Source organism: Triturus cristatus, chromosome 4_2 (genome assembly GCF_964204655.1).
Source record: "Triturus cristatus chromosome 4_2, aTriCri1.1, whole genome shotgun sequence".
In the NCBI taxonomy this organism is placed as follows: Eukaryota; Metazoa; Chordata; class Amphibia; order Caudata; family Salamandridae; genus Triturus; species Triturus cristatus.
In genome coordinates, this window is record NC_140586.1 from 576,038,790 (window position 1) to 576,182,968 (window position 144,179).

A 144,179-nucleotide genomic window follows, 5' to 3' on the forward strand; every position below is an offset into this window, starting at 1 on the left:
CTCATTTTGTGGAGGCTCACGGCCTCCTCCACCACACCCAATCCGGATTCCGTACGAACATGAGCACAGAGACCGCCCTGTTAGAGGTGGTGGAGGCCATCAAGGAAGTTCAGGACTCTGGGGGTAAAGCGATGTTGGTGTTACTCGATCTCTCGGCGGCGTTTGACACCGTTCCTCACGACCGCCTTCTGACCCGTCTGGGGGAGATCGGGATTGGAGGTACGGTGTTTAAATGGTTTAAGTCTTTTCTGACCAACCGCCAACAGACAGTCTGGGCACCTCCGTACTCGGCGACAGTGCCGCCTCTGGAAGTAGGAGTTCCTAAAGGATCTATACTTAGCCCGATCCTTTTCAATATTTATATGACCCCGCTGGCTGCACTGGTCGAGTCTTTTGGAGCCCAGATTGTTTCCTACACCGATGACACTCAGCTTCTTTTCACGTGCAGCAAAAATATGGATTTCAATGGTGACCGTATTAAGAGCTGTTTGGCCGCGGTCTTCACATGGTTCCACTGCAACCAGCTAAAATGTAACTCTGATAAATCGGAGGTTCTTTTCTTCGGCTGCCCTCCTGATCCATGCTGGAGGTCTTGGTGGCCTGCTGATATGTTTCCCCCTGCGGACGTGGCCTCGGTGGCCAAAAATCTCGGAGTTAAATTGGACAACTGTCTCTCCCTGAAACCACAGATCCAGAGCCTTGTTGGTCAATGCTTTGGCATTTTAAAAATGCTAAGAAAATTTCTTCCTGTTTTGTCCATCCCTCACAGGAAGATTACGGTGCAGGCCCTGATAGGTTCCAGGCTTGACTATGCCAATGTCCTGTACCTGGGTCTCCCCAAGTGCCTTCTCTCTCGCTTACAGGTCGTACAGAACTCGGCCGCGCGAGCTATCTTCGGCCTTAGCCATCGCTCCCATGCCACGGGACTACTGCAATCTCTGCACTGGCTCCCCATCCAGAAGAGTATTGAGTTTAAGGCACTTATCACGACATTTAAATCGCTTCATGGTATTGGCCCTCTCTATTTGAGAAAAAGGACTAGTTTCTATTGACCCACCAGATCTTTGCGCTCTGCGTCACTATCCCTCACTGTGGTCCCGGCAATTAAGCGCTCCCGGATCGGAGGGCGTTCCTTTCAACACCTAGCACCACTCGCCTGGAATGCCCTCCCTCTGGCGTTAAGAAAGTGTGATAACTTGACGACCTTTCGAAAGAAGCTCAAAACTCGGCTTTTCTGCCTCTAAGTCCTCCCCTGGGTAGATGGTCTGTGGTCTAGGGTCTGTCAGCGCCGGGACACTCTGTCTGAGTAGCTGAGCGCTTAACAAAACTCTGGATAACATAACATAACATAACATGCTTTAATTTTCATGGAATTTTACACCCTTGTTTCCTTTCAGGAGAGAAATTCTCACCTCCTATGGCTACAAGATATGAGTCAAATAAAAAGTTCCCCTTTGTCCAAGGTAGCATTGGTTCACCCCTCTCTGGAAGAAATTGTGGAGGTTGGCTCAACCCAGAAGCCATCCTTGCAGCTAAAGTAAAAAAAAATAGGCTAACACAACCAAATAAAATATTGAGTCAATAAAACAAGCTAACATAACCAAAATACAGAACCAATTAAATTAACTAAAATAATTAAAGCTTTTGCCAATGAAGACTTCACTCCCAGTGAATGGCTGTGGGCCCCATTCACAGAACTAATCTGAGACAAAATCCTATACGTACTACTTTTGGTATTCACAGAAGGCATTTTGTTGTAGTAAAGTTAGGATTTTGTCTTAAGTTTGACTTAAGACAGACTTAAGACAGACTTAAGACAAACTTAAGACAGACAAGACAGACTTAAGACAAACTTAACAGACTTAAGACAGACTTAAGACAAAATCCTAACTTTACTACTACTAAATGCCTTCTGTGAATACAAAAAGTAGTACGTTTAGGATTTTGTCTCAGATTAGTTCTGTGAATCGGGCCCTGTGTAACCAAGTTTTCAAAAATAACAAATTGTCGAAAAATGTCACCAATAAGAGTTAGTCTGCTATGAAATAGTAAAAGGCAGATGGGGTCCACCGAGATTTGAATGTGTGACCATGATTCCTGGAGTGGATACGTTAGTCAACTGAGCCACTAAGCCAGACATTTTCATGAGGTGCTTTGTATACATAGATCATGCGGAAAATTTGCATTTGGCAGAGAGTGTAGAATGATTATGGATTAGAAACACACTCTGATGTTTACAGAGCAATGCAGTGGCTCCTCCGCAATGGAGTGTCGTCCCACTGTCTTAGAGCCACCAACTGAAAAATAAAATAATATTTTATTATCGTTTTATTTTTCAGCTGCTGGCTAAGCCAGCATGTGTAGGCAGTGGTGGGAGCAGGCTATGGTAGATGGGGTGGAGTGATGTGCAATGCTAAGTGTGCACGTTGGTTTGGCTGGTCATCTTAGACCAGCCAAACAGACATGCGCAGTAGGTTTCTCCAACCCAGATGTAGTGCACAGAAGAAACAGCAAAGACATCCTATGCCTGAATGAGCATTTAAGCTGCCCTCTCAGTCCAATCCCCACGCTGCTCTCATACTATTAGTAAGAGCATGAGATAAGAACGGGGTTTCAATGGGGAATGCTTCTGCTGTCCCAGGGACTGCTGGGAGCAGGAAGCAGAGGAGCACCATCTGATGGGCAGCATCAGGTAAGTTTTTTTTAAAATTCTTAACACCACTGCGCTTCCCCGTGCTCCCCCTGCACACCCTTCTCCCAACCCACCACTTTTATTATTTATGTTGTCCGCCAGTGACAAAGAACAAACCCTGCAGGGACTGCACAATGGAAGATAGCGCTGTGAAAGCGTGGAGGGGCTTAGCATTCTGGTAGTGCGAGGGATCTACGTGGGAGTGCACATTCTGCCAGGCAGCAGTGGCAGACCACACAATCAGTGCACATTCTTGTCAGGAACTGTGACACATCCTGCAAGCCATGCTTACATATACATACAATTGGGAAATCGGACATATACTACGCAACGTGGGCCCCAGGCAGGGGTGGCTGTATGTCCTGCGCGTAACAATGAAGACTCTTCACGGATGTAGCGAAAAAGGTGACAAAGCGAGTAAAAATCTCAAATCAGGTGAAAGTTTAGGTCGAGCCTTCACATTAAGACTTTTACTTCACTTGAACATGGTTCTGTATTCAAAACCATCATATGTGAACATTAATAGCACTGGAAACTTTACTAAAGTAGCCTGGGAATCATTGGTCATAATTGTATATGAACGTGCAATAATACATATTTGTGGATGCATGTTGTAATACTTTAGTTTGGCAAATTCGAGCACAAATGTAACTGTGATACTATATGCACTGCATTTTCTGTGCTTATAAAGGGGAATCACCAGCACAGGGCCCTTCTAGGGCCAAAGATATCATACACTCTGGCTGGGAAGTACTTAAAAATAGCATGAATAGTAAAAGCATGCAACTGATTGGCAGGTTTGCTAAAGTCTTCGAGGCTGCAAATCAAATTGTACAAGGGTGTTTGGTAAGGTTGCCCGAGTCCGAGTGATGTAAACAGCTGAACGGAGAGCCCGACGTATCAGGTAGTGCAAACTTGATTGGTTGAGCAACACAAATGTGCGGTGTTTTCCAAATGAAACATTTGAGCCTAAAGCTCTTCTATTACGCAACTCCTCTGACACATGATTTTGATACATTTCTATCACAAAGGCTCAATTGCATATTAAAGAACATTCTTTTTGTATTATTTAATTTTAAATTGTAAACATTGTTGAAGTCCGGCATAGCAGAAAGGGCTTCACAATCCTAAAAGGAATGAGACTGCAAGGAATGTTAGGTTTCACTAAAAACGGTTGAGGGGGGTAGGTGTCGACCTGAACAGTAGTTTGCACAGCACAGGCTTACTTGTAGGATTCAGTTCATCTCAGCCACTTAAACTGCCACAAATTCCCAAGCACTCCAGCGTCAGGAAGGCTATCATTACACGTCAGCGTGACCCGAGCTAGCGGCTCATAACTCGTGACGTCAAATCACCTGCACAAGAGATCCACCCCATAGAGGGGAAGTCTGCTAGGGAGGAAACCACCAGTCAATTACCCCACTATTTTACAACTTGTAACTGAGAGGGATGGGGAAAGTGAAGCTTGCTGATTCCCCCACTAAGTGGCGAAAGGGTTGACTGTGCTGCTGTGACATCCAGGCAGCCTCCTACATGGCTGTAGTGGAACATTCCTGAAAATGTTTTCGATGGATGTTCCATGAGGAGGAGGAGACAGGGAAGGAGGGGCACTTGTGCTCCAAGGCAACGCTGCTGCTTTTCCTGGGTAAGCCCTACAAACGCTGCAGTGCAGTGTCTCACTCTCACAGGCACCTTTGCACAGTGCGCTGATTAAAGACACTGGCTGTCATCCCTTTCTTAGAGTGTGGGTCAGACTATGATTTCACTTACAGGCAGCATTTACTTTTCACATCATAAGTGTTGCAACATCATCCTGTGCCCTGAGCACCCCCAACGATTTGCTGACTGGTACTAGTGGTAACTGACTCTGACTGACCCTGAGCTCTGCCTAACCAGGACCAGGGCCAGTGCTATGCTGAAAGAGACACTTAGAATACAGTGAAACCATATACATACACTAGGAAACACTAAGGGTTGGGGTACCCGTGTGATTGGCATGACCTACCCTAGGGGGATAGAAACTACCTATCAGTCCCTAGTATGTAATAGGGCATGGCAGGTTAGAGATCAGCAGACCTTTCTGCACTTGCATGTGTGCACTGCTGAAGCATGAGGTCATCTTAAAAGTGGCTCTGTGTGGCAGGACTGCTTTAAAAAAGTAAATTGTGCCCAAACTCGACTTTGTGTTTGGGGCACTTACAAATGGTTAACCTATAATGTTTGGGCCTATTAGGTACCCCCAGGGTCTCCCCTAGGTGTCCCATGGGTGGGTGGGAGGGGGTTCAGGTATCTATAAGGTGGAGCCTTATAAAATTAGTTTTATATGTCCTGGGTAAAATGAAATTGCACAGTTCACTCCCCACATTGTGATAAAGTGCTGCCCGAAATCGACTTTGGTGGTAGGAGCACTGTGGAGGGAGGATCTGCAATATTTTTACATATTCAGAACCCCTAAAGTCTCCCTCAGGTGTTCCTGGGGTAGGGGTCCAGTAGATATATGTAGCGTACTTATAAAATATGTTTTTATAAGCCCCGGTGCGGTAAAAATGGCCCAAGTCACGTTTCCCATTACAAACCCTATGCCATAGGTTAACATTGGGAAAGGTTATTAGTTAATAACTGGAGAAAGAAAAGCCATAAAACTAGGATTAAAGGACTCAGTAGAATGGTAATGATAAATCCAACAATATGGTATTATTGAATGTATTGTAAAATGTACAGACAAGAAGTTATAAGACTTTTTTTGCCTGTAAGCCAAAACTCAACCCTGTACTACTCTGTCCTGATTGGTCAAAGATAGGTGGGTGAGCCTGGCTGCTTTGAAGAGGTGATAAATGACCCCTGGGGTTAGGAAGCCTCTCGGGGAGGAGAGGTCGCTGGGCATAGGAATGTCAGAGCCAGGGGGAGGGTCACTAAAGATTGCTCTTCAAGGGAAGGGGAAGAAATGATAAAAATATAACTTTTATTTACAACTCTCCTCTTTGACCCAAGGCAGATGCTAGGCTTAAGAAAGGAATGAGCAGATGCAAAGGGGAGAGACTATGGAAATTAGCCATCCTAGGGATGTGTTTAGCCAGGTCTTCTCTGCCTGCTGAAAATTCTGACATATTGAATTTTGGAAGAATAGTGGTTTCTGGGTTAGCATTTTGCCACACTCTGCAGGAAGTGGGCAGAACTTGGGGTGGAACCCTCCAGCTCATTGGATAGGAGTGCCCTCCTGCTTGATCTCAGAGAACACTGAATAAGTATCTGAGAAGGGCAGAGCCGTTCAGATCTGCGGCTTGAAACTTAAGAAAGCAAGACGGGCCATGCTGGAACTTTGCTGTGCATTTTCAAAGGACTGCACCTTCTGCACGATCTGCAACTACAGCCTGTGAATTACTTTGCTGTAAAAGGACTAAAGAGTGGACTCCCTGCAAGCTGCAGGTTAACAGAGCTCACCTGGACATCACCATAAAGAATCCCCAGCCTGGAGTACTACCAGTGTATTTGTAAGGGTTCTGTTCAAGTGGATTGTGGGAATTGAAGTCTCACACTTTCAAGGACCGTCTTGGAGATTTCAGAACCTTGGATTGTGTGTTGGATACTTTGGGACCAGCAAGAAGAACTTCAGAAAGGAGTTCTAACTGGACCCAGCCAGCTAAAGGGGGCTGCACAAGAGTGGTGAGAGATCCTCCCAAACAATTGCTAAAGGTGAATGTGTCCCTGTCAGAGGCCAAGAAATGATTAAAAACGGCACTGTTGGTTTCTAAGCACTAGAAAGTGACTAATCTTTAAAAATTCATATCTCTGGTTCCCTACAGTGGATTTTTTTTGTTTTGGTGTCATTTAAAATACATTGGTGTTGAATTTGTATTCAGTATTGTTCCTTAATTATTTACTGAATTGGTGTTTTTAAATCCTTTACATACCTGTCTTTGAAATTAAGCCTACTTGCTCGCAGCCACAATACCAAGGGTTGAGCATAGGAATCATTTTCTGAGACCTATTCTGAGCCCCACACTGTCTTAGTGGCCTTATTGCCAGTGGCAGACCTACATTTGCCCCTACCAATAATCCACTTTCCAACATTTGGTGCTCATCGGTGTGGATGAGGACTTGCGTTTAAAGAGTACACCTTTCAGTAAAGTGAATTAAGATTGTAAAATTCCTCTAAATTGCCTTTGAACAAAACTTTTGAGTTTGATTTTGGGAATTTGGACTAAACTGTTTTTCATCTATTGTTTTGATTTTTCCAAATTGTTCCAAGTCTGTTGTGCCTAGTTATTGTGACCCAACACTAGGGAACCATGGAGCTGGACCTGGCTATACTGTCCCAGTTCGCTGTGGGTGATCTTAGGGTACAGTGTAGGCTTAGGAGGCTGCCTGCTTCCAAACAGATTAAGAAGGCAGGGTTGCTTAAGTCCCTAATTGCCTGGGCTGGGGTATCTGAAGAGATTCAAAGGGGGATGGAGGGTGAGCCCCCAACCTCACCCCAGAGTGGGGTGAGGATGATGCCTCTACCACTTTATCTAGTGTTAGCCATATGATTCCAGATAGTGGGAGAGGGGAAGGGTCCCTTACTCAGCAACCAACACTGTCCCTTGCAGAGAGACAGCTTAAGGGTCAATTAGCTTTGATAGCTTTGGAGCAGAGAAAACTTGAATTGGCTGAGAAGAGATAGGAGAGGGAGGAGGCGTTGAAAGAAATGGTGGCAGTGAAAATTATGAGGATTTTGAAATGTCCATGGGTGGTGGTCTTGATCACAAACATCCCAAGGGTATAGTACCCAAGTACACTGAGGGGATGACATTTACAAGTGGCTAGCAGCTTTTGAGAGGGCCCTCAGAATGAGTAGGGTCCACTCTAAGTAATGGGGTGCACTCCTGTGGGAGTTGAGTCCAGTAGCTGGGAGGGATAGGCTTCTGACCCTGAAGGGAGCGGATACAGAATCATACCAGCAGATGAAGGCGTACTTAGTCAAAAGATTTGGTCTGACTCCAGAGCAGTACAGGGTGAAGTTTAGAGGCATCAAGAAATTGAGTTTAAAGTCTTGGGTAGACTTTGTGGACATTTCAGTGAAGGCACTGGACGGCTGGATTGTTGGTAACACTGTTGACACATATGAGGAATTGCATAATTTGTTTTTGAAAGATCATATTTTGAATCAGTGTGCAGGAGAAGTTACGCTATTATCTACTGGACTCTAAGCTGACAGACCCCAGAGAGCTGCGAGAATCAGCTGATGAGTCGGTGAGAACCCGGGTTTCCAATCAGCACCCAGGGGGTGACCAGAAGAAAGGAGGACAGGTCCCTCTCCAGATCAAAGCCCAAGGAAAAGAAGGTCAAAACCAGGAGTCCTCCAAAGACCCACAAAAACCTGCACAAGGAGGGGGGGGCCCGAGCCAACCCAAATTCAAAGGGAGGAGGTATCAGGGAAAGAATGGTAGGTTTCTTGATCCCTCAAAGGTGGGTAAGTGCTTTGACTGTAACTAGCCAGGGCACAAACAGGGAAATGCTGTCTGCGCCAAGAAGCTCCCCCCTAAGTAGCCATCCACATAGATTGCCAATGTCAGTGTAGGGGTGGAGAGTGGTGCCCCAGCGAGGGGTAGTCAGGTGGTGGAAGCAACCTTAGTGTCCCTGGGTGGGGTGAATATTGTAAACCTTGCTGCTTTACCTCCAAACAAGGACAAGTACAGGCAGAGGCCTAAAGTGAATGAGAGTGAAGTTGAAGCTATCAGAGACACAGGGGCTAGTGTAACCATGGTCCTGGACGAGCTGGTGCCTCCAGCAAGGTTGATACCTGGTGAGTTTTACCAGGTGACTTATGCAGACAGCACTACCAAACTCTATCCTATGGCGTATTTAAAATGGGGAGGTGTGACAGGCCATATGAAGGTAGCTGTGTCAAAGGTGCTCCCAGTCCAGTGTTTACTGGGCAATGATCTTTAAGCCTCTGAGTGGTCATAGGTGGAGAGAGGACTCCATATGAAAATATTGGGGCTCCCTGAGTGGATATATGCTGTGACTAGGTCAGAGATTAGCCAGAAGTGAGGGTCTGGAAGCTTGAACCCTGGAACAAAGGGCCAAGCATCCAAGGAAAAGGGGCCTGGGCCTGGTGAGCCGGCCCAGAGAACTCCAGAGGGGCAGGAAGAATCTAACCCTGATGGGGAGGATCTGGCCTCTGAGGGAGGGAATCCATCCCTGTCAGAGCTGTCAGAGTTGGCAGAACTGACAGGAGCAAGTGGACCCTCCAAAGAGGAGTTCAGTAAGGGACAGAGAGACTGACCCACCCCTGAGTGCCTGAGGCGGATTGCCTCTAAGAGGAGGGGGCTTACAGTGGGTTTCACAAACTCTACTGGGAAGATGGACTGCTTTATACCAGAGACCAGAAACCTCAAGGAGGGGGCCACCAGGAGATTGGACATGCCCCAGAAGTACAGAGAGTTCATCCTGACTTTGGGTCATGATATTCCCTTGGCAGGACATTTGGGACAGACAAAGACATGGAACAGGTAGGTGAACCATTTCTACTGGCCCCATATGTCTGAAAAGGTAAAGGAGTTTTGCAGCTCCTGTGTCACCTGTCAGGCCAGTGGCAAGGCAGGGGGCAAGACAAAGGTTCCCCTAATACCACTGCCAGTGGTTGGGGTTCCTTTTGAAAGGGTGGGGATGGACATTGTTCGTTCCCTGGACCCACCTACTGCATCATGGAATAGGTATATCTTAGTGGTAGTGGACCATGCCACTAGGTACCCTGAAGCAATCCCTATTTAGAACCATTGCTGCTCCTGCAGTGGCTGGAGCACTGCTTGGTGTGTTCACCAGAGTGGCTTTTCCGAAAGAGGTGGAATCAGATAGGGGCACAAACTTCCGTTACAGCTATCTGACCGCAATGTGGGATGAGTGTGGTGTCAACTACAAGTTCACCACCCCCTATCACTCACAAGCATATGGTCTTGTTGAGAGATTCAACAAAACCCTGAAGGGCATGATAAATGGGTTGTCAGAGAAACTCAGGAAGAGATGGGATGTTCTCCTTCCATGCTTACTGTTTGCCTACAGGGAGGTGCCACAGAAAGGGGTTGGTTTCAGTCCCTTTGAGTTGTTCTTTGGACGCCCTGTGAGGGGGCCATGGAGCCTGCTGAGAGAGTCTTTAGAGAAGCCTCTTAAAGAAGCAAAGCACAATGTGCTTCACTATGTGCTAGGCCTGAGATCTAGAATGGCAGAGTATATGTACATGGCTAACAGGAAACTGGAGACCAACCAGGAGGTCATGAAGCACTGGTATGATCAGAAGGCTACTATGCTTGAGTATACTCCAGGACAATTGGTGTGGGTGTTGGAGCCTGTGGCTCCCACGGCCCTCCATGACAAGTGGAGTGGGCCCTATCCAATCTCAGAAAAGAAGGACGACGTTACCTGTTTGTTTGCCCAATGCACCCCCAGGAACCCTCATAGGGTCTTGCATATGAATAGATTGAAACCCCACCTTGACAGGGCAGATATGACCATGTTACTGGTCACTGAGGAAGGTGTGGAGGAGGAAACTGAGCCTGTGCCCGACCTCCTCTCCACTAATGTGCAAGATGGGTCAGTGGAGGCGGTTGTACTCTCCCCCAATTCAACAGAGCAGCAGCACAGAGACTGTAAGTGCCGGAGCAGTTTGCTGGCCTGTTCGCTTTGAACCCATGCATCACTGAGTGCTGTGTGCACCACATTGACACTGGTGACAGCCTACCTGCAAAAATAAACTGTACAGTTTGTCTGACCATGTCCGGGCCAGTATTAAAGCTGAGGTTGCTAAGATGCTAGAATTGGGGGTAATTGGACCGTTTGAGAGGTCATGGGCCAGTCCAGTGGTGCTGGTACCTAAACCTAATCCTCAGGGGGTCCCAAGGAGTTAAGGTTCTGTGTTGACTACAGAGGATTGACTGCAGTCACAAAGACTGACACTCACCCTATAACTAGAGCTGATGAGCTCATAGACAGGTTAAGGGCTGCTAAGTACCTGAGTCCTTTTGATTTGACTTCAGGTTACTGGCAGATTGCCCTCACTGATGGAGTAAAAGAGAGGTCAGCATGCTCCACACCAGAGGGACATTATCAGTTCAAGGAAATGCCCTTTGGCTTAAAGAATACACCTGACACCTTTGAAAGGTTGGTGAACAGGGTCTTGTCTGGGTTGGAACAGTTCAGTACAGCTTACCTGGATGATATAGTTGTATACAGTTCTACCTGGGGAGAATCACTTACGCCACCTAAGGGAAGTGCTTCAGGCCATGCAGCAGGCAGGTCTGACTATTAAGGCAAGTAAGGGCCATTTATTGTAAAATGTACAGACAAGAAGTTATAAGACTTTGTTTGTCTGTAAGCCAAAATCCAACCCTGTGCTGCTCTGTCCTGATTGGTGGGAGATAAGTAAGTGAGCCTGGCTGCTTTAAACAGGTGAAGAGGTGATAAATGACCCCTGGGGTTAGGTAACCTTTCGGGAGGAGAGGTTACTGGGCATAGAAATGCCAGAGCCAGGGGGAGAGCCACTAAATAATGCTCTTCAGGGGAAGGGGAAGAAAAGCTAAAAACACCAGCTTCATTCACAACTCTCCTCTTTAACCCAAGAAAGGAATGATCAGATACAAAGGGAAGAGACAATGGAAATTAGCCATCCTAAGGGTGTCTTTAGCCAGGTCTTCCCTGCCTGCTGAACATTCTGTCATATTGAATTTTAGAAGAATAGTAGTTTCTGGGTTAGCATTTTGCCACATTCTGCAGGAAGTGGTCAGACCTTTGGGTGGAACCCTGCAGCTCATTGGGACAGGAGTGGCCTCCTGCTTGACCCCAGAGAACACTGAATAAATATCTGAGAAGGGCAGAGCCCCTCAGATCTGCTTCTTGAAACTTAAGAAAGCAAGACAGGCCATGCTGGAAGTTTGATGTGCATTTCCAAAGGACTGCACCTTCTGTGCCATCGGCAACTACAGCCTGTGGAGTACTTTGTTGTAAAAGGACCAAAGAGTGGACTCCCTGCAAGCTACAGGCTACCAGAGCTCACCTTGACATCACCACAAAGAATCCCCTGCCTGGAGTACTACCAGTGGATTTGTAAGGGTTTTGTTCAAGTGGATTGTGGGAATTGAAGTCTTACACTTTCAAGGACCCTCTTGGAGATTCCAGAACCTTGGATTGTGTGTTGGACACTTTGGGACTCACAAGAAGAACTTCAGAAAAGATTTCTAACTGGACCCAGCCTGCTGGAGGGGGTTGCACAAGAGTGGTGAGAGATCCTCCAGAGCAATTGCTAAAGGTGAATGTGTCCCTGTCAGAGGCCACAAAATGGCAAAAAGGGGCACTGTTGGTTTCTAAGCACTAGAAAGTGACTAATCTTTCAAAATTGATATCTCTGGTTCCCTACTGTGGATGTTCTTTCATTTTGGTGTCATTTAAAAGATAAAAATATTTTCTATATTTATAAATTGGATTTTTATTTTGTAATTTTTTACTGAATTGGTGTTTTTAAATGCTTTTCATACTTGTCTTTGAAGTTAAGCCTGCCTTCTCGCAGCCACGTTACCAGGAGTTGAGCATAGGAATAATCTTCTAAGACCTATTCTGAGCCCTATACTGTGTTAGTGACCTACATTTGCCCCTATCAATAATCCACTTTCCAACAATAAGGAAACAATAGAGGGGTAATGCTCTTATGCTCCTAAGCATAAGCCCCACCTGCTCTCAATGCCATCAGTCCCTGTCTTCTGGTCATCTATTTCTGCTGTCACATCCTGTCTGTCCATTTCTGTCTTCTCCAAGACTTTGCCGCCCTCTGGTCCTTCATTGCCACGGGCCATTCCTCACACACCACCACCACTCACCCCTCTGAACCTCTCCATGATTCACTCTCCACCTAGGTCTCTTTCCCCTATTTGTGTTACTTCATCCCACTCACTTCCCATCCCTTTCCCCATCTACCTCTCCTATACAAACACTCCTGCCATGACCAGGGGCATAACTAAGGCCCCCGCAGCCCCCGCACTGTGGGGGGGTCCTAGGCTTCCCCTCAGGAGGGGGCCCCTCAAACCCTACTGATTTGAATTTGAGGGGCCCCTTCAGCATATCTTGCAGAAGGCCCCTTCACCATTTGTTATGCCACTGCCCATGACTCCCACCCTCGGCCACTCCCACAATCCTTGCAAAGAGAAGGTGGATCCATCCAATTCACTAGACCCTTGTAGTGCCACTGTGGAATGTACAGCTTAAAATATATTGGATTTGGCAAAAACATTGTGGATAGGGTCGAAGTATCCACAACCACAAATCACACACAATATACTGGATGCTGCTCTATCATTCACAACTATCAGTAATGCAAAATAATGCCTGAATATATTTTTCAAATGGGTTGAGAAAATAAAATAACTTAATCTTTTTCTTAACTCAAGATTCATGTATTTCGGATCAGGTTATCATTTTAGTAAAACATTATGACTGATTTAATGTACCTGACAGTGCATTTTGCCATATGTTGCCTTTAATATGTTTCCTTTTCAAATGGTAAGCTTTTATATTAAACTAAGTTCAAAGAATAAATGGAGTGGCAGCATGTAATTCAGGAAATGTAACACACTTTTAGAGGATACCAGGAGGGCTCACATGGCAGCCTGTGTATAATTGCTTGGGGACTCTGAGGAGTGTTCTTTGACTTCAGGAATATTAAACAAAATGTGAAGCAGGGGTCCTCTGCAAAACAATTTGTTCTAGACAGATTTGGAAGCACCAACAGTATTTTTGAGATGCCAAGCACATCTTTACAATAACTTTCTGCAAACCTGTCTGATCTGGAGCATCCCTACGATGCTCTGACCATCTCAAGAGATGCTTTTGAGGAAATCCTATTTCACATTGTTCATGAGGTGTGAAAGGCTGCAATAACAAGGGCCATGAACCACCTGAAAGGTTAAAAGTAACACAAAGAATTAATCTGTGCTAGTCCTTAAACATTGGCAGCCGACATCATGAAATACTGTGGATGTGTCAGAATGTTGTCTTGTAAAATATAAAAAGAACTCCAGTAAGAAATATTTCAGAGCCCAAAGCTTTTTAGGTCTCACCTGAGCCAGCGCATGCGTTGTCTCTGTGAGACATTTAGTAAATAGGCTTTTAAAAGTGCTACCAGGCTTTTGCCGGCTCCCAGCGTGCGGTTAAAGGTAAAGCGCCGGGGCCGCGATTATAGCAAAAGTAAAGAAATAGATGTTTTTTTCTATTTCTTTACTTTTGCAGCAATCGCGGCACCGGTGCTTTACCTTTAACCATGAGTAAAGCGCCGGTGCCGCGATTGCTGCAAAAGTAAAGAAACAGAAAAAAACATCTATTTCTTTACTTTTGCTATAATCGCGGCTCCGGCGCTTTACTTTAAACATGGCTAAAGGTAAAGCGCCGGTGCTGCGATTATAAAAAATGTTTTACTTTCATTATGAGCGAGGCGCCCACCTTAAGGACAACGTGCTCTTTCTTTAAACAAAAAAAAAACTTCAATAAGCCCGGTGTCCGCTTCACAGACATCGCACTGAGGTCCCAGCGCCCGAAGTTATGTTTCGGTAATGAGATAGACCATAGAAATGACCCCCCCTTCTATGGAATACAATGGTCTAGAAATTCCCTCAAAAGATTAGCATTCTTAAGTGCTTACTTAAGGCCTCTCTCTTACATCCCTTTTTCAACACGATCATCTAAGGTTTTGAAAGAGATAGGGATATGAGACAAACAGAATTATGTTGCAAGATCAAACTTAGAGCGAGTGTGCCCCTTGAAAATTCTAAAACAGTGTATGCAACATGCTGAAAATAAATTGACGGGTGATGATGTACAGCAGGCTAGAGGAAGGCAGTGTCTGTTCTTATTTCAGACCTGCACAGTCGCGAAGCATGTGCTCAGCAGGTCTATTAATTCTGTCCTACTCTGCTAGGGTGGTGCATCAAACCTTGGAACTGGATAAAAAAGCAGTCTTTGCAGAGTGTAACTTCATTTACGGGAGACAAACACCACCTTTAGTGATGTTCAGCTGCACCTTCTTGTTCTTATAAGTGCTGCTCCCTCTTGGCAGAAGTGCCACATTGATACCACAATTATTCAGCTTCTATGATACAGGAGCATGCAGGGACGGGACTTACACATTCATTCCACAGCTCAATGAGGCACATGTGGTTACCAGCATCCACTGTGTGCACTGCAGCTCTGTCCACTTTTCTTGGTTTTCCCTCTGCTCTCCTTTCTGATACTTCTGTCTGCTCACTATTCCAACATCCCTTGCTTTGCTCTTCCATCCACTTTCTTTTTTTGAACTTCTGTCTGCTTGTTCTCCTTCCCATTATTTTTCTTCCTTTGTTTTCCTTTTTCTTCTCTCTTCCTTTAGCCCTTACTCACTCGATTTCCCAATTTTCTGCACTCTCCTCCTTAATCGTTTTTCCGTCTATCTGTTGGTTCCTCTTGTCTCTCCACCTTCTTCACTCGTCTTTCTGTCTGCTTTTCCTTTTCTCCCCCCCTCCCCTCTTTTGTGGCTCTCTCCTCATCCTCATTTGGCTTTCTCCCTCCCTTTCCTCTCTTCTTCATCACTCTCTTTATGGACCAGTGAAGGCGTTTGCACACTATAATCCAGGATTGGCCTTGCACATTGGTTTAAGGCCCAGTGCAACAAAGTGCAGAGGCACGGGTAAAATAAACAAGCATTGGCATAGCCAATAGGTCTCGCCTTTGGGACCTTATAAGTGTTTAGTTATCCAGCACAATATCCTTGGTGCAACAACATCAACTGTTGCATGGCTAAACACTTATAAGGTCCCAAAGGCGAGACATATTGGCTATGCCAATGCTTGTTCTCTTTGGCAATGAGCCACTGATGACAGTTTTACTTTAAAAATGTTCTGGGCATCACGTTTTCTGTTTTATTTTGCCACAGTAGTTCTGTGTCATAGTTTATTGGTTTATACTAGTGTTATATATAAACACTGGTTGTTTTCACTAATTTCTATAATAGCAATGCATATTCCCTTCATGATTTGTGGCATGATTGAAGTCTTGGCGTACATCATGGCTAAAATTCCTCTTTTCTACTACATCGGGTCGGGAGTTTGACAGGAGTATGCTGTAGTACCTAAAAAAAAGGCAGAGAAATCATTTTCAGTGTTTTTGGGGTGTCAGTGTTGGACAAGGTAAATAGAAAAATACTTTTATTGCTAATAATGACTTATGCTTTCTGGGGCCGTGGATTAGAAGCATTTAAAACATATGTCCCACTACTGGTGTGGTCAGGTCTGTCTCGCTCTCCTCACTTTTAATCCTAAACTGAAAAATATGAGCCTGCACTGTTTTAACGCCTGCCCTCTGGATGCTGAACACATCTTAGTTAATGTGGTCTGAGTTGAAAAGAGAGGGCACTGTCTCTGCAGATGCTCACGCTTCATTACCCTTAGCTCCACTGTTTCCAAGTCTTCACCACTATCCCCCCGAATGCTTACATCGTGTACTCAGATTACTTTGTAATGGAGAGTACACAATACCAGAAGGAGTATTACAAGCTTTTACAGGAGAATGGCTGCCTGAAAAGCAGAGAATAGCTCTGGTAGAAACAGTGTCCCAGCAAGCAGGCCATTAAAATGACATATTTTCTCAGCCAGCACTAGGGCATGACCTGACAATAACCAGGGACCAAACACAACAACCTATTTTGGGGTGATGGACAAAGAGAGAGTGAAAGTTGATTTGCGATTTGGGCCTGAAAGCAGATGAGTAAAATAATGGTAATTCTAGGGAATTTTAGAAATGTAGGCTGTCATTAAGTGGCCCCATCTGGATTCCACAGGTTATTGTGAAAGAGGATAGATCGCCTAGTTTGGGAGAGGTCTTAGCAGGTGAGCCGTAAGGTAGACGATAACACAAAGCAATCTTCCTACCACAGCAATAAATATTACTGCAGTGGTAATTTTGGAAGACTAAAAAGCAGAAAAAACGTTCAGAAATGCAGAAAGAAACCATGCATTGAAGCCACAAAAATGATTGAACTAATCTATGGATATTTTGACTAAGTTAGTATAGCGGTGAGTACACACTTTTATTTGATTAATGAATCATCATCTTTTTTTTTACATTGTCTATTCCACTAAATTATTAGTGGAATAGAAGGGAGAGCTGTAGATCATTATTAGGTGCACCTCGTTAATATACACACTGGAAATAGTTCCAGGGTGACCAGTATATATAAAAAAAGTGTTATGTTTAAAGCCTATATTACAAGGGTTGAATGTCAGAATATGGAGGAGATAAGTATATATAAATAGGAACAGGCTCACGAGCATCAACTTCACATCTACGTTATATACATAAGGTAAATATACGTGGAGTAAATACTTACCTAGGTACTTTCTATGCATGTATACTTACTTTTCCAACATTGTGGTAGACAATATTTTGGCAGGAATATAGTAAAAGCTTGAAATTCTGGTAAATTAGCCATTAGAAGGTGGACAATATAGATGGCGGCTGAGTGAGGAGTGAGGAGCGACAGCCGTTGTGCTCTCCCGAATGATGTAGACGTACTAGGAGAAATGCTGATACCCTAACTTAAGGATGTGGAACCCCTCCGAATTCTATCGCATAAACAATGGCTGTGTGGTAGCAGAATTCAGTAGCGATACATGCAACTTACGCTACTGGGCTTCAGCGCTAGCTCGATACACGGAACAGCTGTTTTTCCGCTTGGAGCGTGTTGAGAGGCTCTGTGCTTCTTTCTTGCCGGCCGCCGCTCCAATCTCTGCCTGTGCCATGGGGACAAAATCCATCGCAAAAAACAGGATTACATCGGAACGCCAGGGCCCATCATCACTACTCCCGGAGATCGACGTCTCGGCTCGCGGACGCAGACTGAAGCCCAGCGCTCACACGGAGACCTCGGCTGACAGGAAGGGGAGGGGAGGAGGCACTCAGCCCCAGCCACACCGGACCTCAGCTTCAGTAATCGAATTACTCAGAGGGCAGGCTGCAGGTGCTCCCGGCCCCTCTAACAGAAAGGGTAACGGTCTAGACGGAGGTGATGGTGCCCCCAAAATGCCGGGTAAGGAGCCGAGTGGGGGAGAAGGGGGGCGGAATGAGCCTGCACCCAATATGTTGTTGCATACGGCATCTGGTACGGACGGTCAGGTTAAGGAAGTACCTATGCCCCCTGTTGAAGAGAACTGTCTACGGGTAAGACCCCCAGGGGACAGTCTAGAACATGAATATGCTTCGGGGACTGATATCCAGAATTTCTGTCCTGACCAGGTTCAGGAAACCAGCCTGGAAGATGGGGAAAATTCGAACTTTATACCCTCTGAACGGAAAACAGTCCTCCAGGGGGCCCAGGCTGAAGCAATTTTGGATAAGGCTCAGAGTACTCCCACTCAGATGACTGAACATGCGCTTAAATATAAGGGGAGCTCTAGGGGTCGCCGGACCCCACGTCGGGACTGGGATAAAGATTTAGATTCAGAGGCAAATTACTTTTTTTCATTATCTGATACAACTTGGTCAGAACTCGGCTCAGACTCGGGCGGGGAAACCTTGTCCAGCGACGAGCAGGCATCACAGCATAAGGTTAAGCCAGCCTCCGCCTCGGGTTCTGCAGCAACGGTTCGATCTCTGAATCTCTGCCCTAAGAGACATGAGGGCCAAAAACAGGCGACCCTGAACTGGGATTATGCACTCGGGGACCAACTGATGGGTACTATTAAACCTAAATCCAATAATGGATCTGAAGCTGGGCTTAATCAGGCTCCTCCAACTTTAGAGTCAATTTTGCAGTGCGTAGTTGCACACCGGGAGGAATCCCGAATGGAAAGTAAGAGGCCACAGAATGCCTATCGTAAACTTCAAGGGGCAATCAGGAAGGTCGCAAGGACTTGTAAGGATATAAGTGATCGTATGATTGATATTGAGTCTCGGACAGAAGTCTTGGAAGTAGAGGTCGCAGGCTCTAAAGGTCAAGTGGACGCTCATGAGGCACGAATTGTGGACATTCAGTGGAAGCTGGAGGAGGGGGAGAATTATCAGCGTAGGAATAACCTGAGATTTTTGGGTATTCCGGAGGGAAGGGAAGGGTCTGACCCTCGTACCTATATGGCTCAATTATTGCAGGCCTCCCTGCCGGACTTGGTCATTTGGGACTGGCAAAAGGAGGTACAAAGGGCACACCGTGTCCCTTTTTCCATTCGTCAACCTGCTCGACCCGATGCCAAACCTAGGGCGTTACTGGTCTATTTTGGAAATTTTCTGTTGAGACAGAGTGTATTCGAAAGGGCTAGACCAGAGGCCCAATTAAAAGCTGAGGGGTTTTCTTTTTTTTCTAGACCTGACTTCTGTCATGTCACTGTAGAGTGCCGGTGGCGTCTACGTCAGATGATCAAGCCCTTTCAAGAGAAGGGAGCTCAGGCCTTCCTCTTAAACCCCGCTCGTTTAAAAGTAATTTGGAGGGATACTACAAGAGATGAAGGCAAAGGAGTTTCTAGATGCAGGAGGGAAGGGTAAATCTTAGGTGTAATTAAGTTAATACTATATCCTGTCTCCCCCCTCCTCCCTTTGTTTTTTCTCTCAGGGCGGTTAGAATGGAGAAACGTAGGGCCTTTGGCCATGGGAAGTGCTATCTTGGATAAAAAGGGGGTATTTGCTAAGTTCAGTTTTGTTCATATTCGGGAGAGCACAATATTCATCCACCACAGACCTGGCAGGTCTGTTGCTTTCATTTACAGGGTGGGGGGATTGGGGGGGATGTTTGGGGAGGCGAGGGACAGGGAGTGGGGTGAACAGGGAAGGGTGGGGAGTAAAAAGTCCAGGGAAACCAGAAAAGAGGCAAAAAAATTTGATATGGAGATGCTGGAATGCTTTAAGTCACTGCATTGGAATAAAAGTTATTGTGATGGGTAGGTTGAGAATTTGTTCGTTGAACATAGGGGGGTTGAATGATGCGGGCAAACGATATAGATCTGCAGAAGCTATTCGATCATGGGGGGCGGACGTTATCTGCCAACAAGAGACCCATATACCTTTCCAGAAGAGAGGTTAAATATTATTCCCGGGTACATGCAGGCGATCTGCTCACGGCAGACTACCACTACAAGAGGAGTGGCTATTCACACCTCCACCCGGATGCCTGTGGCGAAGCGAACCCTTGCGGATAAATGGGGGAGATGGGCAATAGCCTTATTACCTTGTAGGATAACCTTATGCACAATTTATGGCTCCAATCTTGATGATTCTGAGCTATGGGCCAAGTTAGAGCTTGAGTTAGCTGCCTGGCCTTCTCCACTTATAATCTGTGGAGATTTCAATATCCACTTAGGTACATCGGATATCTCTCAGGGAAAGTATGACGGGAGGAAGCCACGGGTATTTAAGGCCCTTAAAGCTCTAGCAGGGAGCCATGGATTAGTCGATGTGTGGACTCGAAAAGAAGTTGGAGATGTTGGTTATACTTACTTTTCCTGTCCCCACCAGAAATATGTTAGGCTTGATTATTTCTCTATATCTACTTCCCTTATAGAGCGAGCCAACATACGGAAACTCCCCAAGGTGTTATCAGATCATAACCCTTTGATACTGGAGATAGAGCTTCTGGAACATCTGAACCGTCCCTTAAAATGGTCCTTCGATAGGAAACTTTTGGTAACCGAAGGATTTTTCGATCATCTCAGGAGTTGGACCAAGCAATTTTTGGAGGCAAATCGTTATAACGCATCAAGGGAAATTGTTTGGGATACCTTTAAAGCATGCCTAAGGGGGGAGATTATTAGTTTTGCTGGGCATCTTAGGAAAGAGCAGAGGCTGGCTTTGCAACAACTTATGGCGGATCTCACTACGAATGAGGAATTACATTTGCGAACTATTGAAAGTAAACAGACGGATGCATCGAGGTTAATTGAATTAGAAGTGATAAGGGTTAAAGCTAAAATAAACGAAATATACAATAACAGGAATGCTAAATTATATCAAACACGGGCTAGGGATAATTATGAATATGGGGAGATGACCGGGAGACACCTCGCATTAAAACTGAAACAGAGGACGGCAGCTAATAATATCTCGGAGGTTAAACGCCGGGATGGGAACATAGTAACTGATCCTCAGGACATTCTTCAAGCTTTTGCTGAATTTTACGGTGATGTTTATAAATTGGAGATTGATTCCCAAATAGTAGCTGGGTTGGGCTCAATTATTCCTCCCACAATTATACAGGAATTGGAAAAAGATATTACACTAGCTGAAGTTATGGAGGCATTACAGATTATGGCATCCGGCAAGGCTGCTGGCCCAGATGCAATTCCGATAGAAATTTATAAGGCTTTGCAGCCTGAGCTAGCTCATATGTTATTGGACTTGTTTTTATCAGTACAGTATCATGGTATCCCACCTCAGTCTTGGAAGGACACTAATATAATTATTTTTTTGAAAAAAGGGAAACTACCCGAAGACCCCGCTTCGTATAGACCAATCTCCTTGATAAATACGGATGAGAAATTATATTCGAAAATTATAGCCCGTAGACTAGCAAAAATAATAGCTTCCTTGGTTAGTCCATGGCAGCATGGATTTATTCCTGCTCGCGGAACAACTGACCATGTTCGCCGGGTGATCTCTTTATTCGATATCACCGAACAGACGGGGGGTCAAATGTCCTTGATTTTATTAGATGCTCAGAAATCTTTTGATCAGGTTGAGTGGGCCTTCTTATGGCGGATCTTAAGTACTAATGGTTTTGGTCCCCGTATTCAGACAGCTATAAAGGCCATGTATATAATACCCTATGCAAAAATACAACTGATGGAGATGGAATCCGGGAGAATAAAGATCGCACGTGGCACTAGACAGGGATGTCCATGCTCCCCGATTCTTTTTGCTTTGTATATAGATCCTTTAATTAGAACGATGCTCAACGATCAGGCTATTAAACCTATAGTGGTTAGGGGATACAATACCAAAGTGTCAGCCTATGCGGATGATATCGCTATAGTTACCCCTGACCCCCAGGCCGCTTTGGTTTGTATTGAGGCTTTGGCATCAGAATTCGGTAGTCAATCTGGCTACAGGCTGAATACAGCTAAAACCAAGATTGTCTGCTCTAATAATACCCAGTTCTATGATGCTCGGAGGTCCTCAGAGGCTATTTACTTAGGGATAAATATAAGTGCGGTGGTAGGAACTATTTGGGACATTAATTTGGCACAGTTGTTAACTAAGATTAACATTGACTTAAAGCGAATGGATAAATTATACATCTCTATTATAGGACGTGCTAATGCCATTAAAATGACTATGTTCCCTAAATTTTTTTATTTATTTAGATGTATCCCGATTGAACCCTCCAATGAGTTTTTTAGAAAAATTGAAGGGATATTCTCACAGTTTATTTGGGGGTATAAAAAGATCAGAAGATCAATAAAGTTGATGACTTTGCCACAAAATCGTGGCGGTTTGGCAATCCCCCATATGCAATATTATTTTTGGGCTGTAACCTTGCAGCAAATGATTAGTCTGTTTCGGCCTAAAATTGGAACAGGAACTATTTCGGCGACTCATAGTAGGGAGTCTCCTCCCTCTATTTATGAGCTGGCTTTAGGGGATCTCGCATCAGGTGTTTTATTAAGGCAACTTGAGGGGAGTTATTATAAAAAAACGCGGTTCAAAATTGTTAGAACCGCTTGGAATGTTTGGAATAAAACAAGTAAACTTCTGAGAATTCCTAAGCTGCATAGGTATCATTTTATATGGCGCTCGTCTATGTTCCCATCTTTATTTTACGATAATTTAGGGAAAATTTGGGAACAGGCAGGCATAAATGTAATCGGGGATTTATTTAAGCAATCTGAGCTAAAATCCTTTGAAGAGCTTCAAATCCAATTTGGGGTAGAAACCAAGACCCTTTTTAAATATTTACAATTACAATTCAGCGCCAGGACACCTCAGGGTAACAGTGCGCTCTATAAATGTGAAAAATAAAATAAATAAATAAATAAAATAAATACAATTCAGGGAGATTATTAAATTAGCACTGGCCCAAATAACTGAACTTGAAAATATTCCGATACTTGATTGGCTGGGATATAGGCAGCCACGGGTAAAAAATTTATATTTAATCATGTTGAATGCCAACCAAGATGATATTGCTAGCTCAGAAAGCGCTTGGGCAGGTCTATTGGGGGATCCAGATGTGGACATTTGTAGGTCCCTTTATCTGTCAAAATATTTTTTTCCTCGCAGCTAACCTTAAAGCTCAACACTTTAAAACTCTGTTTAGGCTTTATTATACCCCTGCTAAACTGTTCAGATGGGGGAAAAGGGAAACTGATCGGTGTCTTAGATGCAATCAGGGCCCGGCGGATATGATTCACATGTTTAGTGGGTGTAACCAGCTGGATATCTTGAAACTAAAAATAGAGAATTTTCTCAATCAAGTCACAGGTGGCCTAGCACGATTAACTCCTACTTTGATTTTAATTGGGATTGATGATAGTTTAAATATGCATTCTTCCCAAGTTTATTTTTGTTTCATGGCTTCTGCCATTTTTCGCTTAATTATCGCAACTCATTGGAAGGATGTTGAACCACCCTCCTTTCAGGAATGGTATGCAAGATTTCATCATGTTTTTAACTTAGAGAAGGCACTCTATAACTGTAAAGGGAAAAGAGCTAAAAAAAAGAGGTCTTCGGGTTTGGGGTCCGATTTGGGAAATTTATGCGATTTAAAGTAGAAGCTGTAACTCTCCGTGTTTTCTACCGTGTACTATGGGATATATAGTCGTCTTTAGTAATTTGTGGAATTTGCAGTGATCATCTGGCATTTTTTTTTCTGTTTGTTATTCTTTTCTTTTGTAACAATGTTCTCTTGGTTTTCCTGATCGAAATAATAAAAAAAGAATAAAAAAAAAAAGAAGGTGGACAATATATATATATCAGGTAAATATATGTGGAGTAAATAGTAGTAATTGTATACTTACCTATGTATGTATACTTACTTTCCCAACATTATGTGAAAAGCTTGACATTCTGGTAAATTATCACTAATGCTGTAAAAAAGCATTCTTCATTTCCCCCTCCACATACATTTCAGCAGCAAGTAGCTTGTGAAATACTTAGATGAGAAAGTCACAGCAAATGTCCAGTTATCAAAGGACCCATAAGCTTGAATTCAGAATACTGTCATATTTCTGCATCCTGGAATTACCAATATTCATAGAGTCAGTAATTCCAGAGAACTGAATTATCCATGTGATATTCCCAAACCATATGTATAGAGGGTGAAGATCAGAAATAGTTGGGAATCTAGGGTGTGATACTGCAAATCAGGGGTGGCTGGTAATATTTAAAAGTAGTGGGGTGCATCTCAATGCTGGAAAACTTACAGAGATACTGGGGCTCCATTCAATGCCTTTTCTTTCCCAGGATCATGAGGATGACGGTGACGAGCAGGAAAGGGAAGGAAGGTGGTTGAATTCCTGTCACCGTGATCCCAACCAATCCTGGAGCTGCTCTCATGCTGTTTTCAGCATGAGAGAAGCACCAGGATTGGTTGGAGCAGGCTAACTCAGTGTTAGGCTAGGTGCCTGTGACTGCAATCCTGAAGCTGTTTCATACCGCTGCAATTGCTGCCGTCTGAAGTGCGCATGTCGGGCAGGCTGCCAAAAGACAGCCGGCCAGTCCGACATGCACGGTCAACAGTGCAGCAGTCATACTGCAATCAGCAGGAATCAACACTGCCCCTGCCCTCACACTTGTGGGCAGGGGGGACAGATGTAATGACCATTTTATTAATCTGCATTTACCTGCTGGGCTCGCCGCAGGTGAAGCAACGCTCCATCAGCCTTTAGGAGGAACCTCCACTGCTGCAAGTGCACCCATCCAAAAAATATGTTGTGAAGAGGAGAAAAAGAGAAATAAAATGTGTTGCTTTTGAGCACCGTACGTGACATACCAGCCTTGGCATAGGAATGCATGCACTCAGTCAGGGCCTGACTTATGTATGAATGTTCCAGGTGTAGGCCATTCTTACATTGGGAAAAAAAGCTATCCTTTGCCTCATAATTTACTCATGATTCGCTGATTGTGAATAGTTGTGAACTTGTGCAGCAGACAACAGTATCGCTTACCTACTCATGAGAAGACAGAACAGTCATAGAATTTGACTTAATGGAAAACAGCGCATTTGTTGTGTGTAAAGAAAAAGGCGGGTTATGACACATAAAAACCTCACATTGGGGTTAAACTCTCTGCGCTGGTGACATGTGAAAACATGCACCTGAATATGCAGGCTGAGTGAGATAGATGTTGCCTGACTCCAATTTGATTCTCTTCCCAGGCAGCTGTGTCACAGATGGGACCCAGAATAAATTGGGTTGTAAAATTAGACTCCATATAAAATCATGTATAATTAAGTTATTTAACCTACCTAATACATTTAATTTAATGTTTTAATAACTTTTTTTATTTAAACAATTGGGATTAAAAATGAACTTTTAATGATTTTAATACATAATAAATATATTATTTTTAAATTTAGGAGTAAATATATTTATTTAATCAAGTTAAAAATAACTTTAATTTAATTTGATATATTTCAAATATTTACATTTTAAATGGAAATTAGGTAATAGTGCTGCTGCATTTTTTCATGTTGTTCTAAATTTAAAATAAACATATAAAACTAATTGACATTATTCTGCAACATAAAACATTTTTTCACAACTTTTTCTCACTTTTAATAACTTTTCTACTTTACCTATACTTTAAGATAGGGAGATCTCTGCCTAAAGTTAAATGTTCATATTTATTTCTTATGTGTTAAAAATGTACAAACTATTATGTATTGCATTAATTTTAAATTGAGTTATTTAAAAAAACATAAAACCTTTATTTTCAAATTAAAAAAGGTTAGTAAAGTATTTTATCATGAAATAATGATATTTACCTTTTAATTATATTTACATTTTTAACATTAATTTCATCTTATGCATATATTTACCAAAAGTCAAAATAAATACATTTTATTAGGAATGATTTCCTCTGGGGTCTATCTTAAGCCTCTACTTTCTATGGTAGAATGTTGATGTATCAGTGGCTGGCCAAGTGTACTGCTGGACTTACTATTGGTCTTTTTTGGCTTGGTAGCTCACACTCATAAATCTGGTCCGACAGGTGGCGGAGACATGTAAGTCTACACTTTTAAGTGACTTTACACTCCTAAATGATAAATAGTCAAAAATAGTAAAGTTCCTCAACTGCATTCGACTAAATTTACACATATAACTTACTCACAAGTGTAAGTTACCTTTTTGAATACCCTAGTATGTGTAAGATTTGACTAAGTTAGAAATGTCATGTAGGCAAATAACCTGCCAGCAGTGTGGGCTTTGGCACTAGGGGTGGGCGGAATTCGCGTAATCGCGTTACGCAAATCTCCGCGAAACGGTAAAAAATCTCTGCGAACACGCAGAAATTCCGCGAACACGCGAAATTGCTTGTTCGCGATACTTTTTGCCTGTTCGCGATCGCTGTTTGCGTGCTCGGGGTGAAATATCTCGCGAACACGCATATTGAGAACGCGAACAAGCAAAAAATTTCGCGAAGTCGCGGAACGCAGATTTTTGGGCAATTTCGCGTTCTCCGCGGAACGCGAAATTACCCAAAATTCCGCAAATTCCGCGAACGGAACGGAATTTACCACCCAGGCCTATTTGGCACACCCACGTAGACCCTGGAAACTGTGCACCAAAAGGACAGGGAAAAGGCCTCAATTGCTAACATACCAGCAAGCACTCTATAAGGAATGGAAAAAAGGAAACTAAAGCTTAGACCACGACAGCCGTATCACAATATAGCCACCACAGACCACCCACATACCACTGGGGCTCAGATTTAAGTTTGAACATATTCTCTGGTGGTGCCCCAGGGAAGGTAGGTGCAGCCTAGAAATAATCTTGATTGATGCCCCTTCTTAGAAGTCCCTACAAGTTGCAAAAGTGTAGCACTTTAAGTCTCTCGGAACAAGTAATGCCCAACACCAGGAGAGGGTTAACAGTGCTTTTTGGTGTCCTAGGAGTACAGCGACCCACTGAGTTTTTGGGCTCTCATAATTTTCTATGCAAGGTGGTTTTAATGTTTGAAACAAGACTTTCACTGTAATTTTGTTTCTGATTTGCTGTTGCTTGTCAAAGTCTGTAGGCATGCCTGGGTTATGGTGATAGTTCAAACCTGTGCTAAATTGGTATTACTGTCCTGGAATGTTTGATTACAGTGAAAGGTTTACTCTTTTTCATTGGTAGTTTGATGTTTAATAATGCATACCACTTGCTTGCTTTAAGCACTATTGAGGATATTGTTAATTTAACTAGGCACTTGGTTCCCAGTTTAAGGGGATCAGCAGTATGGGAAACAAAATGTTTAAACCTTTGTAGAGACTTTTTCCACAGTTTTCAACACCTCCACAGTATTTTACAGACCCTGGTAAGAGTGCTAATGAAAATATGGGAAAGGCACTAAAGTTAAAAGTAAGAACACTTAGATTCATGGCGATTACACTTTCCTACAGAAAAAATGTTTACATTTTTTTCTAACCCCCACAATTCTCACTTCAGGCTTGATTATCTATTACTTTTCAGACAACTAATTAAATCTGTGGTCACTCCTACTATTGGTAATATTGATATTTCAGATCATGCTTTAATTTCATTTATTTTGAAATTGAATTCAAATACTCACAACGCAATCCAGATGGCGAATGAATACTAATATTGGTCTTAATGAACCAAATAAACCAAAACTCTTAAAGGCTCTTCATGACTACTTTCTTCTCAACCTAGAAGGCTCTACTTCCATGGTGAATAGAGGAGCTTCTATTTCTCTTATGGCACATGAAAATAAAACTTTTAATGCAAAAATTAAAGAGTTGGTTAAAAATATGAGAGACTTTTCATTAGATCTAATGATCCTCAATATAGATTGAAACTGCAAAAACTTAGATATGAGTTCAATTCAATTCTTAGTAGAAGAACTAGTATTCAACTTTCAAACTCTAAAGCCAAATTTTGTTTTAATGCTAATAGATCAGGGAGACTTTTTGCTAATTATTTATGCATTAAAAAAGATAAGACACAAATAAATTCAATTCATGGCCCTAATGGTAAAATTGCTTTATCCCAAAATGATATTGTTAATGAATTTCTGGATTTTTATACAACTTTATGTAACAAACCTAACTTTGACGATTCCTCTCTAATTGATTATTTTTTATCTAAATGTGAATTTCCCAAGATTTCCCAATAAAATAAAACCAAATTAGATTTGCCTATTACTCAAGATGAAATTCTATCAGCCAGAAAGTATCTTAAAAAATCCGATGGTATTCCCGCAGAATTTTATAAAGAATTTCAGTTACAGCTTAGTCCTCATTTAATTAAACTTTTTACCTTTTTTGGTTCTACGAGAGTTACTACAGGTTCTTTCACCGAGGCTTTAATTATTGTACTACCCAAACCTAACAAAGACCCTACACTTGTATCAAATTACCGTCCTATCTCCTTCATAAACCAAGATTATAAACTGTATGTCAAATACTTGCTACTAGATTAACCTCTGTATTAGATTCAATTATTCATCCAGATCAGACTGGTTTTATGAAGAACAGATATTCTGTCAATAATACAAGAACTTTACTACATATTATAGAACAAGGATTCACTCTATCTTTACCATCCGGAATTCTCTCATTAGATGCTGAAAAAGCTTTTGATAACATTAATTGGCAGTTTTTATTGCGTACTTTAAAATTTTGGTGACTTATTTATTCGTATGATTTCTGCTCTATATTCTATTCCTACTGCTCATCTATTTATTAATGGCAAAACTTTGAACCAATTTTCTCTTTTCAGAAGTACAAGACAAGGTTGTCCTCTTTCCCCGCTTTTGTTTCTTCTTGGTATCGAACCCTTATTTGTTTACATTAGAAAATGTGATAAAATTACTGGAATCAATATTAAGGAGGTTAATATTAAAACTTTAGCATATGCAGATGATGTACTTGTATTTATTAGCAATCCTTTATCCTTATTCCCTCCCTTATTTGAAATTATTTCGTCTTATTCCACAGTTTCTGGTTACAAGTTAAATACTAATAAAACATAATTGTTTCCTTTAAATATTTACTGCACTCCTAATATGTTACCCATGAATGAAATTATTTGGCAAAGAGATACATTTAAATACCTTTGCATTGTGTTTAATTCATCTATGAAAACAACAATATCACTGAATTGTGACTCCATCTTAAATTATAATAAGGATAAAACATCCAAATGGTCTTCACTTCATCTTTCATGGTGGGGTAGAATGGACTCTATAAAAATGACTATTGCACCAAACATTTTTTATACCCTTGCCATGATTCCTACTCAATTTCCTTTAAAGTTTTTAAAGCGGTAGATAAACTCCTTTCCAAATTTCTTTGGAACAACAAATCACCTCGTATTAGTTATAAAAAATAATAAATGCCTAAATGTAACGGGGGATTTGGTTTACCAGACTTTTTTTATTATCACAAAGATTTTATATTCAAGCAAAGCTCTCTTTGGTTTAATCACTCTTATTTGAGTAATCCCCCTACATGGATTTTTATAGGAAAAACTTTAATAGATCCATTTCAATTACCTACTTTGCTAACCATGTCCAATAAATCTCAATTGTTCATTAATCTGTTATTTTAAAGTCCACTAAATTAATTTAAATTATTTTGAATTAATTTTTTAATCACCCATATCCACTATTGAAGATATGTAATTATAGTACAACCCAAGTATAAAACTTAATAGAAATGTTAGATTTAGGCATTCATGGATTAAAGCTGGTATTTTTTACCTTAAAGATGTTCACTACAATAATGCTTTTATATCTTTTGAGGCTTTACAAACAACATTTCTTTTACCTCTTTCTGATTTTCTCAAATATTAATTTTTGTGTCATTCTATATTAGATTCCTTTCCTCATAATATTCCCTCTAATGTTAAATCAGATCTATCAATTTATATTCAAACTGTTTCCTTTTTATCTCATGGTATTTCTATACTATATAATAAAATGAACAGCTCTCACCGAACCAGCATTAATGTGATCTCAACATTCTGGAATAACGAACTCTCAACCTCTTTATCTATTGAAACATGGAAAGATATTTGGCTTAACAATATCTCTGGGTGGTTACCTGTTTCGCTCTTTCCAACAAATTCATTTATTTTATATAATTATTTATGGTCTCCGTGAAGTTTTATTTCAAACTAAACTTCTAATGTCTTCAAATTATTTACACTGTAATTTACATACTGGTTTGCTTAAACATATGCTTTATGATTGTCCTTTTGTTTTAAAATTTTGGACTGAAGTTGGGTATATTATACAAACGATACTTAATATTAATGATGATTTTTCATTCAAATTGTTAATTTGTAAATCTGTTGTTCTTTCTCAAAAAGTAAATGATTTAGAAGGTAAACTTTTTAATTTTCTATTGTCAGCAGCTTTAAAATCCATTACAACTTGTTGGAAAGATGCTTCATTATTATCTGCTCATGTTTGGTGGTCATGGGTTATTTTTACCAGAAGAGGTGCTCAATTATATTTGAATGGTATTAATCATATTTCTAATTCGTATCATTCATTTTGGAAACCGGTTGATAATTATTTATCAGCTTAAATACGTAATTGTTTCTAGTTATTTATTGCTGTTATAATAGTCTAGCCTTTATTCAATAGTAGCTCTACTTTGTTTATCATTAATTATATATTTATATATGCTTCCTCTCCTTCCCTTTTGTTTTTCTTAGAATATTATATTATATTGTTTTTACCTGTTGAAATGTATTTGCTGATTTTAATATTTTACTATTGTAATTGGGTATTTTCACGGTATTATTTTCTGTATTGTCATTTGTTTATGATAAAAATGTAATAAACTACTTTGAACTCAAAAGTAAGAAAACCCTCCATATAGATGCCTTTCACGATGGAAACCTATGCATACAAAGAAGTAGAAACACATTTTGTACTTTATAATTTATATTTTAGTAAATAGTTCTATTTTAAAATAAATGTATTCTTTTCTAAAATATAAAATATGTAATAGTATATGGTATTACTAATAAAATAAAATGTTTATTTTTGAGGTTTTCTTAACATTTTTTTATTTTTGAAAGTGTGATTTCATTTACATTTCTTTTTAGTTTGTGATATCTTTTTGTTCATAAGATTGGTCATTTAATGCAACTATTTTGTTATTGAAAAATAAAGATAACTATTAGTCATGTTCTTTAAAAAGATATATTTGAACTTTTATATTGATTGTTAATTTGCAATATTCTTTGCTTTCTAAATAATATTGTTTTCGTTAAAATGAATTTATTATGCTAATTTTATATTTAGAAATGTTTCTTTTTAATGTTGTTAACAATATTTTTACATAAGTGTTTATTTTTTGTAATTTCTAGTATTATTATTTTATGTTTTTAATAAATTGGTGATTTCTTGTTCTAACTTGCTATGCATGTTACATGAGGCCAAGATATGAATCAAGTCTATCTGAAATAATGCACACCGGGGGCAAAATGTTCCTTTCCAAGTCCCTCATTCGGCAACTTATTTTGGAGTATAGTATAGTGAAAAGCATGTTTTGAAATATTGTGCCTGTAACCGAGCCAGAATTAAAATACTCTGTGCCAATTTGAATGAGTGAAACAATAAATGTTCTGAGACCCCAATTTCCGCTTTCCACTTTAGCGCCTGTTCATCAGTCATCTTTCATCAGTGAGTAACAAAGATTCTAAATTACCTGTTTACACAGATCTCTGTTTTCTATCAGTTTATCAATGTTATCATTGCTAGTGAATCCTATTGGTCTGCCACCTTTCTTGTTTAGGAAGTCCCTTAGTTGGAGGTATTTATAGAAATCCCTTTGATCTATCTCGAACCATTCTTTAGGATTTTCGCAAAGAGACAAGACCGAGTGGAGAGAAAAAAGCTCTACGTTTTGTGAGTCCCACTTCCCCCACCTTTCAATTACGGGATCTTTGAAGATTTCTGGCAGATATGGATTAATAAAAAGTGGTGTATAAAAATTAAGCCGACCGACTCCTATCAGTCTTCGAACAGACTTCCAGATTTTAACCCCCCCGTGTGTGTTTTGAAGCTGACTTTTTTGTAGTGGTTGTCATTTAGGTAACGCCAAACTCATCCCCAAGCTTCCACCCCCATAATAAGTTCTGGGGGGTCGGAACCGCTTCAGGTGCTCTATCTTTTGGCTTCTCTTGCATTAGAACTAGGTTGTGTAATAGTGTAGTGGCTTAGTAGTAAAGTCTTATATTCAGTAGGGCCAAGCCCCCTCTTTCCCTGGGTAATGTAAGGAAATTATAAACCCTTCTTGGTTTGGCGTAAACCCAGATGAATAAGGAAAAAACATCTTCTATTTTCTTCAGGCAATCAGCTGAGAATTTCAGTGGAATCGCACGGAGAAAATATAAAAAATATAGCATTTGAATAATGTTGCATCTACCGGTGATAGATAGATGGAGATTGTGTAGTCTCGACAGGTCCTGTTTGATTTTAACTAATATGGGATCGATATTATCTTTAACGATGTTATCCATCTTTGCTTATATATTAATCCCTAAGTAGGTTGCATTTTTGACCACTGTGGTATCATTTATCATTGAGTTCTCGTTGCCCAATATTTAAGTGTATATCCCGAGAATGTCCCATACCTCTCTGCTTCTTCTTCAATTTCATGTAGAGCAATATCAGGGTTGGTGGTCACGAGGGCAATATTGTCGGCATATGCCAGAACTTTAGTTTCCCAGCCGTGTATCACAATGGATCTGATAACCTTGTTGTTTTCCAATTGTCGAACAAAAGGGTCGATATAGAATGTAAATAGCAATGGTGAGCTTGGACAGCCTTGTCGGGTGCCTCTTGTTATTTTAAAGGGATCTGAAAGTGCTCCATTAACAAATAGCCTTGCCGTAAGATGGAAATAAAGCATTTTAATAGCCTGCAGTAACCCTTCTCCAACTCCCACCCTTGACAGGGTCTACCATAGAAAAGAGCAAGGAACCCTGTCAATGTGCATTTCTGCATCAAGCAGGATTAGTGCCATTGGGTCCTTGGATATGCTAGTGCCATCTAAAAGTGAGATAACCCTCCTTGAGTGGCCTGTTGTCCCCTGCCCTGGGATAAATCCATGCTGCTGGATAGAGATTATTTTTGGGGATAATCGATGCCATACGGGTAGCAAGGATTTTTGAATAAATCTTACAATCACTGTTAATCAGTGTTATGGGGCGATATGAACCAGGCTCGCATGGTGTTTTTGTTTTTAGGAAAATCACAATTATTGCATGTGACCATGAATCTGGAGGTCTTCCACCCTTAATTACATACAGTCTTTGAGTTGCAACAAGAATTTTTTAAATAAATATTCCAGAGGAATGCTATCCAGGCCAGTAGCCTTACTATTAGGGAGACTATTGATACATAGTTGTATCTCAATCCATTGTGGGAGCTCTTCTAACAGTAGCTGTTCTTCCTGAGAAAATTGCTCCACTGGGATTGAATTCAGATATGCCTTTGCTTCTCCAGATCCCCACGTGAATCCTCTTGATATAGCTTTTGATAGTATGCATGGAAAACATTTCTAATTCCATTGGTATCTGTAACCACTGGGTCGTTGATTTCTTGCATTATGTTCTGCGCTGCTTTTTGTTTAGCTCTGAGTGCCAAGTGATGCCCTACCTGCTCACTGCACTCATTTGCTTTCTCTCGCCATACTGTAAGTCTATCTGCTGCATTTTTTGTAAAGATTTCCACAATAGCTGATTTAGCGGCTGCCACTTTTACCTGTGCTTCTGCGACATCCCCAACCAATTGGAGCACTCTAATAAGATCCTCTTCTGCAACTGTCAATCCAGCTTGTGTATGATATAAAAGCAGCCATTTTTTAAATTCAAAGACAGGGAGAATCTAAGGGTTTCCCCCCGTATTCCTGCTTTTAACATGTCCCATACAACATTGATTCCTGTGCTCCCTAAGTTCTCATTAAGAAACTGAGGGATCCATTTCCTCATGTGACTACAGTATTCTTCATTAACAAGCAGGGCTCGTTCAAAACTCCATATTTTGCCCCCCCCCCCAGTTTTTTAAATTTTCCCCTTTATCTCGACCACTAGGGGGTTGTGATCAGAAAGAATACGTGGAGCTTTCTCAATAGAGCAATTATGGAGCGAGGAGTAGGACACTTAAATAAAGTCAAGTCTAGCGTGCTTACTGTGTGGAAAAGAAAAAAAGGTAAAACCAGGATCAGAGGAATTTTGCAAATTCCAGACATTGCAGAGCCCATGATCTAAGCATAGAGTCCTTAATGCCCGGAACACTGCCTCTAGCTGAAATTCTGAAACTTTCCAACATTCTTTATATCATGTATGCTGATGACACCAAATCGTACCTGAAAAACTCTTCCCTGGAAGATACTAGGTTCCTCAGCACGTCTACAATAAACCTAAAACTGGCTGACCTGCAACCACCTCAACTAAATGCCCTCAAAACAGAATTCCTCCTAATCATCCCACCCAAGCATTCTCCCAAGATCGAACTATGGATGAAGCAACTAACTGTTCTTAGCTGCTCACCATGCATTATAGATACCATGAGATCTCCGGTAATAACACTTGACAAGAACCTGAACATGCTGGAGCATTTCAGCAGCATCATCAAAGGAGCAAATTACCAAATGAACAGCTTAAGGAAATTCCTCCCCCATGATGACCTGGACTATGGAAGTTCAACCCTATGTGACCTTCCTATATCCAAGTTGGCTCCTCTAAGGAACTCTTTTAACACTGTTGCAAGGATCGTAACAGGAACAAAAAGAAACAAACACATCACTACTGACCTAAAATACCTAAACCGGCTCCAATATGAGACAGGGACACAGTTAACAATTACCTGCATGACCAATAAAGCCTCATACTACTACAGGCTAATGTACTTGGTACAAAAACTAGAGTTATCTGGTGGATGCAGATCCTCCAGAAGTACCAGCACCTTGTTGCTGAAACCACAGAAATTGTATAAAAAGAAAATTTGCAACAGAGCCTTCTTGGGTATTGCCCAGAGAATTTGGAACTACCTACCACCTGAAATCAGACTGATCCCCTCAATTGCATCCTTTAAAAGAGAATCTGAAATGTTGCTTATGAACAAATTTCTGCTCTAATTCACACAATTGAACTCAGTGTCTACATTCATGATAATTATTCAAGTGTTGATTTTATCTATTGTCTCGTCGGCTTGGTCCAGTGGAGGTATCTTTGCTCAATTTGTCAGCCTTCACATTCAGTACATCTCTTGATTATGCTGTTGTTTGCTTTCTTGTGTCTTCCCTCTGATCATCTGTAAAGCGCTTGGATATACCTCACGGGTCATGTCCACGCTATATGAAAACCATATAATAAATGCAAACAGGTGGTTCTAATTAATTAAAAACTTCTGTTTCCTGCTGCCCTCAGGGTCACCTGATGCTGTCTGTTGCTTTTTTGCTTAACTTCCTAGCACGCTGAAACCAAAACCCGAAACAAAAGTGTAAATCAACTATATTGAGAAAACTAAATCAAAGTCACATAGGAACCCGTCACAGGATTAGTGACTCACCAAATTGACTTCAGGTCTGACTCTGAATCTCCCGTTAGCCCAAACGTGAAGGACACCAAGGTACAAGTGAGAACGAGTGCGTTACGTTTAAACACCTACAACCACAAAGTGTCTGACGTCTTCTGTGGTCATGAAAATAGGACTCAGAAAATAGTGCGCGATCGGTGCGGTGAAAATGACAATGAAATGGGAGAAAAATAAATAGGATCATTTGCAAGCAAACAGAGCAGCGGGACTTACCAGGCGAAGACCACTAGACCACCAGGCTGTAACGGGCCGCTGACGCTGTGTGTTCCCCTCGCCGCCACTCTCCATCGCTGGCCGCAGTGGGGGGGAACTACAGCTCCCGGCATCCTTTGCTTCCGCCAGGACCTCCTTCCGGCCAGTTCCGCGCCCGGAGGCGCTACATAAGCAGAGGCTCCCTCGGTGGAGCGGGGGGATCATTTGCAAGCAAACAGAGCAGCAGGACTTACCAGGCGAAGACAACTAGACCACCAGGCTGTAACGGGACGCTGACGCTGTGTGTTCCCCTCGCCGCCACTCTCCATCGCTGGCCGCAGTAGTGGGGGGGAACTACAGCTCCCGGCATCCTTTGCTTCCGCCAGGACCTCCTTCCGGCCAGTTCCGCGCCCGGAGGCGCTACATAAGCAGATGCTCCCTCGGTGGAGCGGGGGGATCATTTGCAAGCAAACAGAGCAGCGGGACTTACCAGGTGAAGACCACTAGACCACCAGGCTGTAACGGGACGCTGACACTGTGTGTTCCCCTCGCCGCCACTCTCCATCGCTGGCCGCAGTGGGGGGGAACTACAGCTCCCGGCATCCTTTGCTTCCGCCAGGACCTCCTTCCGGCCAGTTCCGCGCCCGGAGGCGCTACATAAGCAGAGGCTCCCTGCGCGTCGCGGGACATGCGCGGGCGTCGCCGGGCTGAGCCCGGGCAGAGGGCGGGCCGTCTGTGGCTGTCCGGGGCAGGAAGAGGCAGGGCAGGGCCACCCCTCTTGCATCTTCAGGCTGTACAGGTAATCAATCAAAACATGGGGAAACGTACGACGAAGACCACATCTGTAGACACTGTTGTCCCTATTGAGCTGCCCACATCGATCGATACATTGTTGGCCAACGCCCTTACTATGGTCACCAACGAGATTGCCGACACCGAACGTAGATTGTCCTTCGGATTCCCCACCACCACTTTGCTATGTTCTCAATCTCCTAAGGCTTTATCTAATCTGGGTCTCCCCCTCTCCCCTACAGTAACGGTTATTAAACCAACAGCCCAAGTTGACACTTTAACTCCTATTATTGACATAACTAGTCTGGCGACTATTCCTGCAACTGACCGTTTAGTGGAGCCCGAACTAGATAAAATGCCATGCTCCAACAAACCAACAAGGGAGAAACGCAAGAGAGGCCCAGTGAAATGTTTAATAAATAAAAGGAAACAATTAAGTCGCTGCAGAAACCAACCTACCCCACAGAGTATGTGGAATAAAGATAAAGATAAAGATTGTGAAATAGTTACATCAAGTGCCAACGAGGATTTACCATCCTCTCCATTACCATCGGATGAAGGAACCGAGAGACCCACTGCTTTTACCTGTAGATCAGAGTTTCCAGCCCTGGACAAAAGCACTTGTGGGGTCTCTATGCTACATAACGAAAGCACTGATAACACAGTCAGCACTCAGACTGAGTTCATCGTTCGAAATATCTAAACTCAATGGCAATCTCATAGAAACTATTGTTGATACTATTTTTAAACAAGTTGAAATTCAAATAGCTAAACAATTTAATACTGTTTTTAAGAGACTGGATAAAATTGAAAATCTTGTTAAAAAAGAGGAAACCAAAAGGAAAGGCATTATTAGCATAGATGCCGTTCGGGGCGAGAAAATTATGAATAAATTGGAATCTATATGTAACGGTCTGAGGGAGGGGGGTTTGGCTGCTGCTGCTGACCTTGGCCATAGTAATATCAAAGGCCCAATTGTTGCTAAAACTGTTTCATCTAGCAGCACTTTAGCCAATATCCCACCTGTACTGACCACGGGCCCAAATCATGATCCCTCTGGTGCAGTAGGAACAGTAACGACTAGAACTGCAAGCTCGGATGCCAAGGCTACTATTACCCCGCTAGCCACCTTAACAGACAGGACAGGCATCACTTTGGACAGTGCAAGCATTAGTGGAGGTACATCAGTAAGAAACAGACCCACAAATAATCTAGGGCCGTCACTCCACCTACCACCTGAAGCCTGCCCATACGTTCTAGTGTTAGCAGGCGTGCCTGCCCTTAAAGAAGGCCAAAGCGAGTCATGGGTACAATTACACAATAAATGTATCGATTGGCTGACTAAACACAAAGGGGCAAGATGGGACATCTCAAACGAGATTATATCAACTCGTAGGGTAAGTTGGGTGGGCCCACAACACAAAAATATCAGTGGGGACTGTATAGTGATTAACTTTAGACATCCGAACTCTGTAAGATTTTTCATGGATACACATAACACCCATGCTAGTCCATCCACTGCAATAACCCTCCACCCATTGGGCTATTTTTATAGGCCCCCTCACAGACTATTTCAAACGGTTTCCAATACCATTCCTATATCTAACAGATTTTCCGCCCTATCTGATCTAGGAAGCCTAGATTGACTACCATTAACATCTCCTATTACACTGGATAAGGTCACCAGCACAGTGCCTCTGGAAACGGCAAATCCTATATGTATTCACAAACCTTGTCCAGATGGACTAGTTCCCCCACATGTAGTATGTCTCGACCCTCCTATCGCCCTTCCTTTTTCCACCACTATTCCACCGACTGATACTCTAAGTGTCATTAGCTGGAATATCGCTGGGCTTCCAGGTAAGATGAAAATCAAAGAATGGGTGACCTGGATAAGTAATTTTGATGTGGCAATGTTGCAAGAAACATGGTGCACATGCGCTCAACTATTGGAGGGTTTCTTCTGCCATAATTTTATTGTACCATCTCCTGCTTTGGGGCGACCAAGTGGTGGTCTATCTATCTTGGCAAAAATTTCTAAGGACGTGAAAATTGAACCTTTACATGTGGTCAGTAAACATCTGATAGCCGTGAAATATGTTGCAAGGTTAAAGATCTTTTTTATAAACTTTTATAACAATGATTTCGTTAACCATCCCAACCCCACTTTTCTAGAACTGTTTAAGTTTATCGATGAAGTTGCGAATGGAGAAAAGTTTGGCCAATTTGATGGCATTTGTGTTGGCGGAGATTTTAATGCCCACATTCATTCTATATCTCCGCCCTGTAGACGAGGTTCTGAATTATTGGATTTATTATATAGCAGGGATCTAGACGATGTCATGGGCTATAGTGGAACCGCTGAGGGAAAGGTACCGGTTCCCACTTATATTGGCCGTGGTAGCTCAACCACGATTGATTATATGTTTACCTCCTCCCTCCTTAGCGAAGTGCTACTTAAATCTGAGGTTGTCAGCAGCTCATATAGTGATCATCTGCCAATAGTAATCCATCTTAAATCTATTAAAAAACCTGTAGGCCCACATGAGGTTGGAGCCCAAAACATTACTGTATCCACAGATAGGCTTAGGATTGTTTGGAGAGGGATTGACAATCGAGAGATCCTAACTAATGTGATTAGGAATAACCCTCTGCTGATCTCCAACTGCCTAACACCCGGTGGCCCCGATATAACTAAGTCCTTCTGTGATTTATGCACAGTCATAAAAAGGGCAATCTCCAGACCATTAAAAGAACATAATATAAATAATCAAAGATGGTTTGATACCAATTGTTCGAGGGCTAATAGAGAACTTAGAAAGGCCTTGGAAGCCAAACCTCGAGACGTGTCCCTTGTCAGTTCACTACGTTCCAAATATAAACATGTATTAAAAGTTAGAACTGAGGAGCTCCTAATAAGCCATTGGGACAATCTCACTAAAACTGCTGCCCTAAAAGATCCAACTGGGTTTTGGAGAGAAGTAAAGAACTTGAGAGCCCTGGGAAGTAATATTACCCCGATAAACTGTAACATTACAGGAGACTCATGGGTTACCCATTTCTCTAAGCTTTATGCTGCAGCTGGAGACTCAACTGAGGATAATTTCCCCGACAGTACCATAGTCATAACACTAGAGGAGGTGGAGGAAGCCATTGCCAATAGTGCTGGCAACAAGGCCCCTGGTCCGGATGGCTTGTCCATCGACCAGATAAAATCGAACACATGCTTTTGGGCCCCCTTACTCTGTAACCTTTTCAATAATTTGAGTAAGAAATCCATCCCTTCGACATGGTCTAGTAGTACTATTGTACCCATTTTTAAAAAGGGAAATAGGTTGGACCCGGGGTGTTATCGACCAATATCTTTGATCGACAACACCCTGAAGGTCCTTGGTAGGGTTCTATTTGATAAAATAAGTACCTGGGCAGATGAAAACTCCATTATCCACCGTTGCCAGCTAGGCTTTAGGAGCAAGCTTGGCACGGTGGAACAATGTTTGAACCTTAACCTCATAATGGCCAAATACACGAGAGCTAAACAATCCCCTTTGTATTTTGGTTTTATGGACCTAAGCTCAGCATTTGATTTTGTTAATCGCTCTCGCTTATGGTCCATTCTTTTAAATTATGGCTTAGATGAACCTTTAGTCCATTTTCTGGCCAACCTCCATCGCAATTTGAAAGCCCGAGTTCGAATAAACAACGAAGGCGAGGTTTCAAACGAGATTTTAATTGGCAAGGGGGTGAGACAGGGCTGAGTCTTGGCCCCCTTGCTTTTTATACTATACATCAATGAATTAACTCATTCTTTATGCAACTTGACAAAGGACGTCCCAATTATCAATAAGAAACGTATCCCGGCGTTACTCTACGCGGATGATGCGGTCCTTATGGCCCGCACCCCGAATGCCCTGCGTATTTTAATATCGGGATTTGTTAATTATATGTCTGATTTAGGTTTGTGCACTAATTTTAGCAAATCTTTTATAATGACTTGCGGCCCTAAAAATTATAAAATCTCAAAGATTGTGATAGGTCAAAACATTTTAAAAAGCACTTGCACTTTCCCTTACCTGGGTCTGCTATTTTCTAATAGCGGCTCGTGGCAACCCCACGTTGCGATGGGGAGAAACAAACTCTCCAAATCGATTAATTCTATTACCTCTCTCCGCCAACCACGCCAGGCCGATGTGGTTCTCAGTTTACTACAAATCTACTGGACTCAATGTCTTCCAACTGGAACATACGGTGCTGAAGTCTGGGGGTTCTCGAACTGCTCAGAACTACAGAGAGAAGAGAATAGATTTTGTCGGAAGATTTTGGGGGGAGTTATTAGTGCACCGACCCTTGTATGTCACAATGAATTAAAACTGCATTATGTTGAGGATTTTATAAGAGCTAGACCTGCAATATTTTGGTTAAGGATCTGGCAAAACCCGGCAGCTTCCCTGACCCGTGAGATTATTATAGATTGTTTGAAAAGCGAGAATGCCGGTTTAATCCCATGGATAAATGCAGTAGAAATGAGCCTTGTGAGTGTCAACTACGGTCATCTTTTCACTTACCCCGACCAGATTGACGGCTCCCATAAAAACTTGGTGAGAAGGGCACTCTACCAGTATTTTCACAATGAGAGGGAAAGATCAGACTCCGTGAAACAATCTACAATCCGGGAACCATACATTGAATCCCCGATGTCACCCCAGCCCTATCTATGTAAAAAATTGGGCAGGTGGAACAGGATTCTATTATTTAGATTCAGGGACAGGAGCATCGTAAATCTTATCTGCTTTCCACTGGGTTACACTAAAAACTCGGAAAAATTAAATTGTCCTTGTGACCATGGTGGAACCCAGAGTATGCTCCATTTCATTTTTGGCTGTGGTTTCTACATGAAATTTACAAGGCATTACCTAATTCCATACTGTAGGAAATATCACTTGACTGACCACAACTATGCTTACAGACACTTTCTAATGTTGGGATCAGACGAATTAATTTTTAGAGTTAGCAGCTTTCTTAATGCTATTGTACGCTCACGCAGGTCGTTGAAAATCGATTAATTTTGTTTAGACATGCATTTTGCACTTTAAAGCATGATTTGCACAACTTAATATATTGCATTTGTCCTGCCTTCATAAAATTAAAAGTTATCTTTTATGCATAACTCTATATATTGTATGCATGATGGTCTTATGCACAGCTCAGCTAGAAGGTCAATTATGTTTTCACTGTTGTTTTTATAAATTATATTTTTAAATGTAATAAGCTGTGGCCCAAAATTGTAGTTTTTAATGTGTATTTTAAAATTTTGTTTCTGTGCTTTTATGGATGGTTTTTTGAAATCCGAATAAAGTCTATTTGAATTGAATTGAAATAGGATGAATTAAGTGTGAATACCAAAAAATACTATGTGATCATGCTTAAGTGAAAAAATAAAATAATACAAAATAAAAATAAAAATTAATCAGTCACTATACTACTTATGAATAATGAATGACAATAAGAGGAGATGGTGCTGATATAAAATGATTCAATGAACAAAGGAACTAGATGTAATGATAACATAAACCAGCAATTAGATTAAACTAAAAATACCTATACTGATACAATGAAAGGTGGCTTAGTATGTCCCACCAATCTGCAGAGACCAAAGTAGTAAGATGATGAAATCAACCTGCATTTTCCTAAGACTGAAGACATCCTATGCTAATACAGTAAAATCCGATCTAAAAGGTGACAAAGTATGACCCAAAGCATGTGAACTCATGAGTACAATAATGTGATGATAAACATATAAATACACTCTATAGAGATCACTAGAAGCAGGCAAGTTCAAATTTATCATTGAGCCTTTTCGGGAAAAGGGTGTCCAGAAACCATATACAATAGGTCTCACGCTGAGATAAAAATCTAGACATATCTCTATCAGGAAGAATGTTAACCAATTCTAATACACCAAATCTTAATTGTGCTATGGTGTGGTGATGGGACAGCCAGTGTTGTGATAATGGAGAACTCTGGGTTTTGGTCCTAATTCTACTTTTGGATTCTGTTATCTGAGTTCTCAAGGACCTGTCTGTTTTCCCGACGTAATGCAATCCACAGGACACTTGATGACATATATAACATGATGGCTATTGCAATTGGCTGTGAAGTTCAGTGTAATATTTTTACCAGATTGCGGGTGTAATATTCTTTCCTCTGATCACATTGTTGAAGTGAGAACAGTTCAAGCATTTAGTAATGCTTTTGTGTTGGATGGAGACAGGTACTACAGGTCTGTTTAGGATCTCCTTAAGATTGTTAGATCATTTAGAGGCAAATAGAGGTGGATTAGAGAACATGCCCTTAGATGCAGTTTTCTGGTGAATTTGTATAACGCAATCTCAGAGTCTAAAGGTTTGGAATGGAATGGAGGTACAAACGAACTTCCTTTATTCAATACTGAAAGTTGATTGTCAGACAACTCTTTAGATGAACTATTAGTCATTAATAGTTTTTTTGACGTTGAGATGTTCCTGGTTTTGCCGAATCTGTGCCCTCTGTGGGTTTGTTTGTTTCTGCGATCGGTTGATGAGGAAGATTGTTTGCGGCTGGACTAGTCTCTAACAAAGAAACCTTAGGGACGCCTGATCCAGATGTCGCTGTTGTACTAGTACTAGTTAAGGTAGTGGATGGAACAGGTGGACGAGCCAGTTGGGTGTCACTTATTGAGGCTAAGCTCTCTTCAGATTAAGTCGTTCCTGGTTTACTGAAATTCCGTTCTTGGGCATATACCTCTGCCCAAGAGTATACCTCATCAAGTTTATAATCTATGGTATCAACAAGGAACTTGCGAATCTTTCGCTTGTGAATTGCCTTAGCGTGTACATCAAACTTTGTGTTAATTTCAACCAGAGTGCATTGCCATACTTCCTCTTCCATCTGAAGAGATACAGCTTCCCGCAATACTTTTATTTCCTGTTCCAGGCCCACTAGAACTTGAGACAATTCTTCTGCTATTAATAAGATGAGATCCAGAGAGCACTTGTTTGAGATGGCGTACCATCTATCCATGAATTTTTTATTCATTTTGAAAAGCATCGGTTTGATGGCGAGGCATAACCCTCAAGGTATTCTACTTTATGGTATTGAATGAGAGTTGGTGCGTGCAGTTGCTGTTTGATTTCATGGCGCATGAGGTATTCTAGTTGTCTAATTTGTTGATGAACTGGTCCTTGCGATGTTTCAAATGACCTGACCTCTCTAATAAGCCCATAAATATAATTTGCTTCAGCTGTAGTGTAAGTACAGTGTAGTAGTTATATGAGTCATGATGACCTTAACAATATACAGCATGTGAACTTTAATGTATTGTCACTGAGTGGAGTCATTACTCTTGGATATCTTGTTTGTTATGTGCAATCTGCTCTCGCTTTCAGCCTTCTTCGTGAATTTAGTACGTACAAAACTCTATTAGTAGTCAGCATTGAAGTTATGTAATTATGTTAATGTTTTAGGTTCCCCTGACGAAAGGCTAATGAACATCCCGAAATGCATTGGGAGCAATTAAAATTTTGACTTTCTTGCTGAAATTAAGCGTTTGGAGCTTTTCTTCATTTATATTTGACTTCATCAACGATCTATGGAAATAAAAGTCATGGAATGTTTCTTCAAGATTGATAATTTGTTTGGAAGTGTGTATACATTGAGTCACTGAAGATTCATTGGATTAACCTCTTCGATGCCGATGACGGAACGGTTCCGTCATGCACGCCGGTTGGGCTGTGCTTATGACGGAACCGTTCCGTCATGGCCCCGCCCGCACTCAGATCTTTCAGCACTGCGCGGGAATCCGCGCAGCGCTGAAGAGGTTAAGAACTGTGTAATTTTCAATAATCAACACACTTGTTGTTTTGAATTTATGTACACTTGCTAGTGATGTATTGTAGTGCACTTAGTAGTCTTGGATACTTATCTGGGTTTTTGTCTTTCAATTTGAATTTGGTAACTAGGTGCACACTTTATTTTATGAACTTTTGATGACATGTTTATTATGTTTAATTGGGTTTAATTGAGTGCATTCGAGCTATATTCATATTATTGAACATTCTGAAAGTGGCATTTTCAGGATTGTGACTTAAAATTCATCTTTACAATTAAAGAGTATTTTAAATTACAATTCTTAAGAGAATATTGGCATATCCCACCTGACCTGGTAGGTGGTACATGACATTTCATGGTCTACTTTCTAAGCAAAGGTTATCACTTATTAAATGTAATAGGGTAACCCAATGTTATGGGCCTACCGTAGGGAAGACTTGTATTTATTAAAAAGAGAGTTTAAGCATGGCAAAAGGTTTATTTTGCCAAGTTGAATTGTCAGTTTAAAACTGCGCACAGGATGCAATTTCAGGACTGAGACATGTTTTAAAGAGCTTCTTAAGTGGGTGACACAATGTGTGCCGCAGGTCCACTAGTAGCATTACATTTACAAGCCCTGGGGACATGTTCTACCATTTTACTAGGGACTTATAAGTAAAATGAATATGCCAGGTGTAGGCCAATTTTATAATGTTCTAAGGAGTGAGCACAAGCACTTTAGCACTGGTCAGCAATGGTAAAGTTAACAGAGTTCTGAAGACAACAATTATGAATTTTAGCAAACAGGAGGGGAATAGGCAAAATGTTTTGGGAAGACCACCCTAAGGCTGACAGGTATAACAGGTATATTTTCTGCTTTTTATATTCTAATATTTTGTTTTTTACATTAACAATTTTCAAGTATTTTTGCAAGCATTTGTGTAGGTAAAATAGGTTAATAAGCTCAATAAATGTAACTAGTTTTCATAGCACTTTTTATAATATTTGCACTTTTATTTACATTTTGTATATTTCTATAACATTTAAACATTTTTAACATTATTTTAAAAACTAGTTTAAAAAAAACGTAAAGAAATTGTGCAGTTTACTAATCATTGTTTTCCATGGATATGTAGTTTTTTCTCTTTTCATTTAGCAACCATTTTTATCGCTACCTTTCTTGCTTAGTCTATGTTAATGTTAATGTTAATGTTAAACAGACTTATAAAACGCACTATCACCCCACGGGCATCCTGGCGCTGACGCACACTAACTCAAACTATGCAAATATGTTGCAGTGAAAATTGCACCTATTAATGAAAAAAGGTGCCTAAACAGCACCATTAGGATAGAGCCAGGTCTTCAATGTCTTCCTAAACTGCAGAAGATCTTCCATCTGTCTGAGGCGGGTTGGGAGTGCATTCCACAGCCAGGCGGCTGCAGAGCTGAAAGCTCTTCCTCCCAGTTTTGTTCTTTTAAACTTAGGTGCTTTTACCAGTTTAGCTGAGGATGATCGCAAGCTTCTGGTAGGAGCATACCATTTAAACTTACTCTGCAATGCTTTAAAAACAATACAGAGAGATTTAAACTGGATCCTCTGTAGCACGGGGAGCCAGTGAAGGTCATTAAGAGCCAAGGAGGCTGATGATCGCCGTGGTTTCATAAGGGCTAACTTAGCCGCAATTGTCTGACTTCTCTGAAGTCTCTCAATCAAATAGTTTGTGGCCTCCAGCAGAAGGGCATTGCAATAATCCAGCCAGCTCAAAACAACACTTCTCACTGTGCCCTAGTGTAAATTGGCAACATTGGGAGGATCTTCCTTAGCACTCTTATTAGGGAGAAACTAGTCCCTATCATTTTATATATTTGAGCTTCTAAACTCAGCCTATCATCGATTACTACTCCCAGAATGCGTACAGCCTCAGAGGGTGTCAGTGGCTTATCCACTGGGATTGGCCAAAAATTTGCCGGGAGCAGAAGAGGGATTTGCTGGGCTGCACAGCATAAGATCTCTGTTTAATCACCGTTAAATTGCAACAAGTTATTTTTAAGCCAGCATGCAGTGTCCTGCACACATGCATGGAAATTTTCCAGTGATAGTGATTGGTCCCCTTCCAGTGACAAGATGAGCTGAGTATCATCTGCATAATTCACCAGGCTGACATTATGGTACTTAATAACAGAGATCAGGGGGCTCATATAGATATTCAACAGTATTGGCCTGATCGTCGATCCCTGAGTTACACCATGCTGAATGTTGATGAAGTCTGATTGATATGTGGGTATGCTACTGCCTGTTGTCTATTTGAAAGGTATGATTGAAACCATTTTAAGGCCGTGCCCATTACCCCAGCTTTGTTAAGCCTTGTCAAGAGAATTTTATAGTTTACCGTAGCGATTGCGGCAGACAGGTCTAATAGAATCAGTATGACTGGTTGTCCCTTGTCTGCTCCCATTCGAAGTTCATCCAAGACTGTCACCAGGGCAGTCTCTGTTCCATGTCCCGGCCTGAAGCCAAATTGTACATCCCCTAACTTATTGTTGGTTTTCAGAAACTGCGAAAGTGCTTTGCTGACCAAACCTTCTAGGATCTTCACAGGATAGGGTAGAAAGGAAATAGGCCTGAAATTTTTGGGACACATGGGGTCAAGAGTAGCTCTTTTCAGAAGTGGTCTTACAATCGCTTGTTTCCAACAAGCTGGTACTACCCCGTTGCTCAGCGATTGTACACAGATCTGTTGGAGCAGTGGGAAGAGTTCTGCATCTAATTCTTTCCAACTCCTATGTGGTAAAGGATCCATTGGCGAGCCTGAGGAAACACTTAGAGCTGAGCTAATCTATTGATTTCTTCCTTTGAAGTTATCTCAAAATGATCAAGAGTTACCAATTTACCCCTACCTACCCATTCCTCCTTATGAGTCAATAGTGGTAATACCTCATTCATATTGCTAAGGTCCTCCACTTTGTCTAGATCGCCCAATCTTAGGCCATCAATAATGTTACTGATCTTTTCCTCAAAGAAGATCGCTAGGCTGTCACAGAGATCCTGTTTAACATTAATCTTATTTTTTGTACAGTCAGGGTTGAAAAGATCCTTCACTATTTTGAATACACTTCTAGTGCTATTTGATGCCTTGAAAGTGATATCTTCATAGTATTCTGCTTTTACTATGGAGATTTCTTTTTTATAGTTTCTTATTGATTTCTTCATGGCGATTTTGTCCTCGTCTACATATTTTTTTCTCCATTTTCATTCTGCCTGCTTACAGCCCTTTCTTAAGTTTTTTAAACTTTTTATTGTATCACGGGGCTGACAATCTACATGGTTGTTTATGGTTTTTCATAGGGGCGATCTGGTCTAACGTGTTAACTATTTGTTTGCACTCTGACATATAATTTTCATCCACCACTTTACTTAAATCTAGAGGACTTTGCGTAGGGAATATCGGAGATAATTTTGCTTGTTTCAAAAGTCCTTTCCAGTCCCTGCCTCGACAATTATTTTCCTTAATGGTGGTGGAATCATTCCTTCTAAGATTAAATATTAAGAACTTAATCAAGTAATGATCAGAACAATCTACGGGTAGAATATCCTCCACCCAATAACGTTTTCTGCAGAAAAGATTAAATCCAGTGTGTGTCCTCCCCTGTGTGTTGGTTCTGTTACCCACTGTTGCAAATTCAGATTTTCACAGGATTGGTGAAGGTTTTAAAGGCTGGGTCTAAGTTCCCATTGGGCCATAAATTAAAATCTCATAAAATAAGTAATCTAGTGTGGATAAGTGCCATGTTGCTAAAGATATCAATGAGTGCCTGTAGCTGGAGGCTGGCAGGACCAGGCGGTCCATAACATACTATTCCCGTCAGTAAATAGCCTCATGATCTTTCACTGAAAAACCCAAAAGTTCTATACCCTCCACATCATCAATTTCCATTGAGGTCTAGTCCCAATTATCTTTGGAAATTACCCCTACCACACCCCCTCTGCCACTGTTCCTTGGCTTGTGAAAGGCCTTATATCCCGGTGGGCATGCCAATCCTAGTTCAAAATCTGAGTCAGGGCGCATCCAAGTTTCTGTCAAGAACATTGCATCAAAATCATGTGTTTCCAATGTCAATTGAATCTCCAGGTGGTGTTTCACCAGAGATCTATCATTGATTAATCCACACTTAAGCTTATCCCCTCCTGTGGCTTCTAAGGCTATTTTCTCAACCACTTCATACTTGTTTTCACCGTCATTACCCCTCTGCTCACTTATTGCCTGGACCTGTTCACTCGAGTAGCAGAGACATCTGTCCCCTTTTGTGTTTTTCGCCACACCAGCAGCATGTGCACGGACGGGGCGTGGACGGACGCACACGGGCTTGCCTTTGGCGCGCCGTCGGCGTGCCCGCTGCACGCGTCCGCTGCGCATTTGGACTGGCATCCAGTTCTATGGAGGGGGTTAGGCAGCTAGACCGTCAATCTCCCTTCCAGCCCGGAAGTAGCCTCAATCTTCCTCCATGCAAATAGGATGATCCCGCGGTGGACCGAGGAGTAATGGGCAAATACAGGACAAGTGACAAGTGAGTAAGCCTGCAGTAAGGGAAATACAAGTTAAAAAATATAAGCAATTTAAAAACGATAATTCTGTGTAATTTTAAAAGTTACCTACAGTGCACTGTTCGTAATCAAGAACAAAGTACAAACGTGCCTCATTTTAGTTGTTACTTGTTCCTGATTTTCAAAGTTCCCGGCTGCTGCTCAATGAATCAGGTAAGACTACTTTTAAGTTATTTGGTGGTAGAGGGGATGTGTTTAGGTTTGGTTAGGTTTAGGTTAGTAAAGTTGGTATAGTATAGTGTATTGTTATAGTTTAGGGATTTTGTGAGGTTGCAGTTTGAGTTGTGTAGTGCAGTAGGCATCAGTATATAATTTGTGGTTTACTAAAGGGTTTTATTAATCTGTATTATATGTTCAATAATTTATAATTAATCACATTTTATTTGTACTGTTCATGGCCTTTTTCTTTTTTTTCTTTTTTTTTAAGAGTGCGTTTTTTACAGGTTTTTGTTGTTGTATCAAGCCGGGTCTGGTGGCTCAGTAAATTAATGCATCTACAGCAGGGGCACATGTTCGACCTCATGGTCACAGGTATAGATCCCAAGTGGGTCCACTCAGCCTCTCATCCTTTCCGAGGTCAATAAAATGCGTACCATTGAGTTGGGTAACAATAAACCTCTGTTATTCAGCTCCAAAATACCCCTTTGGCGGTGAACTTGCGCTTTACAAATACTTATGTTCTGTTATGGTATGTTATGTTACCACAGGATCTGGCCTATTTTTTCATGCATTGCTTTTTTTAAGGAAATTAGGTTTTGACTATATTTTAACTGACATTATATTTCATTTTTTTTTTTTCAGTTTTCTTGGAGTATTCTTTCTATTTTATTTTTCAGGTTTTAAATGGTTTGCAGACTATCTGTAGATATATATTTTTCAAGTTTAATATCTATGGAATTCTTTTTTGAGTATTAATTGCAGATCATCATGACATCAGTGACACAACTATAAGTTATATTGTTCTTTACATTTTTAGTGGGTGTTAAATGTTTATTTGTTTTACAATTGTTTGTGTTATTATAACGCCTTATTAAGTCTCATGGTTTGTATTCTAATTCGTAGTAGGTGTTGCATTTTTAAGAAATGGGTTATGGTGCGCGCACGGTGAAAAACCTTAAAAATATATATATATATTAATAAATACATAACTTAGCATTTAAAAAAACGTACAAATTCACTTAAAAAACCATAGGTTTCCCACACGTTATAGTTAGGAATTAGCATTTAAAAAACCTTGCAAATTCACTTAAAAAACCATAGGTTTCACACAGGTTATAGTTAGGTGGACATTTCACTCGTAAAAAACCAATGAAATTCCCCCGTTATAGTTAGTTCAGATAACTATAACTCGCGCGACTGCCACTCTATCACAAGGATGATGTCATCAGTGATGTCATGAGTGATGCCACTGACCATGTCATGAGTGATGTAATATGTGACATCATGAGCAGTGGATTGTGGGCGCGCGAGTTATAGTTATCTGAACTAACTATAACGGGGGAATTTCATTGGTTTTTTACGAGTGAAATGTCCACCTAACTATAACCTGTGTGAAACCTATGTTTTTTTTAGTGAATATATATATATATATATGTATATATACACAAAACCCCTCCAGAGCAGAAAGTAAGAGGCCACACGGGGGATCCGGTTGGAGGCTTTAATTCAAACAGCATGTAGGCATAATGCATTTCGGCCGTGAGGCCTTCCTCAGATGCCTCTGCTAATCAAGAACACAGTCACATCTCTGCCTTAAAATGCTCCTGCAATCCTCTCATAGGCGGAAACAAACACCATCCCCAATCACGTGAACGCCTACCTGATGCAGCGCTGTGGGCACTACATCACACAGGATACATCATTACTGGGCAGGTGATGTGTGGAGAACCAAGGTGGTAAGTCCATGTGGGCAGGTGTCATGCAGGACAAGGCGCTGTGTGCCCAATTTTCATAAAGGTCCCAAAACCTCCTTAGGTCCCCGCATACGTTTCAACCCCTAAAGGCAAGTTTACCAGGCCGTGAGCTAGATTAAAATGAATCTGAACTCCTTGTACAGTTACGAGCCACAGCTGGCAGCAGCATACATATGTATATATATATCTATATTACCTACTGGCGGTCGCCAGTAGTTAGCTATAGTTAGGTCCTCGTTTCTTTTCTAAAAGCGTTTATACTTTTCCCAATAACTTTGGCACCGTTTGACGAATCCTCGCGAATTTTTCAAAACTAGTGGGACGATCCGGTCAGGTCCTGTCCTGAAAGTTTAAGGGTGATTCGTCAAGCGGGGGCGAGAAAAAATGGGGGTCCCAAAATGCATTTTCCCCATGTTCATTTCCATAGGAAACTTTAGGCAAAGCAATAGCCCAAACTGCTGAACCAAATTTGGCAAAAAGATAGCCCTTGGTTCAGAAAGAGACCTTCTTTTAAATGGTGTAAATCCGGTCAGTAGTTCCTGAGAAATTAGAAAAAGAAAAAGTTTCAATATCTGTGGCTGTCGTCGGTTCGCGATCCCTCCCGAGCACGAGCTTCATTCTCATTGGCTGCCAACACTCCAAACCAGGAACTGTTGGCAGCCATTTTGTGACTCGGTAGAACCGAGTCACAAGAAAACAGTGAAACAAAGTGTAAAATGAAGAAAAGGGGGCAGGGTAGAAACACCCTGACCCCCTAGGCCTGCTCAGCCAAAAAAAGCATGTTTTTATTAAAAACGGCAGAAGTTGCGTTGGGTTCGCGACTCCTACAGAGAAAATTTTAAAAAACAAAGCACGGGCTCACGAGCTTCAGTTTAAAAAAGTCCCCGGGTGGGCCAGGTCTCGAGAGCACTCACCAATTAATGTTCAGTGGCCCGCAGGGGCACCCGCAGCCCTGGGGCTTATTTGATTTATGTGGGGGGCACTACGCCTCCCCGAAGCCCCAGGGACCGCCACCTCCCTGAGGCTGTAAAAATAAATATGTGGGGGGCCCAATCCCCCCCACGCTGCCCTGGGGACTGCCACCTCCCCGGGGCATTGATGAAAAGGGGTGGGGGGCCTCATGGGCCCCCCTGAGCCCCGGGGACTGTCACCTTCCTGGGGCTATGCTGATGATGTGCGAGGGGGCATGCAGCCCCCCGCAGCCCAGGGGACTGCCACCTCCCTGGGGCTTTTTTATAAAAGAATGCCTGGCGGTGTCCCCCCCTGCAGTCCCGGGAACCGCCACCTCGCCAGGGCTGTGTTTATTAAAAAAAAAAAGAACTGTGGGGCGCAAGAGCCCCCCACATGCCCTGGGGACCACCACCTCCCTGGGGCAATCTTTATTTAAATGCGGGGTCCAATGGACCCCCGGGACCTGGGGACCACTACCTCCCCGGGGCTTTAAACGTTGGGAGGGGGCCCCTCCTGGAGCCCTTGATGGCCCTGGGGACCACCACCCCCAGGGCCGGCTCCTGCAGTGTCCCGGGGTGCCCACTCCATGGGACACTGCTGATTGCTATTGCCTGTCATAGCAAACGCTGCTTGGCTTCCTTGAAGCGAGAGCAGGGAAACCTGCTCTCAATTCAAGGAAGAAAAGCAGAATTGCTTTTGAGCAAGGGGAGCTGCATGTCAGCAGCTCCCCTTGCTCAAAAGCAGTGCCGTCTCCTGCAGGAGGCGGGGAGCAGGCGGGACCGTCGGGGCATTGGGGCTCCCCCCACAGTCCCCATCACAAAGGGCTGGCCCCGGGGGATGGGGTCCCCAGGACCAATAGAGGCCTCAGGAGGGGGGCCACGCAGCCCCCGTCCTTAAGTAATATTTAAAAAAAAAAACATGTGGCCGTGCCCGAGGGGATGGGGTCCCCGGGGCTGGAATTGGCCTCGGGAAGACAGGGCAGGCCTGGGGGATGGGGTCACCAGGGCCCCAAATAATGTAAAAGAAGAGGGGCCACACACCCACCCTTCTAAAAAAATACAATTTAAAAAAGCTAGCATCGAGCTGGAGTCCCCGCCTCCTCCCTGCAGCACTTAGCAAACGTGCCCCCTGGTGCATTTTAAGTAGGGGAATTAATTCCCCTTCAATTCGGAGGGTCCATGGGGGCCAACCAGCTCACCAGGTACCTCCAGTATGCGCCACAGATCTGCATTGCAGAGAGGTGTTCTGAGGCAGCTTTGTGGCTCTTACTGGAGGTACCTGGTGGGCTAGTTGGCCCTCAAGGACCCTCAGGACTCAAGCGGAATTAATCCCCCAATTTACAATGCACCAGGGGGCGTGTTTGCACAGTGGTGCAGGGAGGGGGCAGGGCCTAACAAAACAAGAGTGCAAATGTGCCCCCTGGCGCATTGTTAATTGGGTGATTAAGTCCCCATGAATCCTGAGAGTCCCTAAGGGTCAACTAGCTCACAAGGTACCTCCAGTATGTGCCACAGAGCTGCGTTGCAGAGAGGTGTTCCGAGGCCATGCCCCTTTTTACACCTCTCTGCAACGCAGCTCTGTGGCGCTTACTGGAGGTACCTGGTGGGCTAGTTGGCCCCCAGGGACTCTCAGGACTCAAGGGGAATTAATCCCCCAATTTACAACGTGCTGGGGGCGCGTTTGCATAGTGGTGCAGGGAGGGGGCGGGGCCTAAAAAAACAAGTGTGCAGATGTGCCCCCTGGCACGTTGTAAATTGGGGGATTAAGTTGCCTTCAATCCTGAGGGTCTCTGAGGGCCAACTAGCCCACCAGGTACCTCCAGTAAGTGCCACAGAGCTGCGCTGCAGAGAGGTGGTCTGAGGCCATGCCCCTTTTTACTCCACTCTGCAAACGTGGCTTCTATCGCACTGCTGGTGGGGCGATGAGGTCCTCTTGTGTCCAGAAGACCTCAGGACACAAGTGGACTTCATCATCTGAGCAGCAGTGTGCCAGAAGCCACGTTTGCTGTGAAACACATCTCTGCAACACAGCTCTGTGGTGCTTGCTGGAGGTACCTGGTGGGCTAGTTGGCCCCCAGGGACCCTCAGGATTCAAGGGGACTTAATGCCTTAACTTACAATGCCTCAGGGGGCGCGTTTGCACAGTGGTGCAGGGGGGGGGTGGGGCCTGATATAACAAGATAGCAATTTTGCTGTGTGGGACTTACTGGAGGTAATAAAAGGGTTAGTTGGCCCCCAAGGTTGACGTTGGGGGCTAACTACCCCTCCTGTTACCTCCAGTAAGTCCCACACAGTGGGATTGCTAAAAGGTGTTTGGAAGCCACGCTCACCTTTCTCCACCACTCTGAAAACGAGACTGCTATGTTATACTTAGAAATTAGCATTTAAAAAACCTTTGAAATTCACTGAAAAAACCATAGGTTTCAGGGATGTTATAGTTAGAAATTAGCATTTAAAAAAAACATTGAAATTCACTGAAAAAACCATAGGTTTCAGGTCATTATAGTTAGAAATTTGCATTTAAAAGACCTTAGAAATTCACTGAAAAAAACATAGGTTTCAGGGACTTTACAGTTACTTGGACATTTCACTCGTACAACACCAGAGTAATTCCACCATTATAGTTAGTTCAGCTAACTATAACTCGCGCCCCCGCAATGCACTGCTGATGATGTCACATATTACATCATTCATGACATGGTCAGTGACATCACTGATGACATCTCAAATGACAGCACTGATGACATCACTGATGACATCATCCATGTGAAACTCTGATGCACCTCCTCACACCCTAATATAACCTTTCATACACCCACTATAAAATATAGACTATCATTTTTGAAACCATCGACACACCAATACCAGTTACAACATACGCACTCACTGATTCCGAGGTCTACACACACATCCACTCATTCACCCATACAATCACTGATACATGCAGTCACTCATTAATAAAACACTATCATATGCACTCATACACCTATAAAGACACTCACACACCACCAGTCATCCAGAGATACTCACACACCTAGTCAGTCATGCAAAGAATCAATCACTCTTCCATTTACTCATGTATACAGTTATACACACACCACATTACTTATTCATACAGAAACAAATGCATACTTACTCTCTTATACAATCACTGATACAAGTACACACTCATCCATACAGCCACTCTCACAATAACTGACTCTCTCGTATAGTCATTTACTCCAACTCTCACATACACTGCCTTTTACACATGTAGTTACTTGGTCATGTCCCACTGAGACAACCATTAACTCACCAACACACCCATACAGCTGTTTTCACATGCACTATTGAACCCATACACCCAGTGAATCAACCTCTCAAACATCTATGCACAGTCACACACCTCCCGCCCATCCACACAGACACTCAGGCACCCATACAAATTCTCAGGCAACCAATCGATAACCCATATAGACACTCATGTAGCTACTGACCAACCCATGCAGCAGCTTATACAACAACAGACAGACTGATACAGACATTCACATAGTTTAGTCACTAACCCATGCATTCAGGAAGACACATTTAATCACTCACTTAAACAGTCAGTCATGCACCTACAAAATTTTCATCCAGACACTTATACACCCACTCATTCTTCAATACACCTTGGCATATATATAAAACATATTTGAACTATAAACAAACACACAGTCACTGGATGATGTCATCAGTGATGCCATTTGAGATGTCATCAGTGATGTCCTCAGTGATGTCACTGACCATGTGATGAATGATTTAACATGTGACGTCTTCAGCAGGGCAGTGCGGGGGCGTGAGTTATAGTTAGCTGAACTGACTATAACGGCGGAATTTCTCTGGTTTTGTATGAGTGAAATGTCCAACTAACAGTAACGTCCCTGAAACCTATGATTTTTCAGTGAATTTCTACGTTTTTTTAAAGGCTAATTTCTAACTATAACGGACCTGAAACCTATGTTTTTTTCAGTGTACATATATATAATATAATATATATATATATATTTTTCTCTGCCCCCGCTTGACGAATCCCCCCGAGACTTTCAGGGTAGGAGCTGAGCGGAGCGCCCCATTAGTTTTGAAAATTTCGCGAGGATTCGTCAACCGGTGCCAAAGTTATTCAAAATAGAATTTTGAGATTTCCTATGGAAACACGGTCCGAACTATAACTATCTACTGGCGATCACCAGTAGATAATATATATATAAATATATATATTATCTACTGGCGGTCGCCAGTAGATAGTTATAGTTAGGACCTATTTTCCATAGGAAATCCGCAACATTCTATTGGGAATATCTTTGGCGCCGATTGACGAATCTTCGCAAAATTCTCCAAACTTTTGGCCAGCTCCGCACCGCTCCTACCCTGAAAGTTTTGCGGTGATCCATGAAACGGGGGCTGAGAGAAAAGGGGGGTCCCAAAATGCGTTTTCCCCATGCAATTTCCCATAGGATCTGTTGTCGCAGCTACAGCCCGAACCGCTGAACGGAATGACACCAAATTTGGCAAAGAGGTAGTCCTCAGTTCGGACTCGTGCCTTTTGCATATTTGGTGTGAATCTGTTCAGTAGTTCCTGAGAAAATTAGGGTAAACAAGTTAGTGATATCTATGGCCGTGGAGGATCCGTGGACCGTACCCGCACCGTACGTGTACCCTCCCCGAACGGAGCGCGCACCCTCCCGATCGCACGCTGAATGCTAATTGGTTGTCGAGTGTCTCTCTACATACGAAACCAGGAACTGTTGGCGGCCATTTTCTGCCTCGGTAGAAGCGAGACTGAAGATGGAAGGGGAATAAGTGTGTAAAAGATATAAAGGGGGCAGAGTGGAAATACTCTGACCCTCTAGATCTGCTTAGGGGTCCCAGAAGGACCCCCTGTGGCCCCCCTTTTTTTTTTAAAAAGCAGCGAAATGCACGCACGGTGCGCGCTTTCTATCGCGTTGGATGCACGGAGTCTCTCGCGGTGGGTTCGCGGATCCAAGGGAAAAAAAATGAAATTGTTGGGAGATAAAGATTAAGCTTAAGTGTTTTGTTCTTGAGTGGCTCTAAAAAGAGCCGTTGTGTTCATTCAGAGTTTTTGGTACTTATAAGTAAGTACCTATACAGAGTCTAAAGTTGTTGAGGAAGACTCTGTTTCCTTCATCAGTAAAGTGTACTCCATCTCTCCTATACATCTCTTGCATATGAAAGCGCAGATTGTTATTGTAAATGGACCCCATTCTGTAGTCTCGGAGAAAAGCAGAAACAGATTTATTCACATGTTTCCTAGCTTTCTCAATCTGTGGACAAAAATGATCGGACCAGTTCCATTTCTGCCTTTGGCATATGTTAGAATACACAAAGGCAGTTTTAGGGAAAAGTGAAATCAGTTGTGCAAAGGTGTCCTTCATAAGCATTTCCAGACCTACCCCAGTCAAAGTGCCTAGGACATTGCCACCACAGTGCACTATTATGAGGTCAGGGTCTTGGATTTAAATGAAGGATTTCACCAATGGCATCAATTGGTGCCACTTTAACCCTCTCTGTCCAATCCATTTAATGTCTACATTTGGCAAACCTAGGTCTTTGTGAATGCCTTTGTTTTCTGCATACCTTTGGCTCCAGAAAATGTAGCTGTGTCCCACAATCCACACTGTAAGCATCTTGTAAGGAGGTCTGGATGCACTCAGATGGTTTCTGTAAATGAAATGGCCGTTTGGAAAGTAAGATGTTTCTAAAATGGTGGCTAAGATGCAGTTTTGAAAAAAGACAAGAAATCATTGGTTGTTTGACAACCTTCTACACTGAAAGGTAGGGTGCATGTTTCTGTTTTTTAAACGCATGATTCTTATTGGTTAATAAAAAGTGCGTGAAAGGAACATTATATATGATAAGCTGATATCTTGAGAAGTCAAGCACACTTGCTGTTTCGATTAGCAACATTGTGTGTGCTGAACTTGTGACCTGTGTGCTCAGTACAGTGTTCCATGACCTGTTTCTATGTTAACATGCAGAAGGCAGATTGGGGGAAGGGTTGAAGTTTATGTCATTTGGAAAGGGTTGAAATGTTTAACCAATAGAAATGTGAGTTTGCTTTTGAATTTATGTGGGAAGGAATGTGATTTGATGTTTACATGTATATGTGTGGAAAATTAGAGGGAAACTTTGCCATTCTTTGGTTCTGCTGACAGGTGCACAGTGCAGAGATTCTGTATAAGAAAATCTGGTGTGTGACTGATATCTGGTGTGTTACTGATATACTTCTTAATCTACAAAACATCTTGAAAGGTGAGTTATTTAATTGTGAGGGGATGTATGTAGACTAGGGGTGGGCGGAATTTGCGAAATCCACTTTCGCAAATTATCGCGAAAATGTTAAAAATTATCGCAAACACGCGGAAATATCGCGAAGATGCGGAAGTTTTCTTCCCGCATGTTAGCGAGATTTTCTGCATGGTTGCGGCTCGCCAACTTACCCATGTGGTTGCTCGCGGGCGCGGCCATCTTGTTTTCAGTTGTCTCGCGGTGCATGATCGCGAGAAGAAAGACGTGATCGCGCGACGCATGACGTCACTGCGGGCGCGAGCTGTCGCGAGACAGCGCAAATGGCTAAAAACAATACAAAATCTCACGGAGAGCGCGACCGGATCAAGAAAACTTGTCGGCGAACACAGGGATTCAGGTAAGGCGATCGCACGCGCGCGAGAATGTATGATTTTACAGCGCGAGCAAGAAACAAATTATCGCCAAGCTGCGGAATGCGGAAATTTTGACATTGTCGCGCTTTCCGCGGAACGTGAAAAAGTCAAATTATGGCAATTTCCGCGAACGGAACGAAATTTTAGCCCAGGCCTAATGTAGACTATTTTTATTGTAATCAGACTACTGTATTTTTTCTGCTAAAGTGTAGGGAGTATTTTTTTTTCTCTACAATCTTATTGACAGTGTGTGTGCATGTGGAAACCATTTTGTGATAAGGATTTGTGTTTTTTCATGTGTTTGTACACAGATAACTATGCAGTTCTTATATTTTGGTAGATTTAGAAACCACTTATTGTTTATGAATTTGTGAAATGAGTTATGTTTCTGCAGTAAAATGTAGTACTCCTTGTAGATGAAGAAATGTGTTTTGGTATAGTGCAAGGGATAGTGTTGTTTGTCTAGAATCACACAGAGAGCCTGTGTGCATTTGGGAACCACTGTGGAGAAGCGTTTGGTAACATCGTGCATTTGCTGACAGATAACTGTTTTGAAACCTGTCATGTTGTCAAGTTTTAGTAGTATTATAAGCCTGTCTTTGCTTATGTGTTGATTAAATGAGTCAGGCATTGACACTAAAGAGCAGTTGTGAAATATGTAGATTGTGTGCAGTTCCCTTATCACTTCCAGTGTAGTGAATGAGTTTTGGTAAACTCCTAGGAATACTGGTGCTTGTCTAGAATCACACTGTGAGTCTGTGTACATTTGGGAACCACTGTGAGAGAAGTGTTTGGTAACATCGTGCATTTTCTGGCAGATAACTGTTTTAAAACATGTCATGTTGTCAAGTTTTAGTAGCATTAGAAGCCAGTCTTTGCTTATGTGTTGATGCAACTCTGGGCAATAGCTTGCTTAATCTCCACAACGGCCCCCACAACGCTAAGGATGCCTGGCCTTCACCTTGGGGGTGCCCAGGAGTGGACGCCTCACAGGGAAAAGCCAGGATGGGTTCCACAGCGGTATTCGTACAAGCGCCGAGAGACCTCCGGGTAGTCGTGCGCTATACAAGTATCCATACATTTACATTTACATTAAATGAGTCAAGCATTGACACTAAAGTGCAGTCGTGAAATATGTAGATTGTGTGCAGTTCCTTTACCAGTTCCAGTGTAGTGAATGAGTTTTGGTAAACTCCTAGGGATGGTGGTTGTTGTCTAGAATCACTCTGTGAGTCTGTGTGCATTTGGGAACCACTGTGAGAGAAGCATTTGGTAATAGCATGTATTTGCTGACAGATAACTGTTTTAAAACCTGTCATGTTGTCAAGTTTTAGTAGCATTAGAAGCCAGTCTTTGCTTATGCGTTGATTAAATTAGTCAGGCGTTGACACTAAAGTGCAGTCGTGAAATATGTAGATTGTGTGCAGTTCCTTTACCAGTTCCAGTGTAGTGAATGAGTTTTGGTAAACTCCTAGGGACAGTGGTTGTTGTCTAGAATCACTCTGTGAGTCTGTGTGCCTTTGGGAACCACTGTGAGAGAAGCATTTGGTAATAGCATGTATTTGCTGACAGATAACTGTTTTAAAACCTGTCATGTTGTCAAGTTTTAGTAGCATTAGAAGCCAGTCTTTGCTTATGCGTTGATTAAATTAGTCAGGCGTTGACATTAAAGTGCAGTTGTGAAATATGTAGATTGTGTGCAGTTCTCTTACCTCTTCCACTGTAGTGAATGAGTTTTGGTAAACTCCTAGGGATAGTGGTGCTTGTCTAGAATCACACTGTGAGTCTTTGTTCATTTGGGAACCACTGTGAAAGAAGCGTTTGGTACCATCGTGTATTTGCTGACAGAAAACTGTTTTAAAACTTGTCATGTTGTCAAGTTTTAGTAGCATTAGAAGCCAGTCTTTGCTTATGCGTTGATTAAATGAGCTAGGCTTTGACACAAAAGTGCAGTCCTGAAATATGTAGATTGTGTGCAGTTCCCTTACCACTTCCACAGTAGTGAATGAGTTTTGGTAAACTCCTAGGGATAGTGGTTGTTGTCTAGAATCACTCTGTGAGTCTGTGTGCATTTGGGAACCACTGTGAGAGAAGCATTTGGTAACAGCATGTATTTGCTGATAGATAACTGTTTTAAAACCTGTCATGTTGTCAAGTTTTAGTAGCATTAGAAGCCAGTCTTTGCTTATGCGTTGATTAAATGAGTCATGCTTTGACACTGATGTGGTGTACTTAAATATGTAGATTGTGTGCAGTACCATTAACTCTTCCAGAGTAGTGAATGAGTTTTGATAAACTCCTAGGATAGTTTTGCTTGTCTAAAATCACACTGTGAGTCTATATGCATTTGGGTAAGGATTGTGAGAGAAGCATTTGGTAACATCGTTTATTTACTGACAGATAACTGTTTTAAAACCTGTCATGTTTTCAAGTTTTAGTAGCATTAGAAGCCAGTCTTTGCTTATGTGGTGATTAAATGAGTCAGGCATTGACACTAAAGTGTAGTCGTGAAATATGTAGATTGTGTGCAGTTCCTTTACCAGTTCCAGTGTAGTGAATGAGTGTTGGTAAACTCCTAGGGATAGTGGTGCTTGTCTAGAATCACACTGTGAGGCTGCGTGCATTTGGGAACCACTGTCAGAGAAGTATTTGGTAACATCGTGCTTTTGCTGACAGAAAACTGTTTTGAAATCTGTCATGTTGTGAAGTTTTAGTAGCATTAGAAGCCAGTCTTTGCTTATATGTTGATTAAATTAGTCATGCCTTGACACTGATGTGCTGTACTTAAATATGTAGATTGTTTGCAGTCCCCTTACCCCTTCCACAGTAGTGAATGAGTTTTGGTAAAGTCCTAGGATAGTGTTGATTGTCTAAAATCACACCGTGAGTCTGTTTGCATTTGGGTAAGGATTGTGAGAGAAGCATTTGGTAACATTGTTTATTTACTGACAGATAACTGTTTTAAAACTTGTCATGTTGTCAAGTTTTAGTAGCATTAGAAGCCAGTGTTTGCTTATGTGTTGATTACATGAGTCAGGCATTGACACTAAAGTGTAGTCGTGAAATATGTAGATTGTGTGCAGTTCTCTTACCTCTTCCACTGTAGTGAATGAGTTTTGGTAAACTCCTAGGGATAGTGGTGCTTGTCTAGAATCACACTGTGAGTCTGTGTGCATTTGGGAACCACTGTCAGAGAAGCGTTTGGTAACATCGTGCATTTGCTGACAGAAAACTGTTTTGAAACCTGTCATGTTGTCAAGTTTTAGTAGCATTAGAAGTTAGTCTTTGCTTATGTGTTGATTAAATGAGTCAGGCATTGACACTAAAGGGTAGTCGTGAAATATGTAGATTGTGTGCAGATCCCTTACCTCTTCCACTGTAGTGAATGAGTTTTGGTAAACTCCTAGGGATAGTGGTGCTTGTCTAGAATCACACTGTGAGTCTGTGTGCATTTGGGAACCACTGTCAGAGAAGCGTTTGGTAACATTGTGCATTTGCTGACAGAAAACTGTTTTGAAACCTGTCATGTTGTCAAGTGTTAGTAGCATTAGAAGCCAGTCTTTGCTTATGTGTTGATTAAATGAGTCAGGCATTGACACTAAAGTGTAGTCGTGAAATATGTAGATTGTGTGCAGTTCCCTTACCTCTTCCACTGTAGTGAATGAGTTTTGGTAAACTCATAGGGATAGCGGTGCTTGTCTAGAATCACACTGTGAGTCTGTGTGCATTTGGGAACCACTGTCAGAGAAACGTTTGGTAACATCGTGCATTTGCTGACAGGAAACTGTTTTGAAACCTGTCATGTTGTCAAGTTTTAGTAGCATTAGAAGCCAGTCTTTGCTTATGTGTTGATTAAATGAGTCAGGCATTGACACTAAAGTGTAGTCGTGAAATATGTAGATTGTGTGCAGTTCCCTTATCACTTCCACTGTAGTGAATTATTTTTGGTAAACTCCTAGGGATAGTGGTGCTTGTCTAGAATCACACTGTGAGTCTGTGCGCATTTGGGAACCACTGTCAGAGAAGCGGTTGGTAACATTGTGCATTTGCTGACAGAAAACTGTTTTGAAACCTGTCATGTTGTCTAGTTTTAGTAGCATTAGAAGCCAGTCTTTGCTTATGCGTTGATAAAATGAGTCATGCTTTGACACTAAAGTACAGTACCATGTAGTATTGTCTTAACTGCCCAGAACTGAAAATTTAATATTTTTACCAAGGCACTGTCCTAGAAGTAGTCTGATGATTTAGTCAGTTTCTAAGTACTTATGTTGTGAACCATTCATTATCAAATAGACTGCTTCAAATGTCCATGCAGTATGCATGTAGTTCTCTAACCACCTACACAGTTGTTTTTCACACCTTCAATTCTCTAGACAGTTTCCATACACTTCCAAGAAACACCCTATCACTCTCTTTGTAGTCTTCTAGTGACCCATTCAGCACCATGTAGTAATTTATTCACTGTGCCAAAACCCAAACATTTATAAATTCACCATGACACTCTCTTTCCAGTACTCTAATGATTCAGTTACTGTCTAAGTATTCATGCACTGAGCCAGGACTTAGCACATGGACTGCTTCAAACCCCTATGCACTATGCATGCAGTCTTTTAACCACCTAGAGATTTGTCTTTTATACTTTCAATTCCCTAGTCAATATCCATATAGTCCAGCAAACATCTTGTCACTCCCTTTGCAGTCTTTTAGTGACCCTTTTAGTACCAAGTACTAATTCATTCCCTGTGCGAAAAGTCTACCAGTTATAAATTCATCCAGGCAGTCTCCTTGCTGTAGTCTAATCATTTAGTCAGTACCCAAGTACTATTGCAGTGAGCCGGGCCTTAGCACATGGACTGCTTTGAATGCCTATCCAGTATGCATTCAGTTCTCTAATGAGCTACACAGTTGTCTTTCGCAGCTTCAATTCCCCAGTTAGTATTCATACACTTGTAGCAAACACACTGTTACTCACCCAGTGTGTCTCTTTTTAGTACTGTAATCATTCAGTTAGTTAGCATGAAGTCTTTTAGTGAGGTAGGCTTTAGGGCATGAACTGCTTCAAAGTAGTATGCATTATGTATGTAGTGTTTTAATCATTGTCACACTTGTGGTTCAGGGCTATAGTTTTTTAGTCTGTTTTTATATAAAATGTGTTTGTACAGTAATGGAATATTGTAAATTTGAAAGTTATTAATATACATTTATTTGTGACTCTTTTTTTGCAGATACTGTTTTTCAACGTTAGAATCGAGAAAGTATGCCAGAAAAAAAAAGAAAAAGAAAAGAACAGAGACAGGAGGATTATTTGAAGAAACATCAACCACAAGTATTGAATGAAAAAGATAATGTGGCTAAAAGGAAAAAATCTTCTGGTAAGATCACAAAGCAATTTATTAAAAATGTTTGTAGGAGCAAACAGAATGTAGAGAATGCTGCAACTTCAAAGAATTTTTTAAGTAAGGAAAAAAATCAAAATAAGAAGAAAAGTAAAAAAGCAAATGTTCAGTCAAAGGAGATAAAGTATGGTAAAAGAAGACAAAATCAGTATAAGGAATTACGCAAAAAAATATTTTACAAGAGAGTAGTGCATAATTTGCTGAAAGATGTGAAGAAATATAAAAAAAGAGCTTTATTTTATAAAAAGAAGAAGAATATTGAAGGCATTGTGGGAAAGGCTTTTGAAGTAAAAAGGAAACTGTTTATTTTAGTGTTAAACAGAATTCGATCACTAGGTAAACCAATCCATGTAATGAAGGCCAAAAGTAGGAGGAAAAGAGTTATTAATAAAAAAAAATGTTGTGATGTTTTTTTGGGAGAATGGAAACACAGTTCTAGTTTAGAGCCTTTTTTTAATGAAGAGAGTTATTCACTAAGTGAAAAATTATTGTATGCAGTTGACACCAGTGGTAGATGTTATGAGGTTAGTGATGGTTGTCCAATGGAGAAAGAGAAAATGGTTGAAAGAAATGCAGAAGAAGTGATAGCTGATGAAGTTTTAGGGAGACGTGCTAAAAACCCTGTGTACACTTGGGATTGCAGTAGTGTTTGTAGTGTACGACAGGAATCTATTGAAAAATTATGTAGTTTTTTACGAGTCTATACTAAAAAAAGTGTAAAACAAAAGATTAAGCTGTTGCAAGGACTAGACCCTTGCAGAGTGAGAAAACATACTGGTTTGCAAGGTCATTCTCTGGCTTGTCTTTCTAGGAAAGTTTGTGAAAGTGTTTTTCACCATTTCAGAATGCTGGCAGTACATCATACTCAAATGCGGAAGTTAGTGAGAAGGTTGTATTATGAAAAAAGTCCAGCACTAAAGTTAAGTGAGTTGAACAGTGCTCTTTTGCGTGGGTCAGTTTCAGATGTGAAGCAGGTCTGTGAGGATATTGAGTTTTGTTACTTTGGGCCTCAGCAAGAGAGTGAAGAAACTGACACATTAGTAGAACAAAATGTTGAAGACAATGTAGAACCTGTAATTACAGAAAAAATTGAGGATGAAATGACAAAGTTTAAGGTAATTTCAGGTGAAAGACCAAATGTTTCTTGTATTTGTTGTCGGCGAAGTCACTATAAAAATCAGACTAGGGGTGTCAATCTGTATTTAAAAAGTGAAATAGAAGATAATGATAAGTGGATGGAATTTGCAACTTATTTGTTGGTAGAGGATTGTTTTGATGTGGGATGTGAGCAGCGTATTTGCAAATATTGTTATAATAAATTAGATGAGAATAAAATGCCTGCTAGAGCTGTTCATAATAATCTAGAGTTGGTTGCTATTCCTCCAGAGCTGATAGATTTAAATACGTATGAGTCTATTCTGATACAATGTGTTAACCCATTTCAGTCTATTGTTCGCATGGAGCCCAAAACAAGTAAATTACCTCCATCAGAGTTGCAAAGAGGATTGAAAGGAAGAGTTTTCTATTTACCATTAGATTTAAGGAAAAATGTTGAAACTATTGGTGTAGATCATGCAGAAAATGAGCCACTAGTCATTCTAGTTAATGGTGTTCCTACTAAGAATAAGAAAATCTGGCAAGAGTTAGTGGATGTTAGAAAAGTGCAAAAGGCATCATTGTATCTGATAAAAAATAATGAGTACTATAGAAATGTGTTTGTTGGAGAAGAAGAAATAGATTTAGCAGAAAATAGTGAAACAATAAGTGGACAAATTGAAAAAGTGGACATGTCCAGATGTGAAGAGATCTATGAACATTACAGTGTACATCCACTTCATTCCAAAGAGGTGATGGGGAATACAATTGAGTTGTTTCAAATGAAAAAAGCAGGAAGTCCCATGAGTGTATGGGAAGAGTGTTTGGAAGCTCGTTGTTTCCCGTAGTTGTTTCCAACAGGAAAAGGTGGACGATATGATGAACGTCCTGTGCAGATTCCTGCATCTGAATATCGGACAACAAGATTATATGCAGAAGATCCAAGATTTCGACAATGTATCCCTTATATGTTTCATCTTCTGTTTGAAAGTGACTTGTCTGGACTTTCATATGCAGTAAATCACATTTTAAAAACTGGAATGCATCTGCAAAATGTAACTGCAAAGGATTTTATGGATAAAGTGCATCTCAGTTGATTAATCTGATGGCATGTCAGCGTGGGACTAATGAATATTGGTACCGTCGACATGGAGAACTGCAATGCATGCTACGGAACTTGGGAACTCCTTCATGGTTTGTTACACTAAGCTGTGCTGAGTATGCTTGGGATGTTTTAATTGAATTTCTTCGAGAGGCAAATTCCAATATAAATAATATTGAATACAAGACACCTGGAGAATTGTGCTCTTTGGATCCTGTCAATGTATGCAGATATTTCAATCATAGATTTGAAGCTATGATGTCTTTCATCTGCAATAAAAAGAATCCTCCTCTTGGAGAAGTTGTGGATTTCTTTTGGAGAAAGGAGTATCAAGCAAGAGGTGCTCCTCACATACATATGTTGTTATGGGTCAAGGATGCCCCCAAATTTGGAACAGATTCAGATGAAAGTGTTTTGTCTTTCATTGAAGATTATGCTACATGTGCTGTACCAAATAGCAGAGAAGACAAATACTTAAAAGAACAAGTCTTACGATTTCAAAGCCATAGGTGTGGAAAATACTGTCGACGAAAGAACAAGTCAAAGGATAAGTTCTATACCAAATGTCGTTTTGGATTTCCACGTCCTGTATTAGCCAAAGGAAGAGTGAACAGTTTCATGTCAGCTGTACGACATACCATCACAAAAAAGTCTCCGAAAAACACCTACAACTTAAGAAGAAGCGAAGAATCAAAATACATAAATGACTACAACCCAGTTATTTTATCCCTGTGGAACGCTAATATGGATATTCCGTATGTTGCGGACAATTCTATTGCTGTTGCTCGATATGTAACGTCTTACATTACTAAATCAGAAAAGACTGAATTGAAAGAAATGTGGGAAGAGATTTCTCACGAGAAGAGTCTAAGTAGGAAATTATACACTTTCAGTTTAAAAATGTTATCACATCGTGAAATTGGAGCATATGAATGTTCAGATCGGTTATCATCTGCAAGTCTATATTCCAAAAGTAGAAGAATCATTTGGGTGAGTCTAGGTCTTGCAGGAATGCAAAATCGGGTACTGAAATCTGTTCAAGAAATTGAATATTTAGCAGAAAATGACCCTGAAAGTACAGATATTTTGAAAACCAATATGTTGGACACATACTATCCAAAGAGAAGTTATCATCTTGAGAACATGTGTCTCTATGAAGTGTTGCAAAACTACACTTTTAAACAGAATATTACAGAGAACACCAACGATGGAAAATATGGAGTGATTGGTTCTAAAGATTGTCTGGTTAAACAAAGGAATGGAAATTTAATTAATCACAGAAAACTGAGTTGCGACACTGCTGACAAAAGGGAATTTTACTATTTAGCCCTTTTGCAAATGTTCAAACCATGGCGTTCTGAACTGGAATTACTTGGAGATTTTCCCAGCTATGAAGATTCATTTAATGCTTGTAAAGATAGCACACAATGAAGTGCTTTCGCAAATTATGTGAAAATGTTGAATGATGAAATTGATCAAAAAGCTACAATTGCAGCTGAGATTGCTAGAGACAGTTCTCAAGACAGTCAAAGTTCTGCTCCACTGAGTCAAGATCGACTTGGACAACCAATTGTTGAAAATGAAGCAGCGATTGCCATGAATGAGGTGGAAACAGCAATGTATCAAGCACAAAAAGATGCAATAGGAAAGAGCAACTAAATGTTGAACAGAAACAAATATATCAGCAAGTGAAAGAGCAGATTGCCCATGGATTACTTCATGAAAAGAAATACTGCTCATGTACATCATTTCAACCTATCCGAATGTATGTGAGTGGTCAAGCTGGAACAGGAAAGAGTTTCTTAATTAAAGTAATTACAAGTTATCTGCAGACAACAACTGAGTCGCATTTGTCTTGTGTTGTCACTGCTCCAACTGGGTTGGCAGCACATAACATTAAAAGAATGACTTTACATCGTTTACTAATGCTGCCAGTAGAGCATGAGAACAAATTGGAATACCACAAGCTATCTGGAGAAGCTTGTTGTGAAGTTTCAAGAGTGCTGAAGAAAATGAAACTTCTCATTATTGATGAGGTGAGCATGGTTTCAAACTTGATGCTTGCCTTTGTGCATTTAAGAATGCAGCAAATTCTTAAAACAGAGTATGACGTGTTATTTGGAGGAATACACATCATAGTTTTTGGAGATCTACTGCAACTGACACCGGTAAAAGGACAACCGGTATTTAAAACACTTGCCCATGAAGATACTTGGCAGTGTTGGTAATGTGAACATTTAGAGTAATTTTGAATACAAAGAACTGACAACAAACATGAGACAGGCAAATGATGCTGAGTATGGAAGTATTCTTCAAGATATAAGAATTGGAATTCTTTCAAAAAAAGGGAAAGAAGCTTTGGAGAGTCGATTACTTTGCAATGTCTTTCCAAATGAAAATGCAGTTGCTTCAAAAGTGTACGTGGAAATTGCTAAAAATAAGTCAGTGATTTGCTTAATGCCAACACTGCGTGAGTGTTCAATATTCAACGAAGAATTATTAAAATTGGAAAATGAAGAAATTGTCAAAATGGAAGCCATCGATAAAATACTACATGAAGGAATCACTATTATTTTAACGGGTAAGTTGAGATCAAAACTAGATTGTTTAGAAAAAAAAATATCTAAAACTGCTGGTTTGGAAAAGACACTGTATGTGTGTGTAAACTGTCGGGTAATTTTAAGGCGTAATGTGGATGTAGAGAAAGGTTTAGTTAATGGTGCAATGGGCAAAGTGGTGGATTTTGTGAATTATCAGAAAAAAGAAGGAATTGAATTTTTAAAAATTAAATTTGATCAGATTGATGAAGTTAAAGAAATTGGTCGTTGATCAGTTCATTTTTTGCTTGTTAAAAATGTATATGTCCGTAGGAAACAATTTCCATTTTCTCTGGCATATGCAGTGACTATTCATAAATCTCAAGGATTAAGTGTCGACAGTGCATTGGTGAACATTGGATCTACTGTATTTAAAGAGGGTATGGCATATGTTGCTTTGTCGCGAGTCAGAACATTATCTGGTTTGTTTTTGATTGATTTTCATGAGACAAAGGTTACTGCAGATGCAAACTGTGTAAAAAAGTATAATAGGTTAAGAAGGGTGTATGCTCCAAATTTAGGTCAATATCCTGTATTTGAAAAGCGTGTGGTTGGTCGAAAAAGAAGGTTAGAGAATATCTGTTCTGAAGGTATCAAGAAAAGAAAAGAACAAGATAATGTTGTGATTGCAGGTAAAAAGAAATTGGACACTGTTGAAGAGATTGTTGGTTATCAGTTTGAAAATAGTTCTGGTGTCAACTGCTATGCTAATGTAGTGGTCAATGTTGTTTTTTATCTTGAAGACTTGCAAGAGCAAATTATGGAGAATCGGCAAAAAAGATTTTGTTCTCTGTTGCATTCTGTTTATGAAAAATTAACAACAGATGGAAGTAAAATACAATCTGTTTCAGATGTTCATAGTCTTTTGGATGTGTGTTCTGGTTCTACACAATTTACACAAAATATCCAACAAGATGCTCAGGAATTTTTAATGTATATGCTTACCATTTTTGAAAATGAAGGTGTAGAAATAGAAAATATTTTTGGCCTTTCTTACAAATGGGAACATCATTGTGAAAATTCCACGTATACATGTAGCACCAATGTAGACACAGAGATTTCTGTATTTAACATTACCAGACTGTAAATCAGTGGCTTTCAATAAATTAGTGAAAGGTGCAATTCAAAACATGGAGTGTAGCCAATGTAAATCAGAAATGTTATCCACATTATTGTTAACAAAATATGGAAAATACATAATTTTAATGATGCAACGTTGTACAGCTGATGGAAGAAAATTGAATACTTTAATAAAACAATTTGTAGCAGCACAAATATCAATATCAGGAAGGACCTTTGTAGCAATTGCAATAATTTTCCATGATGGTCCTTCCACCGCATCTGGACATTACACTGCCTATCTAAAATGTGACAAAGGCTGGACACTTTGTAATGATGCCCAGTTGGTTTTCAAACAACGTTTGCCTAGGGAATTACAAAATTGCTACCTAATATTTTTGAAGTCAAAGTTTTAGGAAGCTAATTCACTCTCTGAGGAATTTATTATTATAATTTAACAGAACCACCATTGGACAGTTTACATGAAGAAGAAGTGCAAAAATACCATTTGGCCTCAAGGAAAGGTATATTTTTGAATTATGCACTTTTTGGTGGTCATTTATTCGGTGATTAATTTAATGTGGCAACATTTACAGTTTTTATAAGTTAAAGTTATAACATTTTGTAATCTGTAAGCATTTCATATATGTATGATTTGTATTTTCTGGTATTTTACTGAGAATAGTATGTTGTTTTTTTTTTAACAATCTTTCTGATTGTTTTTTTTTTTGCCCGCCGTTAAGTGATGAGTACCATTGAAATCACTATTTCGAGTGAAATTCAATATATTCTGAGAACAGCAAAAAAGGCAAAAAAATTACTTTGTGGAAATTATGTTGTGTTGTAAAAAATGTATTATTATATGTTATAATTTTTATTTTATTTTCTTTCACAGATCCAAATTTTAAAATGAGCAATTTTTAAGAATTTATATTTTAATGAAAAATAGGCAAAAATGAATAACATTTTTTATTCCTATTACTGTGAAGGTAAGTGTAACTAAGTCTCAATATGCAGAATAAGAGGCCTGCAAGAATCTACAAAGTTGAAACACGTTTCTTAAAACACTTTGTTTATGTAGTTTTGAAATCTGACCATAATCAGATATCAAGTGACCTGCAAAAAAAGAGATTTGAGGGGTTCATAATATTTCATCTTTTTAGCTGTTGGAGGACCGGAATCATTTCAATCATTCTTCTTTGAACATCTTTGCAGTCAAAATTTTGTGCTTACCTTCTATCATTCGCAAGGAAATTTAAAAATGGAAATATGTCACTTTTTGTAACATAGTTATTGTGTAAGATACTCTTTCATATTTTCAAAGAGAGGAAAATGCACTCTGTGCACTTTTTATACTGCATGAAAATATAACCTCGTCATGCAGACCACTTTCGGTTGAAAGGGTGTTCTATAAGTGTTGTTGTGCATGATTGCACTTAATACTCATAGAACAAGACACATGTGTGTGAATGGTGCACCATTCTACAATTGGTGTAGGAAAGCACAACAAAGAGAGTTGTTTTAATTTCTCCACATTTTTATATCTTCAATGCATGCTGAAATGTTCAGCATACATTGAAGGAGAAAAATGCATTTTCTCATTGTTTTTGTACAGGAAGGTGTGTCTTCCTATAGAAAAACAAACAGCACATGACACAGATATCCTTGCACTATTGTGCAAGGGTGCCTGTGTCACCACATGGCTGCAGTTTAAGCAGCCGTGCAGAGAGAAGCATAGCTTTGCAACATATTTATGTACATATGTTGCATCCCTGTGCTTCGGAAGTACTACAGCACTCTACAATTAAAGAGGTTACTGTGTGATGCTGCAGCACTTCCTTATAGTTCTGCACTTATACATTCACCATACGCTACTAATGCATTCATTCAGTCAATTACGTACTACACATACATTCATCTAAACTTTCACACACTAACAAAGAAATGTAGCTCTTTTTTTAAACCAGGAAAGTTAGTTCTTACAAGAACTTTTTTTTTTCTTCTTTCTTCTTTTATGTTTTTTTTGGGGTTTTCTGAACAATTTTGTGATTTTTTTTGTTTTTCGAATCTTTACAAAAAACAAAACAGGAGAAACCAAACAATGAACTTCAGGGAACAGTAAAAAAAACAACAAAAAAAACTAGCAAATATGACTTTCCTGCCGGCGGCAGATGAGGTCGATTGACTGCTCGCCATAGCACAAAGTCTTATTGCACCTAGTGCAGAGCACTTTTAAAAATTGAAATTGAGGACGGATGTCCAAGGTTTGGTCTGAGGTATGCACTCTTGACGTGCTCGGCTGCGATGAGGTGGATGGCGCATGAGCAGGAGTGTCTCACATCCGTCGGCACTCTTCACGTGCAAGATTGTTTGGATGAAGGCTCCTCATGTGCTTCATCATACTTGCCGTGCCGCAAGAGTATTTCTTGGTAGGATCCCCTCTCGATAAGACTCTTTTGCAAATCTTACATGTGACCAAGGTGGCATTGGTCTTATTCTGTCCTTCGGCAAAAGTAAAAAATGTCCACACCACTGAAGCAAAACGTTTTTTCTGTGGTTCCTCCGGCAAAAATTCATCCTCAGAGGTTTGAGGTGATGCAGGTGATGCCGGCTGCCCTGAAGCCATTTTTGGTTGCAAAAAGTTAGAACTAAGTGTATACTTAGTCTAAAAAAGTCTTCTTCTCTCCAAAGAGATGGTTCTCCAAAGAAGCTCAAAGAAGAATGATTGAAATGGGTGGGGTCTTTCAATAGTTAGAAGAGGAAGTGTAATGAACCAATCAAATCTCTTTTTTTGCAGGTCACATGGGATCCGCGCACCGTGCGCTTATGCAGCACGCACCCAGCGCGCATCCGCGAAATTGAATTAAAAAGAAATATAGGATTAGATGTCAAAATATATTAGTTTTAAGACTAGTTTAGAGTTTGTCCTCAATTAATATTCACATGCAATACATAAATATGTTTTTTTAAATGTTAAATACTTCACGGGATCCGCGGACCTACCGCGTCACGGACGCATATGACGCATCGCAGAAGCGCCTAGATGTTGCGTTACGTACATCGAACGTATCTCATATAGGCTGGGAGTCGCGAACCGGTCGCATAGCGATCGCGCACTAAACACGTACCCAACGCATACCATGCGCGGATGCTATCGCGTACGGATCGTGAACGGTGCACTTAGGATGTGCGGATCCAAAAACATTGAAAAAAAATATATCTAAAATAAAGTTTTGCTCTCATAGTTAAAAAAATATTTTGAAAAATATAAAAAAATATGTTTGAAAAACCCATTAAGTTCAAATAATATTTTTTAATTTTTAAAAGAATTAATTGAAGAAATATGTTTAAAAAATGGTGATAAAAAAGTATTTAAAAAAAAATAATTAATGAAATTAACACACTGAATTTGAAAAATATAGAAATCCAATCAAAATCATTAAACATGATATCTTTAGAGATAAGTTATAGATAGGAATCAGCATTTAAAAAACCTTTGAAATTCACTGAAAAAACCATAGGTTTCATGCACGTTATAGTTAGGAATTGGCATTTAAAAAACATTTGAAATTCACTGAAAAAACCAAAGGTTTCAGGGGCGTTATAGTTAGGAATTGGCATTTAAAAAACCTTTGAAATTCACTGAAAAAACCATAGGTTTCATGCATGTTATAGTTATGAATTAGCATTTAAAAAACCTTAGAAATTCACTGAAAAAACCATAGGTTTCAGGGGCGTTATAGTTGGCTGGACATTTCCCTCGTACAAAACCCTAGAAATTCCCCTGTTATAGTTAGTTCAGCTAACTATAACTCGCGCCCCCGCAATGCACTGCTGATGACGTCACATATTACATCACTCATGACATGGTCAGTGACATCACTCATGACATCACTGATGACAACTCAAATGACATCACTGATGACAACACTGAGGACATCATCCATGTGATAAATTACTGCATCTTCTCACACCCTAATTTAACCTTTGATACACCAACTCAAAATTTCAGACGTCCATTCTCAAAACCATAGATACTCCAATACCAATAGCTACATACCCCACTCATTAACTCTTAGGTCTACATACACCTCCACTCACTCACCTGTACAGTCACTCATACGTACAGTCACTCCGTACAAGACTATCATATGCATTTATACACCTATATAGACACTCACAGACCGCCAATCATCCATTGAGGTACTGACACACCTAGTCAGTCATGCAAGTAATTAAACACAGTCCAATTTACTCACCTATACAGTTAAACACACTCAAGTTCACTTACTCATAAAAATAGTACCACATTCTTACGCTCTTATACAATCATTGATACAAGCACACACTCATCCATACAGCCACTCTCACAATTACACACTCTCACATATACCCACTTATACTCTTACACGCATATATACTGCCTTTCACATATGTAGTTAGTCACACATGTACCACTGAGATATACATTCAATCCCTAACACACCCATACATACACTCACCCAACCATACAGTTGATCACAAATGCACTCTTAAAACCATAGAATCACCCACTTACACATCTATGCATAGAGTCACACACACCCTACCCACACAAACACTCAGGCACCCATACCATAAAAAAAAAACCATGCAGCCACTTATACACCAACACACAGACACATACAGACATTCACACAGTTTAGTCACTAGACCGCAGTAAGATACATTTAATGACTCACTTATAGAGTCAGTTACGCACCTAGAAAATCATCCATTCACACACTTGTACACCCACTCATTCTTCCACCGGCCTTTCACTATAAATATATAAAATATATTTAAACTTTGCAGAAACACACAGTCACTGGATGACGTCATCAGTGATGTCATCAGTGATGTCATTTGAGATGTCATGAGTGATGTCATGAGTGATGCGGGGCGCGAGTTATAGTTAGCTGAACTAACTATAACAGGGGAATTTCTAGGGTTTTGCACGAGGGAAATGTCCAGCTAACTATAACGCCCTTGAAACCTATGGTTTTTTTCAGTGAATATATATATATATATATGCATATACACATATTATTTTTACTTTTCCGTCTGTTTATTGTTTGCAAATAAATATATATTTCAGACTAACTGGTTCACAATGGTATTTTGAAATTGATTTGTTTGGATTGCTATGGTTACATAAAGTTGCATTCTGGTTTTACTAGCAAAGATACCCAAAATATTAAAAGGTAAGAGATAAAATAAGAGCATGTAAATTTGAAAAATTATAATAGTTCGAGACCATAGTATATTTATTTAATAAATCTTCTTGCAGTTTATCTTAACTGATCGATGATGAAAGCAAGAAATCTATAGTCAAGCGAGATTGCTTTGTAAAGACAAACTCGTCATTATGGTCATTTTTGCCAGAAGTAAAATACCAATTTAAGAACTAGCAAATAAGCAAAAAATATTCCTTTGAATAAATAAAATGTTCTTTTAAAGAGGGTTATTTAAAGAGTGTAAGCCCTGGATAAAAAAATCAGGTATCCCGTAATGGGGATCTTAATAATCTTTGAATGAACTATATTTCAATAATCTTACAAAAAGGTATATTAATAATAGGAAATTACAAGAAAAATAAGAATTTAACATATTATTTTTCCTCATTGCAGTACTCATTTGTACCTTTTAATTGAACGTACTGAAGAAAATATCCATCCATTGTTGAAGCCAATTGAGAAGGGCCTATATAGTACTAGCTCAGGTATGTGATGCAATTCATTGGTAGATGATAGACATAATTGTGATGATTCTATATTCTGAGTTAAACGTAAAGAGACCTTCGAACTCTGAAATTAATTAGAAACAAATATTTTCAAGGATTTATTCCCAGGTTATCAAATACAACGCTGCTAGATATAATACAAGCAAGGCTTTGGGAATATAATCTGATTTAACCATATAGATGTTTAAAGTTAAAAAGAAATGACATCAATATGTTGAAACATTACTGTTTTTATGAAGAAATTTATGATTTAGAAGTTGATAAATATGCCATATGAATTTATGACGGATGAGACGAAGGAATGTCCATTTTTTAGAATAACAAGACCATACACGTACAATAAGAACGCATTCAAAGTAATTATGAAAACCTTTGAAATATGTTGGCGGAAATACGATATTTTTAACTGTCGAATGGGAATAGTTTTATAGGATGTATCAATGAGGATATTTGCCCAAGTTGTTGAATAGAAGAACAGTTGAGAAAGACAAAGGAATGTGTCTATAGGTTGGTTTTTAACACAGTCTTTATGTATTTTATTTAGATTATTTTTAACTTGAAATCATTGTCATGAAGAAGGTGACGATCCTTTTTAACACCGAAATGCCGCGTCGACAGTCTTTTTATAATGTATGTTTTAAATAAAAAATCATGATCAATTGTTTTTAAATGGGTTTTGTTAAAATATTATGATTTGTATGAAACAATATGCTGATAAATAAAATAGAACACTAGAATATTCTTTTGAATTTGAATTGATTTTAACTGTGGGGCATATTGTATAAACAAACATGTAAATTTGGCAACCTGGTAAAATTAGACCTTGTAAAAGTTTGTTCTTAAAACTTTTGTGCTTATTAAGTATCCAGGTCTAGCTGGATAGATAACTGGGTTTGAAGATATCGATCTTTTCCCCCTGTAAGAAAAGGAAAAGGGAATTTTGTTTTTTGTTTAAGTGCTCATACCCATCCCTAATAATGATAACTATAGCTGATACATTTCTGTGGTTTTGTTAGTTAAAAATTGTATGTTTTACTGACATTTTGACCTAAGTATAATGACTCTTTAACCTTTGGTTTCTCTCTGAATATATAAACGTATACACACAAATATGTATACACATACATGTATACACACACATATATATTCACAGAGAAAATCAAAGATTAAAGTGGCTTTATGGTTACTTGAAAATTCCAATGCCAACATTACGTTTTCAAATTAAAAAAACACATAAATTCACCAGTTATAGTTATCAGAGCCAACTGTAATTTGTGCACCCACTAAGCACTGCTTAAGACCTCACATATTACATTACTGTTAGAGACAGCGTTTTCCAGCTGGTTGAGGTGCATTAAAGCCAGTCAGAATCCACTGTATTAGAAAAGATGAGTACTATACACATGTCCGATAACCTGTGCTCATCCTTGAGTTGCTTGGCACTGAGCAGTCAGGCTTATACTGAGGGCCCAAGTGTAAAGTAGGGGCACAACACTACCCTCGCAACAGACTGTGTACGCCCCAAAAAGACTCCACACTGTATGCATAAAACAATGGGCTTTGTATTACAAACACAAATACACTTTACAATTCTATGCAATTGACAACATTGTCCTTTAGCAGCAAAACGGCATGAACATATATGCCCTAATCAGAGTAATTCATCCAACATGACATTCCCCTATATCACGTATCCCTAACAGTTGCAATGGTCAAGCAATCACATGTCTTTGACTACGCCTCGTGACCCAGCCCATCAGTCACTCAAGTATACCAGCCAACTATACCTGTTGCTCCTGCTGGCGCTATGTTGATTAGATTGTTGGAACTGCCCAAAATAGAAATAAGCAGATACTTATTTTTGTCCATCCAGATTAGACCTCCAGGCTCCCAGCTGCACTTGCATGGGTGCAGGATCGCTATCCCCCGTGGACAAAAGGTTGTAAACCAGGAAGCTGGCATGCTTCTAAGTCTGTAGAAATGTTTCCCCTTAAGCAGAGGAGCTAGCTGCCATTGCTCCCGACAGCCAGCCATAGGTGGCCACAAGGCACAACGAAACCTCATTGGGCCCCGTCTTGATCTTTTCCACAACAAAGTACCTTGTGGTGGGCGTCCAGGGTGAGGGAGCTAGTGACCTTGGATGGAGGCCTCGATGTCAGGCACTGTCGTCCTCCCGATCTAGAGGTTGAAGACAGTCTCAGCTGACAGCTCAGGTCCCCCAGCAGCACCCTTCGAACACCACACACTCTGGAGTGCAAGCTAGCACATGTCTCTTGCTTGCAAGCATGGGTCCCTCGGACTCTGCAAGCTTCGCCCACACTCTTCAAACTCCTCACATCATGGAACCTCAGGTGGGCTGCTGATCTTTACGAGCACACTCCTCTGCATAGTGTGATGACGGTTTATGTGAGGACTGTCCGTGTCCAAAACGACGATCACGTCCACCTGTTTCTGCCAGACCCTGCATTGTCTTTATGATCTTGAGGAAATGGGGAGAACCTTTGTGTCCCTGGGTGCTTGTGTACAGGAGGCCAGCCACCCAGCCCTTGGAGAGAACTTAGGGGGTAATTATACCCACAATGGCTTATGAAGAAGCGATCAGTTCAAAATGCTCACTCAATTTTGTCCTGTCTGCCATCCTATGCTGGGCAGTTGATCACTATCTTCAGTGGGGCCAATACCCATGCCCCTTGGGATGCAGGTCCCAATTCCACCCCCAGAATGGCCCCTCAATCAAAAGGTCTGCAGTTTCCCTTGAGCCCCTAGTTTATAGCCTTCTATTAGGAATGCACAGATGTAGCTGTCCCCCCAGCACCTAGATGTGAATTGGAGACAGACTGATGGGCACACAGATCCACGAGCATCGAAATTCCCACTTGCCCAAAGTGATATTTCCAAATACTTAATGTCGAATCCACTCACACTACCAGAGAGGATTCACCATTATGAACTCATTGATATCAAACCCTATACTTCTACTATTCTGCATGTAGGAAATACTGCTCAAAGCCTTTCCCTACATTCCCCAATGCAAATACAATGCGAGAAGCAGGCAACTTTGTACCAAACACACCATCCGGTGCCGTTTACCACCCTTGCATGTAACATGCACATGACTTACCTCTTCCATCTGTCCCCAAGGAGAATTCCTATATAGCAAGAGAAATGCAGATCCTTGGAACATAGATTTTGAAATGCCAAGATGAATAACAGTAAACTGCGCTCACTGGCCCCACCAGGGCAAATCTGTGACATGATCGATAAGTGATCTCTGTCGATGACGGAACCAGTACATTAGGCCCACAGAGGATCATTTGAGGTACATGCCCTGGGTATATGTCTTACTCCTAGACAAGGGACTTACAGCTAACTCTAATCAGCCAATCATATATACACCAATCACCAGAATGTATATGACAAGCACAGCGCTTTGCACTGAGTGCCAGTGTCAAACATGCTCAAAGTCCTAAGGCTAGCGTCCAGATCAGCAGAAAACCACTAAGGAGAAAATCAAAAAGTTGAGGGAAAGCACCTAGAAAGGGCCATTTCCAACAATTACTCATGACATGTTCTGTGACATAATTTATGATGTAATTTATGACATCATGACATCTCAAATGACATCATTGATGAATCACTGATGACGTTATCCATCAAGTCTGTTAGTTTGTTTTATACTTTGCATAGTGGCTGATAAGTGTAATCCTTATTCTCTACCTAATTTTGTACAACCTCTGCTGCTAACGGCGCAAGTGTTTACAAAATGTTTATGCTTCTAATGAGTTGTAGGTGTTGTGAGAAATTGGGTTGTTGGTTGACTGTGGTGTGAACCCTAGTCAAGCAACAGCCACAATCCCTTGCAAGTTGAAAAAGTCAGTAGACCCAGAGTTTTGAATTTCTAAAGTTTTTTGTAAAATCTAGCCCTAAAAGATCAAAGCTCCAACCGCGGACATCTAGTCGTGCGAGACCAGGTCAAAGTTAAAAAATATGGGCAACTGAGATGCTTTGCAACTGGGATACAGGATCTGTATTGGGTCTGGTCTTTGTTTACCTTTGGATTAAGAAACATTGCTGAGAAAAATGTTCTGAGAAGGTAAAGTTTAGCTGCGCAAGGCTGCAAGAGGTATCTGAGGACGGAGTGTCATCGTTGGATAGCCTTGAGTCGAAGTTGCAGTGAATATTTCTATGCTTGGACATTGATCTTTGAAATAGAAAACACAGATCTCCAGCGGGATGAGGCAGAGGTCTAAAATGGAAGACAGTTCCGCGAGGCTGGATATCTTTTTGGCAAAGGACTGATGAAAATTATTTGCTGCTATGGAGGAAAATGTAGCAGTGAAGTCATTCTAACTGGCGATGCACCTCAGGCAAACAGGCAAGCAGGTTGGTTCCCAGTATTCTCCTGGTTCTCAGACCAATTTTGGGCCAAAAATATTTTAAGTCCTCACTTTTGTAAATTGGTCATCTGACTAAAGGTCTAGGACTGGTGGGACACCTATTTGGCTGTCATGACTCACTCAGGCTGGGTCCAGGTGAGAGTTCAAGATGGTGGGGGCCTTTTGTGTCCCTGTGGCTCTGAATAAGAGGCCAGCTAACTATCCCTTGAAGTCACTCTGGCAGTCCTGAGTTCAGGTAAAGATGCAGGTCTTCACAGAAGAACCGACCTCTGAGGGTTCAAGGCCGGGTCCGTAAAATAAAGCAGTCCTTCCAGGAGCAGCATCAGTCTTGCAGGGTGCACAGCATGTCACAGCAGCAGACAGTCCTCTGAAAGTCCTTCTGCATGACCAGGAGTGAACTGAAGAGTGAGTCTATGTGTATATCCTGGTGCCCTTCTTCTGGAAGGTGGGAGGAGCTTCTAGAAATGTTATTTGAAGTGCATGGAAACTCCTGCCTCCCTCTGCCCTGGCTTCAAGATGGCTGCAGTGACAGGGAGGTGTTAGGTCATTTGTGTTAAGGCAGAGCACACCCTATTCAGTTGTAAGTGGGATTTGCTCAGCTTTGCCCACCATTACTGCCAGTAGATGGCCGATTGAGGCACACCTTAATCCCTCTATTGTGTGACTGTCAGGGAGGAATTCACAAAGTCAAACTATCAGCTACACCCGGTCATTTGAACCAAGACAGGATGCAGGCCCAACAGGGCTTTGGGCAGGAAAATGTCAGCTTTTTAAATAAGGAATTTTCAAAATTCCATTGAAAAATCAGATTTCACAATTAAAGAAGGTTTATCAATACAATTTCTTAGATATCAAACATGACATATCTACTTACTATCAACTGGAAATGAAAGCACATTTAATGTAATAAGGAATCTTCAATGTTATCCCATGGGAGGGGTAGGCCTCACAGTAGCGAAAAAGTAATTTAAGAGATTTTCACTACCAGGACATGTAAAACATAGAACTACATGTCCAACCTTTCAATTACACAGCACCCTGCCCTATGGGCTATCTAGGGCCTACCTTAGGGGTGACCTTCATGTAATAAAAGGGGAGTTTAAGGCGTAGCAAGGAGTTTTGCACGCCTGGAACATGTTTCAAGGTGCTACTTAAGAGGGTGGCACAATAAGTGCTGCAGGCCAACTGGTAGCATTCATTTACTTACCCTGGGTAAATGGTATAACGCTCTACAAGGGACTTATTAGTAAATTGAATATGCCAATTGGGTGTATGCCAATCGGGCCATGTTTAGGGGAGTGCAAACAAGCACTTTAGCACTGGTTAGCAGTGGTAAAGTGCACAGAGTCATAAGGCCAGTAAAAACAAACTTCTGCACAAAAATATAAGGTAGAAGGAAAAAGATTTGGGGGAAGACTACCCTAAGGATGACAGGTCTAAGAGGTGTGTAGATGTATTGAGCATATTATGAATGTTTGTGTACAGGACTAACACTGTCTGCAGGTGACAGTTGACTTGCACACAGTTTTTGAAAAAAAAGTTTGTAACAGTGCAATAATTGTAATCATCCTTAAATATTGTAAGGAAATTATCTCAACATGAACATTATTATATAGGAGAGACGACTGTGTGCTCCAGGTATTTTCACATGTACATATGCTTGATAACCCACAAATGCTGATCTAGCAATAACATCTTCAGCAGAGTATAAAGGGTGTGAGTAGTAACACCTTTAGCACCTTCAGGCCTTGGTTGTTTATAGTGAGTAGTTTCTCTTTGGAGAGGGATTCACATAGAGTGAACACTGTTTTTAGTAGATACTGTTTAATAATCTGTCCCCACTTTTATACACTTGTCCACTTCATTTCTCATGAGAGGTTTGCTAACTGGGAAGGGTTTGATACATGATAAAGGCTGTCCATAATAGGGCATTAGTTATGTAACAGATATTGAGTGGGTGGAGAAAGTTGGTTTTCTCTGAAAATTTGTATACAGATTGAACACCATGTTCAGTAGGGGTTACCCATCTATGTGTGGTTGATTGTCACCAGGAGCCCAGTTACCCATGAAGTGTCTAGTATAGTGTCAATGTTGCACATCACAGAAGCTTGCTTCACCTCAGGAGGTTCTATACGTAATGGCATTAATGATGCTTCATATTATTCTGCGCTATTTTCTACTTACTTTCATACCTCTAATGCCATACTCCTTTTAGAGTAATGTGTGCAAAAGTAGTTTTGATTATGTTATCAGTGATGTCATCAATAGTCATCAATTATGTCATTTGAGATGTCATCAGTGATATCATAAACAATGTCAGAGAATATGTCATGAGTGATGTGAGCTCAGAAGCAGTGCATGGCAGGGGTGCAAGTTATGGTTAGCTGTGCTAAACATAACTGGTGAATTTCTATGCTTTTTTAGTTCAAAACATTAGGCTGGCACTGAAATTTTCACATACCTTTAACATAACTTTAACCCTTGGTTTTTACAAAAATGTAAATTAAAATGTCATTACAATTCCAAATTATAACATCCCTTTAACCATTGATTTTCTTAGAGAATTTCTAGTATCACCATATGTAAACCCAACCCCTGACCACACATGACCTTTGGCTATGTGCAGTGGGAGGTTGGCCACAGGACCCTGTCTGTGACCTGGCCCTGCAGTCTACCCCTCCCAGGAAAGCAGAGCTGCGTGATTGGCTGCAGGGTCTGGCCCATGGTCAGTCCTTGCAATTGACCCTCCGTGGACACTCAACCCCAGTCATGCAATGCCTTCGTTTGTGAGTTTTGTGTGATTGGACGCATTGGTAGGCCAGTGGACATCAGTGACGTCATTAAGTAACTCATAGAACATGCCATGAGTGATGTAATATGTGAGGTCATAAGCAGTGCATGGTGAGGGCACAAGTTATAATTAGGACTCTTAGCTATAACCAGCAAATTTCTGTGTTTTGTTTTGTTCAGAACATTAATGTTGTCATTTACATAATCACCTAACTGTAACTTTTCTTTAACCTTTGTTTTTTTCAGTGAATATCTAGCTTAAAAAAAGTAAATTAATATTTTATTACCATATGTACATCCAACCCCCGCCGGGGTCTGCAGGGCCTGGTCGCAAAACCCCCATAGGCAGCCAACCCCACACTGTGCATTGCCTTTTGTTGCGTGCAGCGTGGGGTTGTCCACAGGGCCTGGCTTGCACCAGTCCCGGTGCTCAACTCGTCTCAGGCAGCCACCCAGAGGAAGCCAACCCCATGCCATGCACAGCCCTTGGTTATGTGTGGCATGGAGTTAGTGGCAAGGCCTATTTTGCAGCCAGGCACTGCTTCCAACTTCTCACAGGCAGCCAACCATACACTGTGCACAGCCGTGTGTACTGGGGGTTGGTCACAGGGCCTAGACTGCAGTCAGCCCTGTGGCCAAACCCCCAGCAGGTTGACAACCCCACACCACACACAGCTTTTGGCATGGCCAGCACATGGTTAGCCTTGGGGACTCAGGGACTCCATCCCCTGGGGCCAAAACATATATAATGAGGGTAGGGCGCATCCAGCCTCCTCTTTATCCTTTAATTGACCCCAGGGACCCCATCCCTGAGGTCAAATATAAGGAAATAAGAGATGGGGACTTGCATACTCCTTCCCCTAGCCTTAATAGGCTCCGGGGACAACATCATCTGGGTCTAAATGCAATACAAAATGGGAGCGTGGCACATGCCCCCCCTCCCAAGCCTTCTTGTGCCTCAGGGACTCCATCCACAATGCCAAAATCGGAGGGAAGGGGGTGCATGCAGCCCCTCTCCATGAGCCTTATTAGGTCCTGCGGCCATATCCCCAGGGCTGTATTTATTTTTAAAGGAGAATGGGGCTGGCTAGCCCTCATCCCTGAGTCTCATTAGGCCCTGGGGACCCCATCTGGCCAGCAGCTATTTTTAAGTGGAGGGGCCGTGTTTTTGGCCCCAGGAATCCTATCCCTGGTGCGCAATGCATTTATTAAGGCGAGGGGCCCCCTTGCCGAGCCTTAAAGAAGTCTATTTTGGCCCTGGGGACCCCATCTCCTGGTGCCTCTATTTTAAATAGGTGGGTGCCCCAGTGCCCCCCGGGGCATCCACTAAACACCACGTTTAGGGCCACAAGAGGAGCCTTTGGGCCACTCTGACCCAAACCAGCTCCCTGCATGTTGTGGGAGCCATCATGGTGCCTGCCTTGCGGAAGTACCTGTTTATACTGTTCCCTCTGGGTTGGAGCAATCCATTGATCTGTTTCCCTGCCTGAATCACTGCGGACAGGGAAACAGATCTCAAATCTGCTCCCAGTTGGCGGGAGCATTTTCAAAGTTCCCACCCACTGGGAGCAGACTTTGTGTATGCTCCTGCCAGATGGGACACATGTGTCCCAGTCTGCGCCGGTGCATGCAGGGAAACTGCTGTGTCCCAGGGGTGGGCTCCCCAGAACACAGCAAGTGAGCTGGTCCCTGGGGAAGGGGACCTCAGGGCCAATAAAGCAGGGCTGGACTAGCTGTGGGGGACATCAAGTGTTTCCTCAGGAGGCGGAAAGGGTGGAGCGATTTTGTAACGTTATCCCCCCACCCGGGGGCTGGTCTAACAAAATTGCTAGGGCTACTTTGGGTTCCCAGTCAGGCCCTGGAATAAAGGCTCAGGGAGGAGGGCCACGTACCCTCTTCCCATTTAGAAAAGGTGACGGTCCTGGGGGATGGTGTCCCCGGGGTCTTTTAAAGGCTAGGGGAGGGGAGCCGTGCACCCTCTCCCCTTAAAAAATACTGTGAGGCCAGGGTGATGGGGTCCCTGGGGCCAAATATGGCTTAGGGAAGGGGGATAATTGCCCCATCCCCATGTTTAGTAAATCAGGCCTCAGAAATTGAGTCCCTGGGGCCGAATACAGTTTGGAGATTAGGGCACTGCACCCCCTCCCCCTATTAATGAATCAGGCCCAGGGGACTCAGGTCTTCGGGCCAAATATGACATGGGGAGGGGGGCTGGCACCCCCTCACCATCTTAAAAAATAAGGCCTTAAGGAATGGGGTTCTTGGGTCTGAATACAGCTTGGGGAGGGTTTCCACACACCCCCTCCCCTTAACTAAACAAAGCAGCCCTGTGCCCCCATGATGTGTTTTTTTTGTTTGATCTGATGGCAAAAATTGCCATTACAAGTTTGACCCCAGGATGGTCTCTCTGGTCCCCTCCATTGGGTCTAGGAGTGCAGGGTTTTGCTATCCTGCCCCAATATATTATTTTCTTTTTTAAAGTTCAGGACTGGGGACTAAGTCCCTGAGACCTGTAATGGCTGCCAGGAACATTTTTGTTATGTTTCTGGCAGCCAATCAGAGCACTTGCTCCTGTGAGAGTCCGACTCCCGCTGGAGTAAGATGATCCAAGGGAAAAAAGATCTCCCGTGGCCAGTCAGAATGCTCTAGTTTCTTAAATTAGGTTCAACAAGGGACTCTTGCGAGAGTCCTTTGAACCAAACTGTCCAGATATATAAATATGTTTTAACTTCAATTTCAAGTAATCAGGGGAGAATGGATCACTTGTTCTGTTTTTACCAGGGTCTGGGGTTCTTACCTTCTAAAAAACCCTCATTCACGTATTACTAGTGGTAGTGGTATATCTTGGTTGTCCGCTTTTGTTTCTTACATGAAAAGCATCATCATTGGGTCTTATATGTGCTTTCCTCCACCAGGAGGGAAACCAACTGGTTATTCGCAGTAGTGATCAGGGATGGTGATCAGGAGCAGTGAGGGTGAGAGTGGAGTGAGCTTAAAATTACCTCCTTGCCCCTGGTTTAAATTTATTTAGTCAGGGGTGGGGAAAGATTAAAAAGAATTGCGGTGCGTGAATAGAAGGGCTACTGATCTATAGCACCTGTGTTAGGAAATAGGTGGTCAAGCGGTCGACATGTTTCAGCCCTATGGTTGCCCAGTCGGGTCGGAGGGCTTTCTTCAGGCCCGGATTGGCAGGTCACAATTGTGTGTCCTGCGAAGGTAAGTAATTGCACTTACGTTTTCTCCTTAGAGCGTCAAGAAGTGCGCTGAAGTGTTATGGGTCAGTTGTACCTATAACAATAGCTCTGCTATTTTTATCTGTGTGTATTGTATTGTGGGGGAGCCGAAGGAAGGAATTTTGGAGAACTGAAATATATCGTTTTTAAAAATTGCACTTACCCGCACTGTAAAAAACTTTATTCACTCTCGCATTTTGTGAGGGATAGAGCATTGGGTCCTCCTTACGGAGAAGTCGTGAAGCATTTCTCCTCACTTCCGGTCGACACCTGAGCACCGCCATTTTGGTTGTCGCTCTAGTGGTTGAACCACTACAGCCGGGCCTCTATTTAGGAGGGGACATGCAAGCGCGCAGCAGGCGTGCCGATGGCACGCCGGAGGCGCGCCACATGCAAGCCCGTCTGCGCCCGTCCGCGCCTCGACCGCTCCTAGCGCCAGCCACGCTGTGCGGCCTGCCCAAAGTCCTTTTAAATATACAAAGGAACAACTATTGGACATTGGGAACAAGGTCAGTAGGGGAGAGAAGGTTACTAGGGCGCTGCAGCCCAGCCCGGTCCTTGAGTGTGGCTTGCTCAACTGCAGCTCCCTGGCCAAACACCATCAGGAGGTGTCAATTCTGGTGGAAGATCTGCAACTGGATGTGTAATTTCTGACGGAGACATGGTGTAGTAATGACTCCCTGGTGGAACTGGGGCTCGCCTGCCCGGAGGGCTATAAGATTTTTCATAAGCCCAGAGCAACGGGGAGAGGCGGAGGGGTTGGGGTGATGTTCAAGGATACCTGGGATTTTGGCCCGTTTAAGGTTGATGAGGTGGTGGGTATTGAGCTATTAGGATTCACCCTACAAGAACAGAGGGGAAGCTCCTTACTGGGATGGTCGGATACAGACCCCCAAGCTCTAATACTCAGTACCAGGCGCTCCTGGATGTCATCGACGCCCAGTCACTGACACACTCCAGAATGCTGCTCCTGGGCGATTTCAATTTGTGGGAGAATGGGATTTTAGACGGCCACTTAAGAGATCTCAGGGAAACCTGTGAGAGTTGCAACCTGCATCAGCTGGTCCAACAACCCACCCATCAAGGGGGGCACATTCTGGATCTTCTGTTCGCAGACTGTAATGAAACTGAGGTGATTAACATTCTACCTCAGACTTGGACTGACCACTCGCTGATCCAGTTTCGGATTCGAAAACCTGGTGGAGAAGCAACTAGGCTACCTCCTGTAACATATCGTATGGGGAGAGACTGGGCTAAACTTACGAAAAGCCGGACGGAGCCGCTTTTTCAAAATCTGCCTCCTTTTAACCCCTATGGGTCAGTGGGTACAAACTATCGTCTGTACCATAACTACATCCACGAAGTACTGGATCAGCATGTGCCTCTGAAGTGCCTGAAGGCCAAAATTAAACATTCCGCACCGTGGTTTACTGAAGAGCTGAGTATTACACGCAGGTCCTGTCGGTTGGCAGAGAGGAAATGGCGCAGGCACTATGCTGAGCATGACAAAGTGGCTTTCAAAGGGGTGCTAGCTCAGTACAAGGAGCTGATTGTTAAAGCCAAGGCAGACTTTTTTTACCAATACCATCCTGTCATCATCGAATAGCGCCAGAGCTCTCTTTAAGATCGTCAGAGACCTCTCCACCCCCACTAGTCTGGGAAATAAAGTGGTGGCCTCACAGGCACTATGTGACAAAATTGCCTCCCATTTTGAGGAGAAAATTTCAAAAATTGTAGGGGGGCTTTCTTTGTGTGACGCTTCCCCCCAAAACACTCATGGTCATAGGCCTGCGGAAGAACCAGGGGTGGTAACCTCTTTGGAGCACTTTACACCGCTTACAGATGAGCTGTTTAACAGCTGTGCACAGAATGTGAGGTCAGGGTCTCCGCTAGACCCCTTACCTAACAATATCTGGAAAGAGCATGCACAGGCACTGCTTCCCCGGATGTGGCAGATATGCTGCCAATCCTTGGAGGAAGGGGTGGTGCCTGAAGCATGGAAGCTGGCAGTGGTTACTCCCTTACTAAAGAAGCCATCTCTGGACCCAGGAGATCCCACTAGTTTTAGACCTATCTCCCTGCTGCCTTTTCCTATAAAAATTCTTTTTTTTTTTATAACTTTATTTTTGTGCAGGCATGAAAAGATTACAGATGTGGCACGTCCATACCATCTTGTCAAACTTACATCTTGTTATTAGTCCACAGCCGTTATGCCCATAACCCAGAGGCTGGGCAGCAACACCTAGGTATTCCAATAGTGTGCAAATGTTTCCAATGTTACGCGTTCCACATGGAACCCCACGATCCTGCTTTTTGTCTATTTTCTCCCACAACACCCCCCCCCTTCCCCCACTACCCCCTACAGAACTAATAGCACGTCCCCCTCCAGGGTTGACCGATAGCTCCCAAGTCCATCCAACTATGTGTCACCAGTCCACCGGTTTTATTCGTGCATAGTGCATTAGTGCTTGTCCCCCCTCCCATAACACAATATAGCAACTCGCATGTACGGAATCTCTAAATGAATCACTGTCACTGTCTTGTATGGGTACTCATCGTTATCAGGTGGTCCCTCCCGCCCATCCCCGCCATCTACCCCTCTATGTGTGTCCTCCTATGTGTCCCACCTCTAGGCCATGGTATTGTCTCCATTTGCTCCATATCTTTCGGAATTTTTTTGGACAGCCTCTAGCTTTGTATGTCACTCGTTCTGCTGCCATATAGAGGTCCAGACCTCTCCTCCATTCCTCTATCACTGGCCGCTCCGCCACCCCCCAATATTTCGCAATGTCCCTTTTCGCTACCACCAGCGCCAACACCAGGAAAATGATATGTGGGCGCGGCAGGTCTACTTCGGTCACCATTCCCAGTAGCGCCAGTTTCGGGTCTAGTGTTAGCTCTATTCCCAACACCTCCCCCAATTCTGTGAAGATGTGAGACCAATACGTTTGAATGTTCTCACAGGACCATATAGTGTGATAGAAATCTCCCTGTTCGGTATTGCATCGAAGACACGTGGCGTCTGCTATCCTACCCATCTTGTGGAGACGCCTCCGGTCGAAGTATGTCCTGTGTAATACATTTAATTGGATCAGCCTCAGCCGTGACTTAATGGCGACTTCTCGGGGGTGCATCAGTATCAGCTCCCAGTCTAAGTCCTCTAGCTGCCCTACGTCCGCCTCCCATGTACCTCTGAGTTTCGCCAGATTTCCCAACATGTTGTTTGTGAGGGTTTTATATGTAAGCGACACTGCCTGGTGTACCATCTGCTCCTGTAGGAGTCTCCCTTCCAAAGGTGCATATTCCGGTATGTCCCGTAGTGACATCTGCTGTGCATTCCAGGCATGTACTAACTGCAGGTGCTTGTACCGTTGTGTGTGGTGTAAACCGAACTCCGCCTGCAGCATCGCGAACGTCTTCAGCTCACCTTTACTAATCACGTCCCCAATGGTGGAGATCCCTATGTCATCCCACCTTTGGAAGCCTTTCAGTTTATGGAGTTCCTTGAACCATTTGCAGTGCCACAGTGGTGTCTGACGTGTTGGCCTCCCCTCCCATCCCGTGGATCTAGTAGCTCGGGACCATGCTCTAATCGTAATCAAAGTCGCTGGCAGGAGCGTTCTCTCCGCCTTTCCCCCATACAGATAGTGAAGTATATTGTGTGCGGATAATTTATGCCTCTCTAATGCATATGTTGGGTGGTCCGCTGGTGCGTGCAGCCAGTCATTAATGGGGGTCAGGTGTTCCGCCCAATAGTATGCCTCCAGGTTCGGTAATGAAATCCCTCCACTATATTGATGTCGCTGGAGTGTCTGGAGCGCAATGCGTGGTTGTTTGCCTAGCCATATGAATGACCGCAGGTCTGCGTGTATTCTGGTGATAGTGTTAGTCGGAAGCGGATAGTACTCATTTTGAAGTGCGTAGAGGAATTTGGGTAGGGTAATCATCTTATACATCGCCGCCCTTCCCAGTAGGGTGAGCGGCAACTGTCTCCATCTTGTCATATCCTCTACTGCCTCCTTCAGTATTCGTTCCACATTTCTCTGGAACGAGAGCTTTTTGTCCAAGGTGACATATACCCCAAGGTACTGGAACCCCTCAGCGGTGGTGAGTAGACGGTCCGGTAGCGTTACTCCCTGTACTGCTCCCCGTGGCGTATACAAGACTGATTTATGCCAGTTGATGGTATGGCCTGCCATTACCCCAAAGTCTTCCAACTCTCTGAACAACTTCCCTACGGAGACATCGGGGTTCGTGATATACAACAGTACATCGTCTGCATATAACGAAACCTTTTCCTGAGTATCCCCCGACTCGGTACACCTGAAGCCATGGATCTCTGGGTTCTGTCGAATTTTGTCCGCCAGTATTTCTATAGTGAGAGTGAAAAGGAGAGGGGACAGCGGGCATCCTTGTCTGGTGCCCCGCTCCACCCGGAATTCGCGCGATAAGCACCCATTCACTCGTACCCGCGCTTTCGGCGCCGCGTATAGCAGCCCTATCCATTTCTGAAAGTGTGGGCCAAAGCCAAACCGACGCAACACTGCCATGAGAAAGGGCCAATGTACCGCATCGAACGCTTTTTCCGCGTCCAAGGACAGGAACCAGTGCGGCTCCGTTCTACCTTGTATTTCTTGGAGCCAGTTGTGGGTCCATCGGAGGTTGAGTTTTGTCGCTCTATCCGGCAAAAATCCGGATTGGTCTGTGTGTATAAGGTCTGGGACCACCGTCCGTAGGTGCGCCGCTAGAATTGTGGCCAGTACTTTGACCTCCATATTTAGGAGGGAGATGGGGCGGTACGAGGCACAATCCTCCTTCGGCTTGCCCTGTTTGTAGATCGGCACTATGGTTGCTAATGCTAGATCTCGTGGGAGTCTCCCTAGTCCGTATGCTTCAACATATAGAGCCAACAGGTGAGGCGTCAATAGGTCAGCTGTCTTTTTAAAGAATTCCGCCGGGAACCCGTTGGGCCCCGGTGTTTTCCCCGTTTTTAATTTATTGATGGCTGCGGAGATCTCCTCCAGTGTGATTCCCGCCTCCAAAGGGGCGCTGAGTTCCTCATCCAATACTGGGATATCCAGATTTTCCATATAAAGTAAGGCCTCGTCCACTGACCCGAGGTCTCGGCCCCTATAGAAGTTCTCATAGTGAAGTGCGAAGGCTTCTGCTATGCCCCTGTCGGTAGTTTCCAGGCCTCCCCCATCCTTCCTGATTCGTTCCACCCACCTCGCGGCGTGTTCTTTCCTGCTAAGCCAAGCCAGGAGCTTGCCTGAGTTGTCGCCTACATCATACAGGCGGTGTAACGTTGCTAGGGCTTGCGTCTTTGCCTCATTAGAGACCAGTTCCCTATACTCCTTCTGTTTGTCTTGCAGTTGCCGCAGTATACCGTCCCCTCGGTTTACAAGGTAGTGTCTTTCTAGGGTCAGGATTTCGAGTTCTAACGCTGTTGCCTCCCTGTGCTGTTTGCTGCACTCATCCCGTAGTCTCCCTCTAAGTCTATCTCTCATCACAGGCTTCATGGCTTCCCAGAAGATAATGTTAGATTCCACTGAGCCCTTGTTCTCCGCTACATACACTTTTATATCTGCCCTCAGACCCCGTACTATTTCAGGGGATTGAATATCCCAGGCTGCCAAGCGCCATTCCGTCTCACGCCTTTCGGTGTTCTTCCCTAAGAGCGCATATAGGGGGGAGTGGTCTGAAATTCCCCTTGCCTTGTACGTGAACTCATCTCCTTCCGACAGGTACTGTCTTGCCACAAAAATATAGTCTAGCCTGGAGAAGGTTTTGTGGGCCCCTGAGTAAAAGGAGAACGTCTCTTGCATCGGGTGTCGCCATCGCCATGCGTCAGTGAGTCCCATGTCCGCCACGTATTTCGCAAGAGCTGTTTGTGTCCCCCCTCTGCGTGTTGCCCCCGAGCGGTCTAATTCTTCCGACATGACGTCATTGAAGTCCCCCCCCACTATTTGCATCGTATCCGCCGTTTCCAGTAAGATGGACGCCACCTCCCTGAGTGTGCGTGGTTGGAGTTTCGGTGGGGCATATACTGAGATGACTGTAATGCGTTGTCTGTTCCACACTCCCTGTACTCCCACATATGTACCCTGTGTATCGCTCCATGTGCGCGCTACGGTGAAGGGGTGTGTTTTGTTAATTAGTATTGCGGCTCCCCTGGCGCCTGACGTGTAGCCCGCGTGATTCAAGACTTTGTATCTCCCCCTCACTATGAATGTACATTTTCCCGCCCTAAGGTGAGTTTCCTGCAGGAGGATGAGGTCCGGGGCGGTCCTCTTTATGTATGAATTCACTAATCCCCTCTTTATTTTGGAGCCCAGACCATTAACATTCCAAGTCATAATGGAGATCCCCTTGTGTATACCGTCTGTGTTTGTTAGTGTCCCTGCCATACTGTGTAGGTCTTCTGGAGGTCAATAGGCGACCATAGCGGCTGTGTGTGACAGTGTTGACTCCCATTCCTCAGATTGTGCCTCTTTGTGCTATCCCTTGTCCAACTCCCTCCCCAACTTCCCAACTTGTTGAAATTCCCCTGTGCCCTCTCCCGCCCCCCACACCACCTCTCTCCCCTTCCAGACTCGTCCCCATCAAGGTCCAAGCTGTTAGTAGAAGTCGGTCTGTCACCCCCCCCACTCCCTCCCTCTACCGAACTATGGCCCGCAAGAGCCGCCTATAATGGTCCGTGCTGTATCCCCCCCGTCGGGCTTGTACCCCCGACAAGGGTATGCACCACTCCTGGGCTCCTGTCCGGACTATGAAAGAACTGTTGTTGCTAACAAGTAAACCGTACCTGAAAACACAAAAAGATTTAACGAAAGGAAAAAAAAAAAAAAAGAAAGAAACAACAACTAAAAGGGTGTTGGCCACTTGCGTGTCATGGCCGTGTCCCGGCCGACAATCCAATCATCCACTTCTTCCAGGTTCACGAATGTGAGACTTGTGTTGTCGGTACTGTGCTGCAGTGTTTGTCGGATACGTCCTGTTCCAACAGCCGGATCTCTGTTTCCAGTGGGTGTAAGGAGCGCTGGCCAGTGTCAGACACCTCGCCCTCCACATCCGAGTCCCTGAGGTGTTCTCCTTCTTCTTCCAAGCATGCCTGGTCCCGTGACCCTTCCTGTGTTCTGTGTGCCGTCCTCGACGTCCCGGGTGATTCCGATCTCCCCCTCCTGGATCCTGCCGATGTGCGTGAATGGTATGGGGTGCCTGTGTATCTCGAGTAAAGTCTCCTGGATCTCCTCCTCTGCTGTTTTGGCGAGCCCCACCGCGCCTTGTCCTGTGCCGCCCTCACCAGCTCCTCTCTCCCTGCCGTTTCCCGACTATTGAAGATCGGTCTCTCCTCCAGCCATTGCCATGCATCCTCCGGATGGCTGAAGAAGTGCGCCTTATCCTTGTAGATGACTTTGAGTTTTGCTGGGAAGAGCAGCATATACGTAATGTTCAGTGATCTCAATTTGACTTTCACCGAGTCAAAGGAGTGCCGCTGCATCTGGACCTCCTGACTATAGTCCGGAAAAATCATTATGTTGGTGTTCTCAACTCGGATTTCGCCCATTTTCCTCGCTTCCCGCAATATTAAGTCTCTGTCAGCGAAGTTTAGGAATCGTGCGATCACTGGCCTGGGTCTCGCGCCCTCCGGAGGTTTCGCCAGGAGCGCCCTGTGCGCTCTTTCGATCACAAAGCAGGAAGAAAAACGGGCTCCAGGGAAGGTGTCCGTGAGCCACTTGTGCAGGAAGGATGCCATATTGCTCCCCTCGATTCCCTCTCTAAATCCCACGAATCGGAGGTTGTTCCGTCTCGCCCTATTTTCGGCGTCATCCACCTTCCAGAGCAGCTGTCTGTGCGACGCCTGGAGCTCCGCCATTTCTCTTCGAAGCGTAGTTATCGAGTCCTCAGCATCTCCAATGCGTGTTTCAGTCTCAGTCACTCTGGCGGAGAGGTTCTTGAAATCTTGGCGCAGGAGTGTGACCTCAGCGCCCACTTCCCCAATTTTGCCCTCCAACGCGGATCGGGATTCCTGGATATCCGATCTCGACGCCTGGATTGCTGCAAGTAACCTGTCCGTGTCAATGGCCCCCTCTGCTGCCGCGCCTGTGTTGTCTTTGGATGTCCTTGGCGCCGCGAAGAGATCCAGAGTGCCTTGTTTGGGATGCTTGGGTGGGAGGTCCCTCTTCCCCATCCTAACTGATTCAGTGGTGAGCCCAGCTGTGAGGGATGTGGGCAGAGTGGTTTTAGCGGCCTCCTCGTTGTGTGCCCCACAGGGATCCAGAGTGTCCAGGCACTGCCCGCCGTGCGTCAAATCTCCAGTACCAACCCTTTACGAGGCAGCCCCCCCGTTATCACCTCACTCTGATCGTCCAAGGTGGTGTACTGGGTTGGTGCTCCTCTTCCTCCCCGCCTATCTGGTAGCGGGTATTCCGGCCGTGTGTCTCCGAGTGACCCTCCGCTCTGCCTGACCCACTACGCCTCAGTGTTGCACAGTGCGGTGTGCGGCGTCGCCCCTCCGAGTTAGCTGTGGTGGGCCCACCCTATGCAGAAGCACGTCCAGCAAGGTTCCAACCGGCGCCCCTGTCTACACCGCCGCTGGTTGCAATCTCAGCCCTCCCTCAGGGCCCTTCGACAGTGCAGCGTGGATGTTACCTTCTCCCCTGCTCTCCAACCTTGCGCTGCACTACTCCTGCTTCTGTACAGGGCAAGCCCTCTCATCGCCACTGGTCTCATCAATAGTGCTTCCTCGGGGCGGTCAGGGGGCGCCTCTCCCAGGTTCGCGTGGCTGCCAGTGCGTGGCGGTCGCCAGTGTGGCCTGCGCGCTCACCTCCGTGGGTTGGCAGTGAGGGCGTGAGGAGTGGGGGGGGAGGGTTATCTGCCACAGTAACCCCTCGTTTCAAGTCAGATGCACCCCACTACCGGCTTCTGTGTGTTTGGGTGCGCAGGGCCGCCTTCTCTCGCACCGCTCACTCACCGCGTGCGTCCGAGGTCGTGGCCGCCATATTGGTAAAGGTGGGCTCTCGGCGTCCGCTGCTCCCCCGCTCTAGCCGTAACCAGTGTACCTCCTCCGTGTCTTCGCTGTAGCCGGTGTGGGCAGGGAGGTCCTGTCTCCCGCCGTGGAGACCGCAGGGCTCTTCTCTGGTCGTCAGTCCGGTGTAGCGGCCGCCACGTTGAGTAGGTGCGCCTCGAGTCTCAGCGACACCCGCTGCACCCGGTCCACTCAGCTTGCGGCCCGGCGTCCCTCTCTGGCCCAGTCGAGGAAGCCGTACAGCATGCCACCCTGGGTTCCGGCCCCTACGCAGTCCGCTCCTGTGCAGCTTTCCTTCACCTGAGCGCCTTCGCTGTGCTCCGACTCTTCGCCCGGCGGGCGGACCTGTAGGCACCCGGGCTTGTACGGCTCTCCGGGCTCGGCTGGTGTCAGTGTCCGATGGCGCCTCGTCACTTACAGGTAGTCTCCTGTTCCTGACGGGATGCGGCACTCTGCCCCGGGCCGTTCACCGCGCCGCCATCTTGTCCGGCCGTTACCCCTTCACCACGGGCGCCGCGTCAAGGTCGGCCAAACTCCCTCTGGAGGCTTTGGTTTCGGGCTTTGTCGCGCTCGTCCCTCTCCAGGCATCCACCGACAGCCAGTGTGTGGTTTTAGGCCAGTGGAGATGTGTAATTGGTCGGATATATAGACGTCGGCCGGGAGCTCCCGGGAGACACGTCTAGCCCTGCATGCTGCTGGCCACGCCCCCCTCCTATAAAAATTCTTGAAAAGGTAGTGAGTAGGTCTCTCTCAGGGTATCTTGAAGAGTTCCATCTCCTGGATAAGAGCCAGTTTGGCTTCCGGCCAGGTCATGGAACGGAGACAGCTCTAGTCACCGTGCTAGACAATCTGCGGATGCGGGCTAACAGAGGCCTTTCATCTGTACTGGTCCTCTTAGACATGTCTGCCGCATTCGACACGGTTAACCATCGAATTCTGTTGAACAGATTGGAGCTTCTGGGAGTTAAGGAATGTGCCATGAGGTGGATGCAATCCTATCTTACAGGGAGACAACAGGTGGTCACCTTGTCCCCTTTCACCTCCAGCAGGACCTTGGTGGAGCATGGGGTCCCTCAGGGGTCGGCCATTAGCCCCATCCTCTTTAATATTTACCTGCAGCCATTAATCTCTATAATCAAGTTGCATGGGGTCGACTTGGTCAACTATGCAGACGACACCCAACAGGTGTTCTCATTGGAGGGGAAGGGTGCTTTGACTATGGATGACTTCCAGATATGTATGCGCCAGACTTCGGACTGGCTTAGGGCTAACTCCCTGCAGTTTAATGGAGGAAAGACAGAGGTGATCTACTGTTCCTCTGCAGGAGTACGTGACATGCCTTTTGACCTCAGACTGGCCCCAGAGGCGGAACCCATTGTCCCTGTGACAACAGTGCGGAATCTGGGGGTTATGTTTGACGATAATCTTCAAATGGCCTCTCAAGCTAAAAAAACAGTGGGGGTGTGCTTTGCTCTCCTGAAAGCCCTACGACAGATTCTACCTCTTCTGCCAGTGGAGAAAAGATCTCTGGTGGTACGCAGTATCATCCTTAGCAGGCTGGACTACTGCAATTCTCTGTACCTGGGAGCTCCTCTTTACATCTTCCAGAGCTTTCAGAGGGTCCAGTCTATGGCAGCCAAATTGGCACTGAATAAGAAACGCGGATCTTCAACCACGCTGGCGTTACAAGAGCTCCATTGGCTTCCTATAAGGGAAAGGGTTAGGTTTAAAGCCCTATGCATTGTTTACAGAGCGGCACACAGTCTCGGCCCAATCTCCCTGCAGGAGAAATTGTCCTGGTATAAGCCTCAAAGGACTCTATGCTCTTCAAATGCTTCTCTGTTAACTACTGGCAGGGTTAAGAAGGCCAGGATGGAGGGCAGGGCCTTTAGTACAGTGGCATCGCGGTGCTGGAATGATCTTCCTCTGAATATTAGACAGGCTAACTCTCTGATGGATTTTAGGCACAGCCTGAAAACCTGGCTTTTCCCTAGGGAGAAGCCCTTGATTTCCTGATCTCCTATTTCTGCACTTCCTGGCCGGCCCCTGCATCTCTCTTGGTTTGTCTGTGGTTACTTGGCTGGTTAAAAGTCTCTTTACCATCTCAGTCTAAGCGCCAGGATACCCGTTGGGTGACAGTAGCGCTCTAAAAGAACAAAATACAAATACAAATACAAACACTTAATTAAGGGCTCGGTGGCTCCCTCGGAGGGCGTGCGGAGCGAGCGTACTTCTACAGTGAGAAATCTTGCTTGCTACTCATATCGTCTCCGTCTGACGTACTCCGTTCTCCAAAACTACTGAACAGATTTCCACTAAATCACAAAAAGTACAATCTGCAGACCAAGATCTAGCTTCCAGCCAAGTTTGCTGTAATTCTGTTCAGGGGCAACTCTAAAAGAAGACCATGGAAAATGCATGGGGATTATGTGTTTTGGGACACACTTTTCTCTCCCTCCCACGCTTGATTGATCACCCTGAAATTTTCAATGCACTAACTAGGCAAAAAGATCACTTTTTTGGAAAGTTTTGCAGAGATTCATTAAGTGGAGCCAAAGTTATTTGTAACACACAAAAACGATTTCCTATGAAGACGCTGTCCTAATTATACTTAACTTTATATTTCTCTGAAATCTTCTCATTTAGTAGTTCGAATTCCCTTTTAAAATACAAACTTCTAACCATGTGGAGATCTAGGCACCCGTGACAAAGATCTACACACAGAAAAGACAGAAGAAGCAGGAGTTCTCCGCCAGGAGGATTTTCTTTAACACAAGTAGAACTACAGTTTGTGAATAAGCCCCGTTGTGTGTTATTTTAGATATATACTTCTCACTCAGCATTTATTTATACTTTTCCCAACTCTGACATCTGCTTGAAGAATCTGAAACACTTCTTTATTTACACTATCTATATAACCCCCTCTTCCTCGCTCACTATTACTATTGCTATCCTCTCAAGGATTTCAACCAAGTTGTAGGGTAATAATTGCATCTTTATTCTACTTGTAGAAGATTACAGGCAACGATGGAGCCAATTGGGAGAAGTCCTGCTCAGTCCTAATTTACAATCACCCACCTCTTTATCATCTATATTTGAAAAGAGAGGCAGTGCATTGTGTTTCAAATTCAGTCCAAAAAAATGCAGGCTTACATATTGCGTACACACAACATTAAGTAGCAGCTATTCAGCAACGTTTGCTTCAAAATACTTGATTGGGCACTGGAGTGTTACAAAATTATCTCGGAAAAAGTTACATTTGAATGCTTTCAAGCAGCAGTGGTGGCTCCTCCTTTAAGGCAGCCCTCTGAGCAGTTAAAAAAGGAAAAATAAAATGACAATAATGCAATGGTATTATCATATTATTTTTCCGTATCTACTCACTTCTAGGTGCGGGTATGGGCTGGCCTGTGCAGAGCATGGAGAGGGGTGGTGAGCACTTCCTAGGTGCGCATGACGGTTTGGTCAGCTGTCTTGGGCCGGCCAAACAGTCACAGGCACTTTGCATGTTTTCCACTGGGCAGTAATGCACATCCTGGGTGGAGAACATGCACAGGCTCATAATCCACAGCGCTCAGCCAATCACAACACTGCTGTCATGGTGACAGCAGCGTTGTGATTGGCTTAGGAGAGCCTGTGTGCTTCCTGCTTCAGACCGGGAATCAGGAGAGATGAGGAAAGGCGGCGTCATGGCAGACATAACCAGGTAAGTGATTTTTATTTTTTATTTCTTGCCCAATCCCCCCACCTCCTGCCCCTGTCCAGCAGAGATAATGAGCATTTCTTTATTTGCACTGATCAGAAAATAATAACACACCTAACGGTGGCTAACTGGCATGTGAATGCCCCCAGAGCGTTAAGGTGTAGTGTGGTTCTTCAGCAGTCAATACATTTGTGGTAAAGCTGTGCTCTGCTCGAAGTGTCACACAAAGAGGCCTGCGTGACTATTTGTTACAACGATGTTTAACTTAGTTATGTAAATTTTAATGGGATTGGGTACTGCATAAGAGGAAAAAGTGGTATCTACCCTTCATCCAATTAAGGTTCCCACTGCTTTTATGTAGGATCCCTCAAAACATTGAAACAGAAGATGACGGACAATAATAATCTCCAACAAACTACCAAAATCTGGTGTAGGCAGCAACTTGCCTCTACCTGATTTCCAAACCGATTACCACATAGGTTCACTCCCTAAAATTGATGATACTACATAATGCAGGTTCAGTTTTTGAAAGGTGCTAATCCAATAGCAGTGCAATTCAAAAAATGTTTGCTTGAATCTAGAAGACTTTCCACCTAAAATTTCGAAGTTTATATTTTCTCCTCAGTGTTTAATTTAAACTCTTCCATCGATCCATTCTAACATTCATTATTAGATATATAGTATATTGTGAATCATGTACTATTAGTTTTGATCTGTGATACTGCCAACTATTTTACCTACTCTAGCACAACAAGATGGGTCAACAATAATCTATATAAATAACACCAGCTTGCCACATTTCTATGAGAGTGTTGCCATATGGCTTCAGACAGCACAACATTCTGCACTACACAGGCCCCATACTGAATGACATGGAACAATGCAATCACCTGAAAATATATATTGCGCACTCTTAAAGAACCAGTTTAAAGTAGAGCACTGAACACGATTAAAAACAAACATACAGAATATATCTTTGTGGCTCCGTTGATGATATCTAGGCTCATAAAATAAGCTTCGTGTGATATTTAAAGCACTCTAAATATTGCAGTGAAATGTTGTGGCATTCCCAAGGGCCCATGCTTTTACAGGACCCTGCACTCATGCTACAAAATGTACTTATAGATTTTGAAGCAAGCCTAACCTGTACATTAATTATGAGAAAGCTATCACAGATATACCATTATCTGGCGACACATGCTGGCGCTGCTGTGTTTTCTCTTTCATTTGGAGGATATTCGTTTTTTACGTAGACGCTGGTATTTGTGGTATGTAGGGCCCGGCATAACATTTTAGACCCGGTCTTCGCATACAAATCTGGCATGCCTGTTTATCATGCCCATCGAATGCTGTCTGGTTTGTGCCTGTATATGACATGATTCAGAAACTCCTGCACGAGATTAAGACAGCATTAAACACTCTAGCAGGCTGTCCGAAAAATTAAAACAGCTTCCGGCACAAGCAATATACATAAAACAAAATCTGTTTTCTGGCGACGAGATTAAAAAGTATTTTAATACCATTTTTCAATAAAAGGACAGGGCACTTTAGGCCTTTTCTGAAATGCATGATTATTCTTCACAGGTATTTCGCCGCATCATATTAAACTGTCTGAAGACTTGACTGCGTCTAATCCAAATTAAGCATTGTAGAGACAGTCAACAACCGTTACTAATACTAAGAGATCGTTCTTAGAAAGTGTTTTCTAACACACATTTTGCCTTTCAAACTGATGTACTTGCCAGGTGTTACTGTTACCAATGCCCCTCACAAAGTCCAGTGAAAGTGTTGAAGGAGTCATCATATAGAGAATATTTCCAGGCTACCGTACAACTCCAATTAGTTGCTCACAGCAATCTAAAATATCTGAAGATAATGTTAGATCTGAAGGATCACGAAAACAACTAGTGGCTCATTATGCGGTGCTCTCAGATTTAATTCAATGCAGGTACAAGAATAGCATAAGGTCTTTTGCCATATCCTATTATCAGAATAGTCCAAGGGCCCAATTATGAGTCAGATGGGCGCTCTCAAAGCAGGATGAATATGTGTGCAGAAACCGAGCAAGAATCAGGAACAAAGTCCTGGAACGGTCCCAGTAAATCCGGGTCCAACATATTATTCCCCATTCCAAGCAGAAAACCTCTCAGTAGCACGAGGCAGGTGAGCAATGGCAGCCTAGAATCTGTGCTTTTGGCCTCCATGTGGGGCTCTACTCGTAATCAGGGACAGTATGTCCTGAATAATGCTGTCAGGATACATTATTGGTCTAAAGGCACTGTTTTTTTAATAAACACATTTTATTTAGTTTATTTAAAGAAAACAAGACAGTCCATTCCAGCAGCATCCAATAAACCAATCATTAGATTTCCTTTATGCACTTCCTCACTGGCCAAGCAACAGCTCAGGGGATTCTGTGATAGTCCCACCATTCTCCCCAGTTCTTGGTTTGTGTTTGGGGGAAAGCCCCTAGCTCTGTAAGAGGTTCCTCCTGTTGGGAGCACCAGTCCAGCCCCCTGCACCACTCAGTCAGCGTGGGGGTTTGGAGACCTCCAACCCTATGCTATGTCTCTCTTTGGAACCACGGTGGCCATACCGTCATGGTTTGTTCGCCCCTGGTACCACCAAGGTCCTCCAGAATTCACAGTGAAGGCATCAAGTCAACCAGCCGTTCCAAGACTTGGGACAAGACCCCTCCAATTTGATACCAATATCTTGCAGTTTTGGAGTACTGTAAGACCATGTGGAAGAAGTGAGCGTCAGGACACCTGCAACAAAAGCAAGCAGGACTTGTAATCTTCTTGGCGAGCCATAGTCGGTGAGGTTTGACATCACATGTCCGTCCGTCCGTGCCATCACATCCGTGTCCTCCAAGGGGCCCACCCTCTCCTTCCATTTCTGTCTGAGGGTTGCAAACAGGGGAGGATGCCTTTACTGGAAAATCAAAACAGCTGAAAAAGCTGGTAATCTCATGAAAACAATTGTTCAGATAGTACAGTTATTTCCCCAGCCCCCTGTCAGGGGTTAAACTAAATGTGGAGGCCTCATAAGCAGCTCTGATTATTTTCAGGAGAAAATAATTAGCAATTACTCTAATCTGGTCATCGACAATGCTGATGTGGATCTTTCCTGCCAAATAGAAGCCTCTCAACATGTAGAGGGACAACTAACAGATTTTAACGAAATTTCTCTGGCAGAGCCAGTAGCAACATCTCTGATGGCCAATTCTAGATCTCCATTATACCCATTTCCCCTGAGAATTCTTTATCTTGCTGCAACTACCCTAAACATATATTAATCTGCTTTTTAATTTTTAATCAGTCCCTAAAATCAGACATTTTTCCTAGAATTAGGAGGAAGGCATTAGTTCTTCCATTGCTAAAAAAATGTAATGAAGATCCAGCTTGTTTGAGTAATTGCAGACCAATTTCTCTCCTTCCAGTGCTGGGGAAAATGCTGGAGCAGTTAGTTAACATCCAGATATTTCAATATATAGAAAAATATGCTCTACTGAATTATACCGAGGCAGGGTTCATCAAGGGCTTTACCACTGAACTAGCTTTTCTGGAGGTTACGGAAAATGTTAAATCTAATATGGACACAGAGATTAACAAAAGCAGTGGTCCTCCCTCTGGATCTCTCGGCCACATTCAATTCAGTCTCAGATTAAATCCTTTTGGATAACCTAAGTAATGCAGGGATAACCAGTATGGCTAAAAGCTGACTAAAATCATTCCTGCCTGATAGGGAGCAAGCAGTACATCTCCCGCCTATTCCCCTCAGGCTTCAAGAAAATGAGATGCAGGGTACCCCAGGGCTTCCTGCTGAGCCCTACACTATTTAATATCTATTTGGTACCTTTGGGGAAAATTGTAGTGCATTGGGGCTGGCATTCCATGCCCGAAATACTAGGGGCCGTTCCTGCTCCCAAACGAGAAGTTAGGAACTTGGGCATAAAATATGACAGCATCTTTCCCTTCAAACCACAGATAAGGGAAATTACCACTATATATTTTGCACTATTGAAACTCTTAATAAAAGCACTCAGCTTTCTACTAGGAAATATATGAAAAACAGTGGTACATGCCTTGGTTACTGTAAGACTGGGTTATGTCAATGTTCTGTACTTCAGACTCACAGTGGAGCTTCTTAACAGACTACAGCTGGTTCAAAACGCAGCAGCTCGCCTAATTTTCATCAGCCCAAGGAGACAATTTTCCATGAAAAATCTCAAGCAAATTCATTGGCTACAGATAAAACAGAGGGTCAATTTTAAGGTCCTTACAATTACTTACAGAGCTCTGCATCAAACAAGTCCTCTTAACCTGCAGAGGAATTTCAAGAAATATGACCTAGGCATGGCACTATGCTCCTCTAACCAAGGGTGCTCTGTTTTGCAATGATATAAAATGAAAGACTAGGAGGAAGGTCTTTCTCCTACCTGGTAGCAAAAAAATAGATCTCTCTACTAAAAGGGTTCAGAGACTTAGAGTCGTAGCAGTCTTTCAAGTCCGCTTTGAAAACGCATTACTCTAAGAACAGACCTCCCATCTGTTTGGTGGTTTAACACCAGGATGCCTCTTTGGAAGCAGCTGTGTGCTTTACAAGCAGCATTCATTCATTCAAGACCGTGAGGGGCGTTGGTCACCAGTGTGTGGTATCTTTGGGATATGGCACCCCTCCCAGGGTTACCCATCAACAGCTTGGGATCGAGGGGTTGTATTTAGGTAGATCGCTCAGCTCAGCATTGTAGGTGGCATGGTCATGTCGGAGTTGTAGGGATTTGTGAAATTGAGAGTGGAGTTGCAGGTCTTGAAAAAAGTGCAAATTGTCTCACAGCCAAAGATCTCCGAGGTTCGTGACACCAATCTTTTCCCACATGGCCAATCCCTCTAGCCTTGCAGTGTGGTAAAGGTGGCAGCATTCCAAGAGCATGGTTTGTTGTTTGAGTGTCTTATTCCACTCAATCAAGAGCAATTCCAGCTGCCAGTACAGGAAGATCACCTTGGAGACCTCTGGGAGGTCTTGGGGAATAGGGCCAATATAGAGCAGTCCCGTCACCTTGTCAATCCCAAAAGGTAGAGCTGTGCACGGAAGTATAATTGAAGGTCTGCAATGGTCATTCCTCCTTCATACACAGTACAAAAGCATTTATTCATGGCAAAATTGGAACATCGGTCCACCCAAAGGAAGGAGAAGATTGTGGATGTAAGAGCTCTAAACCATGCATTGCAGATCATGTTTTGAAGGATATAAAGAAGGCGTTGGAGTATTATCATTTTAAAGAGGGCCACCCTGCCAAGCACATTAAGCAGTAGTGATGCTCACCACTGAGATGTGCTTCGTTTTAGTCAGAAGGTTGTAGGGTTGATGCACCACATCAGTTTCGGCACACAGGCAACATGAATGAACAAGTTTTGAAAGCTGAGGCGCTTAGTGAGGATCGAGGTTTGCCATGACGTGACTGCCTCATCACTGTGGCGTGGAAGCAGCAAGGGCTTATCTTTATGTGCTCCAAGGCTGGAGGCTTTTTTATATATGTCCAGAAAGCAGAGACAATGAGGTCCGAGAAGTGTTGGTTAGCTAATAAAAGTAAGACATCATCCGCATAGAGCATGATTCTGTTTTCATTCCACCCACCCCACTGTAAACCCTCATACTAGGCTGGTGAAGGGTTCTATGACTAATGCGAAGAGAAGCAGAGAGAGTGGGCAACCCTCCCAATGTGTCACAGTGAATGGGGAAGGGAACCAACAACATACTGTTTATCTGCACTTGTGCCAAATGTTGGTAGTAGAGGAGCTCCACTACCTGTGGGAGTGGCGATCCAGACCCATGCATTCAAGGACATTGCCCAGAAAGGGCCAGTCCGCAGAATGAAATACCTTTTCAAAGTCAATTGAAAGAAAGGTATAAGGTTCCCGGATTTAACAGGTACCACGGCCAGGCATGAAGACACACTGGTCCGAAGGGATGAGGTTGGCAAGAACGTGCTGGACTCTAAGGATTTTCATGAAGATTTTTACTTCAGCATTGATTAGGTAGATAGGGTGTATGCCACACAGTGGGGGTCGGGATGGTCCAACTTGGGAATACCAACAATTGTCGCTCTGTCAAGCTTTGGCAGGAAAGCCCCCATTATGTACACCTGCTATTATACGGCAAGCACGTGTGGAAAGATGATCATGATAAATTTATGGTAGTATTTGTGAGGGAATCCATCTGTGCCAAGTGCCTTCCCAGAATTCATCTCAAGAATCATAGCATCTATTTTCTGAGCCATAATGATGAGAATGTCCAGGTCATCCCTGGACAACATCGAAAGTGAAGCAAAGAGGTATCTCTGACAGCAGGAGTTGCGAGTGTTTGTAGGGCGGATGTGGGTGACATAGAGATTTTGCTAGTAGTCGGTGAAAGTGGTGACTATCTCAGTATGGCATGTCGCATGGCCCGTGGGGTCTTGAATGTCTGAAACTATCTTGTAGGACAAATCTGCAGTGGCCAATCAGTATATCAACTTCCCAGTCTTATCACCATACATTATATAACCATTGTGTCGAGGTTCTCCGGTAATGTCAAGCCTCATCAAGGGTAACCTGGGCAGGGAGGCCCTCTTAAGCTCTGGTGAGTGGCGGAAGATTTCCGTTTCGCCTTCAAGACACTGGCACTCCAGTATAAGGTTCTGGGCCTCAAGATCAGATATATGGCACAGTTTGTTCCTCTCCTGACATCTAATGTAGCCTTTGGCTATGCCCCTCATGGTGGCTTTGCCCGCCTCTCAAAGTGTACCACAGAGGTCATGGTAGTGAGGTTCAAGGTGAAGTAGAACTGTAACTCTTCAGCTAGGAACTCTGAGCATCAGGCATCCATAAGGTGCTAGGTGTTGAGTCACCAAATTGGTCGCAGGACTATGTCTGTCACCCAGAAATGGAGGACAAGGGAAGAGTGATCCAAAATAACCCTAGGGAGGATGGTGAAATGGAGGATGGTGAAATAGAGGACGTCAGATGCTGGAAGCATAAGGAGATTAATCTGGGAAAGCATTTTGTGGGCGGCAGAGGTTCAAGTGTACTCTCTGTCCTGGAGAGGCCAAACTTTTCAGATGTCATAGAGGCCCAGTGAATCCATCCAGGCCTTCAGCTGTTTGGCCCGCTCCTGATGGGTCATCATGGGGGGCTCAGATGATGCAAATCAAGGTCGGGGAGACATTAAAGTCACTGCTGATTATAGTGGTACCTTAGTGGATGGCTAGAATGATAGATTCCAGTATCTCAAGTGTGGAAGTGGGCATCTGGGGAAGCACATTGACACTTAAGAGATTACATTGCTTATACTCCAGGAGGCCTTCTAACCTGACGAATCTGCCCTAGGGGTTGGGTGTACAGGTGGTCACTGTCAAGAGGAAGTTGTTATGAAGAAGTATGGCCGTCCACCTGGAGCCCCTTCTGAACCCTGAGTGAAAAACCCTATCATAGTGAAAGCAGTGCAGAACGGGACATGCCAAGCCCATCAGGTGTGCTTCTTGCAGCATACGGACTGACGTTTTCGGTGTGCTAGGCATAATGGAGGATGGTGGACCGCATTCAAGTGGTCCAATAACCTATATATGTTCTAGGATATGAAAGAAAAGGTTGTCTTGGGGGAAACATGAAGTGGTAATGCACCGGCCTGTCATGGACCTCGCAGGCGGCCAGCTAGAGAAGCAGAGAGACATATTACAGGACCAGCAGGCAGTTGTACATCGTGTGTGGAAGTCTGGGCCATCTAGAGCATGCATGGAACAAAAAAAACAATAACAAGGTAAAGCCCCACCAGCCCAAAAAGCCCCCTCATCACACATCACCCCAGAACCATCTGTCAGCCTATAACTCCCAACAACACAAACCATACTTATAGCAAGTCATAGGCATTTGAGGTAAATCTCTTAAGTGAGGATAAACTGCTGAGTTAGCACAAATGAGTTCAGTCAAAAAGGACGGCCAGTCATGTCCAATAGTTTTGAGAGTTTCATCAGAGGGGATCTGTGTTTGTTGGCTTATCAGATTATGGGGGAGTTAAGGGGCAGGCATTGCGGCCGGGAATGGGGCCTCCCACCACAGGTCAAGGGCCTCTGAGATCCCTTTTCTCAGGCACCAACTGCCAGACAGACTACAGGTTATCGAAGAAGTAAGAGTGACCACTGAATAGCACCTTGAGTTTGCCTGGGAATATCAACATATATATAAGTTTCATGGTGCAAAGCTTTTGTTCGACTTCTTTGAACAATTTCTTTTGGTGCTGGTCCGCCTGTGTATAGTCTGCTAAAATCATAATACTAGAAGATTGGTATAGCAAGTCACCAGCCTTGCGTGCCTCATAGAGGATCATGTCTGTGTCACAGTAGTTGAGTTATTGGGCAATCATCAGACGTGGTGGAGTCTCTGGTGGTGGGCACTGGGCCAAGGAGCACTGTGCTCATTTGACCATGAACAACACAGAGAGTCTCTCCTTAGGAATCCAGGATATCAGTCAAGTCTCCAGGAATTTCTATGGATAAGTGGACTCTGCATCCTTCAGGAACCCCACAAGTCAAGGCTATTGCAATCTATTGTGCAAATCTTAAGCTTGGTTTTGAAAGTTGGTTGCAGTGGAGAGAGCCTGGACCCAGTGTTTTTCAGCGGTGCCACATTGTCTTCCAGCAACGAGACACAGTTCTCCATCTCAGAAACTCTATTGGCGACATTCTGAAGGTAATTACAAAGTAGGGATACATCAACTCTTCCCTCTCAGATTTTCATCTCCTACACCTGCTGGTAGGCCTAGATAGCTTGCAGTAAATTAGCCAGGTCCCTGGAGTCTGTAGAGTGCTGAGGCAAGGTAAATCTCCCCTGTGCCCCAAAGCCATGGAGAACGACATCTTAAATCTGTCCATCTTAGTTTGGGTACTGGAGCTCTTGTCTTTTTCCATGTTGTCATTGGTAGGTGTGGCCCACAGAGGGAAAGCGAAGAGTTTAGGGGTTGTCATCAAGGATGAAATAGCTCTTCAAGAATGACTAGTCCACAGGACCAGCAAGTTTGGGTTTAGAGATTAAAGCAGAGCAGTCACTGGAGGAGCCGCCCTTCTCAAATTGGCCCGATTGCCCCAGGTGTCTGTGGGAGCAGCCCAAGCAGCCGGGAGTGGCCAGGGATTTAGCATGCAAAAGCTACCACAGTAAGGTGGCGGGTGAAGAACCGTTCTGGCCATTAGATATTCAAATTGGTAATTAATGGGGTGGCCTTAAAGAATGTAGGATCCCCCAGGTGAGTATCAGGGCAGCAGTTACAAGGCAAGGGGAGGGAGCCACCTAGACTTGTGGGGGGCCCCAATAGGTCTCTCACCTGACCTGATGATGAAACAGCAGTGGCTCCAGGATGTGGTTGATTATCTCAGACCCTATAGTGAGCACAATCAGCTTTGGCAGTCCAGTCATTCGGTACACCCCAATTGCAGCCTCTGTGAGGGTACACAGTCAGCTCACCACAGTAGCACAAAGGGGATTGTAGGCTGCAGTTCTCCCCAGGGCCCAATGAAGGTCAGCTAGACTGGGATCAAAGGGCCGGATCGGCCGACTCCTGACACACCAACAGACTAATCGTGGGGATCAGGTGGCTTAGAGAAGGCTAGTTCATAGTCTGAAGGCCCAAAGGTGAGCTTATACAGCTACAGTAGTCATAGCAGTCTGGCCAAAGCTGGTGCCAGGCTGCCACACTTATAGGGTTGCAGAAACATTTTCTCAGCAGCAGCTCCCAAGGAGTCGCAACGCGTTTTCTGCGGAGCTGCTTCATTAAGAGTCTGCCTGTGTTGCAATCAGAGGGCCCGGGACTGACTGCTGCACTCACGGTGTTGCAGGGACTGTCCTGTTGCAGCAGCACCCAGGGTAGTGTGGTTTGCTTCACTTCTTCATGGGGAATTGTTGCCACAATGTAAATCAGCCACACTGAGAACAGAGGTCCACATTCAGCCATTCCTGCCCCCCCAGCCCCCAGTGTGCAAAATACTTGGTCACAGCCCTGGGGTGCTCGGAGGGCAGAGGGGCAGTAGTTGGCTAGGAAAAAAGGAGAAGGTCCTGAAGCGTTCTCAGAGTGTGTCCACAACTTCGATCTCGACCTCCACAAAAGGCACTGGTTAATCACAAAGTAAAATGCTCACAACCATCCATGCCACCCTTTTTTTTCTAAAATAGAAAATGTAGGGTCTAATGAGGAGGATAATGACTTGTCAATTAAACTCAGCGAGGGAAAAATGCCTTGTTCCCCAGTTACCTAAAAGTCTTCTTGGGTAGGCCACCTCTGAATGAGGGCTACATCACATGCTTTATTGGCTGACTAAGGATATAACTATTGCTAGAACTGAATTTTGCATAACAAGTTCAACATTGCAAAACCTACCTCATCAATCACCCATGTGAGCAAGTGAGATAGATGATGGTGACACTTCAGTCCATGCATACTGTCAAAAGTACTATTAAAAATAATGATTAAAGGTCTGATTCTCAAAGATTTTGCTATGAGTAGGTGTACCTTATTCTTGTACTCCTCTTAAATTCGAAGAATAAGCAGGAGCTTACCTCAGTGCGCTTCCCTCAGTGCGCACTTGTCTCTATAGCACATGCAAGATTTTTTATAGCAATCTGCTCCTGTGGAAAGTGACTGCATAACATTCACCTTCTCATAATTGCAGCACCTGCTCAACTATTAATTTATGATAGCAGTGCATATGTTACCCTAAGTGGAATGTAATCTCTTTATGATTATATACCTCAAACTGCACGCGCATCTGTTTATGTCATGATTGTATGTGTGTAATGATACCCTGTTGGCTTTTATATTCAATAAACAAGAAGTGACAAAATAAAATATATCTTCCAAGAAAAGCAAGTGTGTCGAAATGAACTCACTGAGATACCTTTGATTCATATCTTATGAGTTCATTGAGAAAACAATTGAATGGTAAACTATTTCGCAATCTTAGTTCTACTTAACATTTCCATGGAACTGTAACTCAATGTGCTTTTAAATAAATAAATGGTCCCACAAACATTTCTAGTTATCAGAGGGAAGCTTGCCCTAGCAGTATCGGTCTCAACTGTATCGTATTAAAAAGTGTAAAAATGAGCAGGCTTGATTTCTGCCCCTGTTGTTACACTTGCACGGGTGAGAGCTGAGCAAAATTGTACTCTGAGACCAAAAGACTACAATAACAGGCAGATAATTATTTGCATCTCTTTATTTGCCGCTCAAAGCCTAAACTCCTAAATAAGGATGCAATCCCTTTGCAAATTGCTCCTTATTTTTGTTTTTTGCAGTTTTATTAGCGTGAACTCGACCCGAAGGTATCAGAGCGCTTTACGCAAGCACCACTTGCATTATACATGGACACATTCTGTTAGAACTGGGGGTCTCTAGTTGGCAGAGGTAGGTACCTTTGACCAAATAGGGACCCTTGCTTCTAAGTCAGGGAAAGGGGATTACACTACTGGATAACCCCTGCTCACCCCCTTGGTAGCTTGGCACGAGCAGACAGGCTTATCTCAGAGGCAGTGTGTTAAGCATTTGTGAACACATACAGTAATACAGTGAAAACACTACAGATGGACACCACACAGGTTTTATATATAGACTTAACACAAGACTACAAACGACAAAAATCCACAATACTGTACTCAAAATTGACTTAAAGATGGAAGAATTAACTTAGTTCAAGTTGATGGTAAATGCGACACAGTTCTCACAAAATTACCTGGATGCGTAACGCGAAATAAACAAAAGGCTTGCAACGTTGGAGATACGTCAGTTCATTGCTTCGGGGGAGATGATGCATCACGCCTCAATGCTTGCACAGAGTAGGGGATGCGTCTTGATCCGTACCGGAGAGGAGGTGAGGCGTAGATTTTCGTGCTGCAGCCCGGTTGAGATGCGACAAGATGGCACCTCGATGCGATGCAACAATCCGGTGTGATGCGATAAAATGGTTCCCTTGATGCGACGAAGTGAAGACGATGTGGGCATGCCCTGTCAGCCTTGCCACGACTCTGTAGTTTGAAGCCACGACAGGCCCTGCGACACGCTTCTCCGGTGATGCGAGGGCGACCCAGACGGTTGCAATACGCTTCTCCGGTGATGTGACAGCAGACAGCGGCGACGAAGACACGCTTCTGGGAGATACGGCGACGGCACGCTTCTCCGGCGATGCGACAACTTCAGCTGCGGCGGCGACACGCTTCTTCTTGTTCCGTCGCGCTTCCAGCTCCCAGCGACACGAAGTCTTCTGCAGATAGAATTCCCAGCAAGGAAATTCAGGGGGGAGCTGGTAGTGAAGTCTGTTGTCCCTGAGACTTCAGCAGGAGGCAAGCACAAGTTCAAGCCCTTGCAGAAATATTCTGCAAGATGATGAAGTACACTCAAAAGTTCCTTCTCCTCTCCTTAGCACTGAAGACACCACTGTAGGCCAACCCAGCAACACAGCACACTTGCAGGGGGCAGTCCACTCCTACAGCTTCCTTTGGTTCTTCTCCTTGGCAGAGCTTTCTTCTTGTTGTTCCAGAAGTGATCTAACGTCTTGGGGTCTGGATCCCCATATTTATACAACTTTTCTCTTTGTTCTCTGAAGGCAGAGAGGCCTTTGCCTAGTCCAAACCAGTTCTGGTCAGTCCAGGAGCACTTTGTTGACAAGACTCCTTCTTTCCTTTCACAGTTCAGGGCAGAGACATCAGACGCACCACAGGAGGTGGAGCCAGCATTGTGGAAGGAAGGCACAGCCCTATTCAGGTCCCAGGTGCAACCCCTCCCACCCGTCTACATGCAGATCTCTCTATTCAGCCCTGTGCTGACTCACCCTGTCTCCCGGAATCCCCCAGCCCCTGTCACTCAAACTCCAGACACACAATACACAACCTAGAAGAGGCAGGCTTGGACAGTTAAGCAAGAAAAAACCTACTTTCTAAAAGTGGTATTTTCAAACACAGAATGTTAAAACCAACTTCACTAAAAGATGTATTTTATCATTCTGAGTTCAGCCATACTAAACTCGAACCTCTTCCTAGTTCCCTGAGTCAGTTAGGATTATAAGATGTAATAATCAAACTGCCCATTCTGGCCTATGGGGAACTATTAGCCTTGCAATAGTGAAAACGAAAATGGCTGTAATTCACTATTAGGACATGCCACACACACCAGGGCATGTCCTACCTTATACTTCCAATGCACCCTGCCCTTGGGCCTACCATAGGGGTGTCTGATATGAAGAAAAGGGAAGGTTTAGGGACTGGCAAGTGGGTGCACTTGGTCAGTCAACATGGCAGTCAGAGACTGCACACAGGCTCTGCAGTGGCAGGCCTGAGACACACTTTAGAAGCTGCTTCTGTGGGTAGCACAACCAGAACTGCAAGCCCACCAGCAGCATTTGACTTACACGCCCTGGACACACATAGTACACTGTACTAGGGTCTGACAAGTAAATCATATAACCCAATCATGGAGTCACTAATTAATACATCAATTTACACAAGAGAGAGCATATTCACTTTAGCACTGATCAGCAGTGGTAAAGTGACCAGAGTCATAAAACAGCCAACAATCGGTCAGAAAAAATACAGGAGGAAGGCAAAAAGTTCAGGGATGACCCTGCAAAAAGGGCCAAGTCCAACACATTCATATTTAGGCACGGGGAGATTTAGGGCCAAATGCATCAAGCATTTTTCTCCTCTCAAAAAATGCTTTTGTGATGCATCAAACCCAATTTTGCGATTCGGTAACCTGTTACCAAATCACAAAATGATTATGCAATTCGCTATTTGGAAGGGGCTTGTTTAGGGCATCCCTTACAAATACCGAATCTCAACAGTATGCATGACTGTTTTGTGACCGTGAATGTAGTCGCAAAACATTCACATATTACAACCTACTTCAAGTAGATGGTAAGACATTCGCAAATGGGAATGGGTCCCCAAGGGACCACTCCCCCTTTGTGAATGTTTGTAAAAGCATTTTTAATGAATTTACAAATGACAAAAAAAAAATGATTGGTTTATTTATAAACAATCACAGACATGGTGGTCTGCTGATCTCAGCAGGCCCCCATCCCTGCGACTTTTGTGATTCCTAGGTGGTCGCAAATTGCGACCTACCTCATTAATATTCATGAGGTAGGTTATTTTTGACCCATTAGTTATGACAGGAAGTGTACTGCACACTTTCATGCATTCCATTTTGCGATTCCCTAATTGCGAATTGCAAAGATTCACAATTAGGGAATCGCAAAACAATTTTTTGATGCATCTGGCCCAAAGTGATTTGCCGAGAATCACAGGATGATTGAGCCGATGCCGAGACTCGAACGTGGTTCCCCAGATTTAGTGACGGCTCTTACACCCAATTTACCTAATTGAAGCACTTTGGGACGAGTGTTAAATGTTCAGGATTTGGAGCCTAAACCTATAGGATATATAAGAGACTAATTTCCTCATCTTGAAGTCTTCAGTCAGGTTCAACCAAACAGCCTGCACCTGTGGCCTTTTGTCAGCATAGAAATTGTGTTCAGCACAAAGCGGTGCAGGCACAGTGCTTGGATTAATGTCTAATTCTGCCTGATTGGTTTATTGTTTCACAAGCTCAGGATGATGTTTTCGTTTCACCATAGCAAGCAATTATGTATTTGGATGTGTTAGGGAAGGATGAAAAATGCCTCAAAAGACTTGATGATTGAACAAAGTATTATTCTTTTAAAAAAACAATTCCGTGATTAGTGCAGCGCATTTACCAACTGTTCTCCAGGGAACTGGGCCAGCTTTTTTCATCCACACTAATACTTAATTAATCCTCACATAGAGCCAACTTCAGCATTATTGTCAGGACGTGTGTGCATTGCGAGTCTCAAATGAAATGTAATTCTAATTACTTTTTCACTGGGTTTATCATTGCCACACATGCCCCGTGGACCTCTTTCAATTTCCAAGAACAGGTCACACATGATCAGCCCATGGTCTGTACAAAACTGATTTTTAGAAATGGAGAATCGATTCCCGAATCTAAGCACGTTTTACTACAGTCAAGACAAGACATCTGCTTCAGAGGAGGCATACATATTTTTCACATACAAGTGCCGTAAATGACGTGAACTCCAGTAGAAAAAGGTGCGTGTGTGTGCATGTGTGTATGTGTGTGTGTTACGAGAGAAATATGAAGGTATATTGTGATGTGTGTGGTGCCCGCAAGAGATGCAGTAGAATTATGTTCCACTACATAAGAAGATATGTGTTTATGGTGTTTCATATAGAGTACACATGCCACCACGTTGAGTGCTGGAGTGTGCAATGCACAAGAGGGGAGTCAAAGCATGTGGGTTGCTGTCATTGCATCACTACATGGACGCCAAGAGACAACCTTTGCCTTTGGTGCTCTGTCAGACATTCATGCCGAAATAAAATAGAAATAGGTAATTACTGAGCTAAATCGTATCTTGATGAGATCTGTGAGTGGCATCCAGAAATGTTCAGATTTCTAAGTCACTGACCGATTCTAACGCCCAACGCAGTTCATTTTCTTCTGACACAATGCAGGTTTTTTTAAAGTTCTGTTTTCCTTTTTGAGTATGTCTGATTTTTTTAATGAAAAGTTAATTTGAATAAAAAAATAAAAAACAATGGCACATTCATTTAATACTTGCTAACACTCAGATTCAAGGGCGTTTTTTAGCAGTTGCAAAACTTGAAATCGTCCCGTTTGAGACCACTAAATAGGTCTGTGTAATGTACAAACCTTCTTTTGAGATTTAGGGCCATATGTAGGTGGCTAAATACCGGTCAGTAACGGCCGAAATTCGGTAAATATCCCGTTACCGACCGGTATTTAGGCATTTGAGATGTAGGAGGCATGATTTAAGGATTCGGTAATTTACCGAATCGGTAATGGATCGGTAAAATACCGAATCGGTAAAATACAGATTCGGTAAATTACCGAATCCTTAAATCATATGTAGGGAGCACTCAAGTGAGTGTTTTATTGTATTCAGGATCCAGTATTTACCACCAAATACAGGTTGGTGATAAATATCGAATACCTTTCAAAAATCTATTTTTTGCTGTTTTGACAGTGCCATGTGGCAGACATACATGCCCTTAGGGCATGTATGTGCGCCACATGTGCACACATGCACGATTCAAGGGTGCAACAGGGTGTCAATGTGACACCCTGCCACCCCTGAATATGCTCCCCCTATTACCGATTCGGTATTTACCGAATCGGTAATGGTAAATGGCTTCCCATTGATTCCTATGGGCCTCCAGGCCCATAGGAATCAATGGGAAGGTATGCCTCATTACCGATTCGGTAAATACCGATTCAGTAATACCGAATCTTTCCGAATCGGTAAAACTCGGTATTTATGAATCGGTAAATAGTATGTTACCTACATATGGCCCATAGTAACCTATTACCGACTTGCAAAATAGGGTTTGCGACTAATAGCCAGTCACACTTCTATGTAGGATTGTTTTGCAACCGGAATTGCGGTCGCAAAACACTTGCAGTTTACCACCTACTTCAAGTAGGTGGTAAGCCACTCGAAAACAGGAAGGGGTCCCCAGGGGACCCGTTACCCTTTGTGACTGGTAGAGAAAATATTTTTGACATTCAGGCAGTGGTCCCACAGGCACATTTAATTTCTCTTTTTTAAATGCATCCTGTTTTCCTTTAAAGAAAATGGGCTGCATTAAAAAAAAAAACCTGCTTTATTCAACAAGCATTTGCAATGCAATAGGTCTCGCATTCACACAAGTTTGAGCTATTGGCATTGTAAATGACAATGCCTTTTATTTATGTTTTGGGATTTTAAGCCATAAATAAAAGGCAATGTCATTTACAATACTAATAGCTTAAACTCATGCAAATTCAAGCCTATTGCATTTCAATAAAGGGACTTCATGACTGCTTGTTAGATTGTAAATATCAGAGGAAGAGACCAGCCTGCGACGTCTTCAAAGTAGTAATAAATAGTGCAGTGAAGAAGATGTGTAAGTGTTGTAAATTACAAAGTGTGAAGTGAGAGTTACATATGATCCGAGCTATAAACACTAACAAGATGTATTAAAACTTGAACCATCCCGGTGGGGGAGGCTTCTCTCTATCTTAATCAATGCCATCGATAATGGTGCCTCAGTTCCCGAGTCTTGGAAGGGGGCGGAGGTTGTTCCCATATTTAAAAAGGGAGCTAGAGACGATCCGGAGAATTATCGCCCGATCAGTCTTATTGATTCATCCCAGAAGGTGATCGGGAAAGTGATCCTGGAGAGGATTCTATCCTGGGCCAATGAGAACAATATTATTTCTGACTACCAAGCAGGCTTCAGGGTCGGAACAGGCACTATAGAGCAGGCTTTTAGGCTGTTTCTTCTCTATTGGAAGGTCGTACTCCTTGGAAAGGGCAGTCTCTATCTTGCCTTCATCGACCTGAAAACAGCTTTCGACCTTGTCCCCCGCAACACTTTGTGGCGAGTGTTGGCCAACATGAATATCCCTTCCTATCTGTTGGCTTTACTTAAGAAATTACACGAGGGAAACTATGCCCAAGTGCGCTGGGGGCCCCAGGGTCAGAAAACGGAGAGAATCCCAGTGAACAGGGGCGTCCGCCAGGGATGCGTCCTTGCCCCTACACTATTCTCATTATATGTGAATGGTGTGGTGGAGCATCTGAAAAAAGTTCCAGCTGACGCCCCATCCCTGGCGGGCGATCGTATTCCAACTCTCCTGTTCGCGGACGATACTCTCCTGCTATCTAAATCGCCAAAGGGTTTACAAATCCTGCTTGACAGCTTTCAGGCTTTCTGTAGTGCTATAGGCCTCATTATAAATACCTCTAAAACCAAGTACTTAATTCCAAATCCACCAAGGAAGTTAGGGCGGCCACCAGTCCTGAACTCTGTCCCCCTTGAGCGGGTGAAAGAATTTGACTACTTGGGTATACGTATCTCGGATACGATGTCCTGGTCATCCCATCTACAAAAAATGCTAATAACCCACAAGAGGGTCACTGGCGCCCTCCTCAGGGAGCATCGATCCTCCACATCCCGGCCTATAGTTCCTGCTTTGGATATATATAAAGCAAAAGCTGTGAGTTCGACACTCTACGGTGCTGAACTATGGGGCGTAACTAATATTGATGAGCTTGGCAAGTCCGAATCCAGCTTTTTCAAAGAATTACTGGCACTCCCACAGAGCACACCTTTGGTTCCGTTATTAATGGACTTAGGGTGCCACTCAATCAAAGACTTGGCAAAAGTACGCCCCTTACTCCTATGGGCCCGGATTTGGCGGACCCCTGAGTTAGCCAAATACGCAGAGAGTCTATCTGATATTTTATCTATTCCTTCTTGGCATAAAATTAAGTGGTTGAAAGAAGTCAAGACTTTACTTATGGATCTTGGCCTTAAAGAAGCATGGGACAAGAAAACTTCCCCCCCAAAAGCTGAACTCAAGAAGCTTTATTGGAGATGGGTGTTTGCAAAAAGAGACTCTAATCCTTCTGGCGGCAGTAGAATTACTGAATTCCTCACGATTAAAGATGTAGTGTGTTATGAACCCTACTTTGACGTAATACAAAAGCCGTATGACCGATCCCTCTATATTAAGTTTAGGATTGGCACTCTTCCGGTCCGTGAGTTGACTGCACGATGGAAACCCCCTTCTCAGACATCTCCATATTGCCCTTTCTGTGAGTCCTTAATTGAATCGATCGCGCATGTTTTATGTGCATGCCCGAAATACAGAAACCCAAGATCCTATTGGCTCACTCCCTTATGTAAAACTTTGGGAACACGTGACCACCGCATAGCTTTGCGTATCCTTAAATCAGATGCTCGACCCCTTTATGCCTGTGCTCTGGCAACATTTTTGAGGTGGTCCTGGCTGTTGAGAACTAAAGCCCTCACAGACTCTAGCTAAGCTGGATGACTGATCCCTTCCTGTATATACTCCATCATTTTTAAATTGTCTTATTTATTGTGTTTATATGTATTTTTTTTTTAAACCTCTGCTGTATAACCTGGGATCTATGGATGCTACTGTACTTTTCCGGTTTGTGCTTATTCTGTATGTTACATTTGTATGTGCTTTTTAAGATATGCTTTTATCGAAATAAAGCTTATTTCAATTCACTAACAAAGTGCTCCAACACTTTTCGCTCTAAGAATACACTGTCGTGGCTCAGGTGGAAGAGCGGGAGGGGGGGATACTTCCTGCCCTCTCTGTAATTTGAGTGTGCAGTGTGGTATTGCGTAATGCCATTGATATCTTTGCCCAAATAAAAAACACACCAGCTGTAGTACGGCCCTGGCTTCTCCTCCTGGCGCTGGGCGGGCTGTGCTTTATGGCAGGCATGGAGGGAGGGAGGAATGGTCTCGGCCGCAGCTCCGGCCTGTACAGTGCCCCTGCTATTTCTAGTGAGAGAGAGGTGCTGCAGTGGTGGCGGTGGTATTGGTGGTATTTGTGGTGGTGCTGGTATTAGTGGTATTGGTGGTGGTGGTGGTGGCATTGGTGGTATTGGTAGTGGTGGTATCGATGGAGGTGGTGGTATTGGCATTGGTGGTGGTGGTACTGGTATTGGTGGTGTGGTATTGGTGGTGGTGGTGTTATTGGTGGTGGGGTATTGGTAGTGGTGGTAATATTGGTGGTGGTGGTGGTGGTATTGGTGGTGGTGGTATTGGTATTGATATTGGTGGTGGTATTGGTATTAGTGGTGATATTGGTGGTGGTGGTGGTGGTATTGGTGGTGGTGGTACTGGTATTGGTGGTGGTGGTATTGGTATTGGTTGTGGTATTGGTGTTGGTGGTATTGGTGGTGGTATTGGTATTGGTGGTGGTGGTATTGGGGTGGTATTCGTGGTGGTGTTATTGGTGGTGGGGTATTGGTGGTGGTGGTAGTATTAGTGGTGGTGGTGGTATTGGTATTGATATTGGTGGTGGTATTGGCATTAGTGGTGGTATTGGTGCTGGTGCTGGTATTGGTATTGGTAGTATTGGTGGTGGAATTTGTGGTAGTATTGGAGTTGATATTGGTATTGGTGGTGGTGGTATTGGTGGTGGTATTAGTGGTGGTGGTATTGATGGTGGTATTGGTAGTGGTGGTAATGGTGGTATTGGTAGCGGTGGTATTGGTGGTGGTGGTATTGGTGGTGGCATTGGTATTGATGTGGTGGTGTTTGTGGTGGCAGTATTGGTATTGATGGTGGTGGTATTGGTGGTGGTGGTACTGGTATTGGTGGTGGTGATGGTATTGGTGGTGGGGTATTGGTGGTGGGGTATTGGTGGTGGTATTGGTGGTGATGGTGGTATTTGTGGTGGTTGTGGTGGGTGTGTTGATATTGTGGTATTGGTGGTGGTATTGGTGGTAGTATTGGTGGTGGTGGTACTGGTGGTGGTATTGGTGGTGGTAGTAGTGGTATTGGTGGTGGTGGTATTGGTGGTGGTATTGGTATTGGTGGTGTTACTGGTATTGGTACTGGTGATGGTGGTGTTGGTGGTGGTATTGGTGGTGGAGGTATTGGTGGTGGTGGTGTTATTGGTGGTGGTATTGACAGTGGTGATAGTATTGGTGGTAGTGGTATTGGTGGTGATGGTACTGGTGGTGGTGTAGGTGGTGTTATTGATGGTGGTGGTATTGGTGGTGGTGGTATTGGTGGTGGTGGTGGTACTGATGGTATTGGTGGTGGTGGTATTGGTTGTGGTATTGGTGATATTGGTGGTGTTGGTGTTGGTGGTGCTGGTATTAGTGGTATTGGTGGTGGTGGTGGCATTGGTGGAATTGGTAGTGGTGGTATTGGCAGAGCTGGTGGTATTGGCATTGGTGGTGGTGGTATTGGTATTGGTGGTGTGGTATTTGTATTCATGGTGGTGGTGTTGGTGGTGGTGTTACTGGTGGTGGGGTATTGGTGGAGGTGGTAGTATTGGTGGTGGTGGTATTGGTGGTGGTGGTATTGGTATTGATATTGATATTGGTGGTGGAATTGGTATTAGTGGTGGTGTTGGTGGTGGTGGCACTGGTATTGGTGGTGGTGGTGGTGGTTTTGGTATTGGTATTGGTGGTGCTGTTATTGGTGGTGGTATTGGTGGTGGTGGTATTGGTGGTGGTATCCGTGGTGGTGTTATTGGTGGTGGGTGTACTGCTTGATTTTTCCGGTCCTATTGTGTTGAAGGGTGATTTAGGTGACTTCAGTCTCTTCCCATTCAAGTCTAAGGGTTAGAGTAGTGTATAGAGCCTATTTATTAGGCACTTCGACATGATCCTGTGTTCTTCCCCATAGATCAGGGTTTGCATATACATCCTAGGGGATAGATTCGTTAGCATTAGGGGTAATCTGTTCTGTAGTGAGGGTATTTCATGGAGCCGTGCTGAATTCAGGCCTGGTAGGCCTTAAACGGGAGAGACTCCATCTTTCCTCCTGCTCTGGCAGCTTGGGATGTTTCTAGGTCATAGGCAGTGTTTTAGTTAGGAGGTGTTATTCGCTTGGAGAGAACCGGTTCAGGCCGGCCCTTATCGAAGGATTGTATTTTTCTTCATGCCGAAGACACTACATCAGGCCGGCCGGCTGGGAACGTGTCCTTGGCACGGGGAGGTACAAGAATTTGGTGGGCGGCAGGTTACGGGCTGGAATTTTCCATGAGGAAATGCACATCTATATTAGTGAAAGTTTGAGGCAGATACTGGCACTTGCTTCTTGTCCATGGGCGGCACCTGGCCGTTAGTAGTAAAGCTGCTACTTATTCCAGGGAAGACAGATGACAAACTTGGAGGTGGAGAAAAACCGAGAGATAGATATTCCAAAGAGAAGAGAGTAGCCGATGAGGAAGAGGTCCCAGTGACTCGGAGAGGGAGACGGGAGTAAACCCGTGATTGCGGAGGTGTGACTTCCAGGCGAAGCCGAGGCGCAGACGAGAAGGGAACCTAGATGACCATTGAGTGCAGGCTACATACGACCAAGGTGATGTCAACCCCTTACTATTAGAGTGTACAACTTAATCTTTCACTTTTCTTTGCAGGCTATGTGACACGTATTATGTTCCGTGAGTGTGCATGTAATAACTAAATAAAGTATTCAGTTTGTAGTAAAGCAATATGTGCTACGTGTTCTTGTGTAAGAGGGTAACCTATTCTTCTAGTCAGCTGTGACTTAACATGAACAGATGTTAATCCTGATCAGGTAGGTGGTAACTGAATAAGGGAGAAAGGAGCCCTTCGAACTGGGGAACAAGTTGTGCTCAACTAGCTGTCTTTGCGTGATCTGATATATAGTAACACTGATGTCGTGGTAATTATAGGATGAACTCGTGCTAAGGCTGCCGTCTGGGCAGAAAGTCCTGGGTCCGTTTGGGACCGCGAGGCTGTGACTGCCGTCTGGGCAGGAAGTCTGTGGCTGCCGTCTGGGCAGGAAGTCCTGGGTCCGTTTGGGACCGCGAGGCTGTGACTTGTCTAAAGCTGCCGTCTGGGCAGGAAGTCCTGGGTCCGTTTGGGACCGCGAGGCTGTGGCTGCCGTCTGGGCAGGAAGTCCTGGGTCCGTTTGGGACCTCGAGGCTGTGGCTGCCGTCTGGGCAGGAAGTCCTGGGTCCATTTGGGACCGCGAGGCTGTGACTGCCGTCTGGGCAGGAAGTCTGTGGCTGCCGTCTGGGCAGGAAGTCCTGGGTCCATTTGGGACCGCGAGGCTGTGGCTGCCGTCTGGGCAGGAAGTCCTGGGTCCATTTGGGACCGCGAGGCTGTGACTGCCGTCTGGGCAGGAAGTCTGTGGCTGCCGTCTGGGCAGGAAGTCCTGGGTCCATTTGGGACCGCGAGGCTGTGACTTGTAGGTCTTGGTATATATAGTAGGAATTCCCTGTCCTTAGGTGGTACATATATGTGGTTATTTAGGTGTAAATAGGCCCTAGGGAGGGGGTAACGTTCTGGTTTGGGTTAGAGAGGCTCTGCTGAGCGGGTTCCGAAAACCCAAGCAGAACATTTGGCGTCACGAACCGTTTACGAAACCTGTGTGCGTTGTGGTTGTCTTGTGTTTGCTTTCGGCGCGTGCGTGGTTTTGTTTGCATTTTATTTTTGTATATTTGTGTGTATAGTTTTTATTTTTCTTCCTTCTTTTCTTTCTCTTCTTTTCTTCTTTTTCCTTTTTCACGATGTTTTCTAAAAGGTCTAAATCTACTTTTAAGTTGCCCGTTGATATTCCCGGATGGGATTCAACGCCTTATGAAGCCTTGGCCCGTGAGTGGGCTGATTCCACTGGTTTGAGTGAGAATTGGAATTCTTCTTTGGAGCTGGCAGAGCCGGCTGATGTGATTGCTTGTTTGCAGAAGGCACCCGTATCGAAGGGTGAGGAGATTCCCATTTTGGGGCGCAGAGGTTGGATTCTTTTGTCTGCATACAGGATTCTGCATGAGAGATTGTTGAAGTTACAGATATCTCTTAAAGATGTGGAAGCGCACTTTGTTGAGATTCAGAATTCTCATACTTTGTTGCGGTGTCAAAATAAGTTGCTTGCTGATAAACTTGAGACTTACCAAACTATTGCCGAACGGGCGGCTGTGCGAATTGCTCGTTATAAATACAAGAACAGGCGCGGTCGGGTTTCGACGCGAAAGGTGCGTCTGGTCGTGGCGACAGCTGGGCTGGATTGGAATCCTGATGAATGGGATGGTAATATCTGGAACTCGACGGATTCTTGTTCCTCGGGTGAGGAGTCTGCCAAGCGCGAGTCTTCTCGCTCCCGCCATGATTGTAAGTCTGCTTCTCGCACCTTTGATGGTGCACCCCGTGATTACGCTCGTTCTTCGAGTGGGATCAATGCCTCTTACACTGATTGTCCCTCTACGAGTACTGATCGGGCTCCTTGTGATGCTCGTCCCGCGGTTTCTGCGCATCCAGTTTTCCGTCGGAAGTTGCAGCAGTCTCCCAATGCTCCGCAGGGTATTTCTTTGGACTGTTTAGAAGACTTTACTCAGCAGGAAATTAGTGATATTTTGCAGCGATTTCGGCAGCGAGCTGGTGAGTCCTTGCTCACATGGATGGTGCGCCTTTATGAACTGGGCGCTGCTGGTATTATGTTGGATACTGGCGATTGTTTAAAGTTCTGTTCCTTGAGTTTGGATTCTACTGTGCAGGATCATTTTCGTAACTATAATGGTGTTGGTCAGATTTCTTTACTCCAATTGGCGACTGAGGGTTGTAATCTAAAATATCCTACTGAATCTGACTGGCCTGTGAATGACAAGCCGTGGTATACTTTGCGTGATGCTGCTCAACGTCTCAAAGAGGAGGTGATGAAAACGGCAATTTTTCTGGGTACTGCTGACAGGTTGCTTGATGGTTCATTGACATCTTCTGTGCGGAACCGTATCATTCGATCTTCCCCTGTTGCTTATAAGCAGGTCATGATGACTTTATTGATTAATCAGACTGGTAACGTATTATCTACGGTTTTGGAATCGGTGCGCTAACTCGGTGAGTTGGGTGAGTGGTTTAAACCTGAACGGCAGTCCCGGCCTGACACTCGTACTCCTGGTGAAAATAAACTTACTAGACGTGATATTTTTTCTGGTCTTCTGGCTGATGGTGTGCGGAGGGAGGATATTGATGGTGAGACTACCGCTCGTTTGTGGGAGTTGTTTCGCAAACGTGGCTTGGATCGAAAGGAGGGTGCCCGACGTGTTCGGACGACTGAATGTGATCGTGGTGGTTCTGACGGTAGCGGTGATGACGACCGCCGTGGGCGCTCTGTTCGTCGTGATGATCGACGTTCTGCACGTGATGTGTCCCCCCGTCGAGAGAGAGACAGGGAGAGAGAGGGGGAAAGAGAAAGGGGGAGAACTGACTATGTTTACAGCAGACGTAGAGATGATAGGGATCAATCCCCTGAGTTGAGGAGGAGAGAGGATCGTCACAGTTTGGTCGATCGTAACCCGCAGTACAATGCAGAAGATACGAATCCGTTCCGTACTGGGAATGGATATGAACAGGAGGTACCGATACCTAAGAAACGTGAGAGTCTTTATCCTGATCTATCCTGGTACACAGAATGCAGGAAGAATGACTAGGAAATAGGTCAAGCTCCGGTACACAGATGGGCTCACAGAGATAATAGACCCTATGTAGATATTGATATTTATTGGAGACATCGTAATATCCAAAGGGCCCGAGCATTGGTAGATACAGGAGCGGAGGCCACTCTTATTCATGGAAAATCAAAGAAGTTTACAGGTCAGCCTTTTACTATTACCGGATTAGGTGGAAAAGAAACCCCTGCAGTTCAAACTTTGCTCGAAATGAGAATAGGTAGAATTCCTAGGAAAGAGTATTCTGTACTAGTAGTGCCACTTTTAGAATTCATAATTGGGATTGATATTTTGAGAGGAATGACTTTGCATCTAGATGACGGATGTTACCAATTTGGAACAACGCATTATATATCGTCCAGACCTATACGGGTTGGTCGTTTAAGAATGCCCCCCATACAAGTTCCCCATGCGACAAAAGTGGTTTGTCAGAAGCAGTATCGTATTCCAGGTGGTCATGAGGAGATTAGTACCACTATTCAGGAGTTAGTGGATGCAGGAGTCATAACCCCAGTTACTTCTGCTTGGAATAATCCTGTTTGGCCGGTGCGTAAGAGTGATAACTCTTGGCGCATGACCGTTGATTATCGAGAATTGAACAAGCACACACCCTCTTTGACTGTTGCAGTACCGGATGTTATTACACTTATTGAGAGAATCCAAAAGCATCCAGGTACATGGTACGCGTCCATTGATATTGCTAATGCTTTCTTTTCAATTCCGATTGCCCCAGAGTGTCAGGAACAATTCAGTTTTACGTGGAACGGGCGTCAGATGACGTTTAGAAGTCTTCCCCAGGGCTATGTGCATAGTCCTACGATATGTCACCGGCTGGTGGCAGAGCATTTGGCTGAGGTACCGGTTCATCCCCAAATTCAGATATGTAATTATATTGATGATGTTTTGATCCAAGGCGAAACACAAGAGGAAGTTCAGACCCAATTAGACAGAGTCATTGAGTGCCTGCGTGAGAAAGGTTGGGAAATCAACCCAGATAAATTGCAAGGTCCGTCCCAGGCTGTAAAATGTTTGGGTATTAATTGGCATGAAGGGCACCGTGAAGTGATCCCTCAGGTTAAACAGAAGATTCTTGATTTTGCAGTTCCTAGAAATAGGAAAGAAGCCCAGAGCTTCATTGGTCTGTTTGGCTTTTGGCGCCAGCATATTCCTCATTTGAGTCAAATATTGGCCCCCTTGTACCGGGTCACGCGTAAAAAGAATGCATTTGAATGGGATAAACCACAGCAAGATGCGTTTAGTCTGGCAAAAGAGGCAATTCAACATGCTCTGGATTTATGGCCTGTACGTGATGGTGACGTGGATTTGAATGTGTCTGTACAGGGCCTTTATGCAAATTGGAGTTTGTGGCAGAAACAAGGCAGGAGTAAAGTACCGTTAGGTTTTTGGACCAAAAAGTTACCTGATGCTGGTGAGCGTTACACACCCTTTGAGAAACAGTTACTTGCTTGTTATTGGGCTCTGGTGGATACCGAGCAATTGACTTTGGAACATGATATAGTTCTGCATCCGGAAATTCCTATCATGCAGTGGGTCCTGAGTTCGCTGAAAACTCACCGAATTGGACACGCTCAAGAGGCGAGTGTGATTAAATGGAAATGGTACATACAAGACAGGGCACGTGTGGGCCCGAAAGGAATTGCTTCTTTACATGAGCAGGTGGCGCGAGCGCCATCGACTGAGACTGAGAGTGAATGTTCCGTACCTTTAGCACAGGAGTCTCCTGTCAAGTGGGGTAAGCCTTTTGATGATTTGTCCGCAGCGGAAAGAAACCATGTTTGGTTCACTGATGGTTCAGCGAGGTTTATAGGGATGACACGGCACTGGAAGGCGGTGTCCTATAATCCGATCACACAGAAATTGTTGAGCACAATTGGTGAAGGTAAAAGTAGCCAATTTGCCGAGCTTTACGCTGTTTACCAAGTTTTGAAACAAGAGTTACCTGGTACATGTCATATTTTCACTGATTCTTGGTCTACTGCCAATGGACTGGCTGTTTGGTTGCCAACTTGGCATTCCCATAATTGGAAGTTACATTCCAAAGAATTATGGGGAAAAGAGTTATGGCAAGAAATTTGGGAGATGCTCCCACAGAGTACTGTTACAATCTTCCATGTGGACGCTCACACCCCGATAGATTCTCTTGACAAATTTTTTCATAACATTGCAGATGAGAAGTCTAAAATTGCTGAGGCAGTGGTGGACAGGCAAGATTCTGATATTGCGGGATTGGCGAAATGGGCACACCAGAAGGCAGGACATTTTGGAGAGAAGGCCACTAGCAGGTGGGCTGCTGATCGAGGAATTTATATTCCCTTAGATTTAATCAAAAATGTTATTTTACACTGCCCCGTTTGTCAGCATATCAGACGGCGTAAGGTGCCCCAAATTGTTAAAGGTCATTTACATCGCGGCAAATTGCCCGCTCAAATTTGGCAGATCGATTACATTGGTCCACTTCCCATGAGTAGGAATTGTCAATATGTTTGCACTATTGTTGATACATACAGTGGCCTGCTGGTAGCCCTTCCCTGTAAGCAAGCTACCCAATTGAATACCATTAAAACATTAGAATTAATTATGATGTACTATGGTGTGCCATTCCAAATTCAATCTGATAATGCATCCCATTTTCGTGGAAGATTGGTACAGGAGTTCTGTGCGGAAAACAATATTGAATGGATATTCCATATCCCCTACTACCCACAGGCCTCGGGCCTGGTGGAGAGATTGAATGGCCTGCTAAAGGACCAGCTGCGTAAGTTAACGGATGACAAGTATAAAAATTGGCGAGACTTTTTGCCCCAAGCACTATTGATTTTGAACAATCGTCCTTTTTTAAATGCTGAATCTCCACTCATGCGTTTGTTTCCCCCGAATGCTGAGGCTATGCCTAATGAAATCAGAGAAACCGTGATGTATTGGGAAATTACTCCCGGAGCTTTGGCTCCATGTAGAGCGACCCCAGGGTCGGCAGGTTTAGACTTGCATGCTATGGATGACATTGTTATAAAAAGTAGAGATCGAGTCATCATAGAGACAGGTGTTGGTGTTCAGATACCACCTGGAAATTTCGGATTGATCGCCCCTAGATCGGGGCTGGCTGTAAAAGGCATCAGGTGCTTGGAGGAATTATCGACAGTGATTATCAGGGAGAGATTAAGGTGCTCCTGCTGAATAGCAGTGAGATTGACTTACTGATACATCGCACTGACCGAGTGGCTCAATTACTCATAATGCCTGTTTTCAGTGGTGTATTAATGAAAGGCACTGCTCCAACGTTGCTAACTGTACGTGGCCAGAAAGGTTTTGGCTTCACGGATAATCCTGGGGCCAGAGTTTGGGTGCAGTCGCCTAAGAATCCCCCTGAACAAGCAGAAGTCATTGCCACCGGTCAGGATAATACCATTTTGGTTATGAGACCAGGGAAAGATAGCTGGGAAGCGGTCCCGGCTGATAAATGTTATTTACGAGAATGATTAATGCCTGTATTTGGTTCTCTTTCAGATCATTCTTTGGATTGTTGCTGCAGGATGTGTCGGAGCCGGACTGTTTTCGGACTGGTACGACGAGAAAGGAGGGATCCTATCAACCCGGGATGAACTGGGAACCCGAGTGTTGCGTTCCTTCGCTGCATGGGATTCATCATCGAACTTTTGGACCGCACTTGCCAAAAGGGTGACTGACGCCCCTCACTTCTGTTTGACACCGATGAGATCTGTCCATGACATTCTGGCGACCTGCCTGGTTGCTGTCCCCGCCTTATTGGAAACTTTAACTCATATTTTTAATGTCTCGAAGGCCCGTCCCAATATTCTCCTGGGTGATTTTGCTACCCATGTATATTGCCCCCTATGTATTGAATTGCCGAACGAGCAAACCCCCATCCAGTCCCAAATACTTACTTATAATATCACACAAGGTGATTTGTGCTTCTTTCTTACGTGTAATCCTACTGCGATCTCTGAATGTCTACGCCTCAAACTAAAAGGCGCCACTTCATTTACCGCTCACAAACGGACTTTGTGCTTTCAAAGGACACCGACCACATGTGTTTCAGTTCAGAACAATATGACTTGTAATAGTTTGGTAGTTACCCCCAGTCACTATCGCGCGATGTTACTACCTGCCGGATGGCTTTTCTCATGTGGTAATACTTCCTGGCCATTTGTCCCTGCAAACATTTCCGGAGGCCCTTGTGCCATTACGAGACTCAGTTTGTTGATGTTTGCATCGCACCCGAATGCCAACTCTCGTGTGCTTCGAGATACTGTAATGTTACAGGAGGATTGTGACCCATCTTTGTATTTATATTCCAAGTCTGAATACCTTAGCTTAGCTGTTTCAATTATTGGTGTTCCTGCTTTGGCGGTTTATAATGCCAAATCTATTGGGAAAATGGCCTGCTGGATGGTGAAATCTATTAATCATACTTCTACAATTTTGTCTGACATGCTATTAGACACCCAGGGTGAACGTAGGGCCATTTTGCAAAATAGAGCAGCCATTGATTATCTTTTGCTTAAACATGGACATGATTGCTCGGACTTCGAAGGTCTCTGTTGTTTTAACTTGTCTGACCATACACAATCCATTCGTGCTCACATCGACAAGTTGCGTGACTTAACAGAAGAAGTTAGAAAACACATTGACCAGAGCTGGTTTGACTGGCTCTTTAATTGGTTACCTGATAAACACGTGCTACGCCAAATATTAGGTGGTATTTTGATTGCTGTTGCTGTTTTGATTTCTATCTGTTGCTTTATTCAGTGTATTCCTTCATTATTTCAATTCTGCATACTTGGTACTAGACATAGATCAGTTAGCTTTGTTTCATATTATTCTTCCACAGATGTTAGCTCCATTTAATGAATGTATAATAGACTGAAGTCAAGGGTGAAATGTACTGCTTGATTTTTCCGGTCCTATTGTGTTGAAGGGTGATTTAGGTGACTTCAGTCTCTTCCCATTCAAGTCTAAGGGTTAGAGTAGTGTATAGAGCCTATTTATTAGGCACTTCGACATGATCCTGTGTTCTTCCCCATAGATCAGGGTTTGCATATACATCCTAGGGGATAGATTCGTTAGCATTAGGGGTAATCTGTTCTGTAGTGAGGGTATTTCATGGAGCCGTGCCGAATTCAGGCCTGGTAGGCCTTAAACGGGAGAGACTCCATCTTTCCTCCTGCTCTGGCAGCTTGGGATGTTTCTAGGTCATAGGCAGTGTTTTAGTTAGGAGGTGTTATTCGCTTGGAGAGAACCGGTTCAGGCCGGCCCTTATCGAAGGATTGTATTTTTCTTCATGCCGAAGACACTACATCAGGCCGGCCGGCTGGGAACGTGTCCTTGGCACGGGGAGGTACAAGAATTTGGTGGGCGGCAGGTTACGGGCTGGAATTTTCCATGAGGAAATGCACATCTATATTAGTGAAAGTTTGAGGCAGATACTGGCACTTGCTTCTTGTCCATGGGCGGCACCTGGCCGTTAGTAGTAAAGCTGCTACTTATTCCAGGGAAGACAGATGACAAACTTGGAGGTGGAGAAAAACCGAGAGATAGATATTCCAAAGAGAAGAGAGTAGCCGATGAGGAAGAGGTCCCAGTGACTCGGAGAGGGAGACGGGAGTAAACCCGTGATTGCGGAGGTGTGACTTCCAGGCGAAGCCGAGAAGGGAACCTAGATGACCATTGAGTGCAGGCTACATACGACCAAGGTGATGTCAACCCCTTACTATTAGAGTGTACAACTTAATCTTTCACTTTTCTTTGCAGGCTATGTGACACGTATTATGTTCCGTGAGTGTGCATGTAATAACTAAATAAAGTATTCCGTTTGTAGTAAAGCAATATGTGCTACGTGTTCTTGTGTAAGAGGGTAACCTATTCTTCTAGTCAGCTGTGACTTAACATGAACAGATGTTAATCCTGATCAGGTAGGTGGTAACTGAATAAGGGAGAAAGGAGCCCTTCGAACTGGGGAACAAGTTGTGCTCAACTAGCTGTCTTTGCGTGATCTGATATATAGTAACACTGATGTCGTGGTAATTATAGGATGAACTCGTGCTAAGGCTGCCGTCTGGGCAAGAAGTCCTGGGTCCGTTTGGGACCGCGAGGCTGTGACTGCCGTCTGGGCAGGAAGTCTGTGGCTGCCGTCTGGGCAGGAAGTCCTGGGTCCGTTTGGGACCGCGAGGCTGTGACTTGTCTAAAGCTGCCGTCTGGGCAGGAAGTCCTGGGTCCGTTTGGGACCGCGAGGCTGTGGCTGCCGTCTGGGCAGGAAGTCCTGGGTCCGTTTGGGACCGCGAGGCTGTGGCTGCCGTCTGGGCAGGAAGTCCTGGGTCCATTTGGGACCGCGAGGCTGTGACTGCCGTCTGGGCAGGAAGTCTGTGGCTGCCGTCTGGGCAGGAAGTCCTGGGTCCATTTGGGACCGCGAGGCTGTGGCTGCCGTCTGGGCAGGAAGTCCTGGGTCCATTTGGGACCGCGAGGCTGTGACTGCCGTCTGGGCAGGAAGTCTGTGGCTGCCGTCTGGGCAGGAAGTCCTGGGTCCATTTGGGACCGCAAGGCTGTGACTTGTAGGTCTTGGTATATATAGTAGGAATTCCCTGTCCTTAGGTGGTACATATATGTGGTTATTTAGGTGTAAATAGGCCCTAGGGAGGGGGTAACGTTCTGGTTTGGGTTAGAGAGGCTCTGCTGAGCGGGTTCCGAAAACCCAAGCAGAACAGTGGGGTACTGGTGGTGGCGGTAGTATTAGTGGTGGTGGTGGTATTGGTATTGATATTGGTGGTGGTATTGGTATTAGTGGTGGTATTGGTATTGGTGGTGGTGGTGGTGGTATTGGTGGTGGTATTGGTGGTGGTGGTATTGGTAGCGGTGGTATTGGTGGTGGCATTGGTATTGATGTGGTGGTATTTGTGGTGGCGGTATTGGTATTGATGGTGGTGGTATTGATATTGGTGGTGGTGGTACTGGTATTGGTGGTGATGACAATATTGGTGGTGGGGTATTGGTGGTATTGGTGGTGGTATTGGTGGTGGTATTGGTGGTGATGGTGGTATTTGTGATGGTGGTTGTGGTGGTGGTGATGGTGGTATTGTGGTATTAGTGGTGGTATTGGTAGTATTTGTGGTGGTGGTGGTACTGGTGGTGGTATTGGTGGTGGTAGTAGTGGTATTGGTGGTGGTGGTATTGGTGGTGGTATTGGTGGTATTGGTATTTGTGGTGTTGTTGGTATTGGTACTGGTGATGGTGGTGTTGGTGGTGGCAGTGGTATTGGTGGTGGTGGTATTGGTGGTGGTATTGGCTGTGCTGAGAGTATTGGTGGTAGTGGTATTGGTGGTGATGGTATTGGTGGTGGGGTAGGTGGTGGTATTGATGGTGGAGGTACTGATGGTATTGGTGATGGTAGTATTGGTTGTGGTGGTAGTGGTATTGGTGGTGGTATTGGTGGTAGTGATATTGGTGGTGTTGGTATTGGTGATGGTGGTATTAGTGGTGGTGGTATTGGTGGTGCTGGTATTAGTGGTATTGGTGGTGGTGGCATTGGTGCTATTGGTAGTGGTGGTATTGGCAGAGCTGGTGGAATTGGCATTTGTGATGGTGGTACTGGTATTGGTGGTGTGATATTGGTGGTGGTGTTGGTGGTGGTGTTATTGGTGGTGGGGTATTGGTGGTGGTGGTAGTATTGGTGGTGGTGATATTGGTGGTGGTGGTATTGGTATTGATATTGGTGGTGGTATTGGTGTTAGTGGTGGTATTGGTGATGGTGGTATTGGTGGTGGTGGTACTGGTATTGGTGGTGGTATTGGTGGTGGTATTGGTTGTGGTATTGGTGGTGGTGGTATTGGTGGTGGTATTGGTGGTGGTGGTATTGGTGTTGGTATCCCTGGTGGTGTTATTGGTGGTGGTGGTGGTAGTATTAGTGGTGGTGGTATTGGTGGTGGTGGTATCGGTATTGATAATGGTATAATTGGTGGTATTGGTGGTGGTATTGGTATTGGTAGTATTGGTGATGGTGGTGGAATTGGTGGTGGTATTGGAGGTGGGATTGGTATTGGTGGTGGTGGTATGGTGGTGGTATTGGTGGTGGTGGTATTAGTGGTGGTGGTATTGGTAGTGGTGGTATTGGTGATGGTGGTATTGGTAACAGTGGTATTGGTGGTGGTAGTATTGGTGGTGGCATTGGTATTGATGTGGTGGTATTTGTGGTGGCAGTATTGGTATTGGTGGTGGTATTGGTGGTGGTATTGATATTGGTGGTGGTGGTACTGGTATTGGTGGTGGTGATGGTATTGGTGGTTTGGTATTTTTGGTGGTGGTGGTATTGGTGGTGATGGTGGTATTTGTGGTGGTAGTGGTATTGTGGTATTAGTGGTGGTATTGGTGGTGGTGGTGGTATTATTGGCGGTGGTGGTACTGGTGGTGTTATTGGTGGTAGTAGTGGTGTTGATGGTGGTGGTATTGGTGGTGGTATTGGTATTGGTGGTATTATTGGTATTGGTACTGGTGATGGTGGTGTTGGTGGTGGTATTGGTGGTGGTGGTGGTATTGGTGGTGGTATTGACTGTGGTGAGAATATTGGAGGTAGTGGTATTGGTGGTGATGGTATTGGTGGTGGTGTAGGTGGTGGTATTGATGGTGGTGGTATTGGTGTTATTTGTCGTTGTGGTACTGATGGTATTGGCTGTGGGGGTATTGGTTGTGGTGGTAGTGGTGGTGGTATTGGTGGTAGTGATATTGGTGGTGGTGCTAGTATTAGTGGTATTGGTGGTGGTGGTGGCATTGGTGGTATTGGTAGTGGTGGTATTGGCAGAGCTGGTGGTATTGGCATTGGTGGTGGTGGTGGTGGTACTGGTATTGGTGGTGTGGTATTGGTGGTGGTATTGGTATTAGTGGTGGTGGTGTTGGTGGTGGTGTTATTGGTTGTGGGGTATTGGTGGTGGTGGTAGTATTGGTGGTGGTGGTATTGGTGGTGGTGGTATTGGTATTGATATTGCTAGTGGTATTGGTATTGGTGGTGGTGGTATTGGTGGTGGTGGTGGTGGTATTAGTGGTGGTGGTATTGGTATTGGTGGTATTGGTGATGGTGGTATTTTTAGCAGTGGTATTGGTGGTGGCATTGGTATTGATATGGTTGTATTTGTGGTGGTGGTATTGGTATTGATGGTGGTGGTATTGGTGGTGGTATTGATATTGGTGGTGGTGAGACTGGTATTGGTGGTGGTGATTGTATTTGTGGTATTGGTGTTGATGGTGGTATTTGTGGTGGTATTGTGGTATTAGTGGTGGTATTGGTGGTGGTGGTGGTACTGGTAGCGGTACTGGTGGTGGTAGTAGTGGTATTGGTGTTGGTGATATTGGTGATGGTATTGGTATGGACGGTGGTGATGGTATTGGTGGTAGTAGTATTGGTGGTGATGGTATTGGTGGTGGTCTGGGTGGTGGTATTGATGGTGGTGGTATTGGTGGTGGTGGTATTAGTGGTGGTGGTATTGGTGGTGGTATTGGCATTGGTGATCGTATTGGTGGTGGTGAAATTGGTGGTGATGGTTTTGCTGGTGGTGGTGGTAGTGGTAATGGTGGTAGTGGTATTGGTGGTATTGGTCGTGGTTTTAGTGGTGGTGGTAATGGTGGCTATCAGTGGTGGTGATATTGGTGGTGGTGGTATTGGTGGCAGTATTGGCGGTATTGGTGATGGTATTGGTGGTGGTGGTGGTATTGGAGTTTGTGGTGGTATTGAAGTTGGTGGTGGTATTGGTGGTGGTGGTATTGATGGGGGTATTGTTGGTTTTATTAGTAGTAGTGGTGGTATTGGTGGTGGTGGTATTTGGTGGTAGTGGTATTGGTGGTGGTATTGGCAGTGGTATTGGTGGTATTAGTGGTGGTGGTATTGGTTCTGGTGGTGGTATTGGTGGTAGTGGTGGCATTGGTGGTATTGGGGTGGTGATATTGGTAGTGATGGTATTGCTGGTGATATTGGTGGTGTTGGTACTGATGGTGGTTGTATTGGTGGTGGTGGTGGTATTGTTTGTGGTATTTGGTGGTGGTGGAGGTGGTGATATTGATGGTGGTGGTGGTATTGGTGGTAGTGGTGGTGATGGTGGTATTTACGGTGGTGGTATTGGTGGCTGTATTCTTGGTGATGGTAGTCGTGTTGGTGGTGGTATTGGTGGTGGTGGTATTTTTGGGGGTGGTATTGGTGGTGGTATTGGTGGTGGAGGTATTGGTGGTGATGTAGGTGGTGGTATTGATGGTGGTGGTGGTGGTATTGGTGGTGGTGGTATTGGTGGTGGTGGTATTGATGGTATTTGTGGTGGTGGTATTGGTAGTGGTGTTATTGGTTATGGTGGTAGTAGTATTGGTGGTGGTATTGGTGGTGGTGATATTGGTGGTCTTGGTATTGGTGGTGGTGGTGGTATTAGTGGCAATGGTGGTGGTATTGGTGGTATTGATATTGGTAGTATTGGTGATGGTATTGGTGATGGTATTGGTATTGGCAATGCTATTGATGGTGGTGGAATTGGTGGTGGTGGTATTGGTGGTGGTGGTGGTGGTATTAGTGGTGGTGGTATTGGTTGGGGTATTGGTGGTGGTGGTATTGGTGGTGGCGCCCTACAATCCCAACAGCCCCCCTGGCCAACCGGCCAACTCAAAAAGGGGGCTCCAAAGCCCTGTGTCCCGAAAGTCAGGGCGCGCTGCCTAAGCAGCGAAAGTCAAGGGTGCGCAATCTGCGCAGACCTAAACGTAGCAGCTGGCACTAAGTGCTGCGCAGCTGTGAAGGTCAGGGGCAAAGGAGTGCAACTCACTCCTAACTCAGACATGCCCCCAAAGTCAAGAGAGACCTAAACGGTGCAGCTGCCCACTACTTGCTGGGCAGCTGTGTATCTCAAAATGAGGCCTGGCACCACTGTGCCCTTTAATGCAATATGCCAACGTTGGAGCCTCATGGGGCTCTAAAACAATCATGGCCACAACTAAGCAAAAGTACGGGCCCCACTGGCCCTCAGGACCCCCCCCCTGGGGCCTTCCACATTGGAGCGCACGGGCTCTCCTCCACACATATGCACCAAAACAGAGCTTGCCCCCAAGAACGGTGCAGCTGCCCTCTCGCAAGCGGGGCAGCTGTGAAGCATGGCCACACAACAGGGGAAAAGCATGGAGCCCTCTGGGCCCTCTTAAAATAATTATGCCATAAATCATGCCCCACGTTGGAGCGGCCCGCAACGGTGGGTCCGCTCAGGTCTTAGCACTGAGGTTCCAACACAAAGAGCGGTCACTTACCCGCTCTCTGGCTCCCTTGTGCTGGATCTGCCTGGCTGCTCTTCACACGGGCCCCCTCCTGGGACCCGGGACTCCTCTTCTCTGGTGGCCGCCACCGCGGGGCTCTCCCTCTCTCATGGGAGTCCCGCGTTTCCATCAGCGGCCTCTGCCGCTTTCTCTCTTCGCCCGGGCCCCCTCCTGGGACCCGGGACTCTGGCCCAGGAATTCTCGGCGCGGGGCTTCCCTTCCTCCCGGGAGCCCCGTGCTGTTCTCGTATCTCCGGCGGGCGGGACTTCCTTTTCTGAGGCGGAAGTCCCGCCCCGCTACAGGCATCATGCTGCCTGACTTCTGTTTTCGGGCCCGCGGCGGTGATAATTAGATGTCGGCGGCGATGCGGGGTGGGCACCCGCGATTACAACAACCTCATAAGCGGGGTGGGCACCCGCAATTAAAATAAACTCATAAGCAGGGTGGTCACCCGCTCAGAAACACGCAGTTATGGCATCAAAGCGGGGTGGGCTCCCGCTCTGCAGGCAACACGGGGGGAATCCCTACATCGGGATTCCCTCTCCAGAGGTCGCAGCACAGCGCTGCAAGGCCCGTGCCCTCTCACAGGCACTTTAAAGGCAAAGCGCTCCTCTTCTCCTGTCTGGGCAAGGCTAGAGTCCTTCCTCTGGGCGCAAAGGCTGGACAAGGAATCCAGCAACGAATACTCTAGCGCTCCCCAGGCGCAAAGTTCAAGCAAAAGTCAGGGGGCATAATCACACCCCTTCATGGGGTCACAGCCAAGTAAAAGGTCCTAAGCAAAAAGTTCCTTTTAGGGATCAAGGGGCAATGCAGGGCCCAGGGAGGCAAGCCCTCATGGCAGCCCCCACCCCCGGGCCCCAGCAGCAGCACGCCCCGCAGGAACAGCACACCAAGAGTGAACATTTTCATGGGGTCACAGCCCCTCTATTTATACAACATTTTCCCTTTGTGACACAGCACAGGGCTGGGGGAAAAACCAGACGCAACTGGTTTGGGGGAGCTTCTGAGCGCTTTGTTTTGCTCAGCTCTTCTCTCCCTTTCACAGGACAGGCTAGGTGCTCAGACGCACCACAGGGGGCGGAGCCAGCATTGTGGAGGGAAGGCACAGCCCTATTCAGGTCCGAGGTGCAACTCCTCCCTCCCATTTACATGCAGAGCTCTCTATTCACCACCGGGCACTCACCCTGTCTTCTGGAATTCCCCAGCCCTCTCAGCTCCTGTCAATCACAAGCCAGACATGCACTCCAAATCAGGCAGGCAGACACACAGTACACAGAAAGGTCAACTTCTAGAAGTGGCACTTCTCCACTAGTCCCCATAAATCTGCGCACACCATTGCGCAGCATTCATTCTCACGAGTTCACACATACCAAACTCGACCCTGCACTCCTCTCACACCAAGAACTACTGCTGCATCTAATGCGAGGTCAATGCGACCTAAAAGATATGTCTTGAGTCATGATTTTAAACACAGGAAATACATTCGGAACTCAATAAATGACAAAGAAATAACCACCCGACACTGATATTCAAACAAAGGTTATCTTTTATCTAAATTAGGTCAAATGAAAGTCAATCGATAGCAAAATCATTATTCTCATAATTCTCATAGTTACCTATTCTAGCTAAATGGGTCAGGACAGGTCTCTCAGTAAAGTCTCCCGAGTCGCCGTCCTCTCAATCAGCGTCGATCCTCTCGAGCATAGGTTCGGGAAGAAGTGGCCTTAGACCCTCTCTAGTCTAACAATATTTATAGTGAAACTAACAAAATCCGTTGAGCCGCTGAGCAGAGCGAGCAGGAAAGGATGTTGATTTGCAACATTTAGAAAACCTCCGCTCAGAAAAAATCACAAAAATAAAAACACGGAAGAAGGAAGCTCAAGCTAGAAAATGATACATCTATGAATGCTTTTCCTCGGAACCATAGTGAAGCCACCGCAAGTTTATCAGAGTTCATTGTGGCTTTATTCTTCTCCAAGGGCAATTGGCAGCAAGCCTGGAGCTGCTGTCCTCACGGAAACTTTTAATTCAGACAGAGGCCATGGTCAGGTGATTTTCAACCATGTTCAGCGAGGCCTCTCGTCACATTTCAATCACTCGAGTGCAGGCTGTAAATAGCGGCCATCTTGGATTAGGCCAAAATGGACCATCTTAATTAAAAGAAACACAAAACAACGTTACCACTTCAAAATGATTATACAGTGTTAATACCCACTAATACCCTTATGTGTATGTAATTATCAAGCCGTCTGCAACATATAAAAGCATTAAAGCACGTTATTTTAAAACGCAAACACAAAACAAATAGCACTTTTGCGACACTTATTTAATTAATTTGCACACTAACTTAGTTCACGTATTAATTAGGCAACATAAATGCATTCCCGCGTGTAATTCTCTCATTAGTAATGTTGATTAATCAAGAACTTTAACAAAATTAGTAATTAATGATTAATTATCAGTAATTTTAATCATGACATATAAACGAAACTGGAGTTTAAATCTCAATAAATTTTCAATAGAAAACTCTGCTCCAGCACTACCACGGTCACTCAGATCCCCCATGCATTCCTATGGGAGGGCAGGTCAGTCTCACTAAAACATACACAGAGCGCACACACTTTACACTGGACCACAGTGCTAAAGTGCTCAGAGGCCTAAAACCACCAGGTTACAGAAAAAGGCTAGGGGAACGCAAAAAGTTTCGGGGTGAACCTGCCAGAAGGGCCAAGTCCAACAGTGGTGGTGGTGTTGGTGTTGGTGGTGGTGTTGGTGGTGGTGGTATTGGTGGTTGTGGTGGTAGTGGTATTGGTGGTGGTGGTACTGGTGGTGGTATTTGTGGTGGTGGTAGAGGTATTGGTGGTGGTGGTATTGGCAGTGGTGGTTGTATTGGTGGTGGTATTGGTGGACGTGGTATTGGTGGAGGCGGTGGGATTGGTGGTGGTCGTTGTGATATTGGTGGTGGTGGTATTGGTGGTGGAGGTATTGGTGGTGGTGTTGTTAATAAATAGGCTTTTGAAAAAACCCACTCAGGTAGCTTTAATATAGATAGCATGTAACACAGATGTGCTGTTGTCAGCGTCAGCCCATTAGCACAGGATTATGTGCTAGCTGGAAATTTCATGACTTAATTCGCTAATCATTTCTAAAATCATTTTACTTGGGGGGGGGGGTTTGAAACAGACACAAGATAATGCTGGGTTAAAGTGATTGAAAGCACGCACCCTTTTTACGGGGGAAACCGTGCTACTTAAAAAAACACAAGAGATTTCAGCTGAAGCAGCGCATGTCCGGCCTGCAGTAGGAGAAACTGAATAAAGTAAATAGTGCTTACAGACTAAATAACAGGTCCTGTGAAACAACGGAAGTAAAGGGGTCAGTCGTCATGGGAGGGTACAAATGAAGACAAGGCCGTACTAAGGTGGGAGTATTAACGATTCCGAAGGCAGCATTTACTAAAGACATTGACACAAGCCAATGAAAAATATGGAAGGAGAGTGGACACGGCTTCTCTCCCATACTCAACTACAGCAGTCTTGCAGAGCGAGCAGCCCATGTGCGCTGCCACTAGACTCGACCTAAAAAGCAGTCACAGACATGGTGGTCTGCTGAACCCAACAGGACACCATTCCTGGGAGTGCTGGCCATTTCTAAATGGGGTTGCAAATTATGACCTGCCTCATGAAAATGAATGAGTCAGGTCATTTGTGACCCCATTAGGAATTGCAAACAGCATCTGAAACACTGTTGTACATCCTATTTGGTGAGTTGCAAATTATGAGTTGTAAAAAGTATCAATTTGCGACTCGCACAATGGAATGGTCGTACATCTGGCCCCAAGACCGTTATAGTTGTCCTCTTTATATGGCCATTTTTCTGCTGCAGAAAACTGTGGGTAAATCTTTTGCCACAAGTTTATTTACTTGCATGAGTACTCTCAAAATATGCATTTGTGTTTAGGACAAACATTATTCAGTCATTTACAATTTCATCTACTTCTGAGCGTTTCGATTTTGGATGATGAAGTAAATAAAATTCAGGAGCATGGGTGGAAATGTATTGTCAAATAGTACCTTAGTTTGCTGTGAGTAATGGGGGTCTCTAAAACAATTTACAGAAAAGCAGAAAGCTGAAATCTGGGCCATGTCTCACCTCTTGCCTCTTCAAGACAGAGGCAATCCTGTGTCCCACTTTTCGCCCTGCAGTAACATAAGCAGCACAATACAGGACAGGTGTCTAATATTTTCAGATACCTTGTATCTGGAGACCTGAAACTCGAGAAACGTTTTTGAAATGTTACCAGCGGTCGGCTAGGGTATCAACCAATAGGGGTGAGCTGTTACTTCGACAACCAAGCAGCTTTTGTGTAAATTACAAAAAACTTTGGAGAAAACGAAAAGACTGGTGCATCCCCCAGCTTCTCCAGAGCTAATCTGTCGAGCCATCCCAACAACAAGCGGCCTTAAACAGTGGGGTGTCTTGGCACCCATTCCATACAATCTTTATCTGGTAGATCGAAACAAAATTAGGGTTGATACACTTATCAAACTGTAAGTATGCTGATGACCTGGTGCTACTAAGCTGAACCAAGGTTGGGCTGCAACGTCTCCTGGAAGCCACACAAGCATACTCCTTGGCAAATGGGTTAAGAATAAAGAACAAAAAGACAAAAATCATGATCCTCCCAAGGGCAACCCTCAGAGGAAAGGCCAGATGGCATCTTGATGAGGGCAAGGTTGAGGAAATAAGCTAATATAAGTACCTTTGCCTTTTATTTGATAACAACAGCTCATTCAAACCACACAATGAGAATAATAAAAGGAAAGGGATAGCCCTGGCGTCAGGGCTCACGCTCATGTTCAGTAGCCTAAACATGCACTTGTCCTGCCAAATACTAGAAATCGCACAGGGCGCAAATGATCCCAACTCTTCCTATGGCTGCGAGGCTCTTAGGGGCACAATTCCCAGAATGCACTGATGAGTAACATGAAAACCCAGGAGTTGAAATGTGGTGTTCTGCCAACAAGGAACAATCTTAGAACTCTAAACAGTGGTTTATGTAGAGCAATACCATGATAATAAAACACTTCAGAGTTATAAAGGGCAAATGTATCAAACATGCCGGACTGAAGTCAGAAAATTGAAACAAGGATACATCTTAAAGGCTTTTTGGTACTAGCGGCTGAACTGAGAAATTGTGTAATTGTATGACCTCAAAGCGTGGCTGCAGCTTGCACAAAAACAAACGACTTCCTTACAGGTAGCACAAGGGATTACATCGAGAGTGGGGAGGCATGGTATCTTTGTGTTCATTTTAAAACGAGAATGAAAAATTAAAATGTGACTAAAATAAGTGTGTGTGAGACGACATATCTGGGCTCCCTTCAAAATATGCCAATTGGTGCTTCTGGATCCTATCTTTCTGCTTGTCTACCACGCCCCTACGTAAGCCATTAGTCTGCAGGAATTCTCATAGTGCATTTGTTTGATCACAGCAAACTATACAAAGACATGCTGGCCTACTGAGGCTTTTGGATAGCTCCCTTCAGACAGATGCCTTTGAAAGGCCTGCAGAGCACATAATTAGTCAGATAAATCATAATTTCAGGGTTTGCGTGACATGTTTCTGACTAAGAACCTTATTTAGAAATGTGGCATATGGGATACCTGTTGTGTCCTGTGTTTACACGTATGAGGACTCTAATGGTCTTTGCCAAACTCCTTACAAGTATAATGCAATCTGATGGGTGCGGCTCAGTGTGGTTAATAAAGTTTGTGAGGCAGTGCATTAGGTTAACGGTTGCATGCTGAAGAATAAAGTTGTGCAAACCAGAGCTCCATGTATGGCATGGTCTGTTGCATGCTCCTGGACTGGGAAGATGCTACATACACCATCAGCGTGACAGCTAGCCAGTCCACCATATTGCAAGGGCCATAGTCTATGATGTACTTGCGACCTGAGAATTGAACCACATTACCTACGCTTCAGGAAGCGGTTGAAAACCCACCTTTTTCCCTAAAAGCAACTTGCTCTTCCGGAACCCCGATCTCCTACCCCCCCCCCCCCCCCACTCCCCTCCCTTACCCCCCTCCTTTCCCGGCCCTCTGACCTGTAGAGGTAGGGTTCTTAGCGCTGGGATACCTCCGGGTGACTACACGGTTTATAAAAATTTTTAATAATAATAATAACTTGTAATATGGCAGATGGGATATCCACCATATTTATGACAGACTATCTCATGTGCCACACTTTAAATAGCTCCCTACGTTTTCATTAGGTACATTCATTCACAGCTTTGCAAATAAACCCCAGTCTTGCTATTATCACCTCCTGCTGCTAGAACCTCAGTCTGATTGTATTACCTCCTGCTGCTAGAACCTCTGTTCTGATTGTATCACCTCCTGCAGCAAGAACCTCAGTTCTGCTTGTATCACCTCCTGCTGATAGAACCTCAGTCATGCTTGTATCACCCCTGCTGCTAGAACCTTAGTTCTGCTTGTATTATGTCCTTCTGCTAGATCCTCAGGTTTGCTTGTGTCATCTCCTGCTGTTAGAACGTCAGTCCTCCTTGTATCACCTCCTGTTACTAAAACCTTAGTCCTGCTTGTATCACCTCATGTTGCTTGAATACTGGGACTAGGGAAATGGAAGCATATTTGTTGTAGCCACTAGGGTGCAGCTCAGAAAAGTTCTCTGATGATATGTTTGCTTGCTAGTTAGTCACATAAGACTTGAACTGCCCTCAGCCACCTTCCCTGAGTTTTAGTGAGGTAATGTGTAGAAACGATGAATGGACACAAGAGGTAGAAGATGATACTAGTCAGTTAAAGGTCCTGAGATCTGCAGCACCGTGCCAGCCTGGGTTCTCCGAGTAGTGCCAATTCATGTACTACTAAAATAGCACCTTGTTCAAATATCTGAAACACCCATCCAAAAGGTAGTTGCTCTCTCTTTATATTGTGCATTGCTTGCAACACTACATAAAATAACTGATGAAACAAATCTCCTAAAAGGACCTCTGGCTCATACCGTTTGCCAGAGACCAGAAGTTTGGTTTAGTGCCTGTGTGTAAGTGCCTGCAATCCATGCAAAAGAGCTCAGTAGTAGTCAGTCTCTCAGAGTAGACAAGACCGAATATGGCATTTTAGATCATGGAAAACGTCACTTGGGAAGAGGGGTGAAAAAGCATCTCAACGCCCAGGTGGCAGATTTCCAAATTGTGCGCATAGAGAACATATGCAGATCAGGAGAGCTGTAAATAAAGCATTGTTGCTGGTTAAGTGTTTTGCAAGGGATCTTTCTAAGTTGTTGCCCTGTTCTTAAGATTTCCTGAAAAAACACTATTTGCAGGCTTCGACCAGAGTTAAAATGCTTATTTGCAAATAAAGTACTTCAAAAGACTATTTGTGAGAGCTGAACTTTAGTAAAAGTGGCTAGGAGTGGCAGTTTCACCCATAAAGTGAAGAAGCATCCTGCACAACCTTTCATACCACCTTGTCCTGGTAAAGGCTTGCCTGACCCCATAAAGTCAATTCACTGGACCTTTTGAACGAGCTGTGTAGGTTGCTAGACTCTAGGCTCCTTGCATGCTGACAGTTTCTGAGCTCCAGGAATTCTCCATTCATAGAATACAAGAGGTGAAACCCTTGCATACATCCCACCACCTCGCATCCAACATCAGATGCAGGGTGGTGCACTTCTCCGTCTTGATGCTTTTGAATTGCCACCAATGTGCTCCACTCAGGTTTCCTATGGAGCTGATCAGAGACTGCAAAGCCTCCCTTTGGCCTTGTTCAGTGACTCGTCTCGCTCAGGCATCTTTTGTTTCAAAGAAGAGTCCACATTCTCACACACAACTGTGCAATGCACCTTGCTCCCCTACTGCAGCATCCTTTCCTCTTTCAATATTAGAGCCCACACTGACAGATCTACCAGTATTCATCAATTCTTCTTTGTGCTCCTTCCTATTTTATTCCTGGCACCTTTGTAGGCCCTTTCAGTAAACCTCCTGCTGCCTGACACTGGAGTTTCAGACAACTCTGCTGTCAGTCAGTCAGTCAGTCATAATACTTTATTTCGATAAATCAATATCATAAAAAGACAAAGGAACAGTATATATACACTCGATCAAAAATGTAATTAATACAGAGTAAATTCATGATATATATACATAATTTACTATTTACATATGAATAATACAAAAAATATATACTTTCTATAAAATCCAATCCTAAAAAAACATTAAGAAGAGGTCAGTTAAGATAAAACAAGCTATACACATCACTTGCATAAAATCATCAGTGTAAAAAATATTCATGGAATAACCATTATCAAAGGGCAATATACGGTTCATCTTGTTTAGAGACCCAAATTCACAGGATTGTCAGACAACAACCTTTTCTTAACCCTAATAGCCCCCACTAGAAAATTAGCAACATGGGATGTTATACTTGGGGTCTGTAATAGCTGGAGAAACAAAAGTGCTGGCTTGACCTGTATGAACCCAGCCTCCTTGAGGATCGGAATCAAATATTTCCTTCTTAAGGCCGTGAAGTGATCACAGAACATTAAAAAATGCAATGTGTTCTGAATCGAGAAGTTATCACACTTACACGGCAAGGCGTTTTCGGGAGAACACCAAGTCGGAAAGTGACCCAAAGATAAATGGATCAGATTCAACCGAAAACGAGTTAAGAGGAAGCGATGATAAGGCAAGTTAACAATAGTTAAGTATGGTTCCGGGCCAACATGAGTACACAGAATAATACCCGACCTTACCGTTGGTTTCTCAAGTTCTACTTGTTCCCTGTCTAGTCGTAACATATCTCCCATCAAGCCTTTAATCAGGACTATGTCTTTTACAGTTATTGTGGACGGGGATAAAAAGAGATCTGGTCTCCCTATCTTAAAAAGACTGTTTTTAATATAAGCCAGCCACGGTATTTTACTTACCCTGTCTAGCTGCAAACTGTCTTTTAGGATGGTATGGTTAAGGGGAATTTCTTGATTCAGCCAGATCCTAAGCCAGGCCAGGACAGGGGCCACTTTAATCAGGTCTGAGATGTATCCCATGCCAAGTTCAGAATGAACAATGTATGTAGAAGTTGACTGGGGAACGGAAAGGACTGATCTTAAAAATTTATTTTCAGCAATCTGCATACTTTCCATGGAAC